This window comes from Enhydra lutris, unplaced genomic scaffold (genome assembly GCF_002288905.1).
Source record: "Enhydra lutris kenyoni isolate GAN:26980312 unplaced genomic scaffold, ASM228890v2 scaffoldscaffold62, whole genome shotgun sequence".
Classification (NCBI taxonomy): domain Eukaryota; kingdom Metazoa; phylum Chordata; class Mammalia; order Carnivora; family Mustelidae; genus Enhydra; species Enhydra lutris.
Window position 1 is genome coordinate 15621546 of NW_019154146.1, and position 143884 is coordinate 15765429.

Genomic DNA, 143884 nt, shown 5'->3' on the forward strand with positions numbered 1-143884 from the left:
ACTCAGTATATACGAACAAATTCTTTAAGTACTTTCTTTACTTTGAAAAATCAGAATATTAGAAAGGGTTCGTGGGTAGCAACTAGCAGCAACAGAAGTGCCTTATCTCTAAGAACTTAGAAACCAATTGGCCTCATTCGACTAAAACAAAACAGAGATATGAAAGATGCTTTATTTTTTTAATTAAAGATTTTATTTATTTATTTGACAAGCAGAGATCACAAGTAGGCAGAGAGGCAGGCAGAGAGAGGGGGAAGCAGGCTCCCTGCTGAGCAGAAAGCCCAATGCAGGGCTCCATCCCAGAACTCTGGGATCATGACCTGAGCCAAAGGCAGAGGCTTTAACCCATTGAGCCACCCAGGCACCCCTATGCAAGATGCTTTTTGAAGACACTATTTCCCCAGCCAAGACAGGACTGTAACTTCACTGACTACGTTAACACACATGAAGAGGGAATGTGTTAATCACCATAGAGGTTATGGTACACCGGGAACTCAGGGGAAAGTCCCCAATCTCAAATGTTAATGTCTTATCCACTTGATACTTTATTTCTCATCGAAATTAATAAATAAGATTTGGAGGCTTTAGAATATCCAGATTCCACCCTCAGAGCCTGCAAACCTGTGGCTACAGTGTCCCCATCCATTCACAGGACATGCTAGGAATGTTCCAGAACAGGACCCTAACATCACAGGGTAGTCCAAAACAGCAATGCGAAAAAATGAATGCAGTTCTTCAGGTTCTTTTTGCTCCCACAAGTTGGACCAATTGGTCTTAAAGGACTGATGTTAAAAATTCCACCCGAAAATATGATAATTTGCCAAGCATTCCATTAAATCAACTTTCAAAAGCAAATGTGGTTTCTAAATTAAGCAAAACCCCAGCTTCTTCTGGATCTTTAAAATGTCTTTATTATTTTGGAAAATCTTATGGGTTTGGGTGGGGGAGTGTGGGATTTTCCTGACCTCATTTTAGACACGCTTTAAATTTCTTTTAAAATAATGCCAACTTTCTTTCAAAGAGCAACAAATAATTCTTGTTAATGAAACGTTTATAAAAGTTGAGGGTGAAGAGTTTCTCATATGCACTACTCTGGCTTCTCAGGATGGGTCCTGGCTTCCTGCTGAAAGTTTCACAAAAGTAATCAAAAATATTTTGATGATTTTTCTGATTCAGAACAGGCTAGATTTTATTACCAACTGAGCCTGAACAAACCATATTACATATAATATATATTAAAACTGTAATATATAAATAAAGCAATCCTTATCTACTCTTCTGAACAATAGCACAAAAAATAAATTAGCCTAATTTTTGAACAGAGATTTTGCCTTCTAATTCAGAGATTTGGCATCAATTAAAATAACCTCTTTATAAGCTTAAATTACTAGTCATAAATGTCCTTGGTCTATAAAGCTTCCTCTAGTAAAAGAGGAAGAGAAGGAAGCAAAATACAGAAATCTGAGCACTCAGATAATCAACTGTTTTAAATGAATGCCTTAGCCTTCCCCGGGACAGATAGCTCTCGAGGTCATTGCTCAGTTTCATCATTGATACAAAACACTGATTTATGAAGGAAAACTGCTTTATTTCATTGGATAAATCAGCCACAAATACTTAATACCTGTTCCATGCAGAGCAGCGATCAGAATGTACAGTGAGTTTAAAAGGAAGGGGTATTTCCCTCTAAGCTCTAGGACTTTCAGAGTAAGGAGGAAACACAAGACATGGAAGAGAGGAAAACCATAGAACACAAACACCGAAAGAAAACCCAGTCCCTGAGCAATACTGCAAACATGGTAAGTCACAGCTGGAGTGGAAGTACCTGATGAGGTAGCCCTTGAGGAGCAGACTCTTAGGTAACTGCAAAGATAAGATGAAAAAAGGAAGAACTTCCCTAACTCAACACATCGCGCTTTGGAGGTCACCATTTTATAACACGTATGTGAAAAAAAAAATGCTCTGAATCCATTGCTATATGTTCACACATAGTCACAAAAACCCGGACATCAGTGCAGCCTGACTGGCTCCACAGCAAAACTAAATCTGGGGCCCAGGCTTGTGCTTCGGTTTTGACATCACAGTCATCTATGGGGCAGACACTGGTTAGCGATTCACTAAGCCTGGTTCCGTGCAACCTTGAAATCTGGCCTTTGGTATATGAGTGGAAGTGAAGGTCATGGCTTCCAGGTTTGGCCCCTAAAAACCTCTTGTGGGATTCTGTGTGCCCTCGCCTCTCCTGCCTTCTGGTGAGAACCTGATTCCAGAATGATCTCTGCATATGGGAGGTTGTAGAGTCTCCAACAGCCCGGACCCCGGAGTGTCTGCAGAGAGCAGATGAGGCCGTTCCCTCCCACACACCCATCCAGGCCACCTGGACTTCCCAGACTACATTCTTTTCTGCTAAACCACTGAGCTCTGGGTGCTGACCTGTCCTAACAAGGAGCACGCCTTAATGGTCCAATGTGTTATCTTCAAACCACAAAAAACTAAAGCAAAAAAGACATGTGATCCTGCTGAATTTTGTTGGAGAATGTTAGACATTTATGAAAGGAGATGTATTATGACTTCATTTTCATTTTTTAAAATAATTTTATTTATTTATTTGAGAGAAAGAGAGACAGAGGGAGAGGGAGAAGGAGAAGCTGGCTCCCCGCTGAGCAGGGAGCCTGAATCCCAACTTGGGCTCCATCCCACGTCCCTGAGATCATGATCTGAGCCAAAGGCAGAGGACAGAGTCACCCAGGTGCCCCTTGTTTTCATTTCCTTAAAGTGAAAATAAAGCATTTGAATAGTGAGCAAAACTAAACCTGTGAGTATAGATATCATTACAAGAAAATATGGAAAGAGAAAATTATTGAAGGGGAATATTTTTTTAAAACCGATCTGCAGTACAAGTAGCTGTGCCCTTCCCTCCCCATCCATCCCACCTGCGTGGGCCCCTGTGCTTGGGCCAGAAGAGCGTCTAAGGGGAAAGTCTCCCCATTCATCAAATAAGAAGGTTTTCAGTGTATGATTTCCCAGAGGGTCACCCTCCCTCCCTGTTTTCTTTGTGACACTTCACTCCAGTGAAATCTTACAGGGAAGCAAATATACAAAACAGATCTTGGCACCGCTCTGGGGTTGAAAATGTGGGGTTGAAGTGGGGTTGAAAATGTGGCTCCGGCCCCAAACTGTTCCAGGCATCCCTGGAAACAACTTAACAAAACCGGAAGGACATTTTGGAGTATAGTTTAAAAGCCACAATTTATATGAATTTAATCACAAGATAGGTAAAGTCAGCCTAAACGTCCTTAGTTTCTTTCACAACTTCTGATGATTGCCTTGTCACCTACCAGCTTATCTGCATTTTCTGGAAATCATTAAAATTTTCGACCCGTGTGACACCTTACATAATAGACTCCATTTTCCTTTAAAATATTTTTTTACATTCAACTTTTTTCCATTTTCTTGCTACTGTCAGCCTAGTTCAGGCCGGGATTACGTGACTCCTTTGTCTCAGTTTCTCCCCAATGCCCCAATCCATCCTGCACATATTCTCTCTCTCTTTTTTTAAGAGGTTTATTTATTGGAGAGAGAGAGAGAGAGAGCAGAGAGGAGGGGCAGAGGGAGAGGAAGAGAGAAGCAAGTGGACTTGGCACTGAGCGTGGGGCTCGACGTGGGGCTTGATCTCCCAACCCTGAGATCACAACCTGAGCAGATACCAGGAGCTAGAGCATTAGCTGACTGCACAACCCAAGGGCCCCCGGTCTTGAGATTCTATTCTCGATTCTGCAGCATGAGTGGACTTTATGGAACATAAATCTGAGCAGGTCTCTCCTGCTCAAAACCTTCCGTTGGTCTCCCAACACACTTTGAATAAAAATCCAAAGGCTTTTCAGTAGCCCCCAAGACTCTACATGACCGGGCCTCACCTCCACCTCCTCGGTTTTGCTTGGACATGGCAAGTGTAGTCCCAGCCGGGCCCCTTACGCTCCACATTCCCTGTGCCCACTCCTCTCATGTCCCAGATGGCCACGGGCTCACTGCTGTATTTCATCCAGGTCCGTGTTCAGATCTGACCTGCTCCGCTGGGCTTTCCCATTCTACCTCCATTCTGTTCTAGCTTACCTAATCTCTTCTTCTACCCCACTACCCAGAGCATATCACTTCCTGACGTTAAATCACATGTGTACTTGTTGGTTCCCCCTCACTGGATAGAACGTCCTTGAGGATGGAATTTTCATTTTGCTCGCTACTCTATCCCCAACTCCTAAAACAGTACATAGCATGTATTTGTTGCTCAGTAAATAATTCCGTAAACGAATAAATGAATACCCCCAGAGTGTGTAGCTCCTGATTATTACCCTTTTCTGCTCAAAAACATTCAGGCCCCAACATTATCAAGCCATGTTTCCCCTCTTGCAGCCTTTTTCCCGTCTCAGAATCCCCTAGATGTTGATACAGCAACATGGGTGACTTTTAAAGGCATTATGCTGAGTGAAACATACCAGTCTTGAAATGTCTGTATTGTATGATTCCATTTATACGACGTTCTCAAAAGGACAAAACTATAAGGACCAAGAACAAGATCAGTGGTGCCAGAAGTCATGGGTGGGGATAGATGCAACTTTATAAAAGAAGAGCAGTTGGGGGGTGCTGACCTGTCCTAAAGTCAGATGGTAGAATTGAGCTGTATCCTAATTATGGTGTTTGCCAAGAATCTACCTATGTGTTGAAAGTCATAGAATTGTACTCCAAAAGAAAATAGTCAAGTTTACCATGTGATAATTTTTTAAAAATAAAATATAAATAAATATGTAAGAAAAATACTTTTTAGACCTGTGGATCCTAAGATCCAGAAAATTTGAGTTTTAGCTGTCCCCCCACCTCTTGCTATGATTTTCCTGTCCCCTCCCCAACCTCTCCTGTTTCCATCCCCTCTTTGTTAAGTCTGTCTGTACTGGACTCTCCACGCTGAAGGTCTTTTACAACAGAACTGCCAGACTGATCTTTCTAGAACATGGTTTTACCCCTTCCCTCCTCAGAATCTCCCTATCACCTACAGCAGTGGTTTCTAAGACTTTCTTCTTTTAAAGCCAATGCATCTTTGTTCAACTGGAATTTTTCTCAGGAGCCCAGTATGCAGAATAGACCAAATTTGGAGATTTCCCTGGTTCACCTAGTTGACTCGGGGAGGGGTGGGTGTGCTAGAGTCCCACTAAAGGGCCTCCCCATGACCCCAATCTTACACACCACCCCCAAGCCACCCCCCAGAGTTCCTCCACAGAATCTCAGGTTGAGAACCAGGAGTCAACAGGACAAAGTTTAACTTTTTAGAGTTGTGTCTCTGATCTCTGAAATCTTACTGCTTGTCCTAAAGAATTTGTAAGACCATCAAAAGGGCAGAGGACTGGGAAGTTTTGGGTTCAAGCCCAAATCCAGCCACTGACCAGCTGTGTGGACCTTGTTGAGCTTCTATTGCCCGAAAGATCAAGTTAGTAATAACCTCTCTCCTAGCTCTGTTGCGATGACATGACAGTATGTTCATTCTTCTGAATTCTTCTATATAGAGTATTATTATCACGGGAGGCAATGTAAGTGGTGGCAAAAACCTATGGTTTGGGACCTTTTGACCTTGTTTCAATACAGGTTTTGTTGCTTACACTACTGGAGTTTACGCTCTCAGAGTTTGTCTTGCATGTGTAAAATGGAGAAAATATACGATCAAATTAGGACATGAAAACCTTCAGGGGGCATGTGGGTAGTTCAGTCAGTTAAGCATCTGACCTTGAATCAGGTCATGATCTCCTGGGATGGAGTCTCGCATCAGACTCCCTGCTCAGCGGGGAGTCTTCTCCTCCCTCTCCCTCTGCCCCTCCCCCTGCTCATGCTCTCCTGCTCTCTCTCTCTCAAATAAATAAATAAAATCTTAAGAAAAGAAAAGAAAAGAAAACCTCCAGAGAAAGAAGAGTGGCCTCTCTTTCCATAAGCCTCTCTTTTTTATCTTTTTCCTATACTGTGCCTTTTTATTCCCATGGCTTATTCATTCTGTAACTTAGAAACCTGTACCTCCAGCTCCCTTGCCCCCCTTTGCCCATCTCCCCGCCCCCACTCTTCCCTCTGGCAACCATCGGTTTGTTCTCTGCATTTATAGGTTTGATTCTGCTCTTTGTTTGTTATTTGTTTATTCATTTGTTTTGTCTTTTAGATTCCACATGTGAGTGATCTGTATGGTATTTGTCTTTCTCAGTCTGACATATTTCATTTAGCATAATAGCTTCTAGGTATCACCCTTGGAGTCTTGCTAAGACAGGCTCCTCAATATAGTAAAATATTCATTCCTCCATTCCATGAAGAATTTCTGTCTACATTGCCTACAGTCTACAATGTGGAATATTTTCAATCAATTATTTTAACTGAAAATAAATTGTATCCTTTGGCTCTTACTTCACCACATAATTATATCTCTAGCAACCTATCTGTAACATTAAGTAGCAGAATAATTGAACACCTAACTGAAAATCACATAGTTAATTAGTAACAGAGCTGGGACAGGAATTCAGTCCTTGCCCCACTTACCAACTCTTTGAAGAAGAACCTACCTCAGTAATGGAAGGTGGCTGACAGGTCTTCTCTAAAATCACCATTATTGGGGCTTCAGAAGTTCACATCACATTCTATTTGGGAATTGATGAGAAAGGAAAAAGAAATATAGAATTAAGTCATACTTTAACACATTAGTATAAAATTGTGCCTCATTTAATTTGAAACAGCTTATCAGTACTGCTATCAAAGACCAGCAAGAGTTGAGATAATTTCCATGAACGGATTTTGAATTTCACCAAGATAGCAAAAACAATTTTTATATCATCCCTCTGGTTGGAAGAATGAGCTAGTTCATTCTTGTCAAATCACTTCCATCTGTTCACAAAAATAATTTCCCTTCAAAATAACTAACCACTTGTTTTCAGCTGGTTGGTGGCCTGAAACATGAGAGGTTTCCATTTCATGACTGGATTTGCTGATGTTCAGCCCTACGAACACAAGTTCTTAGAGAAGATTCCCTTCCTCAGTGTGATGTTCAGCCTGTTGTAAAATTCCGTGAATTCGTGTGTGCCCAAAGATACAAAATGTAATGATGCAGAAAAACAACCCCTATTTCTGCCCCACCCATTCTACATCATTATTCTGGAATGTATCATTGATATTGAGAGCTGAGTTTTTTTCCACTTCTACTAAGACTTCAACATGTTAATGATTGATAATATGACTTATGATACAATCTCATAAATTTCAAATTTCATAAATCTCAAATTTCTAATGGTAGTCTATTTAATCATTTTTTTAAAACTTAATTACATGGTTATAAATTATGCCTATGGCATAATAACTTCAATAAAAGCCATAACTTGAGTTTTGGAATTTAGCACATTGGAGTTTAAATTTTGGCTCTGTCATTGACTGCTTGAGTGGCCTTGTGCCCTGTTACTTGAAATCACTGAGACTCAGTGCTCCTGCATGTATAATGGAATAAAGATATTGGCTCCCAGTGTTTCTATGAGGATATCATGCCACACTATGAGTAAAGCACTTGATACAGTGCCTGGAACACAGTACTCCATAAATGGTATCTATTCTGATTCTAGCACATCTATAGATGCTTGAAACTCATGGATTGTCAATTATCATAAAATTGAAATTATATGTGAAAGAAATTGTGTTGAATTTCGCTTCTTGCTTAATATTTTTTTTAAAGACCCTATTTATTTATTTGACAGAGAGAGAGAACACAAGTAGGCAGAGAGGCAGGCAGAGAGAGAGGAGGATGCAGGCTCCCCGCTGAGCAGAGAGCCCAATGCGGGCCTCGATCCCAGGACCCTGGGATCAAGACCTGAGCCGAAGGCAGAGGCTTTAACCCACTGAGCCACCCAGGCACCCTTGCTTAATATTTTAAATCGCTTTCTGTTTCTGATTTTTTAGGATCTTTAAAGTATTTTTTAAAATAAGAGTTATAAATAAGAAAAAACATTCCAAGTACTTTTCATCTCTTAAAAATATCTGCTAATGATAAAGTGAAGGATGACTCAACCCATGTGCACATGTCAGATTTTCCCACTTCCCTTTTATTTTTTTTAAGGACCCCTGGAAGGTACCAAGCTGGATAATAGATGATTAGCATTAAGTGAAGTTTGAGATGGGAAGAAAAAAATACAGTACAATGGGTTTCTTCTTTGCCAAAAACAAACAAACAAACAAAAAAAAAAACACACACAAAAACCCTACAAAAATAAATCCAGTCACATCTTCCACCAGCTTAATGAAAAAGAAAGGAGACAAATTGGTGGGAAAGAAGAAAAATAAGAGCTGGTGTTCTTAACTGTTTTTGTGCCATCAACTTCCCCAAATAAATGTCTTAATTTTTGACATAATGATGAAACAATAATTCGAGATGGCTGAAACAAGTGTTATATAATATGAAAAGATCTATGATTTCCACGGGTGACATAGGGACCGGTAATATTGCTAATATTGCTCAAGTTTGTGGCCCATATACAAAAGCAAAGGAAATACTTTAGGAAGCCATGTAAAAACCTAAAAATGAGCTCATTATAATTGCAACTGTATAAATATAGAATAACATGAAAAGGAATAAGCTGAAAAACTGAGACTGAATATGGACCTTTTAAAACTTTTTTGCCAATACTGCTGCAATTACAAATCATTAAAAATCATCAAACCATTAAAAAACTTACAACTGACATAAAAAATTGAAGGAAATACTAAATTTCAGTTCAGGATTAATGAAAATGAGGATGAAACTTTTTCCCAGACAAGCTTACAGACTGCCTGGATATGTCTGATGAACCTCTTGGATACCACCTGAAAAATTTCTGCATTGAAGCCGTAATATGCCCAATTTATATCTTTCTTTTTTTTTTTTTTAGAGAGAGCATGTACGGGGTGGAGCTGGGGGTGTGGGGTGAGGGGCAGTGGTAGAGGAAGAAAGAGAATTTCCAGCAGACACCCCACTGAGCACAGAGCCCAGCCCATCCCAAGGCTCAATCTCACACCCGCTGAGATCATGCCCTAAATTGAAATCAAGAGTTGGTCACTTAACTGACTGAGCCACCCAGGCGCTCCCTAACTTGTATATTCTTTTTTTTTTTTTAAGATTTTATTTATTTATTTGACAGACAGAGATAACATGTAGGCAGAGCAGCAGGCAGAGAGGTGGGGGGAAGCAGATCCCTGCTGAGCAGAGAGCCTGATGTGGGGCTCGATCCCAGGACCCTGAGATCACGACCCGAGCCGAAGGCAGAGGCTTTAACCCACTAAGCCACCCAGGTGCCCCTAACTCATATATTCTTACATGTAAGGTACAATTAGAATATTAGTTACTTTAAATTTTCTGAATCACTGTAAAAATTAATTTCCTGGGGCACCTGGGTGGCTTAGTAGTTAGGTATCTGTCTTCAGCTGGGGTCATGATCCCAGGGTCCTGGGATTGAGCCCCACATTGGGCTCCCTGCTCAGAGGGAAGCCTGCTTCTCCCTCGCACTCCCTCTGCTTGTGATCCCTCTCTCACTGTCTCTCTAATACATAAAATAAAAGCTTAATAAATAAATAAAATCTTTTTTAAAAATTAATTTGCTATATTAAAATTAACCAAATAAGGAAACAAACATAGTGTCCTTTTTCTCTTCAAGTAAAGGTTAAATGAATGGAAAGCAATTATTTTCATTTTCTTACAAAGTTTTTCTAGCATGACTTTTCTAGATTGTTAACAAAATTCTATTTTTTTTAACTTTTTCTGAGTTTTATTTCTATTTTCTCATCTATTTTGATATAATTCTATGATAAACCACTATAATATTTGTTGCAAGTATTATATGTATACATAAAATTTCAGCCAAGAAAGGAATGAGGACATAATTTTTTTGTCATCGACCTTACTGCATTTTACCATGGCAGACACCAGGAGCCGTGCTCCACTGTAATGATTTTAAAGTTGAAACCACAAGAATGTGTGCAGTCAACAATGAAAATTATACTCTGCCAATTTTTCTTGCTGAAATCTCTGTGCTAAATAGCACAGGAGGAAATTCAGCCACTTTACTATGCTAAAGGATCTCCCCCTTGTGCCTAAACTTTGTATTGAACTCAAAAGAATTGAAAGTCATGATATATGGCAGGAATTAAAAAAAAAAAAAAATTGGGGCACCTGGGTGGCTCAGTTGATGAAGCGACTGCCTTCGGCTTGGATCATGATCCTGGAGTCCAGGGATCAAGTCCCATATCAGGCTCGCTGCTCGGCAGGGAGTCTGCTTCTCCCTCTGACACTCCCCCTTCTTGTGCTCTCTCTCTCTCTCCTTCTGTCTCTCTCTCTCTCTCTCTAATAAATAAATAAATAATCTTCTTTTTTAAAACGTAACCAAAAAAAAAAGAGACCTCCCTTCTCATATCAAGCAGTTTCTCAATATTGAGGGTTTGGGGCTATAAATCTAATACAAACACCATTCTAGCAGGACCAAATAATTGGGTAGCTTCAAATGATTTGCAGTAACTAAAGACTTGCAAGTCTTAACGGGAGTTAGTCGTCCAAAGATGTTCATTCAGAATCTCTTTTAATAGCAAAAGTTTGAACAGTCTACATAGCAAAAGAGAATATAATCTAGCTCTATGATGAAATGTTTGTAGCCATTAAAAATCACATTTTTGAGGCAAAAGGAATGAAAGCAAAAATGAACTACTGGGACTTCATTAGGGTAAAAAGCTTTTGCACAGCCAAGGAAACAGTCAACAAAACTAAAAGGCAACCTATGGATTGGGAGAAGATATTTGCAAGTGACATATCAGATAAAGGGCTAGTATCCAAACTCTATAAAGAACTTAACAAACTCAACACCCAAAAAACAAATAATCCAGTCAAGAAATGGCCAGCGGGCACAAAGAGACATTTCTCCAAAGAAGACATACAAATGGCTAACAGGCACATAAAAAAAAAAAAAAAGTTCAACATCAGTCAGCGTTAGGGAAATACAAATCAAAACCACAATGAGATACCACCTCACAACTGTCAGAATGGCTAATATTAACAATTCAGGAAAAGACAGATGTTGGCGAGGATGCGGAGAAAGGGGAAGCCTCTTTACACTGTTGGGGGGAATGCAAACTGGTACAGCCACTCTGGAAAACAGCATGGAGCTTCCTCAGAAAGTTAAAAATAGAAATACTCTATGACCCAGCCATTGAACTACAAGGCATTTATCCAAAGGATACAAGCACAGTGATTCAAAGGGGCACATGCACCCCAATGTTTATAGCGGCAATAACCACAATAGACAGATATGGAAAGAGCCCAGAGGTCCATCAACAGATGAACAGATAAAGAGGAGATGATACATATATGCAATGAGCTATTACTCAGCCATCAGAAAGGATGAAATCACGCCATTCACAACAATGTAGATGGAACTAGAAGGTATGACACTAAGCGAGATACGCCAAAGAAAGACAAATACTATACAATTTCACTTACATATGGAATTTAAGAAACAAGACAGATGAACATAGGGGAAGGAAAGGAAAAATAAAATAAGTTGGAAATAGAGGGAGGCAAACCATAAGAGACACTGAACTCTGGGAAACACACTGAGGTTCCTGGAGGGGAGGAGGGAGGGGAATGGGGCAATTGGGTGATGGGTATTAAGGAGGGCACTTGATGTCATGAGCACTGGGTATTATATGCAAACAATAAATCACTAAATTCTACCCTTCAAACTAACAATACAATACACGTTTACTATGAATGTAAATAAAAATTTTAAAAATCACATTATTGAAGAATTTTTAACAATGAGAAATTGACCGCAATATAATATTGAAGGAATAAAGCAGTATTCAAAGACGCATATATTAATGGAAAATTCCCAACTATATAATATATACTTTTTTATTCATTCAACAAGTACTATTTGATCTAAATGACCAGGCTAACAGACCCATTTCATCCTTTAGACTTCAGTGTAAATAGCATTACTTCAGAGGTTTAAACAATTATTTGCAATGCTAAACTTCATCCCCTATCAATCAGTCATTCATTGCCCCAACCATGTGTGGGACAGATATGCAGAAGCCAGACTGGGTAGCTGCCCCAAGAAATGTACAATTAATGCGATTCAACACTTTAGAAAAGACTTCTGTATTAATGATTTTTCCTCTTATTTTCTTTTTTTTTTAAAGATTTTATTTATTTATTTGACAGAGAGAGATCACAAGTAGACAGAGAGGCAGGCAGAGAGAGAGAGAGAGAGAGGGAAGCAGGCTCCCTGCCGAGCAGAGAGCCCGATGCAGGACTCGAACCCAGGACCCTGAGATCATGACCTGAGCCGAGGCAGCGGCCCAACCCACTGAGCCACCCAGGCGCCCCTCCTCTTATTTTCTAAAAGGTCTGAAAATGGAGTGGATACTAAAGAAACTGGAAAGAGGGAACGTGACCCACCAAAGAAAATCAGAAAGGAAGAATAATGTGAATGGTGGTCTCTAAGGGATGATTAGCTTAACCTGATGCTCCACTCACACCAGCATCTACCTGTCTACCGATTACCAAGGGAAAATATCAGGTTTTACAGAACACCAGGTGGCCACTAGGGGGTGCTAGAACGCTAATATCCCTGCATGACTCCTTATCCTTGGGGACTCTGGATTTGAGATTAAATGTAACTTCAAGTTGACCAGAAATAACTTTTCTTTCTCCAGTAAAATAGTGAGAATGTGAGAGGTCACATGATTTACAGACGACCAGGGATTAAAAATGCAGTATTTATTCGTCCCATGCCATTACCGAGTCCCAGGCCACACTGCTTTCCAAGGGAAAAAACAAAACCTTCGACAAAACTTCTATCCTTCCAGCAGGAACTAATGAGCAAATTAGAAAAAAGTAAAATGACAACAATAACAACAAAACCAATTAACCAGATAAAAACTTCAGGAGTTGGAAAAATACTTCACAATTTAAAAAAAAATTTTTTTTCAGACAGTATGATCCTTTTTTATCTTAGATATGTAAAACATGTCTAAATATGGAGAAAAACTTAGAAGTACATACATATAAGTAATACATTATATGTTAATAAAAAAGAAATACGTACATAAAAATCAATAAGGGTATTTGAAGTTGCTAAGATTATGTTCTTGTTTTTCCCATTTTTCCCTCTGCTTTATTCATTTTCTATAATTTCAAGGTATTACTGATTACTTACCATGGCAGACATTACATTAATGCTTTTTATTTAAATATTTTATTTATTTATTTGACACAGAGAGAAAGACAGCGAGAGAGGGAATCGTGACCTGGGATCGTGACCTGAGCCAAAGGCAGATGCTTAACAACTGAGCCACCCAGGTGCCCCACATTAATGCTTTATTCGGGTAATAAGACATGCAGGTGTAGAAGTATTCAGTCTCCCCAAGCCCTATCCCCAGGTCAGGAAAGGGGGAAAAAAAAGTAGAGGGGAGAAGAAAATTTTATGGAGGAAGAGGCTCCCAAACAAGACTCAGTGGGCTTTTGGACAGAAAGAACTGTTAGAAAAATGGGTGGCAGAAGGAATTTTTATTTTTATTTTTTTTAAAGATTTGATTTATTTATTTGACAGAGAGAGATCACAAGCAGGCAGAGAGGCAGGCAGAGAGAGAGAGAGGAGGAAGCAGGCTCCCCGCTGAGCAGAGAGCCCGATGTGGGGCTCGATCCCAGGACCCTGAGATCATGACCCGAGCCGAAGGCAGCGGCTTAACCCACTGAGCCCCTCAGGCGCCCCAGGAATTTTAATTTTTAGTATAACTCTGAATTACATCTTTGATCCACTCTGAAGTTTTCTTAAAATGTAAGAGTTTGGACTATGTTAAGATTGTATTTTGTGGTGGGATTTCTTTTACAGAAACATGACCTTGAGATTGAAAACACGGGTTTGGGCTTGATAAAGAGTCAAAAACATTACTGCATTTTATCCAACACAAAATACTGCCTCAAATTGTAGGAATAAAAGCTGCATCACCCCCAACAAATCTTGTCCATTTGCTGTTTAGAAAGTAACATGAACACATAAAGTATAAACCACCACCCTCCCCTAATTTTACTTGTTCATCATCCATATTTCCATCATGATATATATAAGATACACGGGACGCCTGGGTGGTTCAGTTGTTAAGCGTCTGCCTTTGGCTCAGGTCACGATCTTAGGATACTGGGATCGAGCCCCACATGGGACTCCCTGCTCTGTGGAAAGCGTGCTTCTCCCTCTCCCACTCCCCCTGCTTGTGTTCCTTCTCTCATTGTGTCTCTGTCAAATAAATAAATAAAATCTTAAAATATAGGGGCACCTGGGTGACTCAGTGGGTTAAGCCTCTGCCTTCAGCTCAGGTCATGATCTCAGGGTCCTGGGATGGAGCCCCGCATCAGGCTCTCTGCTCAGCGGGGAGCCTGCTTCCCCTTCTCTCTCTGCCTGCCTTTCTGACTACTTGTAATTTCTGTCAAATAAATAAATAAAATCTTTTTAAAAATCTTAAAATATAATACATATATATAATATGTATAAGATACCGGGTCTACGTCATGATAAAAATGTATTGCATGAAATGTAATGGCTGCTTTATCCAGGAGTTACTTCATACTTAAGCAAGTATGGTTTCAACAGTTGAAATCATTGCAGGTACTAATTTGGGAAAAGTTGCCTGACATCACTCAACCCCACGCCCAGTGGACTCCAGAGCCTCAGCTTCCCCCATTCTCCTACGCCGGAGCTCTGCCAAACAAAGAAGGGCCAAACCTGCTAAGTTGAAACAAGGGGAGAGCAGAAGCTGTAGGCAGAGCCTTAACCATTGGGTGTTTCTCTCACTTCAGTGGCCCTGAAGGAGATGTTAAGAAGTAGTTTAAAAACCAAGGCTTTGGGCGCCTGGGTGGCTCAGTGGGTTAAGCCGCTGCCTTCAGCTCGGGTCATGATCTCAGGGTCCTGGGATCGAGTCCCACATCGGGCTCTCTGCTCAGTGGGGAGCCTGCTTCCCTCTCTCTCTCTCTGCCTGCCTCTCTGTCTACTTGTGATCTCTGTCTGTCAAATAAATAAATAAATAAAATCTTAAAAAAAAAAAAAACAAGGCTTTGCAAGAAAGAAAAAATAGGTAAAAGGATTTCATTAAAATAGAAAACTTTAGTGCCGTAAATAATGCCATCAAGAAAGTAAAAAGAGGGGCACCTGAGTGGCTCAGTGGGTTAAGCCTCTGCCTTCAGCTCAGGTCATGATCTCAGGGTCCTAGGTCCAAGCCCGGCATCCGGCTTGGCTCTCTACTCAGCAGGGAGACTGCTTCCCCCCTGCCTCTGCTTGCCTCTCTGCCTACTTGTGATCTATCTCTCTGTCAAATAAATAAATAAAATCATTTTTTAAAAAAGAAAGTAAAAAGAAAGAAAGGAAGAAAAGAAGAAATGAAGGAAGGAAGGAAGAACAGAAAAGAAAAAAGCCAAGCCACAGGATGGGACAAAGTATTTGCAGATTACGTATCTGATGAGATGTATGCAAAATATACAGACACTCTTACAACTTAATAATAGAAAGAAAAACTAGTTTTTAAATGGACAAAGGAATTAAAGACATTTCTCCCAAGAAGATTTACAAACGGCCAATCAGCACGCGCAAATATGCCCCAATATGCTCACCATGAGTCATTAGGGACATACAAATCCACACCACAGTGAGCTACCACTTCCCACCCAGTAGCGCACTGTACTAGAAAACACAGATAATAAAAAGTGCTGGCAAGGATATGGAGAAACTGGAACCCTCATGTATGGCTGGTGGGAACATAAAACATCGCAAACTCTTTGGAAACGTTTGGCAGTTCCTCCAAAGGTCAAGCACCGTTGCCATGCGCTCTTGCCCTGTACGCCCAGGTACACGCCTGAGGGGACTGAGAACGAACAGCCCCACAAACACCGGTCAATGAATGTTCACAGCGGCATGACTCATAATAGTCAGAAAGTGGAACCACCTCCAATGTCCATCAAGATGGATGGATAGAAAGGGCATTTCCACATGTTCTATCCATACAGTGAGGCTACGGAAGCTGACGGCCTCGGAAAGAAGCCAGCCACAAAACCCACATATTTGATTTGTCTTCTTCATAGAATATTGAGAACAGGCAAATCCATAGACGGAAATTCAACCACTGTTTGCCAAGTGTTGAGAAGAGGTAACTGAGGACTGCCTGCTGAGGGGCACAGGGTCGATTTTAGGGGTGACAAACAGGTTTTGAAATTAGATGGTGGTGATGGCTTCACAACTGTGATTATACCGAAGTACCATACGCTTTAAAGGGATGAGTCGGGGGTGCCTGGAGGGCTCAGTGGGTTAAGCATCTGCCCCCAGCTCAGGTCCTGATCTCAGGGTCCTGGGATCGAGCCCTGCAATGGGCTCTCTGCTCAGCGGGGAGCCTGCTTCTCTCTCTCTCTCCCTCTCTGCTCTCTCTCAAATAAATACATAAAATAAAAAAAAAAAAGTATGAATTACATGTGAATTTTATCTCAAGAAAGCTGGTTTTTAAACAATTCAAAAACAAGAAAAAGGAACTCTCGTGTGCTGTGGTGGGAATGTGAACTGGTACGGCCAGTTTAGTATGGACATTCCTCAAACAATTAAAAAAATAGAAATAGAATACACCCAGTAATCCCACTACTAGGTATTTATCCAAAGAATAAGGAAACAAACTCAAAAAGGTATATATATGCACCCCTGTTTACTGCAGCATTATTTACAATAACCAAGATATGGAAACAACCCGTGTCCACTGAATGGATGACTGGACCAGGGTGTAATAAACACACACACACACACACACACACACACACACACACACACACACACACACTCCCCGCTGAGCAGAGAGCCCGATGTGGGGCTCGATCCCAGGACCCTGAGATCATGACCCGAGCCGAAGGCAGCGGCTTAACCCACTGAGCCCCTCAGGCGCCCCAGGAATTTTAATTTTTAGTATAACTCTGAATTACATCTTTGATCCACTCTGAAGTTTTCTTAAAATGTAAGAGTTTGGACTATGTTAAGATTGTATTTTGTGGTGGGATTTCTTTTACAGAAACATGACCTTGAGATTGAAAACACGGGTTTGGGCTTGATAAAGAGTCAAAAACATTACTGCATTTTATCCAACACAAAATACTGCCTCAAATTGTAGGAATAAAAGCTGCATCACCCCCAACAAATCTTGTCCATTTGCTGTTTAGAAAGTAACATGAACACATAAAGTATAAACCACCACCCTCCCCTAATTTTACTTGTTCATCATCCATATTTCCATCATGATATATATAAGATACACGGGACGCCTGGGTGGTTCAGTTGTTAAGCGTCTGCCTTTGGCTCAGGTCACGATCTTAGGATACTGGGATCGAGCCCCACATGGGACTCCCTGCTCTGTGGAAAGCGTGCTTCTCCCTCTCCCACTCCCCCTGCTTGTGTTCCTTCTCTCATTGTGTCTCTGTCAAATAAATAAATAAAATCTTAAAATATAGGGGCACCTGGGTGACTCAGTGGGTTAAGCCTCTGCCTTCAGCTCAGGTCATGATCTCAGGGTCCTGGGATGGAGCCCCGCATCAGGCTCTCTGCTCAGCGGGGAGCCTGCTTCCCCTTCTCTCTCTGCCTGCCTTTCTGACTACTTGTAATTTCTGTCAAATAAATAAATAAAATCTTTTTAAAAATCTTAAAATATAATACATATATATAATATGTATAAGATACCGGGTCTACGTCATGATAAAAATGTATTGCATGAAATGTAATGGCTGCTTTATCCAGGAGTTACTTCATACTTAAGCAAGTATGGTTTCAACAGTTGAAATCATTGCAGGTACTAATTTGGGAAAAGTTGCCTGACATCACTCAACCCCACGCCCAGTGGACTCCAGAGCCTCAGCTTCCCCCATTCTCCTACGCCGGAGCTCTGCCAAACAAAGAAGGGCCAAACCTGCTAAGTTGAAACAAGGGGAGAGCAGAAGCTGTAGGCAGAGCCTTAACCATTGGGTGTTTCTCTCACTTCAGTGGCCCTGAAGGAGATGTTAAGAAGTAGTTTAAAAACCAAGGCTTTGGGCGCCTGGGTGGCTCAGTGGGTTAAGCCGCTGCCTTCAGCTCGGGTCATGATCTCAGGGTCCTGGGATCGAGTCCCACATCGGGCTCTCTGCTCAGTGGGGAGCCTGCTTCCCTCTCTCTCTCTCTGCCTGCCTCTCTGTCTACTTGTGATCTCTGTCTGTCAAATAAATAAATAAATAAAATCTTAAAAAAAAAAAAAACAAGGCTTTGCAAGAAAGAAAAAATAGGTAAAAGGATTTCATTAAAATAGAAAACTTTAGTGCCGTAAATAATGCCATCAAGAAAGTAAAAAGAGGGGCACCTGAGTGGCTCAGTGGGTTAAGCCTCTGCCTTCAGCTCAGGTCATGATCTCAGGGTCCTAGGTCCAAGCCCGGCATCCGGCTTGGCTCTCTACTCAGCAGGGAGACTGCTTCCCCCCTGCCTCTGCTTGCCTCTCTGCCTACTTGTGATCTATCTCTCTGTCAAATAAATAAATAAAATCATTTTTTAAAAAAGAAAGTAAAAAGAAAGAAAGGAAGAAAAGAAGAAATGAAGGAAGGAAGGAAGAACAGAAAAGAAAAAAGCCAAGCCACAGGATGGGACAAAGTATTTGCAGATTACGTATCTGATGAGATGTATGCAAAATATACAGACACTCTTACAACTTAATAATAGAAAGAAAAACTAGTTTTTAAATGGACAAAGGAATTAAAGACATTTCTCCCAAGAAGATTTACAAACGGCCAATCAGCACGCGCAAATATGCCCCAATATGCTCACCATGAGTCATTAGGGACATACAAATCCACACCACAGTGAGCTACCACTTCCCACCCAGTAGCGCACTGTACTAGAAAACACAGATAATAAAAAGTGCTGGCAAGGATATGGAGAAACTGGAACCCTCATGTATGGCTGGTGGGAACATAAAACATCGCAAACTCTTTGGAAACGTTTGGCAGTTCCTCCAAAGGTCAAGCACCGTTGCCATGCGCTCTTGCCCTGTACGCCCAGGTACACGCCTGAGGGGACTGAGAACGAACAGCCCCACAAACACCGGTCAATGAATGTTCACAGCGGCATGACTCATAATAGTCAGAAAGTGGAACCACCTCCAATGTCCATCAAGATGGATGGATAGAAAGGGCATTTCCACATGTTCTATCCATACAGTGAGGCTACGGAAGCTGACGGCCTCGGAAAGAAGCCAGCCACAAAACCCACATATTTGATTTGTCTTCTTCATAGAATATTGAGAACAGGCAAATCCATAGACGGAAATTCAACCACTGTTTGCCAAGTGTTGAGAAGAGGTAACTGAGGACTGCCTGCTGAGGGGCACAGGGTCGATTTTAGGGGTGACAAACAGGTTTTGAAATTAGATGGTGGTGATGGCTTCACAACTGTGATTATACCGAAGTACCATACGCTTTAAAGGGATGAGTCGGGGGTGCCTGGAGGGCTCAGTGGGTTAAGCATCTGCCCCCAGCTCAGGTCCTGATCTCAGGGTCCTGGGATCGAGCCCTGCAATGGGCTCTCTGCTCAGCGGGGAGCCTGCTTCTCTCTCTCTCTCCCTCTCTGCTCTCTCTCAAATAAATACATAAAATAAAAAAAAAAAAGTATGAATTACATGTGAATTTTATCTCAAGAAAGCTGGTTTTTAAACAATTCAAAAACAAGAAAAAGGAACTCTCGTGTGCTGTGGTGGGAATGTGAACTGGTACGGCCAGTTTAGTATGGACATTCCTCAAACAATTAAAAAAATAGAAATAGAATACACCCAGTAATCCCACTACTAGGTATTTATCCAAAGAATAAGGAAACAAACTCAAAAAGGTATATATATGCACCCCTGTTTACTGCAGCATTATTTACAATAACCAAGATATGGAAACAACCCGTGTCCACTGAATGGATGACTGGACCAGGGTGTAATAAACACACACACACACACACACACACACACACACACACACACACACACACAGGTATTAGCCATAAAAAAAGAAAAAAATAGGATCTTGCCATTTGCAACAACATGGATGGACCTGAGTGGTATTACGCTAAGTGAAATTCAGAGAAAGACAAATACCACAGGATTTCACTTATGTGTGGAATCTAAAAACCAACCAACAACAACAAAAATTGTTCTCAAATACAGAGAACGAACTGGTGGTTTGCCAGAGGGGAGGGGGGCAGGAGGATGGGTAAATTGGCTGAAGGAAGAGTGGGAGATACAGGCTTCCATTTAGGGAATGAACAAGTCACCGGGATGAAAGGTGTTGTAATAATAGCCTCATCTGGTGACCGACGGTAGCTATACCCGTGCTGAGCACAGCATAATGTACGGACTTGTCCAGTCACTATGCTGTACACTGGAACCGAATGTAATATTGCATGCCAACTAAACTTCAACTGAAAAAAAAAAGTCGGGGCACCTAGGGGGGCTCAGTGTGTTAAGCCTCTCCCTTCGGCTCAGGTCATGATCTCAGGGTCCTGGGATCGAGCCCCGCATCAGGCTCTCTGCTCAGCAGGGAGCCTGCTTCCCCCTCTCTCTGCCTGCCTCTCTGCCTACTTGTGATCTTCCTGTCAAAGAAGTAAATAAAATCTTTTTTAAAAAGTCAACTGGGTAAACTACAGGTGGGTCCTAACCCTGCTAAGCATTTTTTAAGAAGTCCATCTTGAACCGACTTCCTCTCCCACGGGGCCACTTTCCTTGCTTGCTCATTTGCTTCCTTGTTCTTATGGGAGGGGGTGAACTATTTCTTCACAAATCCCAATTTCATGTTCTTGATCAAACATGATGAAAACAGATAGAAATCCATTGCTCTGGAAACTGTAATACATTACACCATAGCTCACACTGTGGCTATTAAGTCAATAAACGTGTACAGTCATGTTCTAACTTACGTCAAGTGTCTACAAACAATTCTAATATGCTCAGTATTTGAATAACTTAATGTTTAAAACAGGAACATATGTAGATAAGAGTAAATTCAAAATGTTCAGCTTTATATAAACATTTTACAAAACGTTTTAAAAACACTTAGCAAGGACATTGATGATAACCTCATCAATAAGTGAATTTAAGAACTGCTTTGGCAACATGTATAACACACATTCCGTTTCTTTATTACATAGACCTCATATTTAACCTTCCCTTCTTGACTTTCTCCCACTGGAAAATGAAACCAAAAAGATTTTTAGTATAATTCATTTTATTATATCATCAAGGAAACATTTCCAGGTTTATTACCGATTTCAGTTTCAAAACAATCTGACTGAAACTTAAGAGTCTTTACTATTTAGTGGTCATCAAAAAAATGGGTAAGCATATAAACAATTAACTTAGTACTCCAAATTCAATGACAAGAATCTTTTCTATCTAAAGCATTTTTTAAAAAAACTGCAGAACAATCTAAAAACCTGTTCATTTAAAGCACTTATGTATTAAAATAATATATTTCGGTTGGTGATGGATATCACAAATAGAACATAAAAGGTGTCAGTTCTCCAATACCATTTGTTACATTCTGTTCAATTTTGGGTTTCCCGCTATCCATCCCACAGGTCACTTAAAATACAAATGCGTGCAAATTAAACAGGTTATTTAAAATGAAATAAAGTTCAAGGAGAACAAAATTTAGAATTAACTTATGAGGTAATCTTTACTTCCATTGTTCAAGTATCACAGTTCTAAGAAATGCCTCTCTTTTCAAAGCCTATTTCATTGAAGATGTTTGTCTTCACGGAGCCCTTAGTTCTAGAGCTCCAAAACAAATTAAATAAAATCCCATGCTTCCTAGAATATTAAGTACCATGCAGCATAGCATTAAAAGAATGTTAACTAACTTTAAAGGCAGAACTGTCTTATATTTTACTTTCTGACCAATTAAAAGTAAGTTCATTAAAATCACTTGAAATTATGCATTTAACTTGAAATAAGTTACTAAAATTCCAACATAAACATAAATACCTATAAGTAGCTCAATCCCTCTACTGCCCAATGAGTGGGGCTAAAAGCCCAAACAGAAGAGCATCCAGAGCATATGGAAATGAACACTGAGAAGCCACGCTCCCCAGAGCCGATGCACAGCAGCCTTGGGACTAAATGCACACGCTCCTTTGGGGGACGCTAAGTGTCTGTCATTTCTCCCTACACAACCTAAGAGTTCTTAAAGCAAGTCAGAGTGGACCATCGAACTGCAATACCCCATACTTGCCAGTGGTCAGCCAGTTGGGCTCAGAGGCCATGTACTGTTCGGCCTGCCCCGGCCGCAGCCCGACCTGGATCTCAGCTTTTAATGTCCGTATGCCGCAGAGAGGGGCAGGGTGGAAGCCGTTCAAAGCCTGATGAAATGGAACAGTAAATTCCCACTTCCTATCACCTGTCAACTTCCTATAGTTCAAATCACCCTTGAATAAAATTAAATGTGCCTTCTGTAGTTCAGCATACAGGTCAGGAGCAACCTGAGACATGACGCAGAATTCATGAGGCAGAGTCCAAAATATATGATCCTGGTAAACCCACCTGCCCATGTTAATATAGGTTTCCCAGGCAGCCCCACACTTGGACATGCACTTATCATCAGACTCTTTCATTTGTTCAATTAACCAGTTAAAATCATGGATAGTAGTATCAGACACAAACCACGGAATCGTTTTTCCATAAAAATGGATCTCAGTAGCCAGTTGCGAGGACAACAAAAAGTCAGCTAAAACTAAATCTGTAACAAGTTCAAACCCAGAATTATCCAAGACGATATCTACTCTGGTAATAGACGCTTTTTCTCTTGTTTTCTTGCAGTTGGTAAGCAGTGACCAAAGATGTTCCATGTCATTCACTAAAATCAAAGGTTTTAGTTCCTCCAAAGAATTAATTATATTGGTTTTCTGAGAACTGGTGTCCCCGCCTGATAGAGACAGATCACACTTATTCCCCCACAGTGAAATCTGAAAAAGAAAAAGTACAAAACTTTCACTTTTCTTTTGAATAAATGACAAAAACTCTATTGTATAAAATGTTGGGGGAAGGGGGGGGTTGCTAGAACTATTCATAAAATTTATTTCTACAACATGCTTAACATAAAATATCCATCAGATCTACAACTTCTCTAATAACACAAAGATTCTGTTCCCATCATGATGTACAAACAAGGTTAAGACAATGAAACATTTAATTGGTCACTATGTAATAATTTTTTAAAAAACTAGTTTGAATGATGTTAACCATCTGTACGGCTTTGTACAGCTTAAATCAGAATGATTTTCATCTTGCAGATATTAGAATATGATCACACTGTAAAAAGAGGTTACAAAGTTTATTTAAAAATCCAAAGTCAAGAGAAAAGTAAGTTCCCTGTTCCCTCACATTCTTCCCCAAACTGCTGTTTCTTTTACTGGTTGTATAATCTTGGGACCAGGCAAACTCTCCAGGATTTAAGTCTCTTACCTGAAAAAGAAATTGGGCAAGCTGATGTCTACTAAAGACCCATCCAACTCCAATCATCTACTACTCCATTTTAAATTGAAATAATACTCAAGCTTATTTTATAGAAAATGGTACAGAGCCCCTTTAAGCTGTCATTAAATGACGTGTTTAGGAGTACATGCTCTAGAATCAAACAGACATGGGTTCAAATCCCAGCATTTCCAGTTAACAGCCATTGGTAAAGTACCTATGCTCCTGAAGGCTCAGGTCCCACAGTGGAAAAATGACATAACAGCACTTGCCTGGTAGAGGTACTGTGAGAGGTGACATGATATTGTCAGGTGTTTTATTGTGTGTTTAACTAACACACCCAATACTCCATAAATACGAGCCAAAATAGACTCTACTCTTGTGTGATTCAAAGACGAAAATGCACATTCTACGAATATTATTTTTTAAAAAAAGACAGATGAATGGATGTTTTTAAGGCTTACATAGTAAGTGTCCATCTGATGCAGAAACCCAACCATGTGGGCGGCGACACCCCTCAGCCAACCTCAGGGTCTCTGTCCGCCACCCACGTTTCCTTCACACCACCTTCCAGTTTGTAATTCCACGTTGAGTCCTGCCATTACTTGACTGTCAGAAGTCCCTTGAGATTACAAGTTCTACCATAGCAAGGACTGTCTGTTTTTCTCCCCTTCACAGGCCCAGCATCCAGTTCAACAGAGCAGGCGTTGAAATGTTCATGTGGACAGTGGGCTTCTAAAAACAGATCAACCTTCCCTGCAAACTAAAATACCTTGGTTTCTTGCAGGAGGTGAACTTGCTGGTCGTCATGAGTACTAACGGAAGGCGACTCTGACCTCCTTTACTTGGCCACATTCAATGACAGAAAACAGAGTGCTATTCCTTCTTCTTCACAACTTAATATACTCGTGGGACAAAGACCTCCTCAAAGACTGTCCCCGACACGATGGGCCAGCTACGGGTAAGGGCGGACACATTACTGCTTTTCTTCTTTCTTTTCTTAATTCTAAACTAAGCATAAAGGACAATTCCAACTGGGGGAAATAATCAGGCTTACTAATAATACCCCGACAACTTTTCTTCCGAACTCTAAATAAGCCTTTCCCTCTTAACCATCACGCAGCTTACTCTGCTTGCCCTCAAAGTTTTATCAGGATTCTGCAGTCTCTACTTTCAAAGTATTTTCAGAATACTAGGGACATTTAACACCTCTTCTTGGTCCAGTCATCCCTCCCTGAGTCACGTCAATAACAGACTTCCCCTTGGGGTGCCTGGGTGGCTCAGTGGGTTAAGCCTCTGCCTTAAGCTTGGGTCATGATCCCGAGGTCCTGGGATTGAGCCCCACGTCGGGCTCTCTGCTCAGCGGGGAGCCTGCTTCCCCACCCCCCCGCCTGCCTCTCTGCCTACTTGTCATTTCTGCCAAATAAATAAATAAAATCTTTAAAAAAAAAATTTTTTTTTAATTTAAATAACAGACTTCCCCGCCCAGCCTTGTACCCCATCAGTGTGTCCTGAGAAGTAATCCTTGTAACAAATCAATCCTTGTTACTCCTCTGATGAAAACCCTCTAACAGCGTTTAAGTAAAGTGTGTAAGCAAAAACCGAAATCTTACCTTTGCTTACGAGGCCCTTCCAGGCCCGTCACCTCGATCGCGTCCTGCAAAATACCCTTGCAACTTCCCTCACACACCCGCCAGTTTCCCACCTCGGGTCCCCTGGCAGGAATGCTCCCCCAGACCTGCATGTGACCCACTCCCTTCACCTGCTTTGCAACTTTCCCGTCACCTTCTGGGGCCCTTCCCCGGCAGCTCCACTTAAAACTGCACCCCTGCATCTCCCCCAACATCCCCATTCTCCCGCCCTGCTTTATCGCTCTTCGTGGCATTTCCTAAGAGCACCTTTTTCTGGAAATGTTTCTAACTTTTTCTGGGAGATGAGGGCTGGGGATACTGTGGTGTAAAACCCCACATTTTCAAATAGTTCTGATTCTAATAACACATCTTACGGATGTGTTCGAATGAGAATGGGAAAAACTAAACTTAATGCAAGACTGATGAAGAAATGTAATAAAACCGTATTAAACAGGCCACTGACCACCTGATGGTGACAGCAGGTTGGCTGTCCTAGGCTCTGTGCTCCAGGCTGACGCGACTGCATCTTTTCCATTCTCACGAGGTATACAGTGCCATCCTTATCTAACAGATGAGAAAACTGTAGCTCAGAGACATGAGGTCACTTGCCTCAGGTCCAACACAAATAAGTAACAGAACCAGCATTCAAGTCCAAGTCCACCTAGGCTGACCAAATGACTGGGAAGTACTCTCTCAAGAATGACCGAGGCTAGGAAGCCAGAGGACTGGTGTGCCACTAAAATCACCTCCAGCTGAAGAGATTTCAAAACTCGTTTTCAGAGATTAAGTGGATTTTCAGCTCCTGAATAACACTATTGTTAAAATGATAAAAAATGATTATAAGTTCAATGACAATATATACACGTGCTCTGTTGTTAAATCAAGGCCACTTTATTTTTTAACTGTTTAAACACACAAATATACTCAGGAGATTAATTATCATGTTTACCTGAAGAAGTCTGAAAAATTCGTCTTTCAGCTGATTTTCATCCAGGTCTTCGATGGCTGTTACCACCTCTTGTAGGTGAGTACACAAAGCAATGATAGATTCCCGCGACTCAAAGAAATTTTGGTCTTTTGATTCTTTAAATACATCAAAGTCATCAATTGGTGGACTATAGGAGGAGAAAAACATATAGGAGAAACATTTATAGAACTCTGTATCTTTTTTTTTAACATTTGGGTAATTGCAGTTTTTTAAAGAAAAGAGAGTAGAAGCAGCTAATCTCAAAAATCACTGGTAACGGAAACTGTATCAAACATAAATCAAGGGGCGCCTGGGTGGCTCAGTGGGTTAAGCCTCTGCCTTCGGCTCAGGTCATGGTCCCAGGGTCCTGGGATCGAGCCCCGCATCGGGCTCTCTGCTCAGCAGGGAGCCTGTTTCCTCCTCTCTCTCTGCCTGCCTCTCTGCCTACTTGTGATCTCTGTCAAATAAACAAATAAAATCTTTAAAAAATAAATAAATAAATAAAGTTACCAAAAAATGAATAATTATCAAATTACATAAAATAAATCAATTTGATCAAATTACACAAAATAAATCCCCGAAGTCATTTTAGTTCACTGTCAGAAGTTCCCTAATCAAGTATTTTACTGGAATTTGAAATAATTATAGTGATGTATCAATAATTATTTATCCAGTTAGGGTTTCCAGAGCAAAAGTAGAAAGAAACAACATTTCAAGATAATTCAGTTGAACAAACATTTTCTTGGTGTTAAGTGTGGCAGGGTTCCACGAAACAAACATATAGATATCAATATTTGAACACAATATGGCAATTACCAATCGAGTCAAACAAAGTACTATGGGAACCCAACAACTACTTGAGCGAAATCAGAAAATATTAATGTCAATTTTATTATAACAAATTTTGACCATATATATATATATATATATATATATATATATACACATATATATATATATAGTTTTTTGGGTTTTGACCAATGGTGATGTATGTGTTGGGGCTTTATGCTATCCTATGAGGGATCAAATAATATTAATACTGGCCTAAGAACAACATAACTAGCAAGGTATAAATAAGAACATCGGACACTTTATAGAACCAAACACAAAAGACATTCAGATCACCTGATCTTCTTAAGTAGCAACTTTTTCCAAGGGTCATCTACCTTATGACAAAAACAATGTGACTGATGTGGGACTGATTTAAAAAACAAACACATACCATAATTTATACATCCTCTGGATTGCTATCTCCTTCCAGTCTCCCTGGGAAGCTACATCCTTATTCCAAGGATGCTGCTATTCCTCAAAGCACTTCTAGAATTTTCTTTAGAACTTGTGGCACATTATTGAATGTCCTATCAGTGACAGCACATCCTTATCCTCTGGAGTTTGGAGCCAAAGTCACTCAGAGCAATTTCAGCAGAATGATGTGTGTAAATCAAATGGAGTAATAGATTGTTTTTAATCAAAAATGAGTAACAACTAAAAAATAGTGAGGCTTATTTTTTTTAGGCTGTACACTGGCTCTGAAAGAGGTTCCAAAGAATTAAAAGATGTTTTTGGCAATGAAGGCATTACTGAAACAAATCAGTCTCTCAAGGTGACTTAAAAAGATAAAAATTATTTGGAAGCACTGGTTCAAGTGTGTAGGGTCAGCAAACTAGCTCGCAGACCCAGTGTGGCCCACCACCTGTTCTTGTATGACCTGTAAGCTAAGAACAATTTTTATATTGCTGAATGGTTGAAAAAAGAATATTTTATGAAATATGAAATTTAAATTTCACGTCCACAAAGAACATGTTATTGAAGCATAGCCACACTTCTTCATTTACGTACTGCCTGTGGCTGGTTTGCATGGCAAGGACAGAGCTGAGCAGCTGCAAAAAGACCATGTGGCCCCCAGAGTCTAAACTGTTTACTATCCTGCCCTTTACAGGAAAAGTTTGCCAATCCTTGTTCTAATGTTTTATTAATAAAATCATTAAAGCCGCACCTCGTATTAAGAATGAGCCTTGGGGCACCTGGGTGGCTCAGTCGTTAAGCATCTGCCCCTGGCTCAGGTCGTGATCCCAGGGTCCTGGGATCGAGCCCGCCCACCAGACTCCTGCTCAGAGGGAAGCCTGCTTCTCCCTCTCCTTATCCCCCTGCTTGTGTTCCCTCTCTCGCTACATTTTTCTGTCAAATAAATAAAATCTTTAAAAAAAAAAAAAAAGGATGAGCCTTATTCCTTGTATTTAAGAGTAAACATATATATGATTTCTGATTTTTAAAATGTTTGCTATTTTAGAATCTACTAAAGCTGTACATGTGCGTAATCTATGACCCGGTTATTCACTCCTAGATGCACACCCGACAGAAATACAGCAGTCTGCTCATGAAAAACATGTGTTCGAAGGTTTGTAGCAGCATTCTTCACAAACCCCGAACTGGGAACTACTCAAATATCCATCAACAATAGAATAAACAGATTGTGATATATTCATATAACACAATACAATACAGCAATGCAAAGGATTCGTGTCATATGGAACAATATGGATGAATCTTGCCAACATAACGCTGAATGGAAAAAGCCGGACATAAAATTATATCCAATATAACCTCATTTAAATGCAGTTTAAAAACAGGCAAAACTAACGCAGGTCAGGATAGTGTTATCCTTGAGGGGCAGGAATGGCAGGACCAAAAGGGGCCATATGCAAGGATTCTGCCTCTTGATTTGGGTGCTTGGGACATAAGCGCGTTCGGGTAAAGACTGCCGAACACTTAAGATATGTTCTGGATGCATATTATACTTTAAGTCGCAAAATGTCTGTTTTCTCCATACTTTCATTTTTCAATACCTGAAGTATATTTACTTAATATATTTAAATTTTGTATATGGCTGACATTTTCAGTCTTAGATTACTCAACCATTTAACACTGATATAAACTAAAACATACACCTTGACAAAGAAAATTTTAAGTATATTTCTCCATAAGGGACAAAATCAACATAAACTTGTCTTAAAGATAATAGTGCTTTGTGATTCTAGAAAAGTCAAGACCCTTCTTAGTCACTGGAGCTATCACTGGCCCAGCACAGGAATTCCACCTATGAAACGGACATTCAGGGGTGCCTGGGTGGCTCAGTGGGCTAAAGCCTCTGCTTTCGGCTCAGGTCATGGTCTCAGGGTCCCTGGGATCAAGTCCCACATCGGGCTCTCTGCTCAGCAGGAAGCCTGCTTCCCCTCTCTCTCTGCCTGCCTCTCTGCCTACTTATGATCTCTGTCAAATAAATAAATAATATATTTAAAAAAAAAAAAAAAGAAAAGAAAAGAAATGGACATGTAAAAACTTTCAGTACTAGTTCTACTATAGGATATTTCTTCTTTACACTGACCTAAAACCCGAGTTCTGATAAAAATTCCCTGACTTTGAGCATCTGCCACAGGGATCACCTGAGGAGAGTTCCACATTCATGACTAACATCCTTGTTCCTGCAACTTAAAGCTAAATTGTCCCTTGACCCCTTTTAACAAGCTGTTCCCGAACCTGTGCCCATCAATCCAGGCAGGATGTGCAGAATCTCTCCGAGGCATGGAAAGAAAACTGCTGCCCAGGCCCCACCGCAGACAAATTAAACCACCAGAATTTATTTTAATAAAATGATTTCAAACTCTTCATGTTAAAAAAAAAATGTCCTCCCCAACTGGGTTATAAATGTGTAGCCAGGTTTATAAACTTCCACCCTAGTATTTTTTTAATTCTGAAACCAATCTACCTCTAAAATCAAACTCAGAAACATATTCCTTTTACCTTTCTAACTTTCAAACCCCTCCAACCCCGTGCAGGGAGCCAGCCCATGTTTCAACACTTCAGCAGCTTTGGTTCATACCATGGATGTTTTCCAGAATTATGAAACCATCAGCCGGAATTTCACTCACCTTAGTCCTTGACAGACATCCAAATCCACTACTTGGAAAAAGATGGTTTAATGAGGGCTCTAAGCTGATTTGCATAGACCAGGTCAAGTACTGGCTATACCACTGACTAGCCATGTAACCCTGGGCAACCGATGAGCAGCATCAGACCTCGACTTCCTCAGCGGAAACCACAGAATGCTACACTTCACTGGGCTGCAGTCACTGGAACGCAGCTGGTGTTCAATACACGACAGCTCCGGTAGTGGCTATCATCTCGCTCAGATGCCTCCCATGTGCCAGATATTTGAGAGCATATTTTGCTTTCAGGGCAAAAGTTTTAAAATGTTTGTTTATTCAACAGTGGGTGCAGGGTGAGACATGATCAATTAATTTAATTAAATACACTTATTCAGCAAAAATAAGTTGTGACTTTAAAAAATAAATTCTAGGGGTGCCTGGGTGGCGCAGTTAGTTGAGCATCCAACTCTTAGTTTCGGCTCAGGTCACGATCCCAGGACCCTGGAATCAAGCCCTGCGTCGGGCTCCTGCTGAGCACGGAGTCGGCTTGAGATTCTCTCCCTCTAACTCTGCCCCTCACACTTGCGCTATTTCTCTCTAAAACTAAATAAAATCTTAAAAAAGAATTTTTATTTAAAAACTATTTCTAAAGATTAAAACAGAAAAAGCTAACGAATACACTCAAATTGTTTCCCCAAATAATTTATTTTACTATTAGTGCTTTTAATTATTCTTTCCTATTTTTAGGGACAGCTTCCAAAGAATTCCTCTTATCTAGCAAACCTGTAGTTTTGTAACCAGTGACCTAAAAGGATGATCCACATTACATTTTCTTCTACTCTCTAAATCAATTCCGTATCAGAATTTTCCTAGGAAAAATTAAATTAGTATAAACAAGCCTATAAAAAGTGATTTTGATATGTGTTTAATTTTTACAGTCTGTCTCCATTCTAGCCATCAAAAAAGGGCTAAAAATTAATGAAGATAGTGCAAAAAACACTGTCGTGATTCACTGTTCTGTTGACTCCTTACCCCAAAATAACTGACATATTATCTTTTTTATAAACAAAATATGCTTCCTTTGTCCTATCTTGTTTCACCGAAATAATTTTTTCAAATTAACACTTTTTGCTCAATACAATTTTACTCTAAAAGTAAGTCTTTGTAAGGATTTTTAATTCTTAAAATTAAAGTGTTTAATCTTAAGTTCCCACTTCAGATATTGTATCTTTTATAATATTTCATTTTTAATAATCTCAATACCAGATGTGGGGGTGGAACTTACAACCCTGAGATCAAGAGTGGCATGCTGTACTGACTGAGTCAACCAGGCACCCTCTAATACTTCACCTTACATCAATTCTGGCAATTAGGTTATATTCTGGCAACTGGAGTTTGCCAAGAATCTATTATATCAGTAACATTCGCAGAAACATCCGATACTGCCGTTAATATCTGCTGAACTGAATTCCGGCTTCCACTGGTTTTTATTTTTAAACATATCATTTTATAGTTTCAAAAAAGCATCAAGTCATCTAAACATTTATTATTTGTTATATACTTACCTCTGGATAATTGCTTCATGAATTCTACGATACATGTAGCATTCTACATACAACCAAGGTGAGTAAAACCACCTGGGTTTTCCATCATTTTCATTTAAAAGACTCTGTTGATATTCTAGGTACTGATTCCATATGTCAGTATCAACAAACTTCTCAACAAAAGGGATTATTGGTTTATCTGTTTGCAATTCATTTCGTAATTTAGAAAGAAGAGAAATTGCTTTCTTTTCAGCTTCTGTGCCTTTCTGCAGAAACATGAAAAAATTTTTAAATGCTTAAAAATATGTGAATAATCTAAATATATAATTTATATAGGTAAATAGTTAATTTATATAGGAATAAGTCCTCTAGGATAACACATTTTTAAGGTCCTAAACTAAAGAAAGAAAAAAAATACTAGATTTCAAAGCTACATTTTATGTCTTTTACAAAAAATTATAAACACTGAAATTCAGAATTCTTAAGTTGAAAATCAAAGAACACACACATTATCCTGTCCTACCTATTCTGCCTTTTTTGTTTGTTTAAGGTTCTTCTAAGGAACCAGAGCTCTTCTCTAGAGGAGAAATGATCCTTACCAAAGATGGAAAACTACTATTGTGTTTCTATTAGAGTTAACAAAAATTAAAATGAAAACACAGTATTACCTCTCCATGTTTTTCAAAAAATTCATTTTTATGTCGATGCAATGTATCAATAGCCTTGGTTAGGATCTGTGGTATTCTGTCTTTAATTGTAAGATACGCAAACGATCTAGAAAAGAGAGTCACATACATCGTATATTACTTAGTGTTAATACCAGCAGACTGGCCATCTTCCAGTTTCATTTGAATTAAAATTCCTTTTCTTACAAGCATTATAAAGTAAGCCACCATTGTCTGACTATTATATTAAGACAGGAAAATCCGAAAACTTCTCTGGTGTTACATGTCATGAAAGCTAAACATTCTTGGTGCTTCTAGTCCCAGATTCTCCCCTTCAGACTGTTCCATGATTCTTATCTTTCCCATTCTCTTCCTTTTGTTTTCTTGAATCAGAAACTGACTTAACAATGTAATAGGACAGAAAAAGGATTTATCCTTAAAAAAAAAAATAGGATAAAATAATTTATACCAAACTTCAAACAGGCTCTTGTTCCGGGTTTATTACTTACTAAGTGACTTCACATACTTAGATGAATGAGGCAACAGATGTAACAACGTGTGAAAGCCTCTAATGTGCTAGAACATGAGGAATAAAAGATATTCATAAACCAGCTTTTCTCTTAGTCTATATTCTTAGCCCATTTTAATTCTCTTCAAAGGTTTTCTCTCCTGCCTTCTCTACCTGCACAATGACTCCATCCATCTACTCTGCCCCCCAAAAAATTAAGGCATGTTACCATTGCACTCTCCCAACCAAAAAATCAGAAGAGTTTCCAGAATTGTCAAAGAATGAAAAAATCTGGAGGAAAAACTTGAGCATACTTGCATTAAAAATAAAAAACAGAAAACAAAAAAACTACAGTACTCTGGATGTTAGGCATACAAAAATCAAGATTTATAGATTATCATTTTACATATAATTAATTCTTAAGCAAATGCATATCATTCAGCTAGAAAAAAGACTTCAGGAAGTGATGAAATTCTGTATTTTTAGAGCACAAAACTTAGCTGACCAGTTCATTTATATCTTCAGATCACCAGACACAAAATATAGTAAGCAGGTTCTGGGGGAGTCAGAAGTTATATGCAGATTTTCCAAAAAAAGAGGAAAGGAGGGGTGTCGGGGCCCTAACCTCCACCCACCCCCACCTTGTTTAAGGGTCAACAGTACTAAATTTCCTCAAGGTTTCCTCAAAGAACTGCATCTGGGAGGGTAAAGTCCGAGGCCAGGACTAAGAGCCAGAGGAACCTAGAGCTCAAAATTTAAGGTTCCACACACTCCCTTATATTTTGCATGACTGAATGAGTGCCTGCTCAAATTTTGGGCCATTGGTGCCTCTCCAGCCTCAACCTACTCCTGTTAAGGTCAATTTCCTCTAGTTACCCCCATCCCCCCCCCTTTTTTGGGGGCAATATTTTGCAAGACGTATCTCAAAATACAAATTTCGCCATCCAATTTATACAAATACTTGTTTTTTATGGTCGCCCACAACTTTTATCTAGAAATCCGTGATATGACACGTAAAAAGCGAGAACCTCCAGGCACTGATAGTGAGATCACGAATTAATCTCAACGGCAATAGGAAGAAACATTTCTCAGTAAATCCAAGATTCCTAACTTCTGCAGAAAAAGGAGGCCTCCGAAAGTGCGTTTATTAAAGGAAATAAATAAAAGATGATTAAAGCCATGCCGCTGTAACACCCTGAAAGGGGGAGAGAGGAGGCACAAACTCTCACGACGGTCACGAGTAAAACAAAACAAAACAGCAGCATCCGATCACAAGTTAACTGTTCGCCATAAATTATAACATAAGCCTACTAAAAGGCCTGAACAAGGACAGGAGACAGAAGCGGGGTGACCCGAGGATTTCGGCGGGGTGCGTCGTCCGCTCCCAGCAGTCAGGGAGAAGGCTGGAAGCCGATCCGAGCCCGGAGTCTGGCGGGCAGCCGCAGCCAGAGAGCTCGGCCCCCTGCCCGGGCCGCCTTGCTCCCCGCCGGGAGGAGGGAGCCGAGCCAGGGCGCCAGGGAGCGGGGCCCAATGACCGGACCGGGCGTCCCCGGCCCGCCGCAACTCCCCTGATGGCTACCCAGACGTTCCCGACGAGGCCCGGCTTTCCGCAGAAGCGGGGAGAAGAAGAGCAGCAGAGGGACTGGGCGAGGAAAGAGACACGAACCCTTCGTCCCGTCCCGAGAGAGACGCCGGAGGTGCTGCCATCACCCCCGCCGCGCCGGTGCCGGCGCCGACGCTCACGTCGCACCGCTGCCGCGAGATACGCGGTTCCGGCGCCAAGGAGGGGCTGAGAAAGGGCGGGGCATGGGTTAAAAAAAAATGCGTTTGAATGAAGAAACTTTATTTGGTGCCCGCGCAAGAGACAAACAACGGCCGGCAGGGCTGGAGAGCGACATCTTCCGGGGACGAGGGCGGGGACAGCTGAGGGCGACGACAGCAGCGGAATAAGGAAGCGGGCGGAGGCGGAAGCAAGCGGGGACCGGGAGGTACCAGGCACTAGGGAGCGGAAAAGGTCGCGGCGACGCGGGTCACGTGGTCCGGGAGTCACGTGCACCCGGCGGCTCACGCTCTGCCGGGCCTGGGGTGCTGCGCGCCTGCGCAGTGCGGGCGCTGGGAGGGTCGCCGGAGCTGCAGTGCAGGCTGCGGGAAGCGGGAGTTTCGGGACGGCTTTGTATCTGACCTGCGGCCGGGTCGGGGAAGCTTGTGCGCCTGGCACGTCCCTCTTCTTTTCCGTCGGAGAGGTTAGTGCACGGCCTTTCCCTAGCTAGCTTGTACGGGCCCTTACAGCGGTCCTCACCTTTGATCCCGGCCACTCAGAACCGCTCGGGTCACAGGTTTCACCGGAACCGCTTCGGTGTTCTTTGGTCGACTTAGCTGGGAGTGGAAAAGCACGCAATCCATAAACCCTTACTGAACCTTTTTCTGAGCCAGTGCATAACGCTTACCGCAAAGATTTAAAAAAAAAAAATGAGTTTACGGAATTGGAAGGCATGCTCCCAAAGATTAGCGCCCCTTATCCGTTGAATCGTAACCTGGCTGATACTGTTTTCTTATTTAATATTACTGTTAAGAAGTAGGAAATGTGCCCAGTAACTGAGTAGCTGCCTTGTATTTCATTCAGAAAATAGGAGTTGAATACCTGCTGTGTACTGGGCACTTCTGTGATCACGGAAGACACAGCATGGAAGGAAAACAAGTCTTGTCCTCAAGAAATTTACATTCTACGGAAGGGAGAGCGAAATCTGTTCTTTCCTCTTCTGTTTTCTCCTTTAGCTTTGTCACTATTTTTTAAAAGTATTTATTTATTTATTTATTTATAATCTCTACACCCAACCTGGGGCTCAAACTCACAGCCTGGAGATCAAGAGCCCCAGGCTCCACTGACTGAGCCATCCAGGCGCCCCTAGCTTTGTCACTGCTTAACATATATTTTACTCACCCAGTTTATGCTCTGTCATCTCCAATGTGATGTAAGTTTCAAAAGTCAAGGGTTTTTGTCTGTTTTATTTTCATGTGTATTAGCAGTTGGGACAAAGTCTGGCACACGGTAGGAACTCAGTTCTCTTTGTTGTATGAGTTGACAAATTAGAAATACAAGGCATTCAAGTGATGGTCAATGCAGTAGAAAAATAAACAGGAGAGGAAGATAGTTGTGCATTTTAAATGAAGTGGTTTGGGAAGACTTCGCTGGGTGGGATCTGTTGGAGCAAAGATCTGAAGGCAGTGAGAGAATGAGCCTTAATAGATTCTCAGAAGAGCATAAGGAGCAGCCAGTACAAAAAAATACCAAGATCCAGAGTGACTGGAGCAAAATGAGCAAGGCATAGAGCTGTAGCAGATGTTAAGGTGTTAAGGTGGAGATAAAGGGTCCGAGAATGTAGGACCATGCATCCATTTTAAGGTCTTTGGCTTTTATTTCAAGTAAGAGGAGAGGGTAGCATGAAATTTGGTGCGAGAAGAAAGATGTGATCTGGCATAGGTCTTCGAAGGATTGCTTTTGTTGCTGTGTTGAGAAGAATCTGCAGGAGACAAAGAACAGAGGCAGGGAGACCCGTTAGGTGGCTATTACAATAATCATGGGAAAGACAGCAGCTTAGACCAGGGTGGTAGCAGTGTCGGTTGAGACCTGGTGCAAATAAAGCCAGTGGGATTTGCTGACATATTGGGTATGAGGAATGAAAAAGCAAGGTGGATTGTAGGTTTTTGCCTTTAGCAAAGATAAGAATATAATTGCTATCTTGTGAGTGGGGAAGACTCTGGGAAGAATAGAACTTGTGGGAAGATTTCAGAAGCTCAGTTTTAAGCATGTTGTGTTTTTCATGCTTATCAGAGTGGTTTAAGAATAAATATTTGCTATTCATCATATTGACTTAGGAATAAATATTTGCTATTCATCAATGTGTAGGTTGCATATAAGGAGCTGAGAATAGAGAAGAAAAGTGGTCCAAGTACTGAGCCCTGGTGCTTTTGATTGTTGAGGGGATAGGAAAACACAAAAGAGATGGAAGTTACAACCAATGAGGTAGTAGGAAAATGGCCAGTGTCCTATCCCAGAAGCCAAGTGGAGAAGGAGGGTGGAGTGCCGATAAGTCAGTTAAAACGAAGATGGAAGTGACCACTGGACTTAGAAATATGGAACTCATTGGTGGCCTTGCCAAGGGAGTTTTGGCAAAGTGGTAGGGATGATAGCCTGATTGAAGTGGATTCAAGAAAATCAGAGGAGTTAGAAATAGTTAATAAAACTTATAAAGGAAAGGAACTGAGAGCAAAGGTATAGTGTATGGAGGGAAAGATGGGATCAGGGGAGAGTTGTTTTTATAAGATAGAGAGAAATTAAAGCATAGTCATATGCTAATAAGAATATTCTGGAAAGGGGCACCTGAGTGGCTCAGTCAGTTAAGCATCTGACTCTAGGTTTCGGCTCAGGGTCCTGAGATCAAGCCCTGCGTTAGGCTCTGTGCTCAGCGTGGAGTCTGCTTGTCTCTCTCCCTCTGCTCTTCCTCCTGCTCTCTTTCTCTCTGGGATAGATAAAGCCTTAAAACATATGTATTTTAAGACTTTATGTATACATATGTATATATTTTATATTACATATGTATATATATAAAGACTTTATATATAAAGTCTTAATATATATATAATATATACACATATACATATATATACAAACATATATTAAGACTTCTTTCCAGCATATATATATATATATATATGCTGGAAAGAAGGAAAAACAAATAGCACGAAAGAGGAAAGGAGGGTTTAACCATTCCTGCTAGAGGCAGGAAGGGCTGAGACTTGGTGTGCACATGGAGGACCTCGTTCCTGGTAGGACCACGGGCAACTCGTCTGTGGCAGCGGAAGGGAAGACCAAATACATAGGCACAGAAGCAGACATTGGGCAGGTGGATCATGGTGAGAGCTTGTGGAAATTGTCTTCTGTTCTGTCCATGAAAGAGGAAGCAAGGTCTTTAAAGAATAAGAAGGGAAGAGGAAGCAGTGAAGGTATGAGGAGAGAGCACAGAGTAGACTCTGGTAGGGAAATGGGTTATGGGTGTTGAGCACTGTGAAAGGCGTTCCTGAAGGAGGCGGCCATGATTTTAAAGTGAGACCAGTTGGCTTGGTTGGTTAGTTGGTTGGTTATCTGTGGCCACGTTCAGAGGCAGGCACATATTAGGTAAATTATATTTAATTTCTGTGGGTGTGATGTCACATGGGCATGTGGGAGAGAAAGGGATGCAAGCGATTCGAGGTATGTGGGGGAAGGAGAGGCGGTAGACCACAGAATGTCTACTGAGCGTGGCAGAAGTGAGGAGTGGGGAACGAGGGGCACTAACAGGCTGTTCGGATCCTTGAGTTGTTTGGTCCTATTGGGGTTGAAGCATTGTGGGAAATGAGGAAGAGGAGTGCATTTTTAAAGACCAGACATGGAGTTCGGAGTGGAATGCTTGACACCGAGCATATAAGGTTGTAGTTGGTGATAACACACAAAGCTTATGGAGAGCTTTTAGAGTAATTAACAATCTAATATACTTTTAACCTTTAAATGTAGTTTATGCAATTAAAATTTCACTTTCCTGAGATGTGGCCCAATTTTTAACAAAACCTAAATTTTGTGTGTGTGTGTCAGACACCTTAAATGCTACATCTGTCTTCCTCTACAAAGACAGAGAGAAAACACACTACTTGTTTGTCCTCTTCCTTTTGCGTTGTTTGTCTTAGTGCTTTGCGTGGCCTGTATGAAGGCAGTCTTTAGTTTCCAAGGTAAGAATTTCGTAGAAGAGAATAGGGAAGAACCAGTGTATACAAATTTCTAAAATTTTTTATAATTAGTTTCTTCAAAACCCACTGGTTCAACTGGCAAGGAGTAGTACTAATTAAAGGTGAACTATAATAGCTACTTGGACTAGAACTAAACATGGAATTCCAGCTTTTGAGATATTTTAGAGGTAGTAGCTTCTAAACATGGCTGTGACTCGCCCTGGTTCTTTTCCTTCTAGAGGTAGGTAATATAGCACAGTGGTTATCATGTTGTCTTTGGACTTGGAAAAGCCTAGGTTGTAATTACGCTTGTATTTACTTTTTTAACCTCATTCTTTTACTAGACTTAGGTTAAGGTGTATTTGTTTTGCAAATGTTTTTACAGAAATATTTTTAGTACCTAGGAAAATATTGTATATATTTGAAAACATGCAGAAAAAAAAAACACTTTGAACTTCGAATTCTTTTTCTTTTAGCTTGGGATGTGGTAATGTCAGCCAGACTGTTCAGAGCCCTGGCCGGATCTCACTGTATTTTATCAAAAATATGTCAGTGCCAAAGACTTGTCCATCGAACACTAAAGCCACGGAAAGAATTTGAGACTACAACATGCAGCACCGTGATGAGAAGTCAGAACTTGGATTTGTTCTTTCCTGAGACAGCAGCTGGTGGTTTGAGTAAGTCCCCGGTCCTGGAAATGAGTCCGAAAATCTCAAATACAAGCATACTCTCTCCATTAAATGCTGCGCATCGCCAGGATGAAAAAATGCACCTTCCAACCAGGAAATCTTTTGGTACTCACAGGAAAGTGACTCACAGACCAAATCTCTTAGGTTCTAAGTGGTTTATAAAAATATTAGAGCGGCATTACTCATCTCCATCAACGGAAACACTAGTTCCTAAACAAGACTTTCCGCAAATCAAGAGACCACTAAAAGCATCGAGGACCAGGCAGCCATCCAGGACCAACCTTCCAGTTCTGTCTGTGAATGAGGTAAAAACGTGTGGTGGTGGCATTCTGTTTTGTAATCATCACTTGCACTGTCACTGCTGTCCATGGAACATAGCCTTACTGTGAACCTAAGAGAGCTGGCCGCAAGACCTTTGAAGCCTAATAGTAAAATCTGTGATATCCAAAAGCAACCACCATCTTTTCTTTTTTTTTTTTAAGATTTATTTGAGAGAGAGCACACACTCATGTGAGTAGGGGAAGGGACAGAGGGCGGGGGTGGGAAGAGAGAGAATCTCCAGCAGACTCCCTTCTGAGCACAGCGCCCAAAGTGGGGCTCGATCTCACTACCCTGAGATCACAACCTGAGCTGAAATCAAGATTCAGACACTTAACTGAACTACACTGGTGCCCTAGGGAATCAACATCTAAGTTTTAAAAATTAATAGTATGTATAAAGACAAAGTTTAAGCAATTAAATATAAAAATACAGTTTATGAAAAGATTAGTTATTGACTTAAGGAAACTTTTAGGAAGAAGACTAGTGTTAAGTCCAGTGTTGGAACGGTACTGTAAAAAAAAGCCCATTTTGGGGCGCCTGGGTGGCTCAGTGGGTTAAAGCCTCTGCCTTTGGCTCACGTCATGATCCCAGGGTCCTGGGATCGAGCCCCGCATCGGGCTCTCTGCTTAGCAGGGACCCTGCTTCCCTTCCTCTCTCTCTGCCTGCCTCTCTGCCTACTTGTGATCTCTGTCAAATAAATTTTAAAACAAGAAAAATTCGGACTGTAGAAATTTGTCATCAAATTAAAAAAAAACATTTTTTAGTAGCTGTGCAGACAGGTAAGCACTCATTAGCCTGTGGTAACTGTATGAGATCGAGTAGTAAAATGACACGGCAAGGTACAGTCAGAAAAAAATGAGAGGTTTTGCTTCTTTAGCCTTTGAGGGTCAAAGGGTTTTTTTTTATTCACTGTTAAGAGGTTTATGGGAGGGGCGCCTAGGTGGCTCAGTGGGTTAAAGCCTCTGCCTTTGGCTCAGGTCATGATCCCAGGGCCCTGGGATCGAGCCCCACATTGGGCTCTCTGCTCAGCGGGGAGCCTGCTTCCCTCTCTCTCTCTGCCTGCCTCTCTGCCTACTTGTGATCTCTGTCTGTCAAATAAATGAATAAAATCTTTTAAAAAAAAGAGGTTTATGGGAATTGCTCAGCTACAATTGCATTTCCGTTCTAAATGATCAATACTGTTTAAGGTCCAGATCAAGCCCTTTGCCCACTTTTGTATCTTGCTAATACCTAGAACCGTACCTAATACTTAATAAATGTTTATTAAGTTGGAAAAGAGAGAAGGGAGGCAAAGGGATCTTTGGTGTTCGTAGTCATCCACATTAAAAGTGGGAACGTAAATATTTAAAACTTGATCAGGCCTTCTGAATCTATCAAAAAACAGGTTAGAATGTCTGTCTTAAAATCTTGATTCTGAGAAGTAGACCTTGAGCATGTTTAACTAGTGTTGTTTTGTTTTTTTCCGACTGCATAGTTGACTTCCTTCAATGAAGGAAGGTGTGACTAGGTACTGTACCCCCAAAGCAGAAGACTGGCTTTTATCTGCCCCAGCTGGAAGGGTACCCCGTTGTCACGTGGGCATCGTGGGGCTGGTGAATGCTTTGTGGCGGTATAGCCTTTTCTCCTGCTCTGGACTGAGAAAGGAAGGACTCTCCTTGTTCCAGAGAGCATGTGTGCTTTGTCTGGAACCCCACACGGGCTCCTGAGCTCGCTCGCTCTCCTGGAATCAAATCTTTACCTGGTGTCACTTGTGGAGATGAACCTACTAAGATGTTTAGCCCATGTGCCATTGGCTCGTAGTTTACCAGGTCAACAACAGTGCCTCTTGGTCACGGGTCCTGTGTCTCGGGATGGTGGAGGATGACAGCCGCGGCCCCAAGCAGCATGGAGATGGGCACGATAGGGAAGGGGCCAGGGGCCTGCTGGTGGTTTTCAGAGGAGCACCATTGTGTGCTGCAAAGTTATCTTGGGGGTTGTTCATAGTTGTCTGTATGTTCTTGGGGGATTTTTTAGTGAAATAGAATAGAAAGCATCAGAATGTATTACTCATGGTAGAGCTAATACTATTTCGTGAATTTTTTGTGTCAGCTCCTGATCTATATGCCTATGTGTACTGTGTATTCAAAAGGCTTTCTTGCCACAGAGAGTAGTCAAAAAACTGGAGAGCCGAAGTGTTGTACTAGTAATGTAAAATGTATTTGTGTTTTATAACTTTGATCTGTAGTCTATACATAACAGGAAAAACATGCATTTTTCTTTCTGTGATACAGAAACAACATTGCAGTAATGCATTAATTTTCTTCAGTACTAGAATGTGAATAAAAATAAACTTTCTTTTTCAAGAAAAGTGTTCCATCAGAGTGTGTGATGCGCTAAAACAAGAATCATATATAGATTTCTCGCCCCATCTGCTGGAACATGTTTTCTGTGGCCAGAAAAATGAAATACATATTGTGGCTTTCTTGGCTTTGGGTTTTAGGGTTTTGTTTTTGTTTTTTTAACACTTTAAAATAGAAAGGCCCAAGCTTAGGTGTTTAAATCCAGTAACTATTTTAGGTTAATTTGGCACATTTATTTAAGAACAAGTTGTTGATCCCATCCTAAACCCTGAAGTTTGTTCTCTCTACATATAGATATGTGATTCATTATAAAAACCCAGAAAAAAAACTTGTATGAAAACAAAAGCTTTTCACAATGTAACAGTATCATCAACGGGGGGGGGGGGGGGGGGGGGGGAATGTGAATACAACATACTCCATGGGCCTCTCTTTCCCTTTACCAAATGGATTTGAGTACAATCTTGAAACTTGAGGGATATAAAACTAAAAAAAAAAGAAATCTAACAAATCAAACTGAAGAACTTTGTGAATCATTTATTAATGAAGAAGCCATAAGTTAAAGAGAGACTGCGATCGAGATGCTTAAGGAGGATACAGAGAGTAGCAGTGTGGCAACGCCAGGTGAGCTGTGTGATGCTGGCCAGAACCGTGAGCCAAACCAAACAGGAGAAAGTGAGAGAAGGAAAGGTGACAATCTCTAGAAAGTCTGTAAAAATCCTTGGCTAAGTAAAAACAGATTGTTTCGAGATTCATTTTTAATCTCTTTGGAACTCAATGTGTTTTCTCATGGAAGCGGTGACTGAATGCCTTGCCTTGTCCCATCCTTGAGAGTGCACAGTAGTGCATGGACGAGTCTGGTCAGTAACACATAATTGTGGGGTAGGCAGGAGACAGCCGGGAGTTGGGGGGCCTGGGTGTGCTGGGGAACAGGGACCCCTTCCTCAACCTCAGTTGATCATTGCCAGACCTGCTTGATCGAAAGTTGGTGGAAATCTGGGTTTTGTGTGAAATCTCAATTTGTTGTTACAGTGAATTCAGATCTTAAAAATAGTAGTTGGGGGGCGTCTGGGTGGCTCAGTGGGTTAAGCACCTGCCTTCAGCTCAGGTCATGATCCCAAGGTTCTGCGATCGAGTTCCACATCTCGCTCCTTGCTCAGTGGGGAGCCTGCTTCTCCCTCTGCCTGCTGCTCCCCTACTTATACACACACTCACTCTCTCTCTCTCTCACAAATAAATAAAGTCTTTTTAAAAAAAACAACAACAGGAGCACCTGGGTGGCTCAGTGGGTTAAAGCCTCTGCCTTCAGCTCAGGTCATGGTCTGGGGGTCCTAGGATCGAGTCCCACATCGGGCTCTCTGCTTGGTAGGGAGTCTGCTTCCCCCCACCCCGCCCTGCCTGCCTCTCTGCCTACTTGGGATCTCTGTCTGTCAAATAAATAAATAAAATTTAAAACAAAACAAAACAAAACAACAACACTAGATGGGTCACCTTTTGAGTTGGATAGTTCTCTGAGCTGCCAGGTTACAATTCTGATTCTAGACACAGTTGTCCTCTGCCACTTCCGGTGCAGTTACGGGAAGATCATTCACTGGAATAGTTCTAGGGCTGGGGCCCTCTTATCTCCTCATCTCTCTCTCTCTCTCTTTTTTTAAATTTTTTTTTAAAGGGTCCTTTTTTTTTTTAAGATTTTATTTATTTGACAGAGAGCTAGAACACAGCAGGGGGAGCAGCAGAGGGAGAGGGAGAAGCGGCTCCACACTGAGCAGGGAGCCTGATTCAGAGCTCTATCCCAGGACTGCAGAAACCAGATGTTTTCTTGGTTCATGACCTGAGATCTGGGATCATGACCTGAGCCCATGGCAGATGGTTAACCGACTGAGCCACCCAGGTGCCCCAATTTTTTTAGGTAGGCTCCATACTCAGCCTGGAGCCCAGTACGGGTCCTTGAACTCATGCCCCAGAGATCAAGACCTGAGCTGAGATTAAGAGTTGGACACTTAATTGACTGACCCACCCAGGCACCCCTCTGCTCATCTCTTATCTTTTTTGTGCTTCCTGCTCTTCTCCCTCCGGCCCAGACAAAGCGTGTCAAGTAGTAGTCACAGAAGTAATTCTCACGTCCAGCCGAACCTACTGTGCTTTTGCTTGGCAAGCCTCAGTAAATTCGTTGGGTCTCCTGCAGAGCGGAGCTCACCCACGGCGGCCTTTCCTGATGCCTGTCACCAGGATTCCTCTCTTTCATCCAGCTTAAATCACACGTCCGGTCAGCTCTTCCTAACTCCACGGAGCCTGAAAAGAACAGACAGTATTAGCAGTTCTAACCTTAAGCATGTACTTGATTCCTCTGTAACTATCTATATTATCTATACTCTGGCTGTATGAATCCATATGATTTATCCGCAGGTTGATTCCCAGTGAGTCTGGGAATCAGCTTATCAGATACCTTCCTGCAAAAGGAGGGCGGCCTACATTCATTTATCCTCACATCCGAGAGCAATTTCCGCTTGTCTGACTTTCCTTTTTTTTTTTTTTTTTTTTCTTATTAAGTTAAAATCATTTCGGTGATGACTGGATATTTGATTGATGTTAGGTTTTTCGGTTTGTGTGTATCCTCAGTTCCTCTCTTTATTCCTCTGCTACTTTTTAAACCACATATGAAAACGGCATAACGGGTTAAGGAAAAGGGTTAGGCAGGGTTAGGCCATTTCTTGCGATAGGGCCAGGAGTTAGGTAACAAACGTGGGAGAGGGGAAGGAATTAATATACTACTTTTCTGAAACTCTGTACTAGGAATGTAACAGAAAGGGGAAGGGCTTAATGCTGAGATGAGTAACTCCTAGGAGTAAATTTTGATTCAGTGACTCATAAACCTCTTCTAACCAGTGGTGGGCCAAAGCAGCATAGGTGTCACATGACCATAGAGTCACTCATGTTCTGGTCGGAAATATAAAATTATGAACATACGAAAATTCAGATGTAAATTACTTGGTAAACTTTTTTTCCTCCCATAAATCTCGATGGTTTAAACATACCCGTACCCGTAATAGTGATAACTATAATCTCACACATATTGACCATTTGTGCTAGCCATGATTCTGAGTAATGGACATTCATCAGCTTTTTAAAATTTCACAACAATCTTGGGGCGCCTGGGTGGCTCAGTGGGTTAAAGCCTCTGCCTTTGGCTCAGGTCATGGTCTCAGGGTCCTGGGATTAATCCCCACATGGGGCTTTCTGCTCAGCGGGGAGCCTGCTTCCTCCTCTCTCTGCCTGCTTCTCTGCCTACTTGTAATCTCCGTCTGTCAAATAAATAAATAAAATCTTTTTAAAAAATTAAATTAAATTGCACAACAATGCTATAAGTAGGTATTTTGTCATCCTGATTTTTTTCTTAAAATCTGTTCAGATTCTGTACCAAACTCATGAAACCTTTGCCAATAGCTTTTGAACTTAATGGACTTCATCCTCTAGTGAGAAATATATTTTATATTATACGTCCTTAGATATGCATATGTGACCCAAAAAAAAACTTCATAAAATAACATTAACCTATGCTCTGAATGATGCATGGTAATATTTTCTATTTTGTTGTATTTAATTCTTTTTATTTTTTTTAAAAGATTTTATTTATTTATTTGACAGAGAGAGAGAGACCACAAACAGGCAGAGAGGCAGGCAGAGGGAAAGGGGGAAACAGGCTCCCTGCTGTTTCCCTGAGCAGGGAGCCCGATGCAGGGCTCAATCCCAGAACCCTGAGATCATGACCTGAGCCGAAGGCAGAGGCTTAACCCTCTGAGCCACTCAGGCACCCCTTTAATTCTTTTTAAAAGCTGGTTTGGACCAGGTAGATCGGTAGCAGGTCCCACGGATGGGTTGTGACTTACAGTGAGACAGACCAATGTGCTATGCCACGCCCCTTACCGTCTGTGTGCTGCACACACACACAGCACAGATGTACATGTATGTACACAGACAAGACTCCATGCACTAATGAAACCCAGACACATCATCAGATAAACACAACTTTTTGTTTAATAGTAACCAGAGTAAGAGTTCTGTACTTCCTTCGTAGATGTAAAGCCCTCTCTGCTGTACGAAGACTAGTGACAAATTATCACATGGCCTCAAATAATGCTGCTATGATGGGCTCGCCTGGGTGTCATACGGGCCCCACCCAGGGCCGTATGATGCCTTAACCCTCTCCGTATCTTTTGTTCAATCTGCACTTACACCACCACCACTGGGGGAGCAGCTCTGTTTTCGGGATAGCCCGTTACATCTCTTTGGGGGCTGGCAGGAGAAAGTCCTCATAGACTGGGCTGAAATCCATCTCCCTGTCCCTTCTTTCTCTTCACCCTCTTTGTGTTCCCTGTATGAGCCTTTGAGAGCTTTGATGAAAACTCTCAAGAGCTTGGTTTGCCAGATGGAGTGCTGGGAAGTGATCGCCGTCAGTTTAACCTCTTGGTAACCTGTCTCATGCTGATGTCGCCCAAATAGGACCTGATGCACTGCACAGCGTTTGCGACCGCAGATGAATACCATCTCGGGACTCTCTCTCAAGATCTGGCCTCCCACGGATACGTTGAAGTAACCAGCTTGCCTAGAGGTACATCTTCTTGAACCTGGGGCCAAGTATGTTAAAATGTATTGGAAAATAATTTTCCTGTGATACGCCTTAAATATGCATTTGTTTACATTCCGTTTTCTATTTAGAAGATCCTATCAGGAGTGCCTGGGTAGCACGTTTGGTTAAGCATCCAACTCTTGGTTTCTGCTCAGGTCCTGATCAAGGTCATAAGATCAAGCCCCACATTGGGCTCCGCGATTGGTGGGGAGTCTGCTTGGGACTCTCTCCCTCTCCCTTTGCCCCCTCACCCCACTGCACGCTTCCATGCGCACATTCTCTCTCTCTAAAATAAATCTTTAAAAAAAATAAAGGATTGTATCACGAAAATGATGTTGAGTCTCTTTATACAAATGGCAAAGATAAGAAATTAAAATGTATTTACACAGAACTTAGCTCTCAGATTAAAATCAGTATGGTTTATTAAGCTTTATTTGTAGGATCACCATGACTTGGGATGATCAAAGGCTGTGACACTTCATTTCTATTGCATTAAAAAGTTGTTTTAGGGGGCACCTGGGTGGCTCAGTGGGTTAAGCCTCTGCCTTCAGCTCAGGTCATGGTCTCAGGGTCCTGTGATGGAGCCCCACATCAGGCTCTCTGCTCAGCGGGGAGCCTGCTTCCCCCCCTCTCTCTGCCTGCTGCTCTGCCTACTTGTGATCTCTCTCTCTCTGTCAAATAAATAAATAAAATCTTAAAAAAAAAAAAGTTGTTTTAGTGTTACAGAAGAACCATGCAATTAATAGAAACGTAGGGAGAGCCTTTATAGGAAAATTTACCAGCACAATCTGATACTTGAAAACTAATGAAATTAATGAAATGAGAAATACAAAGAATATTGAAAAAAAGAATTAAAATAAACTTAACAGAATTTTAGGACAGTATCAGGAAGGATTCTTGAAATAAGAGCCTGTTTTGTATTAAAAAATAAGTAACTTGGAACACTCTGATGGAAATTAATGAATTTACCACTAAGTAGCAAAAACAGCAGGTTGAAAACCTCCCTGCTACCTAGAAAATTCTTCAAAGGGTCATTGACCCCATAAGAAACACATGAAATGTCACTGTGCTCTTTCAGCCTTGGTGGCTGGTACAGACTCCTTGTGCCATTTGATGGTAGAAACAAGCACAATTAACTGAGAAAACCAGAGCTTACGTCCAGAACCATGATGATAAAAAATTTTCCAGGTGTATCCTTGGCTGATTACAAAGCCTGTCAGCAGTCTGACCCTGTGCACCACAGCCTGGCTAGCTTCTAGTACCAGTCCCATTGCCCTGGGTCTTTTCCATTTCATTTATGTTGCTCTTGGGTACACAGGTAACTTTGCCCTCTGTAGGATGTAGTGCTTAGGGAAGTTAAACCTCACCCAAAAAAGGTAGTGTAGGATTTGGTCGTTATCTGAATGCCCCATTCCCCAGCCTCTACTAGGAACTCTGAAATTTCGTTGGTTCTAATTTTAGGTTTAGGTAATTTTAGGTGTTACACATTAACATTAATATATTAATTGACATGTTCACGTATATTTATAATTTATGTTATAGAATATTTTGTACTTACAACAATTAATTATGCTAATAAAGCAACTACTTGATGAATGTGTATTTTAGTATGTATATTAATACATATTTAATAATATTTAAAAGGTTATAAATATTTAAATAGTTACAGGTGGCCACAGTGTTGGTTCTCATGATTAACTTTGAACTCAGATATGTTTTGAAGTGGTATCTTTGTTTCTGTGTATTTTCTGTTGTCTCACACTATATATAATTTAAAAATCATCAAAATGAATAGTTTGAAAATGTTAAAATTATTTTATTAACAAAATGGTAATGAAAGGAGAATTTTGTGGAAATTTGAATTCTTGAATCTTAGTTGCATTAAAACTAAGACTTTAATCATTCTTAACTGGACTAGTGATTACTGTGAATGAAGATGGGTGTCAGTGGTTTTAAGTAGTACTAATAATAGTGTCACAGGTGTTTCACTGTTTTGTGAAAGTAATTTCTTACAGTCTTTCATTTTCATATGTTGAATACTTTCAGAAACCTAAAAATGGACAGAATGTTACAGAGCGCTTATTGATCTACAATGGGTTGATCGTAAGGACTTTAATAAAAGTTCATAGGTTGACTCGTAAACCTTGAGTCACTATATGGTGGTAGTTTTTCACGCCTCAATTTCAAATCACAGATGCAGCAAACATTTTGGTGATGGGTGTGGAACACTCTGCTAAAGAAGGTGATCCTGGAACAATATTCTTCTTCAGGTAAGACAAGTGGGCAGCCCTTCTGGGAAATGGGCCTGTGGTCAGATAATGTGGTCTTATTTCCCCCCCAAGTGGTAAGAACCACAGATAGTTTATTTTTATCTTTCTGCATTTTATACCTTTTCTACATTGTAATTTTCTTTCTTTTTTGAATTTTTATTCAAATTCTAGTTAGTAACATATAGTGTAATAATTGTGTTTAGGAGTAGAATTTGGTGATTCCTCCCTTATATATAAAACACCCAGTGCTCATCGTAACACATGCCCTCCTTAATACCCATTACCCATCTAGCCCATCCCCCCACCCACTTCCCATCAACCCTCTGTTCTCTATTGTTAAGTGTCTCCCATGGTTTGTTGCCATCTCTCTCTCTTTTCCCCCCTTCCCATATGTTCATCTGTTTTGTTTCTTAAATTCCACATATGAGTGAGATCATATAGTATTTGTCTTTCTTTGACTTATTTCACTTAGCATAATGTACTCAGGCTCCATCCATGTCAATGAAAATGGCAAGATTTCATTCTTTTGGTGGCTGAGTAACACTCCATTATATACCACTTCTTTATCCACTCATCTGTCAATGGACCTCTGGGCTCTTCCCACAGTTTGGCTATTGTTGGTAATGCTGCTATAAACTTCAGAGTGCATGTGGCCCTTCAGATCAGTATTTTTGTGTCCTTTGGGTAAATCCCCAGTAGTGCAGTTGCTGGATCATGGGGTAGTTCTGTTTTCAACTTTTTGAGGAAACTTCATACTCTTTTCTAGAGTGGCTGTATACGAGCTTGCATTCCCCCCAACAAGATGGTTCCCCTTTCTCCACAACCTCACCAACATCTGTTGTTTTCTGTGTTGCTAATTTTATCCATTCTGACAGGTATGAGGTGGTATCTCATCATGATTTTGACTTGTATTTCTCTGATGCTGAGTGATGTCGAGCATCCTCTCATATGCCTGTTTTCCACCTGTGTGTATTTGGAGAAAAGTCTTTTCATGTCTTCCGCCCATTTCTTAACTGGATTATTTGTTTTTTGGGTGTTGAGGTTGGTAAGTTCTTTGTAGATTTTGGATACTAGCCCTTTTTCTGATAGGTCATCTGCAAATATCTGCTCCCATTCTGTAGGCTGCGTTAGTTTTGTTGACTGTTTCCTTCACTGTGCGGAAGCTTTTTATCTTGATGAAATCCCAATGGTTTATTTTTGCTTTTGTTCCCCTTGCCTCCGGTGACATATCTAGTAAGAAGTTACTACAGCCTAAGTCAAAGAGGTTGCTGCCTGTGTTCTCCTCTAGCTTTTTGATGGTTTCCTGTCTCACATGAGGTCTTTCATCCATTTTGAATCAATTTTTGTGTGTGGTGTAAGAAAGTGGTCCAGTTTCATTCTTCTACATGTTGCTGTCCTGATAACATGGTCCTTAAACTTGAAGGTGTACCTCCTCCCTTAATAGTAAATGTGTCCAAATTTACTTGTGATTTAAATTTCTCCTTTGATACTTATTTGATCGAGGAGACTTTGTCAGTTTTAGAAATTTTCTGGTAAATCCTGATAACACAAATAATTTTGAAAACAAATAATTTTTCCATGGCTTGTTCTTTATTTATAAATCCGGATTCTTGATTCTGAGAGTAAGTAAAGCATCCTACTTTCCATTCATCTTCAGGGCTCCCCACCAGACTCCTGCTCCCACCCTGCTGTCTTTTTTCCTTTTTTTTCTCCTTCTATAACTCTTTTGCTTTAGTTTTAGACTATCTTATCTCTCCAGAGACATCAGACTGAAACCCTGAGTCATATATACTTACTTCTTCTCGTTAAAGGTTATTTTAACACCAAATACTCCTGAGTAACTGAGTGAGAATGGTTATGATAATAGAAACCACTTAAAGTAATTTCATATTATCCTCCCAGCTCTTCAGGAGGCCTGTTATTCCCTTTTTGCAGCAGGGGAAACTCAGGGTGAGAGTGCTTAAGGGAAGTGTCCATAGTCATGGGATTGTTCTGTGACAGAACAGAAATACATGGAGTGTCTGTAGGAACCCCAACTTTGATAAAAACCTTTGCGATATCAGTGTCTATGGTTGATGATAACTGGAAGCTCCAGCTTGGTTCCTTTCAATGCCTTACCTTCCTTTTGACAGAACTTTGGAGATAATCGAGAGCTCAACACTTGGCCCAAGTAGAATAGCGTCCCCTTCGGTTTGGAGGAATTTGAATTTCTGTAGGCCTCTAGATGAAAACCAGGAGAGCATCCAATAGAGATATAATGCAAGGCTAGTATGTAAAGATACATTTTCTAGGGCGCCTGGGTGGCTCAGTGGGTTAAAGCCTCTGCCTTCCGCTCAGGTCATGATCTCAGGGTCCTGGGATCGAGCCCCGCATTGGGCTCTCTGCTCAGCAGGGAGCCTGCTTCCCCCTCTCTCTCTCTGCCTTCCTCTCTGCCTACTTGTGATCTCTGTCTCTGTCGAATAAATAAACAAAATCTTAAAAAAAAAAAAAAAAAGATACATTTTCTAGTAGCCACATTTTTAAAAGTGAAAAAAAAAGATTTAAATTTGAACCCCAATAATAATATGTGTCACCTGAAATGAATTTTAATAATGTGCTTTATTTAACCCAACATATCCACAAGGCTATCATTTCAACATATAATCAGTCAATAATTAATGAGATTTTTCCATTCTTCTTTTCACATCGGGTCTTCAAAACCTGCTGTGTGGCTTACGTCACCAGCGTCACTTGGCGTGGACCAGGCCCAGTCAAGGGCTCCGAGCCCCTATGGCCTCCGAGTGCCACAGTGCACGGCACAGCTTCCTGAACAGAGGGGGCATGATCCCAAGACCTCTCATCTGCCCACAAGTGACCCTCTGAACTAATTACTCCTCTTGCATGGCTGTGGATACCAACCCCGACCACCTAGACCCTACACCGGTGGGTTTCCGCAGCCGGTTGCCGGTCCCCCCGCCTATCTTCTCGCCCACTGCCAGTCTGTCTGGCCGACACAGACAGGAGCCGTGTTCAGCGGGCGCTTCTGATCTCTATACCCTCCTGCTTCAGGTTCCGTGGAACCTGACCGAACTCCATGTCACTGCCTCTCCGGCCTGATCGCCTGCAGCTTGCTCACATCCACAGCCTTGCAGACAACGAGCCGTTTATTCCGAGATGCGCCGTGCTCCCTCACCCCTCCTCCCTGAGCCCACAGCGTTCCCTCTGCTGTGCTACCACTGCGCTTTTTCTCCTTCGGCTTAGCCCTACTTGTCCTATGGGAACGCAGGTCCTCCCGTGGACATTCCAGAGTACATTCTGCATAATTCTCTAAGTTGTCACCACTCTGCACCTGCAGTTGGAGGTGTGTCTGTCATCAGTCTTTTCTAAACCAGGAGTTCCTCGAGAGAACTAGACCAAACTCATCTTTGTATCCAATGCAAAGTGCCGACCCACACGTATGCTGACGAGCACAGTGCTTAAGACACGTCTGAAGAACCATAGGGACTACTGAATTTTTACCTCTTCTTCATTTCCACCTTTCTTTCCTCCGGTGCAATAACCCAGAGCCATAATTTCTCCCTCTTTCTCGTGTTTGTTTGTTTTTTTTAATTTACCATCAAAAACTGCACAGCATGTCAAACTTCAGAAAATCAAAGCAAGTTCATCTGTGGTTTTTAGACCTCACATTTTTTCAAAGCCAGAACTAGATTCAGGGCCCTCCTGTGGCTTCATCGTACTGCTCCAAGCACTGTCGGGATGGGTGGCATTATTCCCTGGGTGCTTTTAGCCATCTTTGGCTTTAATTTATCTCAGTCTCTTTATTCCATAACTATTAAAAGCATGATCCTTTATTCTTTTCCTATAGCAGAGTCTGCTATAGATTCTTAATGAGAGCTAAGACGGGTCCCCAAATTTTCCTTATTCTGTACATCAGAATTGAACCAGGTATGAAACAGTCTAGATACATGAAGTTATATAGTATTACAATAATATTTATTCTGCAAGCCATGTGAGAAATCATGAACTTGGGGGAGCTCAGGTTTTATCAAGAGTTCAAAAATAGTTCTTGTTTTCACAACTCCGTCTAGGAACCATAATGTCAAATAAGTAATAAATCACATTTTTTAAAAAAATCGCCTTCTGGATCTCTCCTAGAAGTTACGTAAGCATGACTTTATGTATAGCCCTAAAGAATATATTCTGGCATTAACTTTGTTGGTTCTTTTATTCTTTTAAATCAGAGAAGGAGCTGCTGTGTTCTGGAATGTGAAAGATAAAACTGTAAGTATATATAAAGTATAAAAGTGTAAAAATCTAGTTTTCTGAGAAAAAAACTAGTAATTATCCCGCAATAATCTGAGTCATGGAAGATAAATTAACAGATAATCCACAACTTACTCGCTCTGTGTTACGTGGTATTTATCCTAGCACTTTTGCCTTCTATAATGATTGTGTTTGGGGGTCCTGCATGTCTCAGTCGGTTAAGCGTCTACCCTCTGTTCAGGTCATGATCCTGGAGTCCTGGGATCTGAGCTCAGTGGCGAGTCTGCTTCTCCTTCCCCGTCTGTCCCCCCTCCACTTGTATGCTCACATGTGTGCACGCTCTCTCTCAAATAAGTAAAATCTTTAAAAAAAAAAAAAAAAAAGAACTCATGAGAGCAGAGATTGTCACTTTCTATACCTTGATAGTGTTTACATTTTTACAGTTTTGTAACATATTTTTTAAAAGATTTAAAGGCTACAATCCATAATGTTAAACTAGTTGGTTTTCTTTGGGTTGTGGAATTAGGGTCATTTTAATTTTCTTCTTTATGCCACTCTCTGTTTCCTAAATATAAAAACTATATAATCTCCTGCTGAGTTTACTATCACAAAGAATTTGCCTTTTCCTTCAAAATTAAGCAGAAGAGCTTTGCACAGTGGCAGGATCACAGCCAGTGAGGTTTCTCCGAGGCACGAGTATTGCTAATTAAAAACTAAACAGAAGAAACATCAGCAAATGTAATGAAAAATGTTAAACGCGTTAACCCTGAACCATAGTTTTGTACTGAGAGAGTCAGTGCAATTCTGGGTTATCTTGCTTCTCTTCCAGATGAAACACGCGATGCAGGTCTTAGAAAAGCATGAAATCCAGCCCTATGAAATCGCTCTGGTGCACTGGGAAAATGAAGAGCTTAACTACATAAAAACAGAGTAAGCAGCATTTTATCAAGTTTACAAAAAGAGCTGCAAGCAGTGAAGGCAATGAACAGCTGAGGTACTTGGAAACTAATTTTAAGACAAAAGTTATTGGTGCACGGGCGCCTGGGTGGCTCAGTGGTTAAGCCTCTGCCTTCAGCTCAGGACATGATCTCAGGGTCCTGGGATCGAGCCCCGCATCGGGCTCTCTGCTCAGCGGGGAGCCTGCTTCCCCCTCTCTCTCTATGCCTGCCTCTCTGCGTTCTTGTAATCTCTCTCGCTCTGTCAAATAAATAACATCTTTTTTAAAAAAAAGTTATTGGTGCAGATATAAAGCCTAAACAATATAATACGTGTTAGTAGGTAAACATAATGGTTTGAACTTGTCAGGCTACCCATAAATTACAATAAATCGATGTATAACCCCAAAATGGTAAGTATCCTAACTAAGCAGTCTAAACCAGTAAATGCTGTGCCTTCATCAGAATGAACCTATCAAGTTATTCTAGTAAAGGTTTCTCATAAGCCCATTTTCCCCCTGTTGATTTTGAGTGTGGGTGAGGGTATGATGTAAGAGAACCACTGGTAGAAATGGGGGGCCCGCAGGAAGTGGGGGCCCGACATAGCATCCCCAGGGAAGATGTGTGGGTGGGCAGCCCCCCACTGATTTTCTTGTCTCAGCAAGCAGGGGAAGATGGAGACAGATGGCAGTGCGAACAAGATCGAGAGGCCCTTTTCCTCAGAGAGTTACCTGGCTAGTGGAATACGAAAAAAAGAATTCTTTGTATTAAAGGAAGGGTTGAAAGCAGAGCTTGAAGAAAATTTGGAAGAGACGCCAGCTGTAGAAAGACGAGATGGGATCAGAGCCTAAGGACTAATAGCCAACAAAGATAAACTACTTGCCTTGTGCCAGGCACTGTTCTAGGTACTTTCCAGGCATCCTTTTATCTAGTCCTGACAAAAAACCCTACAAATGGCGTGAACCAGCTTTTCGGACAAGGTTCAGAGATATTTTGTCCTGCCTTAGGGTACCTGACCAGTGGGTGAGGGCCTGGGCCCAGAGTGGATGCACTTGAAAGTGAAGACGTGAACCTGAGAGACACAACAGAAGAAAAGCTAGTGGAGTTTTATTAATTTTCTTATTAAGCACTCAGCCTTGTGGCTCTGCTTCCCATGAACCTCCCTTCTGTGCTCTATTTCCAGAGCAGACTGTTGCTAGACACCCACAGACACGTACACACGCACGCTCACCCAGTACCTTACAGTCTCTGGAGGAGTAAAGTCCCCAGCTGGGGTCTCTTTGGCTCCCAGATCCCATGTTTGTCTTCATCAGAAAGCCCATCCCAGGGGCGCCTGGGTGGCTCAGTGGGTTAAAGCCTCTGCCTTCGGCTCAGGTCATGATCCCAGGGTCCTGGGATCGAGCCCTGCATTGAGCTCTCTGCTTAGCAGGGAGCCTGCTTCCCTCTCTCTCTCTGCCTGCTTGTGATCTCTGTCTGTCAAATAAATAAATAAAATCTTTTTTTTTTTAAAGATTTTATTTATTTATTTGACAGAGGGAGAACACAAGTAGACAGAGAGGCAGGCAGAGAGAGAGATAGAGAGAGAGAGAGGGCAGCAGGTTCCCCGCTGAGCAGAGAGCCCGATGCGGGACTCGATCCCAGGACCCTGAGAACATGACCTGAGCCGAAGGCGGCGGCCCAACCCACTGAGCCACCCAGGCACCCTAAATAAATAAAATCTTAAAAAAAAAAAAAAAAAAAAAAGCCCATCCCAGCTGCAGCGCCGTGGCTGACATATCAGTCCTGCCGGGGATCCCGGCTCTTGCTGCCTCGGGCGGCTCTGTGGCCAACAGCTCCTTCATTAAAGCATCTGGCACCTCTGCTGTCTGGTCTTTTCTTTTTCCTTCCACACGAGGGTGTCAGCATTCTGCCTCGCAGCCTCCCACTGGGTCCACAGCTTTGCCCATCTCTTGCCTCACATCTTCTGTGACGGTTTACCCTATATGTTGCCTGTTTGCTTGTGAGGTTTCTGTTCCCAAGTTCCCTCCCATGCCCTATCTCCCAGTCCTCGCAAAGGCCTCACATGTGCCCCTCACTGTTCACCGCTTCCCATCTCCCTCCCTGTTCCCACTGTGTCAGTGTGACTGTAGATGACAGTGTGACTTTAGAGGACAGTGTGACTGTAGGTGACTGTGTAGATAGCTTTATATTCACCATTATTATATTATCCACCATCGACAATAGGAATATATTATATTTACCATTATATATTTTATATATATACATATATATATTTTTTTTTTCACCATTCACCATCCATCAGCAATTATTTGGGATCATTTTCCCTTTCTACAAAATATTAAAACATGCTTGTTAATTTTTGCTGTGTGGATTTCCTATAAATGAACGATTCTCCTACTGAACATCTAGTTTCTTGATGTTTTACTGTTAAACAATTCATCATAAAAAAGTTTTCCTACACAGATCTTTCTTTGCATCTTTGATTATATCCTTAGGATAAATTCCTAGAAGTGGCATTACTCGGATCAAAGGGTATAAGAACAGTTATGAGAGTCTTGATACAAATTGCCAAATGACCTCTAGAAAGAGTATAAGGTGACTACTTCAAAAGAAGAAAAAAATTTTTTTAAGAAAAAGTGCTTTTTAAGATTTAGAAGATAATTTTTTTTTCTCCTTTTCACAGGGGACAGTCGAAACTTCACAGAGGGGAAATCAGATTAAATTCAGACCTAGATATAGATGACGCCATTCTAGAGAAATTTGCTTTCTCGAATGCTCTTTGTCTTTCAGGTAAGTTAATGCTACTTGTCAGAGAAAGTGTGACATGGTTTTCATTTCATCAGGGAAGTTTAAGCATTCAGTAAAGAGTTAGGCATGTATTCACAGATTATTCAGCAAAGCCTTAACATTTCTTTGCAAAAGGAAAAAACAGAGAATAGAGTGTGTGAAGGTATTCATTCTCTATTAACTGTATCAGTAAAGCTTTCCCTCTCCAGAAATTTTTGTAGTATTATCCCCTTTGTTTTCCTGTCTTCTCCTGCATGGTGGTGGCTCTCAGGTTGTCTCTAATCCAGGCAGAGAAAGCCCAGTGTGACTGGACACAGATCTCTGGGTAAAAGTGTACCCCGGTTCCTCGCAGCGATGGGACAGAGACTCGTGTGCTAAATAGAACTCCAGACATTTGGGGCACCTGGGGGGCTCAGTCAATTAAGCGTCTGCCTTTGGCTCAAGTCATGATCTCAGGGTCCTGGGATCCAGTCCTGCATCGGGCTCCCTGCTCAGCCGGGAGTCTGCTTCTCCCTCTCCCTCTGCCCCTCTCCCCAACTTGTACTCTCTCTCAAATAAATAAATAAAACCTTAAAAAAAAAAAAATACCTCAGACGTTCTCTAAGAATTGTGTGGCGGTCCCCTACACTCCACTGTGGCGGATGTGGCCTGCTCGGGAGGCTTCGGGGGTGCTCGCTTCGGCAGCACATATAGTAAAATTGGAACGGGAGGCTTCGGGGGGCTCGTGAGCCATACACACAGCCCCTAGGAATGTAAGGAGTAGGAGGGAAGGCAGGGAAGGCCTAGTTCCTGCCGCATTGACAAGCCACGCTTCCCTTCGGGGTGTACCTTGTGCTCTCTGGCTTTCTGAGATGCAGCGGTAGAAAATTAGGAATTCGACCCAATGTCGTTGCGGTCTGCCAGCTGGACTTGGATGTGTACTTTTTCCTCCCTCTTCTTCACTTCAGTGCTGAACTTGATCATGAGAACGAGCTATTCTCAGGTTTCAGTTGCACATTGTTAGCACATTTGCTCCTTTAACTCTTACTGAAATGGTGGTGAAGGTACTGGGCAAGTAATTGTGTATTCTTTTTTTTTAAAGATTTTATTTATTTATTTGACAGAGAGAGATCACCAGTAGACAGAGAGGCAGGCAGATAGAGAGAGAGAGAGGGAAGCAGGCTCCCTGCCGAGCAGAGAGCCCGATGCGGGACTCGATCCCAGGACCCTGAGATCATGACCTGAGCCGAAGGCAGCGGCTTAACCCACTGAGCCACCCAGGTGCCCCGTAATTGTGTATTCTGTATAAACATGACTATGTGGATGAAAAAATGTTCCATTATTACTCCTTTTTTTTTTTTTTTTCCCCAGTGAAACTGGCTATTTGGGAGGCATCACTGGATAAATTTGTTGAGTCTATTCAGTCAATTCCAGAGGTAATTATACCAATTTTATGCTTGTTTTCAAGGGTTGGTTTCTATTTGGGAGAAATACAAATTTCCCACCCTAACAATATACTTAGGAGTACAATAAGGTAGTAATAAATGCTAGAAAAGCTGTACTGCATTTAAGCAAAAACAATATTCATTATACCTAAAATTAAAAAAATTTATATATATATTTTTTTACTTTTGAAAACTTAGAATTCTAATTCTTTCTTCTGATGGTGTAGTATTTTTAATATAACTATCCTTTTTTAAAAAGTGAGCTGTTTCCTCTCTAAGGAAGGGGATTATGACCAGTGTTCTTGACTGAGAACTATTTTGCCAAATTATGAGACAAATAGTGGCTTGAAAAGTAATAGTTCTATCAGAATACACCAAAACTTACTGTTGACTGTAATTTTGTTTTTACTGTGAAAGAATAACAGAATTATACTTGGTAAAAGAGGCCCTGTTTTCTCAATAAGAGATTAGGACTGTAGATCCTAGAAAATGCCATTGAGAAGGGAAATGCAACAAGGGAATATAGAATTTCTACCCAATAAGATGTTGAAATTTCAAAGAGAGATGACTGAGAGACATTATCCAAGGTGTCATTTACGTCTGCTCTAGAATGTGCTTTATGGTCCTGTTACTTGTCGGAGATACGTTTGTGTAGACGCATGTATGTATGTCTGTGTTTTTTCCCTCCCAAATAGGCTTTAAAAGCTGGGAAGAAAGTGAAACTATCTCATGAAGAAGTGATGCAGAAAATGGGTGAACTCTTTGCCTTGAGGTAGAATTTTCTCTGTAAATAAGATTAACGTATGTATGTAACAGTGTGAAGAAGACGTTGCTGTCCTTGTCTAGTAAAAAGCCAACGTGGGCCTTGATGGGAAGGGCGGCCTCTCTCGCCTCACAGACATGGAGCCAGGGGAGCTCGTTCCCCTTAGAAGAACTTGGGCTGTACTAGGACTGCACTGCAAGACATTCTGTGTGCGCCCAGAGATCATAACTAATCTACGTTAAACCTACATAAGGGAGCCCAGTAGATGTTCTTGGTAGGTAGAAAGATACATTCTAGAATTTGGGTAATGGGAATTCTTGGTAAAAAGATCTCCTCACATCTGGAGAACGTACTGCTCAGCGAAATAAGCCAGTCAGAGAAAGACAAATACCATGTGATTTCATTCCTGGTGGCATTTACAAAACAAAACAACAAAGGAAAAAGAGACAAACCAAAAAGACAGACTGTTAGCTGTAGAGAGCAGATGCAGATGGTTTGGGGGGTGTGGGGGGTTGTATTAGTAGGAGAAGGGGATTGAGAGTACACTTATCCTAACAAGCACTGAGCAATGTATCTAATTGATGAATCACCGTATCGTAACCTAGTAGAACTAATATAACACATAAACTACATCGGAATTAAAATACAAACTATATATATATATATATTGCATGATATTGCTTAGTAGAAGCAAGTGCTACGGAAATGTTACATACCGTGTGTCGTCCACTCTGAGACACACTGTAAGAAGCCACAGCAGAGACGGACGCTGCCAGTGGAGCTCTGAGACAGTGCTCTTTTATCACAGAATTAACCTCTTACACTGAAATAACTCCTTGAGCTTTGTCGGGTGTGCATTCCATACCATTCGCTCTTGGGCGCACAGAAAAGGAAAGCAAGAGGGAAGGCAGGGCAATGACCACTAAGTGACAGCCACCACCTGTATGACATCATGCCGTCCATTTTCAGAGATGGGAAGGAACGGTGTCTTAAGACTGACAAAGTACATCGCTGTATCTTTTAAAGAAGTTTCTGGAAAGGTGTTCAGTTTCTTTCATTTTTGTCATTTTCCCAGGATTTATGAGATGAAACATCCTGAATCTTGGCACAATTTCATAGGACAGGATTGTTCAGCGTCTTGTCCCTCCAAGTGTGTGGCATGAGCTGCTAGGGATCGCTGTAGATAGTTTGAGAGTTGTTGTCACACATTCCCCTTAGAGACTGGCCCGGAGAGAAGTGGTCCAGGATTTCTTTACCTGTGCATTCCTTGTAGCCCCGGGGCCCTGATTCAGGATGCCAACAAAGTAAAAACCCATCCCCCGGGAGTGCCCTGCAACTCATATGAAGCCTTGAGCTCTCTAAGAAGTGGGGGGAGAAACAGTCTCTAGCCTCTTCTCTTGGTAATGCCAACAGAATGGCAGATTATAATCATATCAAAACGTAGAAATTAGGACTAAGTATAGCTTATGAACAGTTTCTGTAGTGTCTTACTGTTCTTATCCTAAGTTTTCTTCTCTTTACCATAAAAGCACCTGTGTGTTATTAAAAGGAACATGGCAAACCAAATAGATAGCATGGCAAGTTACAACAGTGGGTTAAAAATTAAGTCCTAGTTATGTAGGTAGGATCCAATTTGTGTAAACAGACAAAAATGAAAATTAATCTTTATCCTGCCATATATGCATACCCCCCATATGTGTTGTGTGTGCACATGCATGAATATATGCGTAGAACAGGTCTGGAAGGACACACTAAAGTGTTCACGGGGCCCAAAGCTGTTTTGGGGTAAGAGGGCTGACTGCTATTTTCTGAGCTCTTCCCTAGGGCTTTCTTTGTTACAGTGAACAACTGTTTATGTGTTACTTCTGTGCCTTAAATTTTCATCTAAAAGTGAGCACAGGGCTCTTAGGTAAAAAGGTACATGTGTGTGTGTCTTTCCTTTTCCAGTGTTTGCACAGAGAGTAAGCGAACAGTGGTTACCTGTGGTGGGTGGGAGAAAGGGAAAGATGGGAATAAGGACAGGAGTGAGATTTGTCAGTTTACCGTTTCTTTATTTTTAAGCCTCATGATTACCTATCCATCAAAAAATGTCTATTTGTAAGAGTTAATGAAAACAGGAAAATGGTCAGAAATTGAAAGCAAAATGAGACGGGTTTTGTTTTTCCTAACACTTTGTAAGTAACATTAATGTTAAAGATTGAGTTAATTTGGTTGCAAATTTTGAAATTCTTATCTAAGTCTTTTTATTTGTATATTTCTCAGAAATATTACAAAGGTGAGCATTAACAAATGTTTTCGTAAAATACTTTGTAAATGGAAATAAAATAGGGACTGTGTTTTTTTAATTCAAGATTTAAAAAGTTAAAATTTTTGTTTTTTTTTTAAGACACCGTATAAACTTGAGTTCAGACTTCCTGATCACTCCCGATTTCTACTGGGACAGAGAAAACCTGGAACAACTTTATGATAAAACTTGTCAGTTCCTTAGCATTACTCGTAGAGTTAAGGTACGTACTTTGCCCTTTTACTGAGAAAGATACAACTCTGCTTATAATTTGTGTGATGATGTGAAGAGAAATTTTAAGTAAATTTGTTTGGAGAAATATCTTGTTTGACTTTGATTCTGATCTCTGGATTTCCCCTTCCCCATCTTCTGGGTACAGACAGTTTTCAATACTTTTCTTTATTGCATCAAAGAATATTCTGATAGTTGCTCTGCAGACTAGGTAAAAAGAGTTTTAGAGGCCTACTCTTCCTTCACCAAGCTCTTGTCAAGTCTCAAACAAGACTTGAACCCAAGTTCAAGTCCTGGAACTGTGTTGGTGGCAGCGAGAATAGAAATGAATTCAAGAAAGAATTCTCTAAGATCAAGCAATTGGCTTATGGGAGGTCAAGGACAGGGAAGAGTCAAGGATGACTGACGTTTGCCTGTGAGTGACAGGTAGGAAGGTGGCAAAACACAGACAGGTGGGGCCGGGGGAGTGGAGGAGCAAAATTTAAGATACGTTGAGAGTAAGTGGCAAGAAGCCATCCAGTGAGAACCATCACTCATTAGAAGCATGAAAGCAAAATTGTGAAGAGTGACGTAGGTATGAAGAGAATGATGAAAGTGGGTGGAAGTGGTCATGATGGAGGTAAACCACAGGGGGGAAGGGAAACAATGGATGTTGTAGGGTAGGAAGCAGAATGGACGTTGTATGATGTGCATGTAGTTCTATGATCTTTTATTACGTTGAGGTCCACGTAACCACGCAGTCAAGATGCAGAACTGTTCTGTCACCACAAAGATCTCCTTGAGCTGCCCCTTTGGAGTCACCTCGCCTCCCCTCCCCCATCATCCTTAACTCCTGGCATGACTAATCTATTCTCCATCTCCATAAAATGTTCTGTAAATACAGTCATACAGTGTGCAACTGCTAAAACTGACTTTTTTCATTGAGTATAATGCCCTTGCCATCCATCTAAGTTGTTGTCCGTGTCAAACCCTGCCCTCCTGTGCATTACTTAAACATTTTTTGGAGTTCAGTTTGATTTATCTATCTGTATATTTTTAGTAAACCTCTTTGAATAGATATTTGGGGCTTTCCCTAGATATTCTCTTTACATACATAGCTGATCACAGGCTACTCATTTTGACATTTTACCAGGTTAAATCAAGTACCGAAATCTGCTACCCTTTACATCCCTTTACCTGCCACCATTTACAGTGTTCTGCAGACATTGAGAACTCCATCACAGTTACAATTTTTGCATTAACCATCGAATATAATTTTAGAAAACTCAAGAGGAGAAGGAAATTCTATTGTATTTACCTATATATTTTCTTCTGTTGTTCTTTTTTCCTTCATGATGTTCCATGGTTTCTTTTATTGATTCCTTCCTGTTTCAAGAACATTCTTTAGTTATTCCTTGAGGATACATCCATAGAAACACAGTCTCCTAGTTGTCCTTTTGTCTGAGACTCTCTTGATTTCCTCTTCCTTCCTGGAAGCTCTGGGATTCTGGGCTGACCATTCTCTTCCAGCACCCAAAAAATGCTGTGGCATCTAGTTCTGGGCTGCTCGGTTTCTGATGGGATAACGTGAACATCACGTCCTTTCTTACACCCCCACACGTACGTGAGGCTCTGTTCACTTGTTCTGTAGTCTGTTTCCACTGTGGTGTTCATATGGGCTAACGTCCTTCATTCTGTCTTCAAGTTTACAGATTCTTTGGCTGCCGAGCCCATCACTGGGTTTTTCATTTTGCTTATTTCATCTGTCTAAAGATACAATTCTAAAATTTCCCTATGATTCTTCTTACGCTTTCTAGCTCTTTGCTAGGACTTTGGTTTGTTTTTGTTTGTTTGTTTGTTTGTTTTTCATTTGTTTCAAGCATGTTCATAATATGCTTACTGAAGCAGTTTGATGATGACTGCTTTAAAATTCCAGTCAGATCATTTCAGCATCTGATTTATCTTGATGTTAACACCTACTGATTGTCTTTTCTCAGTGGCTCCCACCCAAGTTAGTACCTCCAGTTGCCCTCATTGCCTCAAGGGTTATGTTCAAGTGTTTTTGCTTCAGATACAAGGACCTTCATGTTCTTTCCTCTTTTCCATCTTACTTCCTCCCGCTTCCCCACATTCATCCCATGCCCCGTCAAAAATAAATGACTTACAGGGCTCAGTTGGTTGAGCATCCAGCTCTTGATTTTAGCTCAGGTCATGATCTCAGGGTCGTGACATCAAGCCCTGCATTAGGCTCTCTCCTTTCCCCAGATTGTGAGTATGTGCACTCTCTCTCAAACAAATAAAATCTTTTTAAAAAAATGGCTTACAGGGACGCCTGGGTGGCTCAGTCGGTTAAGCGGCTGCCTTCGGCTCAGGTCATGATCCCAGCATCCTGGGATCGAGTCCCACATCGGGCTCCTTGCTCATCCGGGAACCTGCTTCTTCCTCTGCCTCTGCCTGCCACTCTGTCTGCCTGTGCTCGCTCTCGCTTCTCTCTCTATGACAAGTAAATAAATAAAATCTTTAAAAAAAAAAAAAAAGGCTTACAATTTCAGCAGCCCACCATGGCTCATTGAATGATCAGGCAGCTCTGGTATCTACATATTTTCCTCAAGGCCAGACATTTCCCCTTGAATAACAACATCGAAATCACCTTAGTTGTCTCTGACCTATGTGGTACCAGCTGCAGTTGTCACTGACCTTGTTACCGCCACTGCCTGTATGGGCGGTTTCCAGCGCCGGAGAGCGGACGTCATTGCCAGCAGTCAGGGAAGGAGGCCCATCCTAAACGGTGCTGCTTTTAACTGATGCAAGAGGATTGATCAGTGATACTCTAAGATTCAAATGTCAGTGGATTCCAAAATGGGTTTAGATATTAAATGACTAACTAGACAGGGTTTGATAATCCACACATCTGCTCAGACATGAAGAGCACTGGACTCACGTGGTTGTGGACTGGGCTGAAGTTCCAGAGGCTCTAGAAGGGATGCTAAACGCATTGCGGAGTTGAGGGACCCCCTGTGGTTGTGTTGTTAGCTCTCACTGTGAAACAGACTGTTCCAAACTGAGTGGCTTAAAACAGCACTTGCTGTCTTACTGTCTGTGGGTTAGGAGCCCGGGTCCAGCTCAACCAGGGCCTCCGGCGCTCGCTCTCTCTCTCTCTCTCTCTCTCTCTCTGTGGTCTCAGGGATCAGCTGGGAAGGTGAACTTCCTAGTTCACTCATGTGTTCTTGACAAGATTCAGTTCCTCCCGGGGTGTTGGGCTAAAGCCTCAGTTCCTCCCGAGCTGTTGGCCACAGAGGCCTCCCTCAGTTCCCTGCCCCGTAGTCTTCTCCGGGGAGCAGGCACCTCGCAGCATGGCAACTCGTTGCATCGGGCTGAGCAGGTGAGAGAAGGTGGGCAGAGCACTACCAAGACGGACCTGCAGTCTCTTGTAACCTAATCGCAATTACAGCCTGTCACTTCCGCTGTATTCTTTTTGTTAGAAACAAGTCACTGGGCCCAGCCCACAGTCCCAGGGAGGGGATTGCACAGGGTATGAATGCCCAGAGACGAGGACCTTTGGGTGGCGTCTTGGTTAGGTGTCTGCCTAACACAGACTTCAGGTTTTGAAAAAGGTGGAGAACATTTTTGGAAGCCTACTTGGTCAGCACCACGACCTGCGTCGTTCTCACAGTGCTGTTACGTTAGTGACGTCCTGCTTCACACCACCAAAGGCCCTGCCAGCAAGCATCACTGGTCTCATGTTCTGAATCATCAGTAAGCCAACTGCCACTGCCACTTGGCTTGGGCAGGAAGGTTGATGCCAAAGAAATGAGCTGATCTTTCACCTGGAAGGTGACCATCTTTATGTGTCTGTCTTCACTGTACAAGATGGAATTACTGGCATCAGGTCTACAACTGAGGACACCTTGCGTGAAGAATACCGTGACGACCAGATGATCAGCTAATTCATGGCCAAGATCAAGTGCAAACAGAAGACAAACAAAAGGGCTGTGTAGGCTCCTCCCCGCCATGTGTACTATGCTGAGTATCCTCTGTCTTCAGTATCAAGGCCAGTTTGAGATTGAATCCCTCCATGAAAGGATTGACATGTAACCACTATCACCCATCAGCAGCTAGGAGAATCAGATGCTAACTAACCCAGTCTTTGGCACCCTGGACCCAGGGAGAAAGCCCCATACAGTTCCAGCTAGACAAGGCACTAATCCCTCCAGTGGCTTTATCATAGCCCCAAGATTTAACATCTCCTATGAAAAGAAGTAAAACCAAATTTATTCACAGACAACAGTATCTTGTATAGAGAATGTCATAAAACATCTACCAAAAAGCTACTAGAACAAATTAGTGAATTTACCAAAGTTGCAAAATCCAAGGTCACTATATAAAAAATAATTCTTTTTCTTTATACTACCAATGAACGGTTGGAAAATAAAAATTTTAAAATATCATTTACAATAGCATCAAAACCTCAGATTACTTAGGAATACGTGTTTTTTTTTTTTTTTAAGATTTTATTTATTTATTGGACAGAGAGCACAAGCAGGGGGAGCAGCAGACAGAGAGAGAGGGAGACGCAACCTTCTGGCTGAGCCAGGAACCCAACACGGGGCTCAATCCCAGGACCCCAGGATCATGACCTGAGCCAAAGGCAGGCGCTTACCCAACAGAGCCAGGCAGGCACCCTTCTTTTGCCCATTAACAAAATTGGGCTGTTCTTTAAACATTGAATAGAAACAGTTCTTTGTATATGCTGGAGAAGTCCTTCATCAGGTATGTCTATGGAGAATGTGTCCTCCCAGCCTGTGGCTTGCCTTTTCATATTCTTTTTTTTTTTTTTAAAGATTTTATTTATTTGACACAGAGAGAGAGACAGCGAGAGAAGGAACACAAGCAGGGGGAGTGGGAGAGGGAGAAGCAGGCCTGCTGCTGAGCAGGAAGGCTGATGCGGGGCTTGATCCCAGGACCCTGGGATACTGACCTGAGCAGAAGGCAGACACTTAACGACTGAGCCACCCAGGCGCCCCACTTTTTCATATTCTTAACAGTGTCTTTCAAAGAGCATTAGCTTTTAGTTTTGGTGAAGTTCAGCTTGTGAAGTTTTTCCTCTAAGGTTCATGCCTTTTTTTTTTTTTTTTTTTTTGTCCTAAGAAATCTTTACCTGGCTCAAAGTCATGAGGCTTTTCTCCTATATTTTCTTCTTGAAGTTTTAAAATTTTAGCTTTAGTCAAACAGGAGGTACTAACTTGGTGGGAGCGACTGAGAAAAGACAATCAGTAGGTGTTAACATCAATATTTAGGTCTCTGATCCATTTTTTTTTAAGATTTTATTTATTTATTTGACAGAGATCACAAGTAGGCAGAGAGGCAGGCAGAGAGAGAGAGAGAGAGAGAGAGAGAGAGAGGAGGAAGCAGGCTCCCTGCTGAGCAGAGAGCCAGATGTGGGACTCAATCCTGGGACCCTGGGATCATGACCCTAGCTGAAGGCAGAGGCTTTAACTCACTGAGCCACCCAGGCACCCCTCTGATCCATTTTAAAGGATAGAGTGTGAAGTAAAGGATAGAGTTCAGCTATCCAACTGTTCCAACACCATTTGTTGAAAATATTATCCCTTCATTATTGAACTGATTTATATTGGTCAAAGATCAATCGCTTGGTGCACCTGGGTGGCTCACTCAGTTAAGATTAAGCAGGTCAGGGGCGCCTGGGTGGCTCAGTGGGTTAAAGTCTCTGCCTTCGGCTCAGGTCATGATCTCAGAGTCCTGGGATTGAGCCCCGCATTGGGCTCTCTGCTCCGCAGGGAGCCTGCTTCCTCCTCTCTCTCTGCCTGCCTCTCTGCCTGCTTGAGATCTCTCTCTCTGTGTCAAATAAATAAAATCTTTAAAAAAAAAAAAAAAAAGATTAAGCAGATCATGATCCCAGGGTCCTGGGATTGAGCCCCACATTGGGCTCCTTGCTCAGCGGGGAGCCTGCTTCTCCCTCTGTCCCTCCCCGTTTGCGCTCTCTCTCAAATAAATAAAATAAAATCTTTAAAGTAAAAATACATAAACGGCCAAAAGATTTGAACAGACACCTCACAAAAGAAAATAATGCAAATGGCCAAAGGAACATGAAAAGATGTTCAACATCCTTGTTCACCAAGGAAGTGCGATTAGAACTACAATGTGATTTCACTACACAACCCTTAGAGTGGCTGAAATTAACAGACTAATGCCAAGGGTTAGTAAGGATGTGGAGCCACTAGAACTTCATTACCTGTGGGACTAGAACTTGGTTCCACAGCTTGGCAGTTTCTCATAAAATTAACCATTGTCTTACTATAAGACGCAACAGTTCTTCTTCTTAAGTGTTTTACCCAGGAGAAATGAAAACACATGTATGTCCTCAGTGTTTCATACACAAATGTTCGCAGCAGCTTTATTCATAATCGCCCAGAGTGAGAAGCAGTGTGGCACCCAGCAGCAGGTGGTGGATAAACGAACTGTGCCATATCCACAGAGCAGACTAGCAGTCAGCAACAGTAAGGCCCCAACTGGTCCCTGCCACAACACGGGGAATATCAGAGTCACGCCAGGTGAAAAAAATCCAGACACAAACACATGTGCGGTTGGGTTTATGGGATCTAGAAAGGCAATTACATCTATAGGTACAGAAAGTAGATCTCTGGGGCGCCTGGGTGGCTCAGTGGGTTAAAGCCTCTGCCTTCGGCTCAGGCCATGATCTCAGGGTCCTGGGATCGAGCCCCGCATCGGGCTCTCTGCTCAGCTGGGAGCCTGCTTCCCCCCTATTTCTCTGCCTGCCTCTCTGCCTACTTGTGATCTCTGTCAAATAAATAAATAAAATCTCTTAAAAAAAAAAGAAAGAAAGATCCGTGATTCCCTAGAGCTGGGGAGGGGGTGAGTGGATGGGGCTGTAGTTTCCGAAGGAGCAGCAGGGAACTTTGGGGGTGATGGGGAATGTTCTGCGGGCAGTTACAAGGGTATCTGTCAAAAGTCTTCCAATTGTCTGCTTAGAATGGCTGCATTCTATCAAGCGTAAACTACGCCTCAGTAACGTTAATTTGAAAATAAAGCATCTGGTGAGAATTCTGTAATAGACTAAATGAAAACATCAGCGTCCATGAGACACATTCACTGGGGGCGGATTGGAGAGCTCTCCGAGTTACTGCTCTTGGATGTCTCTTTTTCTCATGGAATGGAGACTCATGATGGAATCATGATCGATGTGACAAGATACAAAGTCATTGCCGCCACGCAGCAGCAGACCTTCCCTACCTCTTCCGCTAATCAGCATGCTGTGCCTAATTGAGTCCGTGAAAGTAGCTGGGCAGGAACCCAAATAACCAGCTGCTTCCCCAGCCCATCCTGTCTTCCCTCAAGTTATGGTTCCGTGATGCTGATGCCCTTCGCTTGTCCCTTGTGGACGAGACTACACGAAAGGAGATAAAAGATGACGATGACCAATTCTGAAGGCGGACTGAGGGTATGGTTCAGAGGAGAAGTATAAAGACAAGGACGTCTTTCAAGAACTTACTCGACGGGAGCGCTACATCCAGCAGGAAAGCCAGAGTTGAAGATGAGACATGTCAGAGCAGGACCAATAGTGAAGATGAAGTCAATGAAATCATCAGCTAGCGGGACAGGAACCAACTGCTGAGGAGGAAGGGAAACCTGCAGAAAGTGCCGCGGCTCATCACTCTGCTAACCCAGGAGGGGCACCTCCAGCCGAGACGCCATTGGAAGGTGACTGTGCAGCCCAAAGAGCTGGCGCGGTGGGGTCCAGTCAGTCCCCAGATCGGGAAAGCCCCGGAACAAGTCAGTTCTGTGGCAGTTTTGTGTTTTTTGGTTTTTGTTTTTTTAAATCTCATATGACCTAGATTGAATGACAGTCCTCCTGGCTCCTCAGTCCTCAACTGAGTACAGTGCGAGGATGCGTCCATTGCAGTTAATCAGGATAAAAACAAGGGTCTTTTAAAATTTCACACCATCACAGATAATCTGTAGCTTATGCTCTTTCAAGCTGATGTGATTCGATTCACTTGGTACCTTTGGGCCAGGCCCTGGTTGCATTTTGCCAAATGAGCCCAAATGTCCCGTCCTTGGAAAGGTTGCCCCATCGGGTCTGTGCCTCCGCCTCTGGAGCTTTCTGTGCACATCCCTCGCGCGCGGCGCTTACAGGCTGCATCTTCGTGTTTTAATGACGTGTGCAGACCGGGTTCCTGGCGAGGGCCTTCTTCGGTTCATAGACCACCACCTTCTCACTGTGCCCTCGCGTGACAGGAGAGAGAATGCTGTCTCGTGTCCCCTCCTCTCCCTGTAAGGACGCTAACCCTGCCCTCATGACCCCACCTACACCTGATCGCCTCCCAAATGCCCCATCTCCAGATACTATCACCTTCGGGATTAGGGTTTCACTGTAAGAATTTAAGGGGGACACAAACTTTAATTCCATAATACCAACAGTCCCTGAAACTCCACTTCACTTTTTTCTTTCGGAGCTAAAATTCAAGATTGATTTTAATTATCTTTATAAATTATATATTTCTACCACATCTTTATTGGATTCTATGTTAGGAACTGGGGCGAGATAGCTAAAAGTAGAAGTAGCAATGTATTAGGGGGAAAGGGACTTACAGGAAATTGGACCTACACTCGTGGGATTTCCCCCTCTCCTTCCTAAAAACACAGCAGCAAAAGGGATAGAAGCTACTTTGCCCCTAAATATCTAAACATATGATGGGCACACCAGAGTGGAGGGATTATTTGGCTCATGGACCCAGAGGGCAAGAGATGTGGATTGGGACCTGTAGTGCGTAAACGGCTGCTGGGCATGATGGCCACATGGGTTTAGACTACATTTCACTTTATCTAATGGATTTGGACATTCTGTTTCTGAAAACTCATTACAAAGCAACTCAAACTTACGCTCATCAGAATTCCTTGGGTATCTGACAATTTTTATGGAAGTCCTCTCACATCCCACTGAATTTGCCTCCCCTGTAGCAGGGTGCCCAATTATCATTACTCTCGTCACCTTCGTGGCTTGATTGGGTCATTACAGCTAATTGTTTTTCATTTCCCAGGCCCACTCTGAGCCATTTTTTTGGTGTTAAATCTTCCACAAGTTACCAAGCATACTTAGAAGTTCCCAGACTATGTTTCTCAGAGTATGTTCTTTTTTTTTTTTTTTTTTAAAGATTTTGTTTATTTGAGAGCGAGAGAGAGCATAAACGGAGGGGGGGAAAGCAGACTCCCCACTGAGCAGGGAGCCCGAGGAAGGGCTCAATCCCAGGACCCTGGGATCGTGACCCATGCCAAAGGCAGATGCTCATAGGACTGAGCCACCCAAGCACCTCTCTCAGAGTATTTTCTAATCACGCTGAAGGCCGTTAAGACTAGTTGGGTTATGTGAAGATTATTTAGAAGAAGTTAAAAGAATTTAGCCTGCCTTAGGGTGCTCAACACAACACTGGGGTTGTAAGGGATACAAAAGAAAAGAGCTGGTGCCGCCCTTCGGCAAGCTTTACCATCTAACAAGAAGACGCCCCGAACAAGGAGGGTTAGTGGAAATGCCAGGAGAAAGCTGTTCCTTGTTCCATTTGTTTGGTTGGTTTTCTTTTTCCCCAGAGAAAGGAATCTGGAGAAAAATAAGAGTATTAGGCATGAGATACGCTTAAAGGAGTCCCAAGACGTTGAGGGTGGAGGTCAAGTCATTTCATTTGGTAATTAAGAGATGGACTAGAAAAGATGAGAGGGGAGGCACAGCAGGGCAGTTGGGGCAGAAGAGCCAGGCAGGGGGGCGTCCCTCGCCACACCTTCTCTGTGAGTGTCTCCAAAGTTCTGTCCCGGGTGCTTCTCCTACTGCCTGCCCCATCAGCTCTCCTCTTCGGGTCCATGACTTCGACCCCATGTTTTCCGGATGATTTTCAACTGAGTATCTCTAGCCTCAGGTCTCTGCCTGCCTTCCAGGTGTTTTCCGTTCCCTACCAGATCTCATGCCTTCCGCAGTGACCTATCTCCTAGCGTCCCTTTGAGAGTCAGTGCTCTGTCACTCCACACTAGAAGGTCGGCTCCCTGAGATCAGAGACCAGGATTATTTTCTTCCCTGTTATCTTCCCAGTTCTTGGCAAGGCCTCACACAGAGCACATGGCTCAGTAAATATTTGTACAATTAATCGGTGATTAAGATTTCAAAATGAAGCCCATGGTAGTCTCCCAGAAAACACTGAACCTCTAGTCTCCATTTCAGCTTGTGGCAGGACCATTAGTCCCCGCCATCTGTCAGTCAACCAGAAAACCGAAAGGCCTGGTGGTTTCCTCTTTCTCCGTCACCCTCCATGTCCAGTCACACCATCCTTTCATTTTCTCCTCAGCGTCCTTCGTTCATTGACAGATATTTATGGAAAGTCTCTACGATCAGCCGTGGGCTGGTGAAACTGGGGGGATTACCATACTGACCCCTGCCTTCAGACCTCCGCCTATGACACTTCTGCTGTCACTCACCCTCTTCTCTCCCCCAGACTATTCTCCGACCTTGATTGCCCACCCCCCATCCTCTCCACTGCATCCGAGCTGGAAGGCAGGGATGTGTCTGTCTGGTTCACCATTCCATCTCCTAACCCAGCACTAGTCACAACACAACCGATATTTGAAGACTGAGCAAAGGTCTCCACATTACCTACAGAATAAAATTCCAGTGTTACAGCATGGTACAGTAAGTGTCTCTTGCTGCTGTAACAAATTATCCCACCTGGCTTAGCCTGAATGCATTGTATGACAGCTCTGTAGGTCAGCAGTCTGACCTGACAGTCACTGAGCCAAAATCAAGGTGTTGGCAGGGCTGCGTTCCTTTCTGGAGGCTGTGCGTAGGGAAAGGCTCTTTCCTTGCCTTTCGCAGTTCCTACAGGCTGCCCACATTCCTGGCCTGCAGCCCCTTCCCTGTAACAGAGGCGAGTTCAGGACTTCTCGTGTAGCATCACTTTAAGCTCTTGTACCTGCCAGTTCCACTTTGAAGGACCCCTGTGATTCCACTGGACACCCCCCCGCCAAGTCATCTAGGTTTCGCTCCCCGTCTTAAGGTCAGCTGATTTCCGACATTAATTCCATATGGAATCCTGTTCCTATTGCCATGTCCTAGTCACACCGTTCCACTCCTAATTTGGCACTAACTTACCTTTTTAACCTCATTTTCAGGTACTTCCTTCCAAGTATCTAGCATGCTTTGCCTCTGTGCTGTTTCCTGTCTTAGGCGCTCTCCCCTTCCCTTGGCTCCCTACCCTTTCTTCCTGGCACCTGCCTATCTCTTTTAAGATCTTATTTATTTTTGTGTGTGGGAGAGAGTGAGCGAGCATGAGTGGGGAAGGGGGAGTGGGGAGGGACAGAGGGAGAAGCAGGCTCCCCGCTGAGCAGGGAGCCAGTGCAGGACCCCAGGACCCCATCGCAGGACTCTGGGATCATGAGCTGAGCCAAAGGCAGGCGCTTCACTGACGGAGCCACCCAGGCGCCCACTCCCCACCTGTTGAGCACCTACTCCACATTTCCCACCTCTGTGGTACCATCCCTGTTTCCTTGTGCTCCTCACGTGTGCGCAGGTAACACGCATGACTCTCATGATGAAGCAGGAGGCCAGGACTGTCTTGTTTGCACACCACAGAAAAGTTTGAGCGAGCTAACTTACTTAGCACCATGAAAGGCTGAGAAGAACAAGGCTAGAGTGCGGGAGTGGGGAATGTCTATCGCACAGATCCAGATAAGTCAGTCTCTCCTCGCCACTTTCTGAGCCAAGCTGGCCTCCTCGCGGCCTTCTCTGTGGAAATGGGAGGAATGGGTATGGGAAGAGGGAATTTCCAAGTTTACATTTCACCCGGCCTGGCAGCTTCAAAGGACTGGCACATGTGTCCTCTTTGACCAACCATATGAGGAGGAAGTGGGCGCTATGGTTGGCTAAGCCTCTGGGTCTTCTAGCCACCCCTTCCACCCTGGGGCTTCGGGGGGAGCGCTGGGGAGGGTGTCAGCTGGGTGCTGAGATCATGATTGGCCGCATCAGGTGGAAGAGTCATTCCCCAAAGTGTGGGGGGCAGGGGGGAGGGAAAGGGGAAGGGAGCTGGGCAGCCAGCAGATGGCTGTGAGGCAGAATGAAGGAAGCGCTAAAATAAGGAAGCGGTGCTTTCGGAGCACCGAGGAAAGAGCAGGCTGGGAAGGCACAGGGCGCCATCCTCTGAAGCGTGACTGGACCAGATGATCTGGGATCGTTTCATGTTATCGAGAAGGCAGTGGATGCTAAAATGTTTAAAGCTGTTGAATGGGGGAGTGACGTGATCCAGCTGCTTAGAATGAGAACCTTGATGCCAGTGGGGGTGCGGGGGGACTGGATCTGTTCTTAACAAGTAATATTTCATGAAGACCTCCTGTGTAGTATTAAGGAATGCTAAGAAGGGGGTAGATTCAAGACTGTCCACCGTGGGGCATAACTGTAGGGAATGGGAATTAGAGATCAAAGATCTCCACCCCAGGGGGTGCCTGGGTGGCTCGGTCCATTAAGCGTCTCCCCTCACCTCAGGTCACGGACCGAGTCCCACATCGCGCTCCATGCTTGGCAAGGAGTCTGCTTCTCTCTCTCCCTCTGCCTGCCACTCCTCCAGCTTGTGCGTGCTCTCCTCTCTCTGCCAAATAAATAATCTTTTTTTTTTAAGATTTTATTTATTTGACAGAGAGATCACAAGGAAGCAGAGAGGCAGGCAGAGAGAGAGGGGGAAGCAGGCTCCCCTCTGAGCGGAGAGCCCGATGCGGGGCTCGATCCCAGGACCCTGAGACCATGACCTGAGCTGAAGGCAGAGGCTTTAACCCACTGAGCCACCCAGGCGCCCCTAAATAAATAATCTTAGAAGAAATAATCTCCACCCCAGGTGACTGGGAACAGCATGGCCTGATCGGAGAAGGGAACCCAAGATAAGGGATAGACTTGGACAGGATGTCAGTTTTAGTTTGAGAAACATTAAAGTTGAGGTGTGGTCAGGAAACCCGTAAGATGTTTTGTAGGCAGGTAGAAATTCAGTCAAAGAAGAAACCAGAATTACACAGTTATATTTGGGAGTAGAAGAGATCGTTCAAGTCTTTCCCAAAGTGTGGGGTACATACACGTGTTCAAGAGCGGAATTTAGGTGACACCTGGACCCTGAACGAGTTTGGTTTTGGTGGTTTTAGTGGCTCCTGATGGGCCCTCTAATGTATGCTCCTCCCACTTTCCCGGGTGTCAGGCTCAGCTTCCTGAAAGGCAACACTGTTTTACGTCACGCTGTTGTCCATTTAATGCAATGACAGTTTACTTTTTTTTTAAGCATTTTTCTAAAAGACTTTATTTATTTATTTGACAGAGAGAGATCACAAGAGAGGCAGGCAGAGAGAGAGGGGGGAAGCAGGCTCCAAGCTGAGCAGAGAGCCCGATGCGGGGCTTGATCCCAGGACCCTGGGATCATGACCTGAGCCGAAGGCAGAGGCTTTAACCCACTGAGCCACCCAGGTGCCCCGACAGTTTACTTTTAAATAAACATACTAAGCACAGTCTTTTGGAAATGACATAACAGTCCAGGCAGCACATACACTTCACAGAAGCAGTGATGGTGGGATGCAAGGTGACCGAAGTTTCGGGAGTGTCTACACAAACCAAAGTGGGTGAGACGGTACAGAGCGTAGAGCTAGAAGACAAGAAGGCAAGATCAGGACTTTGGGAAATGTCATCTAAAGACAGGAGAGGGCAGAGAAAACCCAGGAAAAGATGGCAGTCCGGGGTAGAACCTAGATCTGAGGGGAGAAAAAGCCAAAGGAAGTGTGCCTTTCAAGGTGCTGTCAAATGCCTGAGTTCGCTGAGGTTTAGAACCAAGAAAAATTGTTAAGATTTACCAATTCGGAGACATTTGCAAGTTCCCGAAGAGTTGTAATATGCAGTTGCTAAGGGCTAAAGAGTAAAGCGGGTGATGAAGAAGTGGGGAAGAACGGGTCTGTTTAGTCACCTGGAAGAGAGAATGAAGCCTGCGGATGAGCATGTTTCTAGAGCAAGATCGAGCACCGGGAAGGAGGGCGAGAAAGGAGGAGAGGAGGCACTATTGTAAGCATTTGCACAGAGCAAACTACAGGATGGCCATAAAGGCTGGAAACATGGTGAATATATGCGTATAACTGTGGTCCCTTGTGTTCTCCTTATTGAAGCAGTTTATTATTACTTTTTTTTTAATATTTGAGAGGGAGAAGAGAAAGAGCACAAGGGGGGCGGGGCGGGGGGAGGAAGAAGCAGACTTCCCGCTGAGCAGGGAGCAGGACGCAGGGCTGGATCCCAGGACCCTGAGATCATGACCCGAGTGGAAGACAGATGCTTAACTGAGGAGCCACCCGGGCGCTCCTGAGGCAGTTTAAGGCTCTGTGCACAGCCGCAGTCCATAGGGTACGCCGGCACCTTTCTGTCAATCCCCAAACATGAGTCTGTGATGATGGTCTCAAATGTCCAGACCAAAGCCATAAGGAATCAGGGAAAATCAGACTATTTTAAAAAAGGTTTCCAGACTTTTTCCAATTTTCAAAAGAAAATGAGATACAGAGATTAAGGAGGTCCAACCACTGGTGGTCACATCCAAGTCTTAAATTCAAAGACTGTTTTCTGGGGCGCCTGGCTGCTCATTCTGTATAGCATGCGACTCTTGACCTCGGGGTCATGAGTTCAAGCCCCACATTGGGTATAGAAGTTACTTAAAAATAAAATTTTTTAGGGGCGCCTGCGTGGCTCAGTGGGTTAAAGCCTCTGCCTTCAGCTCAGGTCATGATCCCAGGGTCCTGGGATCGAGCCCCGCGTCAGGCTCTCTGCTCAGCGAGGAGCCTGCTTCCTCCCTCTCTCTCTGCCTGCCTCTCTGCCTACTTGTGATCTCTGTCAAATAAATGAATAAAATCTTTAAAAAAAATAAATAAAATAAAATATTTTAGAAAAACAACCCCCCCCCCGCCAGAGATTCTGTTTTCTGTGACCCTGCCCCAACCAGCACGTGGTGGGGCATTGGAACCCCAAAGTTCTGCAGTTCACTAAAAGCAGTGCCAACTAGTGGCAAGTGTGCCCCCAGCCAAATGGTACGGTCTGGGGGTTTGCACAGAGCCTGAATAATTTTAGAAAGTAATCATTTTTATCTCTTCAGGCGTTTTGGCCACAACATGTTTCAAATTTGCCTTTCTTAACTGCTAAACTCCCAAGGGCAGCTAACCAGAAACTGGGACTCAAAACCTTTTTTTACATCTTCCATCAAATCTTAAGAATGCAGGAGCTTCAATAGATGAAGTACTTCCTGCAGTTCAGTCTTTGCGAATCATTGTCTCTAGACGGACTCCCGGGAGGCAGGTTCCCAGGGGCAGGTTGCCTTGGGGTAGAGAGAGCCCAGCGACACTTGGGAGGATAAATTGTTTACCTATTTCAGACCTGGACAGTTTTGAAATGTGACGTTACTTAGTTCTTAAACCTGTTTGAATATAAATACAGGTGCTTCCTAAGGTTTTCCTAACGCAGGTTATGAACGAGAAGCTTCAGCACTGCATGGAGCTGACAGATCTAATGCGGAATCACCTGACTGAGAAGAGGGCGCTCCGCCTGGAGTGGATGATTGTCATCCTCATCACCATCGAGGTAAACAGCTGCGTAGAAGGAAACAGTGGCGTCTGACTGGCTCAGCCAGTGGGGGAGGACACTGTTGGTCTCGGGACTGTGGGTTCAAGCCCCACATGGGGTGTAACTAGAAAAAAAAATTAAAAATCTAAAAAAAATAAAATGAAAATAAAGATAATTTGACATAGAAAATGACAGTGGAAAAGAGCATGGCTTTGTTCTAATTACTAAGTCTATTTGGAAGGGAGGCCAGTTTCAAGTGACTGTGGTAATACTGCAAATGCACAAAGTGTGACTTTTGGAGGCGTTGCATTTATGAAGATAGCATTTAGAGAATATTCTAGCTGCACATTTGTAATGTACAACCCAGCAGCAAGAACCTTTGCCTCACATCTGGACAGCTTACCATGTGGGAAAGGCTTCAGGAGCATTTTTCAATAATCACAATTTTGGAAAAATCATTTAGGTTTTTACCAGTGATTTGCTATGAAACTAACAAATCTCACTTCTTATCATCCTAAGGTCATGTTTGAACTGGGACGAGTATTTTTTCTGATCAAGTGATAACCAGAGAAAAGTATCCGTGCAAAAGATATTCAAGTTCTACAATCAAAAATAAATGCTGTTGGGGGAATCTCTTATTTAATTGGTATTTAATATTTTTTAATCAATGTGATGATCTTTTTCAGCTCCTGTATGTATTGCTGCTTGAATAAAAATTATGAAGAATCTGGTGCTTGGGTCTTTAACACTGAGAATTTGAAAGGAAGACATTTTAGAAGAACTGTAGAAAGCTTAACGCCTAGGAAATCTAGGCAAAGATACTTATTAAAGCCAAAAGTCTTAAAATTTTGGACACTATCCCTTCACCTGTCCCCAGGAAGTCCCAGTCCCAGTCCTAAAAGAACCATACACGAAACTCTGCAGTATTGAAATAAATACATAAGAGGTTCATGCTGACAGGAACGAATTTACACACCTACTTCGGATGGCTTAATTTCAGTATGGCCGCTCACTGGCACTTCATTCATCAGTACTACCCATGCTTTTACTACCAATCTAGTCAAAATAGTCTTCCTGGGGCGCCTGGGTGGCTCAGTGGGTTAAAGCCTCTGCCTTCGGCTTGGGTCATGATCCCAGGGTCCTGAGATCAAGCCCCGAATCGGGCTCTCTGCTCAAGAGGGAGCCTGCTTCCCCCTCTCTCTCTCTGCCTGCCTCTCTGCCTACTTGTGATCTCTCCCTTTGTCAAATAAATAAAATCTTGAAAAAAAAACCAAAATATTCTTCCCACATATTTTAGTTTCACACATACTTTGGGAAAATGAAAAAATGGCAAGAACAAAGAACCTGACCTTTATGTGCTTACCATCTTGAATTGATAAACATTTTTAAAAAGCAAAGTCCTTTTGGGGTACCTGGGTAGAGCAGTCGGTTAAGTGTCCAACAGTTGGGTGTTGGTTCAGGTCGTGAGCTTGAGCATGCTTGAGTCTCTCCCTCTCCCCGCCACCCCATGTTCTAAAATAAATCTTTAAAAAGTAAACTCCTTTTTATCTCATTTTTAGGCATAACCCCACTTGTCCCATACACTTCCCACCACCATGAATTTAAATATTGCTTTTTTCATATATTATAGTTAAATGGGGGGTTAGATACATCCACCCCCCCCCCACAGTTGAAGATCTGTGTATCTTTGACTCATCCAAAACTTAATAGCCTGTTGACTAGAAGCCTTACCAATAAGTCAATTAACACATTTGTTATATTTTTTTACTGTATTCTTACAATAAGGCAAGGTAGAGAAAAGATTTGAGAAGACCCATTTACATACTATATGTACTGTATTTATGGCTAGAACCCACCCGCACATAAATGGAACTGTGAAGTTCAATGAAACCTGTTATTCAAGGTTCCTCTCTATGAATACAGTATTAACTGTTCTAAATGGAGATACTTAAATTTTGCAACTTTAAGTGCCACACAGGATTTCCCCTAGAGAATGCACATCTATCTATATACCCTTACTATTTTTAAATACGTCTTTGCTCTAATAGTGCAAAGGTGAACATCCTGGTACAATTTCCAGCACACTGCAAGGAGTTCTCCTCGAGAACTGCTGTCTGCTAAGGTACCTATATCCCAAGATTTCCCAAGGAACATGTGGGCATGGAGTTCAAGGAACGCTTTCTAGATGCTCAAGTTCACAGAAGCGCTTCTGTAAAGCTGCTGTGCCTGTAGACGCACCTGCAGCCAATGCACAAGGGCTATTCTCTTTACCTATCTTCCCTCCTCACCCATCTTCAATTTTAGTTTGGTCCCCTGTATTTAAAAATCTATACATATACTTAACCTACATTTAGAAATCTCTGGGAAGCCAACCAGAACACAATTTAAAATACTGGTCAACGAAGCTTTCTAATTTAATAGGAACCATATAATCCCCCACCTCTTAAGAGGGGCATTTCAATAAAGCTTTATTCCTAGGACAATATACACAATTTGCTGTTTGGGTCAACTGTGTGTTAATTACAATTTTAACAACAAAATATGAACATCTGGTATCTTCTGGTCATGGCACAATCCAGCATTTCAACTTATATACAAATATGCTGCAAAGAACATAAGGATGATCAGTAAGAACTCTAAGCATAAAAATTTATTAGGTAAACATTTTGTGGGGGAAATGTAACAGTTTTTCAAGAAGGAAAAAGGAACAGTGTTGGGGTGCCTGGGTGGCTCGGGGTTAAGCCTCTGCCTTCCGCTTGGGTCATGATCTCAGGGTCCGGGGATCCAGCCCCACATGGGGCTGAGCAGAGAGCCTGCCTACCCCTCTCCCTCTGCCTGCTTCTCTGCCTACTTGTGATCTCTCTTTCCCCATCGAATAAATAAATAAAATCTCCAGGAAAAAAAAAAGGAACCGTGTTAAATTTGAATTGTTTATTTTTATTAAAGCAATCATGGTAGACACCAACTCATTATAGCACTACATTCCACTAGATACACTAAAAAGACAGATGGGATTCATCAGAAATTGCATCTTTTTCAACCAAATTTTATGATAAAAGCTTCAACTTAAGTTATTGCAAAGAGGTTTTTTTAAATTTTAAGTTATGTAACAGAAGAAAGATGTTCAAGATCACTTCTGTAACATCAAAATGACCAAGAAATCCTACCAGAAGACCGAGGGGAGCCTAAGTTTAAGTACATTCACCAGTAGCCCTGGAAACACTCCTCAAAGTGCTATCAAATTTCTGTCACTCATGCGAGTACAGGGACTAAGACCAATCTGGACGTGAATTCCTCACCACCAGCGACTAGCTGTACCACCTCGAGCCAATCACTGAACCTCTCTCTCGGTCTGTTTCTTCATCTGTAAAATGGGTTTAAACAGTACACAAGTTCACAGATTTGCTGTGAGGATTAATGGAATTAAAATGGAAACTACGAGTTTATTGTTGCTACAATCCATCTGAGTAAAAATCCATAGGATTCTGAGATTAAATGGAGGCTGAATCAAACCAGGAACCCCCGCCCAACTTTGAATCCAATTGGGAAACATCAAGGGAGACTTAAAAAGACAGACATTAGCAAATCCTGCACCTAAACGGATGGAGCGGTTCACTTAAAGTACTATTTCCACTCTATGAGTTGGCTATTCGGTGTAAGCCCGAAACGGCTTTTAAAATCAACACGTTTGGGGGCGCCTGGGTGGCTCAGTGGGTTAAGCCGCTGCCTTCGGCTCAGGTCATGATCTCAGGGTCCTGGGATCGAGTCCCGCGTCGGGCTCTCTGCTCCGCAGGGAGCCTGCTTCCCTCTCTCTCTCTCTGCCTGCCTCTCCGTCTACTTGTGATCTCTCTCTGTCAAATAAATAAATAAAAATCTTTAAAAAAAAAAATAAATAAAATAAAATAAAATCAACACGTTTTTCATGTACCAGGCAGCCGCCACTGGCATTCTGGGGTGCCTTCTCACATATCCACAGCAGTAAGGAGGAATGTTTTTTACATATAAAATCAATATATTATTTCTAGAATCAGAAACATTTTTTTGCCAAAACTTAATCATATTCACCTAGTTTTAACTATTCTCCGGTCTATCACTTAGAGCAGTCTGTCCTAAGTGTGGTGCTCAAACCCGCCCCATCAGCAAACACCTGGGTGTCCGTGATTTATACAGATTCCTGTGTTTTGCAATCAGGATTTATGAGGCAGCAACTAAAGAATGTTTCTTACAACTCTCCAAGAGATTCCCATGCTCACCAAACTGAGTACTGTTAACTACTTACTGGCTTCTCCTCACTTTACAGAGACAGACTTTCAGTAATTCATGAGCACCCTCTTGCTCCATTTAATGTACTTAAGGACTAAACCACCTCAGGTGACTGAATTCTTTCTTTCCCCAACCCAACCTCCTCATGCTCTCCGCTCCCTGCCTTTACAAAGTGCGTGTGTGGGGCCGTGCTGGGAGAGATAAAGATGAGTAAAGGAAGTTTTCCCAAAAACCTCAAATCTACTAACTTTCAATTCTCTCCGCTGCTTATGAATCGCCACTTTTTAAAGATTTATGGTCACTATTCCAAATTCCCTTTCCTCATGGGAGCTTTCAAGGGCTTAACAAAATGGGATTTCTTTTAAAGGCCACATTTTTAAACTCCTTCTGCACAATCTGAAAACACAGGATTTAAATGTTCTTTAGAAACAAAATGTTTCAGGGTACGTGAATAGCTCAGTCAGTTAAGTGTCCAACTCTTGTTTTCTGCTCAGGTCCTAACCTCATGTTGTGGGACAGAGGTCTGTGTCAGACTCCATGCTCAGCGGGAGTCTGCTTGGATACTCTCCCTCTGCCCTTTCCCTGGCTTGTGCTTGCGCATTTTCTCAGATAAATAAATCTTTTAAAAATTTAAAAATAGGGGTGCCTGGGTGGCTCAGTTGATTAAAGCCTCTGCCTTCGGCTCAGGTCGTAGTCTCAGGGTCCTGGGATTGAGCCCCACATTGGGCTCTCTGCTCGGCGGGAAGCCTGCTTTCCCCCCCCACCACGCCCCCGCCTCTCTGCCTACTTATGATCTCCGCCTGCCAAATAAATAAATAAATATTTTAAAAATAAAAATTTAAAGATAGGGACGCCTGGGTGGCTCAGTTGGTTAAGTGTCTGCCTTCAGCTCAGGTCATGATCCCAGGCTTCTGGGATCGAGTCCCACCTTGGGCTTCCTGCTCAGCTGAAAACCCGCTTCTCCCTCTCCCTCCGCCTGTGCTCACGTGCTTGCTCTCTGACAATAAATCTTAAAAAATAAAAAATAAAAATTTGAAGATTTAAAAATAAAAGTAAAACGTTTCAACATGTCCTAGACTGTTATGATAAAATAGGCTGGAAAGCATATAGAACTGTAAAGCCTACTCACAGAGATACTCATTCTTTCATGCAATACAAATACTTAAGTAGTTAGGATGTGTTACTCTGGACTGCAAGCTACAGTGGCAGAATGACAGAAAGGGCTCCTCCTTTCATGAAGCTTACATTCAAATGAAGACAGGAGGAAAACAACTAATCTGCTCAGAGAGAGAAATGCTCTACAAAGAAATCTATAGACCTGGTAGAGGGGTGGTATGAAAAAATCAGAAGAGTGAACACAACAGTTAAATAAACTAAAGAACCTAAAATTTATGCAAGATTTAGATAGCACTATTTGAATTGAAAAGCCCCAAACAGGCGAGATCCTGGTTAAGTATGAACTGGACTTTTAATATCCAACTGGACTTTTAATATCCATGAGTCCTAGAAACTTGCTTACCACAACCTTTTTTTTTTTAGATTTATTTATTTATTTGACAGACAGAGATCACAAGTAGGCAGAGAGGCAGGCAGAGAAAGAGGAAGGGAAGCAGGCTCCCCGCTGAGCAGAGAGCCCGATGTGGGGCTCAATCCCAGGACCCTGGGATCATGACCTGAGCCGAAGGCAGAGGCTTTAACCCACTGAGCCACCCAGGTGCCCCACACAACCGTATTTTTTGAATACTAATATAAAAGCATGTAGGAGACTGCTTCTTGAACTCATCACATGAAGACTTACAGATGGCAACAAACAAAAAACGATGTAATTCCAGTCAAATCTCAGCCACCAGACCCAGGTCTTTAAATGCAGAGTATTGATCTTAATCTAAAAAGCCTCATGTGGTTTGGGCTCTGGTTACCTTAGAGATTTCTGGCTCTAAGCACTCTGATGGCAAGCAAGATTAGTTTGAATACTTGTCCTATGGGGCACTACCGGAATCTGATGAACTAGAATCCTTGAATTTTATGTGGCCCTTTCAGATCCTGGGTTTCCTGGCACTGAGGGGTTTCCGGCAGCAGCCAGATTCCCAGCGCCAGGCTGGAAAGGCCTGCGCAGATCAGCCAGCTGGCTATCCTGTCTTCAGACCGCATTTTAGAAATCGAGGTTTAGACAGACAACTTTTTCAAATGGAGACACTGCTGCCGCTCCACAGGTCTTTAATATGGGTAAACTACCAAAAATGGGACTCTCCCCTACAATGACCAATCACTTTCCAAAAGAAAAACAAGTCAGTATCATACACAAACACACAGATACAAGGAAAAGTAGTTTTTTCTTATAAATCATCACTGATTTCACTTTCAAAGGTAAAAATTCCAAGTCAAATACAATTCTATAAGCAGAATTCCAGATGCAGATTTCTTTTTTAAGAACAATTTCTAAATTAAAATAAATGTCTTGAAAAATCAGTTGTGACTACTGAAACACGTGACTACTTGGAGGAGTCCTTCACCCAACGTGGCTGAGAAAAGCAGCCAGTGTCAAAAGGGTATGTACTGCACGGCTCCATCTATATAACGCGCTGGGAGAAACACGACTGGTGATGAAGAACAGACCAGCAGCTCCCGCAGCGGGGAGGGTGGGAGGAGGGTAAGTATATAAAATGACAGCATGACAGTTTTTTGAAAGTGGGAGAGCTGATCTGTATTCTAATTGGGACGCTGCTTACACAAATATTTATCTAAGTTCAAAGAACTAAACACCAAAAGGAAAAAAAATTGGGACACCTGGGTGGCTTGGTCAGTTAAGCAGCTGCCTTTGGCTCAGGTCATGATCCCGGGGTCCTGGGAGGGCTTCTCCCTCTGCCTACTACTCCCCCTGCTTTTACTCTCTCTGGAAAGTGAAGAATCAAATCTTTTAAAAAATTCACTGTATAATTTTTAAAATTTATTTAAATAATCAGTGACTTTTTTCTTTTTTTTTTTTTTTAAAGATTTTATTTATTCATTTGACAGAGAGAGATCACAAGTAGACAGAGAGGCAGGCAGAGAGAGAGAGAGAGAGGGAAGCAGGCTCCCCGCCGATCAGAGAGCCCGATGCGGGACTCGATCCCAGGACCCCGAGATCATGACCCGAGCCGAAGGCAGCGGCTCAACCCACTGAGCCACCCAGGCGCCCATCAGTGACTTTTTTCAAAAATATATATGTAATAATCTTATCATGTACTGAGGTATGGTTAAGCCCCCTTACATTTATTTTATATGCACACAAATCTGTAAGTTTATTTACATATTTAATATATATAAAATAATATATGATTGTGTCCTCCCCTACTGGACTGTAAGCATCTTAAGAATATTAAGTATAATGAAAAACTGAGGCTTCACAAATGAAGTACATGCCCAAAGCCAAACAATTTAAGGTAGCGAGAACATGATTCCAACTTAGATTGGACTCCAATGCCTATATTCTTCACTAATGTAAATATCCTATACTCTCTCCCCTCTGTTCATAAATACCAACCACTCTGCCTCTTCCAATGATGTCAGAAAGCTATTAAGTTTACTCATTCTCTTCCTAACTCAATGCATTACCCTAACATGAAAATGTCTAATGAGCAAAATGTTGATTCTAGAGCAGCAAGGTCCAACAGAACCTTCTGCAGTAATATAAATGTTCTATACCTGTGCTACCCAACACGGTAGCCTATACCCACATGTGGCTAGCGTGACATTAATTTGCATAGCCACATGTGGCTAGTAGCGACTGAATTGGGACAGCACACTTCTAGAGAAATAATATGAAAAGTACATGCCACAGAAAAAAAGTAACTTATCAAAATAGGAAGGCAACTCAACAATGAAACAACTCAAGGTAGATGTGTATAATTAAAGAGTAAGGCTAAGAAATGCAGAACCACTTGGGGTGCCTGGGTGGCTCAGTTGTTTAAGAGTCCGACTCCTGATTTCAGCTCAGGTCATTACCCGAGGATCAAGAGACCGAGCCCCACATCGGGCTCTGAGCTCCGTATAGAGTCTGTTTGTCCTCTCCCTCTGCTCGCTCTTACTCTCTCTCAAATAAATAAATAAAATCTTAAAAAAAAAAAGAAATGCACAACCACCAAACATGTCACAAAACTGTCTATTTTTCACACATCTATTCACCCTTCAAGATTCAGCGTAAACACCGAGTTCATTTATACTACCACTACATTTTGGGTATGTGCAGTGTAGAACTGCATATTAAATAGGAGACTGTCTTCTTCCCACTGGACTTTGAGCATCTTAAGAACAGATACTAACATATACAGCACCAGCACCTCCTACCTATATCCAGAAGCTTTCCACAATAATAAGCATTTGTTCATTCAGTTCTAGTGGGAAAAATTATCTTCTTAGGTCCTTCAACTACAAATTCAATTCTGCAAGCACTTGAGTACCAGCAACACACAGAAAAGGGAAGTCCCTGTAAAGAACTGAGAAAGGGGATGGGAGGGACAAGATATGGGTAGACAACAGGAGCGAACACATAAGTGTGTGCTGTAGGGCAGACCAGCACCTGTCAGGAGTCCTGATGGTAAGAGAAGCTGGAAAGCAGTTTAAGAACAAAGCAGCCATTATCAATTCTGCAATAGCAAAGGTGTAAGATAATTCACTGTATCCCCAATCTATTACTCAGGAAGTCTACCGGATTTAAAAGAAAAAAATCAAGGAAAGCCTTCAAGATTTATCCTGGCTCCACTCACACTACCCATTTCAGGGTCCCATCCTACTTCTTATACCACAAAGCCAAAACTGTTCTGAGAACAAATCTTACTAGATCCAAAGTTTCCATGACAATCTCAGAGCAGAAAGTGGAATTGTTTTCTTTCATACACAAACCCTGATTATTTTTAACATCCTTTAGGTCCCCAAAATGTGCTATTTGGAAGAGTTACACAGTAAGTCTCGAAATCTATATATGCAGCATCTGGAGCTAACAGTAAGTAACATAGTTTGAATTAACTTCTTAAGTTAATTCCTACTTTTGTTTCCGCAAAGAATCAATAGGGAGGAGGTGCCCTACGAGGAGTCTGCAAATTCATAGACATCAAGGCATTATCTGTAGGTCAAGTCAAGTTGAAAGTATTACTATCACGTAGAAGTTTGCAAAACAGTAGACTAGGAAACAACAGTTCTATACTAGAACTTCTTCAGATTTTTAAAAATCACCAGCAAACTTTCACATCTCCATCAGTACAGAGATTGTTCACAACAAAAATCAGAGAAAAATCCGTTTAGCTTTCCTAGACTGAATGACCATGGGCTGGTTAATTACTTCTTTGAGCCTCCCATCTCAAATTTAAGATTGTGGGCTTGAGACTAGATGCCCTCAGAGGAAAAACTGACTTAATTAACAAAGATAATTACTTACAGATTGACTTCAACAAGACTTCTGGTTCAATCCTAATTCACCCATAAACAAGAAAAATACAAAACTATGGTAGTTACTAAAATATGTCATAAATTCTCTGATACTCCACCCTTCAAGACATGGAGCTTAATTCCTATGCCCTTGGCTACAGGCTGGACTTAAGTGACTTTCTTTTAACTAACAGCATGTGGCAGTGGTGTGTGGCTTCCTCCTTGCTCTAGCTTGGATCATTTGCCCTCAGGGAAACAAACTACCACCATGTTGTGAGGACACTCAAGCAGTCTGTTGGGAGAGCTGAGACCAGCCGATTGCCAGCATTAACCTGCCAGAGTGTGAGCCACCTGGAAAGCAAATCCTCTAAGCCCAGTCAACATCTTGACTGTAACCTCCTTAAAGACCCTGACCCAAAATCACCAAGCTAAACGAGTCCAGATTCCTGACCCAAGATAAGCAAATGTGTATTATTTTAAGCCATGAAGTGTTGGGGTAATTTGTAATAGCAAGAAAAGTAATCTGCCAGTGTTTTTCAAAAAGTGGAGCTTGATTCATTTGTGACTGATGAAATCAATTTAACCGACACAATCAGGCTTAAGTTAGAAAAAAAAACTATACAACTCAAAATAACAAGTACTATTTCCTAAAAACTGTTAAATCTTACATACTGTTTAAACCAGGTAGCATTTAATACACGTTTATCTTAGAATTATAACCAAAAAGGTATGAAACCCAAAAGCCAACACCAATAGGATTAAAACAAAAAGTTCCCTAAAGTATAAGGAATCCTTCAGGGAATATGGACTGAGCAATAACGAACTATAAAATAAACATTTCCAATACACTTTATAACCAAACCAACGAAACATAAGGCATTCTCAAAAATACATCTTTTCTGACTTATATTTTAAACTTCATGTAAAACACAGAAGACATGGTAGACTTAAACATGTAAAAACTTGTCATTTTCCTAATTTAAGAGGTCAGCCAGGAGAACATCCTTATAAAATTATGTACTGAAAAAGCTGCTCTGGGATCTACCCACATCTATTATTTCCTCTACTACTTTTACTATCAGTGTTAAAAGAAATTCCATCTTCCACTTCAGCCCACATGCACGACAAATTTTTGCCCAAAAAAAAGGGTAAGTACAGTACTACTAAATAGCTTTCTGCCCAATGTCCAAGTCTCACGGAAATTATCCTCTTCAGAACACAAGCAAGTGCATACTTTTATTTCAGCACAATATGCATCAAAACTTTCATCAGCACATGATTGTAGAATATTTATGCATAATTCAACTTTTGATGAATCCACTTAGATTATTTGCTTACACTGTGATTTTCTTTTAAGTAAATGTGTGAAACTATTTTTGAACTCCTAATTTACCAAATTCATCTTCAAAATACCAAAATAAATCAGTGCATAAGCACTAAACAGATGATTTAACTTCTTGTTTTTCTCATTACTGAACTCACGGCATTTGTGGCTCTCCCACAACCAGACTGACAGCTTTCCTTGTCCCAATCCTGAGATACACTACTAGTTCTTCTCTGCAATGACTATTTTCTTCCCAGCCTTTGCTTCTGTATCCACCTAAGTATTTCCACTTCAGCAAATTGTAGAAAGCACATAGAACTGGTATAGAATTCCTTATAATGCTATTACTTTGTGATGGTGACTAAAAATCAAAATAATTTGCATACTTGGCAAAATTCAAGTACGCATGCCTAAGTCTTGAGAAAACTGGCAGCAAAGCAGCCCTGTTCTCAAGAGCAGCAGCTCCTGAAGACAAGACCAGGATGCTCCTGGCAACACCTTCTCTAGGAATGAGATCCAGAGTTTCAGGAATAACCCTGGTTCATTCCTGTACAACTACCTAAGAGTACTGGGAAACTATTCACTGGTCTTAAGAATAAGCAGTTACTTTGAGACTCGAGGCCAATACTCTAGACACAATGGCTAAAACTAACCCAAAACTTTAACATCAGTTTTGCCCACTTTTTCCTTTAGTTTCCCTCAAGTCAGTTCCCTCTCCATGTAAGCAGTCCATCAGACCATAAACTTGAAAGTTCACAGTCAAGGTCTAAAAGAATTAAGAACCCAAAGATCGCTAACTACGTCTACCAATCAGAGTCAATTTAGTTTCCCAGTAAGATGAAACAGACTTCAACTGCAGAGCCAATCCAAGGAACCTGACATGCCTGTCTGAAGGCCAACTTTGATGTGTTAGTGATAGCGCACTAGAAATACTTTTATGAGGGTCAGAATTTAGTTTTGCAGGTAGACATTTAACCACTTAAGTCATTTATCTAGCTGATCAAAGAATAAGAAAGTTCAAGGCAGGTATGTATGAAATCTATTATTCAGATTTGGACAACTAAAGTTACACAGCTGCTTATTTTGTCTTCGAAGAAGAAATGAGTAATCAGTAGCCCTGGGTAAAACTAGATAACTAAATCAAACTCACATCTTTAGGAGGGGACACTTATGTATGTCAAATTAACTGTCTTAAGTTATTAATCTTGCCTTAAATATTTTGGGAAATATGTGCCAGAGCTCTGTGCTAAAGTCTGGCCCTGTAAACCAAAATGAGTTCAACATCAAACTAAGGAACTTACACCTAAATTGCATGCTTTAAAACCAAAGAGAATCCTGGAACCTGCTACTTCCATTTCCTTAATAATCAAGCCATATTCTTTTTAAGTCTCCAAAATCCTAGATTATGTAAAATACAGAAATCATTAAACCCAGTTCTCAAAAAATTAAGTTGTACTTGCAAAGATAAAATTCTAGCAAAATGGAAACAACACAAAAATAAACTTTCAAATGTTAATAATGACCACCAGAGAATCCAAGTCCCCTGCTTGCCATGGAACCTGTTTCTGGACTTCCAAATTTAACAGAATGGCCAACTCTAAATCCAATCTAACAGTGCCTCAGAGACCAAAACTTAACAGGAAAGTAAATTGTGCTTAAGTAACAAACATGCTTTGCAAACTGATTTTTTCTTGGACCAACGCCTCATAAACTAAACCACAATTACTGAAATAAGCATCAAGTTCAATACTAACAAACGTCCGTCATCACACTCAACTAGCCTGTAAGGAAGAACTTGTACCTCTATACACAGCACAAACTGACATATCTACTTCGGAATGACTTTTCCAATTCCACTGATGACAGAAAGGTATTAGTGATTTACAAGTTTCTCCTTGGCTCTCAAGTCCACTCATTTCAAGTCTTAAGATGAAAACTTAAGACACACGGGAAATAAAGGGACAAAGATAATGGCCAAGAGATGTCAAGCAGAAGCTTGCAGACGGATCCGAGCGGTTCTGCATCCCTTCCCGGAGCATCTCCAGGATTGTCCTACCTAAACACTTTATGTAAACATGGGGCTTGTGACTCAAGCCTCCAGCCCCAATAGGTGGAGAGAAGTTTCCTCGCCTCGGCTGCACATGGTTTGCAGAAGTTTGGCTGGAGCAGAGCGGAGCCTGGGTGGGAGCGGCAGTGTAGTTAGTGCTGCAGGCGGCGGCGGCGGCGGCAGAGCAGCAGGAGGCGGAGGCGGGCGGGGGGAGGGGAGGCGGCTGGGGGGGCGGAGGGGGCTCTTGCCGCCACTGCTCTCTCGCCGCCTCTCCCCCCCGGCGGGAGCCGCTCTCAGCCTCTTTGCACTAGTCGCTCCGCTCTCTCGGTCATGTGACCTTAACGTAACCGGACAGGAAAAGCCCCGCCGCCGCCGCCGCCGCCGCGCCGGAGACACCGACCGCGGCGGCAGCAGCAGCAGCAGCAGCGAGAGGCAGAGGCGGCGGCGGCGGGGAGAGCACGGCCAAGGCTGCCCAGCGGTGCTTCCTCCACACCCCCCGCCGCAGCAGCACCGGCGACAGGTAAGCGCGCAACGCCTCCACCTCCCGGGGCCGGTGCCCACGTGCCGCCCCCGACCCGGGCTCCGGGAAGGCGGAGGGGGGGCGGGGGCCACCGGAGCTCGCAAACGGTTCCGGCACCAACGGTGGCAACAAAGAAGACGAATGACCCCCGTCCCGGGGCTCCGGGTGAAGGCAGGCGGAGGGCCCGGACCACACGGGGACCCAGTTCTGGGAAGCGAGGGCAGGGGCGCCCCGCGGGGGCGGTGGCGGCTGCGCCTGGCGCCGGAGCTCTGGCCGCCTGACAAAACCATCCCCCGGAGCCAGGCGGCGGCGAGTCGGCGGCGGCTCCATCCGGGGCTTTGCGGGAGGGGGAGGGGACGGAAGCCGAGAGGGCGGGCGGGGGATCGGAGGGAGGGAGGGAGGAAGGGGAGGGGGGCGATTCGCGTTCCGTTCCCCGTTGCCGGTCCCTCCCTTCTCGCCGCCACCGCGAAGTGCGTCCCGAGCGGCGGCGGCCGGTGAGCGTCCCGCGCTGGAGCCCTGAGAGGCGGGCCCGTCAGGTGCGTAATCCTTCCGACGCCTCGCCGCCGCCTCCTGCTGCTGCCGCTGTTGCTTCTTCGGCGGCAAGGCCGCGAGCTGCGGAAGTGGGTTTGGGGGAGGGGAGCGGAGAGGGAGGGGGAGGGGAGGGATCCGGTCCGACCGGAGCAGGCCCGGCCTCTCTGGCGCTTCTCCCAGCTGCAGCGGCTCCTACAGCTGCTGCCGCTACTGCTGCGGCTCCGCCTCCCCGCTCGCGGGCGGGGGCGCGCACGCGCGCTTCCGGCCTCCTCGGGTCTCGCGCTGTCTTCGGCTCTCGCGCGCGCTCTTCCCCTCGCCCTGTCTGACCACCCCCCCGCCCCCGGCGCCGGAGCTGTTGCGCCAGCCGGGGCGTTGCGCACGGCGTAGGCGTCGGCATTGTGTTAAACTCCGCGGGACTTGGGGCGAGCGCGCGCGCGCACGCGGGACTGAGGGAAGCGGAGAGCGTGCGGCGCGGCCGGAGTGCGTCGCCCCTCCCTTCCCCTCCCCTCCCCTCCTCCCAGCCCCTCGAGGATGGGGGCGGGGCCGAGGTGCGCGGCGCCGGGACCCGTCGGGCCCCCGCCGGTCTGGCCGGCCCCGCCCTCGGCCGGGCCCCCGCCCCCCGGGACGGGACGGGGCGGGGCGAAGCAGGACTGGGCGGCCGTTGGGCCGCTCGCCTGCGGTCGCGGCAGATGTAGGCCTCTCTGGGCGCCGCCAGGTTGTACCGCTGCGGCCCGGGCCGCGGGTGTGGGCACGCTGGGCCGGCAGCCTCTGGCTTCCGCTCCGTTGCCGATGTGCGCCTCGGCTGAGGCCGAGGTTAGCTCGGTGCTGCGCTGTGGTTTCTGGGTGCTTTGCCTTGGGGCGTGGGCCAGCGTCGATGCTGCGCCCTGAGCCCGCGCTGCCCTCCCACCCCGGAGGGCTCCGAGAAGGGGAGGCTGGGGGCTCGGAGGCTGTTTCCAGGGCCCGAGACGTTTTTCCGGTGTAACAGAAGCCCCAAACCGATGATTTTTAAACAGGCTGCAAAGATACTGCAAAGATAGAGAGGTGCTTAGGAAGCAAGGACCTTTTCTGGTAGTGAAAGGGGGGCGATAAAGCAAGGGTAGCTGAGCAGGCAAAAAAGTGGGCAGGGTGAAAATGCAGATTGTTAATGCTAGGCCATTTACTGCAAGAACTCGCAGCTGCTCAACTAATGATGCCTTAGGGGAACAAACCCCCCCCCCCCCCATTGGCTGCAGTGTTATTTGCTCTCCATCAAATACAATGGGCCCACTTAGTGTATAAGTCTCTTCTATTCATTTTAATAGGTTATTGTTTCAGTAAAATAAAGCATAAAAAAGGTCTGAATTACGGGCTCATACAGAATTTAGGGGTGCTCAGGGTTCCCTTAAATGGGCTGCTCTGTCCTTTTTAGGACAGACCTCCACGTAGACCCGGAGGGAACCCTGCACTAGCATTTTAGTTGGAGAGGCCTGAAACTTTAAAAGAAAATCAGAACTAAGACATCATAAATGCTCATTTCTATGATTTATTACAAACCGACATTAACTGTTAAAAAAGTAGATTTCATTTGCATTCTAAATAACCTTGGGATATATCCAGGGTGTTTTCAAACTGTTAAAATGTAATTATTAAGAAAAAGTTCCATATTCCTTTAAGCTGGGCATTTCTCACTTAATAAATTGGTGGTTTATAGAAGTTTATTTTCTAGCCAAAGAATTGACCTCTTATTGAGACCATGGTAAGATCCCAAAGCACAATTTATACCAGGGGTAGTAAGTGCCACAAATAGTAGTGAAGGAATCCTTTGAAGGGTGGCAAATAAATCACCCTTGAAGCTTTGTTGTAGTGTATAGTCCAACCACTTGCCAGTTTTAAAGCTTCTCTCGAAGAGGATGTAAGTAAATGGTGCTCTGCAGACTTCCACTGAAATACTCCAGCAGCACAGTAAACAGGGGCACCTTTTAGAATAAAAACAGAATAAAAGCTGCCACGACGACATTTTCTTCTCTATCATAATGATTAATAGGAACTTTGCATTGTCCCCAAAGATCTCCTCTTTTGTAATACAAAAATTATATAAAATATAAAATTGTATTCACCTTAATCTTCTAAGATAAATGCTCCTTGTGAACACTGCATGTCCTGTGTACGCGGATACGCATTCCCAGCTTGAGAAGCCCTGACACGGAGGTAGAAAGTGAAGGAAGCCTTCACGGCTCATAAGTGGCATTGACCTGGGAATGGCTTTGGAGCTGGGAGACTTTTCTGCCTTGTCTTCTTAACTGTCCTGGTGCTTGATCCCTAGTCCCACTGACTTTTTTCCCTGAAGTTAAAATTGAAACGTTGAGCAAGTGGTGTGGTTCCAGCCTGTCACGGTGAAAGAAGAGCTTGCTGGTCTGCTGGAGACTGCCATAAATTTCAGAATGCACACAGCAGAAATGGGAATTTATCACTTTTCCTACCTCCTTGCAGTTGCAAAGCAGGACTCTAAAAACCCAAAAGGGAATTGAGAATTTTTATTTTCCTGAAGAAAAAAAAAATGTAAACATTCTAAGCATCAGAGAGAACATTTTCTAGGCTTTATTTATGCCCAAGTGTATGAGTTACAATTTTGTTACCAAATTAAATAATTAAAATACTACTGTGAGTCAATAGTAAATAAGAGTGTTATACAACGCTAATATGCCAGTAAGAGATGGAATCAGTAGCCACAGAATACTTAAAGTTGGCAGTCCAAGACAGTTTAGGACCATTTTTTCCCTACGTTATAAGGCCAAGTTAGAGGCTGTATTTATGCTCAAACCCATAATTCCCAGCTCACATGAAGAGGTACGCATCCTAAGACTTTCTCACTTCAAGAAAGCTTTCAGAGTCATCTGAGAAAGGTTTCAATGTGTGGTTGTGTTCCACATCACACCGGTCTTCTTAGATTCTCTGAGCCTCATAGTGCTTCTGAGCAGGGGTTGGGGTTGTCTGAGTGTGGTCTGCACACTCTTCTGAATCTCCAGGAACCCCTCAGGGTTCCATAAAGTCAAAGCAATTTAAAAAAAAAAAAAAAGTCAAAACAATTTTATAATAATGGTAAGATGTTGTTGGACTTTTTAGCTGTTGACAAAATGTGTCAACGTTGGAAAGATCCACTGCATAAGTCACCGAGCTGACATTTTCCAGTGACCCATGGGGGATGTTCACAAAAACCATGCATGGGTAAAAGATCCGTTCAAAGTGCAAGCTAGAGCAATGAATTTTACTGTAAGAGAGTTGGAAAATTTTCATTCGTTATGTATTTTTAGATCAAACTGCTAACCTTCAAGAAACTACGACTTACCAGGTTTTGGTGTAGTATCAAAGAAAAATATCCACAATTTCCTGGAAAAGCTATTAATACATTTCTTTTGCCAACTACATCTGTGGGTGAGGTTGGATTTTCTTGAGTACTCAACCAAAACAGTTATCACAACAAACTAAATGGAGAAGTAGAGTAAATGCAGAATCCCATTGTCTTCTGTTAAAGAAATTTGTAAAAATAGCAAATTAGATTAGGTTTTTAAATTTTGCTATGTGATCATATGTAGGTTTCCTTAAAGTTGATTATAGCATAATGCCTTTAGAATTCTCACTTTAATATCAACTCCATTAGCCATAAACCTCTGACTTGGTTCTCCTTGACACAAACTGTCCCGGAACTGCCTCCTTCTGACCTTCACTTAGAAATTAAAAACTAATTCCAAAGTTAACGTCAGCAACCTGTAATTGAAAAGACAATCTCTTACAAATCCCGTGGTTTTCAAAGTCAAAATACGTGCTATTGATTAGTTTATGTCCCACCTTTTTCTAATTACAATGGAAGAGGATTGACTAATGTTATGAACAATGCATCAAATTGTCACCACAACTGATTAAGACACATTTCCTAGCTTTGAGATACAGTTAAAAACATTAAAATTCAAATGGCCAGCCTCATTCAGGTTTACTTTATAGGCCCTAAATATTAATTATTAATAATACTAATTGAAAAAGCAGTTTTTTCATCCTGGTAAGTGGTCTGAGCTACTTGAAAGAATCAATCTTACTTTTGGGTAGTGCTTTTTCTGTTACTGATGTGTCCTGTGTATTACAGTGTTCATTTATGCTTCACTTAAATAAAATTAAGGACTTTAGAGGACCCTTTTAGTGCCCTCCAAATGGGTAGTCTAAGTGGTATTTAGTATCTTAGGAGAGCTATTATCTTTAAAAAGTGAGTCATCAATTCCCAAAAGGTGTTTTGGTCTCCTCTTCTTATACTGACAATGTAGGAGGAAATTGGGTTGTCAAAATATACTATGATGATATTGTCCCATTCAGCTGCACCTCCAAAGGATAAGTAACTTGCACGGAAGTATCAGCGCCACCTGGGCTGCCAGCTGGAGGCAAAAGCCCTTAACCTCTAGGCAGTACCGCTTTATCAGTGTGGAAAACAGTGGTGAAGCATTAAATTACACAAGTGGTCATTTATATTTAGCTCTGAAAAGTGCTTTTGACGTGTTTCAACGTGTATCTCGCAGTCTCTGAATTTGCTTAAGTTAAAAAGAAAAAAAAAACAACTTTGTACACATATACATGTATAAAGAAGGCATTCAATGAAAACCCACTTTTAAGAATTGCTTCCCCTCGGGGCACCTGGCTGGCTCATTCCATAGAACATGTGACTCTTGATCTCTGGGTTGTGAGTTCCAGCCCCATGTTGGGTGTAGAGATTACTTAAAAATAAAATCTTAAAAAAAGGAGAAGAATTGCCTCCCCTCCCCCATCTCTACTTTTCCCTCCGTGCCTTTCTGCTCACTATTCTGATTTAAGAAAGACAAATGAATTTTTTGAATTTAGTTTTTTGTTTTTTTTTAAGTTCTTTGTACAGTTTTAAATGATCAGGGGCTTTATGTAGGTTTCTTGTCACGTTTATGTGACATTTATGTCAGTTTCTTGTCACTATTTCATGGCAGCCCTCTGTGACTGGGAGTACTAGGAACTCCGGAGACTGACCTCTGGAGCCAAGTAGTGCAGAGGAAAGCGTGTGAAATTTACACCCATTAGACCAGAATTCACTTGACTCCTGTTAGCAGTTGTGACCTCTGTGAACTGTCATGTAGTGATTCAAGGCTGGTGTCAGATACACCCAGCTTCTCCAAAGACTCTCAGGCATAAACCCCGGCGGGGACTCAGGACTCCAGACCAGTACAGTCACCGTGCGTACTGCACACCTCTACTTGGTTGTCTCAGAAGTATCCACCATCCCACCACCTCCCAACATAACCTCACGGTCTTCCCCACAAAGCTGGCTCTTTGCCCGTGTTCTCTCTCCTGGCGGAAGTCCCCATGATCTTTCTAGTTACACAAGCAAGAAATCTAGTAGGAGTTCTCTTGAACACATCGATTTCCCCCGCCCTCCTCCATCCAGTTCACCACCAGCCCCGTTGAGTTTTTATCTTCCAACTACCTTTCAAATCCCATCCAGATCGCCACCATCTACTTTTGTCACCTCTTCTAGACCACAGAAATGTCTCCCCTCTCACCACTTCCAGCAGGTCTGCCCTCACCTGCCTCTTCACTCCTCAGTCAAATTTGGTTTAGCTCTGCAGGGCAGCCATCCGATCGCTCACCCTGCGAAATCCCCTCGGTGGCTCCCATTGCTTTTCAGATACAGACCAGTACCCTTAAGAAGACCTGAGTCTCCAGCTTCGCCTCACCTCCTCCGTTTCCGGCTGTTTGACCTTCAGTCATAGGGACCTTGTCCCAGTTCCTCAGCAGCATCTTACTCCCTCCTGTCTTAGGACCTTTGCAGATGCTTCCCCTCAGCCTGGAACACTCCCATCTTTGCCCAGTTGACTCTTCTTACTCTCCAGATATCTACTTAACTGGCATTTCCTCACAAAACCCTTCCCTGATCTTCAGCCCCCAAAATTAGACCCCAGTTTCATGATAAATTTTAATTTTGTAAATTTGTGTACTTCTTTGATTCTGCCCTCAAACTCTGTACTCTCCATGCCATTGCGAACACTATACCTGGCAGCTCCAAAAGCGCTCGACGGATGTGTGACTACTCCCCAGATCTGCAGCTTCAGAGTGGGACTACATGTGGGCAAGTCACTTAACTTCCTAAGTCCAGTAGATTTCTGCTGGAAAGAGGGTGGTTGGTCCTTGGCACATAATAAGTGGTCATTTATTATTAAAGCTGTGGTTATTCATATCATAATTCATACTGAAGAGTGACAAAATGATACATCGTGGTGTTATTGGGGATTAAATGATGAGTGTAAAGAGTTACTGTAAAATAGAAAGCACTGTTCAGAACTTAATTGTTAGCATGAAGAAACACAAAATGACATTTAAAAATCAAAAATAGCTCTCTTTAAATCGATGTGAACTTTTTAGGTTAGTCTAAAATAAATAGAAATTCAGCTCTTATCCCACATCACCCAGCTAGTCAGGGGCCAAGAACTCAAGATTCTTCTCTCTGAACCTAGAGTTTCTTAATTTTTTTTTAACAAATACTGAACACCAGACAATATGCTAGTATGTGAAATAAAGTAATAAGTGATAAATCAGACCCAGTGATGCGTTTTGGGGAAGCATCAGGCAGACACAGTGTAAACTAGAATGTTCACCGATGTTCCAGAGGCAAGGAGGGCCTCCTAATCTTGAGGGTCAGGGAAATTCTGCAGGGGACAAGTAGGGTTGGGGACCGAGGGGAAAGGGGAGGCAGTAAGTGGTGGGTCCCTCTGGAAGTGGCATGTTTGAAGGTCCAGCGTAGAGTTTCTAAGACCCGTTCAAACAGGCCCCCAGTCCTGACAGTGGGAGTAGAGATCCGGTGCTGGGCTCAGCCTGGAGAGAACGGACTCTGAGCAGTGAGAGTTGCAGATGGCTGGGAGCCCAAGAATGGCCTGGGCTTCAGGACCTTCTGGTTATAAAGAAAGATGCCCTTCTTCAGCTTAGCTCAGCTCATCCAGCATTTCCAAAGTGAGTGAAATAACATAATTTTGTCCCCATTACCATCCATAGACTCAGATGAAATTGGGCTTTTAGTGATGCTTGCATTTCAGAACAAGTTTTACTTGATCATTTTGTGAAGATCATCAAATGATAATCTTGTCAAGGAAACAGTTAGGCACAACTTAATGTCATAAAGTAAAATTTTATGTTGTACTTTTTTTTGCATTAGAACATTTTTCTTCCATATACTGAATATAGTGCCAACAGCCCTTCCTCTAGAAAGGTGTTCGGACCTTATGTTCTTCCTGCCCATGTACACTTAGAAGTCCCCCATCCCTACTGGGTGTGTGAATGTTTTATGTCTTTTCTTGAAAAATAGAGAACGATACCCTTTTGGACCCCTAGTTTCAAGGTTGGTTGGCTGGTTTTTAGTAGGCCCGTAAAATCCAAAAGTCTGGAAACCATTAGTTTCCATCAGCACGAGACCATGTTGTGCAGAGTTAGGCAGGGGTTGGGCCACGGAGGACTGGTAAGCTGTGCTGAAAACTTTGGGTTTCACACTAAAGGAAGTAGGGAATCACAGGAGAATTTTAAGCAGGATAGTAACATCAGATTTGCCCTTTGGAAAGAGCCCTCTGGCTATTCTGTGTGGTTGGATTCAAGAGCTAGAGCTGGAAGCTGGAGAGATGTGTAGGGAGGCAGAGCTCAGGGGTGGGATAAGAAGCTGAAGTTGGTGGGCCGTGAGTGACCAACTGTAGAATGAGGGAAGTGGGGCCAAGAAGGGGGGAATTGAGATTCCTGGCTTGGTCGAGAGATGGATGGTGGTGCCATGCACTCGGCAGGGGGTACGGAAAGAAGGGGTTTGTGGCCGTGGCTTTTAGTGTCCTTTGGAGGAAATGGGGGTGAGGGGAAAGGGGATTTGAATTGTTTTTCCTGTTCTGAATAGAGGGGTCATTTGGGATGGCCCAGTGGGAGTGGACTGGATCCCCACAGAGAGTCCATAGAAGGAGAATTAGGCTGTGGTCAAGGCAAAGGAGCATCAGCAAAAGAGGAATCCTTGGTGGAGATTAAAATAGAACAGCCAGAGGTGAGAGAAAACCAGAGCACAGCGGCCTCGGAGCCGGAGCCGGAGACAGTATTTATGGAGCAGGAGGAAGGGTATAAATGCCGCAGAGAGGTCGAGTAGCTCAGTCTGGGGGCTGGGGAGCAGAGGTCCTCGATGACCTTGGCTGAGCCGTCTCAGTGCACAGGGCAGGAGCGGTGCACGTGTGAGCCGTGGACGGGAGGTGGGAAGCAAGGAGCGGACTTCCGTTTCCACAAGAGGGGTGGCCTCAAGCAGAGCCCCCCATGAAGATGCTGCGGCCTCAGCCTGCGCAGCACAGGCTGAGTGGAAACAGCTCTGAAGGGGCCGTGATGACAAAAGGAGGTTTAGGACAAGGGGGTGCTGTCGACTGGGCAGGGGCAGGGGGCACTGCCCGAGCTGCCCTTCTCATGGAATCCAGGCTGGGGACCCCTCCACCCCATTTTCTCAGACTCATTCACATGTGCCAGACTCGAGGGGGGGTCTGGGTTGGTTCTGATTTTTCTCCCTCAGAAAGCTTTTCTGGGTGTCCAAAGTGAGATTTTAAAAATTTATCTATGCAAAACTTTGTCTTCCCTATATACTTTTTGAACAGAAGACTCATTCTTTCCATGATTCCTCCTCTCGTTTGGCTTTTTTCACATCCTTGAGACTCCTCTACATGTGTTCTTCCCTCTCTGTGTGAAAGACCTGTTCAGTATGTTTCCTATTCTAAATCTCTAAATCGAGATTCTAATTTTTTTTAATTTTTTTTAAAGATTTTATTTATTTGACAGAGAGAGAGAGATCGCAAGTAGGCAGAGAGTCAGACAGAGAGAGAGGGGGAACAGGCTCCCTGCTGAGCAGAGAGCCCATGCAGGGCTCGATTCCAAGACCCTGAGAAGATGATCTGATCCGAAGACAGAGGTTTAACCCACTGAGCCACCCAGGCGCCCCTCGAGATTCTAAAATAACTGATAGACCCCCTTTAAAAAAGAAACATTTCACGGTTTTTTGGTTTTTTTTTTTTTCATTCTTTTTCCATTCTTACGGGCTGAAAAAAAATACTCACCTTGGGCTGTTTGTGGAATGAGAAGGAGCTCTACCTCTTGCTATATCGAGATTTTCACTCTAAGAACAAAAACTTCAAAATCCTATAAAATATTGATAAGTTTGATGACATTACAACGTAAAACTGTATGTCACAAATCTCTGTAAAACAAAATCAAAAGAAAGTACGAGAAATGTTAGCGACTTGCATGTTTAAAGGGCTCATTTTTATTATATACCAAGGGTTTTACAGATCGATAAGAAAAAGACAACCTGATAGAAAACCGAGCAGAGCTCATGAAGAGATACAAGAGGAAATATAAATGATCAATAAACATAAAAATATACTTCCTCTCATCACTAAATCCACAGAAGGTAAGAAAATGAGAATGGATTTGGCAATGATTCTTTAAGAAGGGGTACCACCACCCTCCACCCCCCCACCCCCGTGCTGGCAGAGTGTGGAGAAACTGGGGGGGTGGGGAGGATGGCTGGACAGCTCCCAACTGTGCGTCTGTGATAGTCGAAATGTCTTATCACAAGTACGTATGCTCAAAAGCAGCAATAAAAATAATGTTTCCGATTGATTTTTAAACACACTCATGCATAGCGCGTACCAACAAACCAGACAACCCTGCTTAAATCTCACTTCTAACGCCTACCGAGTCTATCCTCGGGGGCAGACCAGCTGACCTCTCAGCCTGTTTCCCCCTTTATAAAATCTGCATAGCAATACCACAGATAAGTTCATGCGCAATTAAATAAAGACCGAATGGAAACGAATGGTCAGTGGTAAACACTCCATCAGGAAGAGCCACTCTTGTCATTATCATTGGGGAATAAACAGTCATGTGTTCTCATACTCAAAGCTGCTGTCAGTGAAGGGATAGCCAGAGCCGCCTAGGCATAAGGGGAACGGGCTCAGAGACAAAGCGCAGGAACAGCAGCTCAGGGCAGGGTGTTCTCAGGGGGTGTTACGCTTCTTTGTAGAAAAAGGCTGGTTGGTAAGATGGAAAAAGGAAGTATGCTGGCACTTTCCAGCCAACAGGCTTCTAATGGTATACCATGGGGGCGGTCGGGTTAGAGTGATGTTTCTGTGTAATCCCCATTACCCTGCACACAGGCACCAACTCGTGTTTTCATCCTGAACCTCGCACCTTGTTTCTGTCTCCTCTTCCTCCTCTGAGTGCTCTCACTTCTCCTATCTACACCGAAAATCCTGGGGGAACGAGGGTCCTAATCCATCCCAGGGATGTGGACATATAAATGAGCCTGCGGTCCGGGTCTCTGTACCCAGACTGCTGCTAGCTTGGGTGGCCCGCCTGCCTGTCCTACTTGGAGACAGCTCTTGATAGAAAACGTGACACTGGACATCCTTGATCCTTGCTCTGTGACCTGATTGGTCTCTCAAAGTATTATTCCCTTTCCTTCTTTTCTTTTAGGTCACACTTGTTAATTCTGAATCTGCCAGATCATGCCTAGCACAGGAAGGAGAGTGGGGAGTTCAGTACCAGCTGAGTAAGAATTGCCGTGGGTCTGGTTTGTTTTGTTCTGTTTTGTTTCTAAAGCTTACTGATAATGCATCCTTCACAGTAGCTTTCCCAGTTCTGCACTTAAGTGTCATCGTTATTACCCCTTTCTTTTTAAATCTGGCTAATTAGTTAATGTGTGGTGGGATTGTCTTTTTTTCCTATTCCTTTTTATTTTGAGATAACTACAGACACACATGTAATTGCAAGAAGTAAGAGAGATCGCATAAGCCTTTGCCGAGTTTCCTCTGTTGGAAACTTCTCGCTGAACTGTAGTCCACATCACAACCAGGGTGCTGACGCTGATACAGTTGAGCTGCAGAACATTCCTGTCCCAAGGATCCCTCGTGTTGCCCTTCTGTAGCGAACCCATTTCCCTCCTGCTCCCCTCGCCTCCCGTCACTAATCTGTTCTCTGCTCCTCTGATTTTCGAGAATGTTATAGCCGCAGAATCATAGAGCGTGTGACCTTTGGGGATTGTCTTTTTTCACTCTACAGAAGCACCCGCCTTGCTCTGTACACGTAGCAGTAGTTCATGTGTCCTTAACTGGCTGTGTGGTTTCCTGGGGCGTGGGCATACCACGTGCTTCACTGTTCACCCACCGAAGGACATCTGGGCTGTTTCTAGTTTTTGGCTGTTAGGAGTACAGCTGCTGTGGACGTCCACGCATAGGTTTCAGTGCGAACATAGGTTTCCATTCTCTCAGATGTGTCCACGAGCCCTGTTGCTGGGTGGGATGGTACTTGCATACTGAGTTTTTAAGAAACTGCTTTTCCAGAGTGGCTGCACTCTTCACCTTCTCCCCGGCCGAGTTCGAGTGGTCCAGCTTGGTCGTGGCCAGCGTCTGGTGTTGCCGTTATTTTCTACTTTGGCCATTTTGGTAGATATATAATGAAACCTCACCGTGGTCTTAATTTGCTTTTCCCCAGTCACCAACGAGGCTGAAGCTCTTTTCAAGTCTTTATTCACCATCTGCATAGCCTCTGTGGTGAAATGTATCTTCTAGTCCATTGCCTGTTGTCTAGTTATATTTTTTTTCCCTGTTGAAGTTTGAGAATTCTTTATGTATTCTATATACCTGTCTTCTGTCAAAGATTTGCAGAGGTTTTCCGGTATTTTCTCCTGGTCTTTACCTTGTCTTTTCATCCCCTTTCTTCTCTTTCCTTCATCTTCTTTCACGAACAAAAATTCTTAATTTTGATGAAATCCGGCATAATCAGTTTCTCCTTTTACAGATTATACTTTTCATGTTCAGTATAGAAGTTCTGCATCTAACCCTAGATCCCTAAGCTTTTCTCCCATTTTTTCACAAAAGTTATAGTTTGGTGTTTACTTCTGGGTCTGTGATTCATTTTGAGTTAATTTTTATGTAAGATATGAAACTTTGATGACGTGTTTTTCTTTCTTTCTTTTTTTTTCCCCTAATGGGAGTCCAGCTGATCTAGCACCATTTGTTGAAAAGATTGTTCTTCCTCCACTGAACTGGAGGAATTGAAATGCTTTTGGGCCTTCGTCCACATCAGTTGTGCATATTTACGTGGCTCCACTGCTGGGTTCTCAGTCTGTTTCCTAGTCTGTATGTTTATCCCTTCGACAGGACCTTGCTGTCTTGAATGCTTACCTGTTCGATGCATCTTGAAATCAGACTGATTCGTCCCACTTTAATATTCTTTTTAGAAATTATTTTAGTGGGGCACCTGGGTGGCTCAGTGGGTGAAGCCTCTGCCTTCAGCTCAGGTCATGATCCCAGGGTCTTGGGATCGAGCCCTTCATCGGGCTCTCTGCTCAGCGGGGAGCCTGCTTCCCCCTCTCTCTGCCTGCCTCTCTGCCTCCTTGTGATCTCTGTCTGTCAAATAAATAAAATCTTTAAAAAAAATTATTTTAGCTCTTCTGGTTCCTTTGGCTTTCCATGATACATTTCAGAATATTCTTATCTATGTCTACAAAAAAAAAAAAAAAAAACCTTGCGAGAATTTTGATAAGAATTTTGCCAAACCTGTATGCTGACTTGGGAAAAATTTGTTTGTGCTATGTTGGATTTTCCTAACCATAAATACAGTGTATCTTTCCATTTCTTTAAATATTCTTTGATTTCTTTCTTCAGAGTTTCAGACTCTTCAACATACAAGTCCTATACATGTTTGGTTAGATCGGCAACCTATGTATTTTAACATTTTAAGTGATTGTAATGGTGTTATATTTCTAATTTCAGTGTCCACAGGTTCAAACTTAGTATACAGAATTACAGTTAACTTTCACATGTTTATCTTGTAGCCTCCTCTGGTGGTGCCAGACTCGCTTGTTAGTTCCAGGAGTGTTTTTTTTTGTTTGTTTGTTTTTAGTTTTTGTAGATTCCTTGGGATTTTCTAGGTAACAACCATGTCATCTGGAGAGAGGGACAGCTTTGGTTCTCTCTTTCCTCTCTGTATGCCTTTTATTTCCTTTCTTGCTTTATTGCACGAACTCAAACTTCCAGTACTATGTTCGGTAATGAGAGTGGGCATCCTTGCCTTGTTGGCTATCTTAGAAGGCATTCGCTCTTGGTAACACTGAGTCTACTGTTAAGTATAACGCTGATCTGTGTGTAGTGGGCTGTTAGAAATGCTCTTGGCGGGAAAGGAGCAGCCTACTGATGTGCCGAGCTACCTCCTTTAGAGGCAGTTCTGCTCCTCTACAGCTGATTCAGACCCAGTGCTTTGCTAGGGTGAAGTGGGACAATGAAGACCTTAGAATCTGGAGTCAGAACAATGGGATTTAAATTTTGGCTCCCCTGCCTTCTAGCTTGATGGCCTGGGCAAACTTATTTACACCTCTCAAAGCCCAATACCTCATCCACAAAAAAGGGAAGAGGATGCCATCCCACTTCCTCCCTCCATGAGCACAGGTGTCCAGGGCAATAACGGGCGTATTATTTTATCCCTGCCAGGGGCAGTCCTGTCCCCAGGGCAGGAGCTAGAAAATGGCCCCAGTTTGGTGAGATCTTCACCCTACTCTGCTGTGTGTGTCCCCCCCACCCCCGCCCCGCGCCCTGCGGAGCACCTTAATTTACTGATCTCTATGGAAGATTTGACAAGTTCTAGTAGACAGGTCATTTAGAATTTGCATTTGGAGTCGTAAACTAAAAGACTAACTGATCTGGGGACATTTGCTGTCTAGAGCGCAGACAGCCGAGTTCATTTCCCAGCCCGGCTCCCCCACTCACATCTGTGTAAACTTGGGCAGACCACGTAATCTCCCACCTCGCTGTAAATGCCATCATCTGTGAAACGGGAGTGAAGACAGAGCAGCTGACTCCCAGAGCGGCCATGGAGGTGGAATGAGCGAACTGGTGTCACGTTGTTAGCGTGACTTTTTAGCTATGGTCATTACTATTGGTGACTATAACGGACACATACTTACTTGTGAATCACCTTTCTTAAAAAAAAAAATTGTTTGCTTTGCAGATTTTTAAAAAAATGGATTTGGCCAACCATGGACTTATTCTCCTGCAACAGTTAAACGCTCAGCGAGAGTTTGGTTTCCTGTGTGACTGCACGGTTGCCATCGGCGATGTGTACTTCAAGGCACACAAATCAGTTCTTGCTTCATTCTCCAATTACTTTAAGATGTTGTTTGTCCATCAGACCAGGTAACTAACGTGGTTGATAATAATCTAATGACTGTAGACGCTGAACTTCATGGCCCTCTTCCCCTCTGCACCTGCTCTTCGCCCATCCAGACCATGGGGCTCACCTCCTCTCCCTGGAATCCTAGGCCCCTGGGCGCCCAGTTTTCCCTCATGACCTCACTTGCCCCCTTGCCCATCTTGGTTACTCACACTTCCATGGACCTTTGAGCCCCCGGCAGCCCCTCCACGCCCAGTACCCTGGCTAGCTGACCCCGACCCTCAGGATGGGCAGTGGCAGCCTGATTCCCTCGCTCCCACTCCTCCAGCCCCGGGCCCCCAGGCAGCCCCCACTCCTTTCCCTATTTTTATCCTTATCTGCCAGTCTAATGAGAAGCTTGAGGCCATGAATTCCCCAGTTCCCTTCTTTTCTCTCTTAACACATCCCAATCTCAGCATCTTTGATCTTTCCTTCTCATCTCTCCCATCTTGGAGCAAAGGACCCTCTAAGGAAAAGTGGTCTTCCTCCAACTCTCAGGCTACAGATCCGACCTCTTACTCTCCGTTCTGTCCTTTTCACTGTGCACTGCCCCCACATCCGAGCCGCTGCAGGATCAACATCCCAGGTACCTTGACTGTGCTGTGGGGCACCTTCTCCTTTATCTCATGGTGAAGGTGTTCAGAGGGCGAGCCACAGCCTTGCTGGTGCTCCCCCCTACCCCCTTGACCCCTCCTCTCTGGGGACACTGTGGTCTGTGCTCCATCTCTACTGAAATCATTTCTCTAAGGTCACCTCTTCATCAAAACCGCGGCTCTTCTCAGCCTCTGGCGTCCTTGTCCTTGGCCGCACTGCATCAGCTGCACTTTGATAATGCAGAATGTTCCCTGTTTTCCTGCCCTCTGGGCAGGAGCCTTCTGAGAGTCGTGCTGAGTTTTAGTCTGGAGCTCTCCGTGCTTCTTTCCCTGTGCGCTCTCCTGGGGAGCTCGTTTCTTCTGGATTGGGCCTCTGCTGGAAGCCGCAAGTTTACAACTCTGGCCTTAACCTTTCTCTGCGTCCGGAACTCTGCTTCCCAAGGCTGCGAGGCTGGCTGCTCGAGGGGTAGAATGGAGTATCAGTATGTCTGAAGCTGAGTTAGGCCTTCCCAGGTCCTTCCCTATTTATCTCCAAGTAACCCGCACTTAAAATCGCTCTAAAACCCCATTTTCTTGGTCCCGCCCCCAATCACGTTTCCCTCACAGTCCCTTTTGCATTAGCCCTTTCCTTCCCCTTCTTACCTCCTCCCGTTTCCTAATCATTCCTGTCAGATGAATATTCCTGAACAGTGAGCAAGCGATGTGATTGTAGGACGCCTTTGATCAGAAACCTACTCCAGAGTGTATTGCTTGGATCAGAAACCTCGAGGCCGTCTGTTGCAGATCAAAACAGCACACGGATTCCTGCTTCTCTTTCAAGGCCCAAAGGCTGCAGCCTGCTTGGCCACCCTGCTTGGCCATCATGCCCAGTCCCCGAGCCCGGCTCCCCCTCACCTCTTCTGCGACCCCTCCCCACAGTGATCCAAAGCCGGCTCTTCCTCTCTCACATTTCACAGCACTTTCTGCCCCTTTACAAGATCAGCACATTTTCCTTGTATTGTTCTCCGTGGACTTCTCTCTCCCCACCCCCTTCATTTGTAAGTTTCCTGAGGGCAGAGACCAGGTTTGACCAAGCTTTGTGGATGCCCAGTGTAAAGTTTGGGTATTTGTACATAATGGCCACTAGTTAAGTGTCTGGAGGAGCAGAATGGGTGAAGAAGAGGGATAGTGGCGAGCAGAGGTTGCTTTGTCCTGCAACACTAAGGACGTTCCCTTTTACCTCTTTGTCAGAGACTTGCTTAGAAGTTTCAACACAATGAGTTAATTTGTCTTGAGGGGGAAAGATTTTCATTTTGAGGAGTAAAAAAATACAGTTTAATGAGTTTTAAGATTTTCTATTTATTTATTTGACAGAGATCACAAGTAGGCAGAGAGGCAGGCAGAGAGAGGAGGGAAGCAGGCTCCCTGCTGAGCAGAGAGCCCAATATAGGGCTCGATCCCAGGATCCTGAGATCATGTCCTGAGCCAAAGGCAGAGGCTTAACCCACTGAGCCACCCAGGCGCCCCAGTTTAATGAGTTTTAAATAGATTCAAGAAACTTAAGTGGAGAGCAGTTTAAATGCCTTTGTAAAAAAGGAATTGTGGTATCTGTGTAGATCGGAGTCCCCAGTGTTCTTTTCTCTTTGAGATGAAGCAAACAGGGGGCAAAGGCCAGAGGCAGCCTTTCAAACCAGGGCCTTTGTCAGGTGCTGTGAGTTGCCACCTGATTACCCAGAAGGTGGACTGAGAATACAGGTTTTTCACACTTGGTTTAAGAGTGTTCTGTTGTCTGTAGTACCACTAGGTGTCTCTGTCTCGTGTGCAGCCCTGGAAGTGACTGGGTTGTGAATCTCACAGGACTGCAACCACAAGAGTTCCCCAGACTGCAGAGAGGCAGGTCTGGCTAAGCACAACCTCCTGAGCGAGGTAGAACATTATGTTAAATTAATTATTTCTAAGGTTTTTTTTTTTTTTTTTTTTTTTTTTTATTTCTAAGGTTCTTTAAGCCCCTTTTTCCCTTTGAGATTCCAGTGAAGGAAAGATTAAAAATGCAAATTCCTGTGAAAGTTTGCACAAAGGGCTTGTGGCTGTGCCAAAACCTTATTTTTCCTGTAAAAGTGTCTCAAGCAGACACCTACAGACCAAACCATGTAGGTGTAATTATCTTGTGGGGAGCTGTGTCCTTCCAGAAGGACTTGGAAATGACCAAAGTCTGGCCCATAGCAAGCAGAGAGGTCTAGCTGGGAGGGGAAGCAGTCAAGAATGGAAATTGCTGGAATGTGACCTAAGGAACTTTTTTAAATAACTTTTTTTTTTTTAAGTGTTTCTATGTGTATATGTGTGCATGTGTTCTTCTGCTTTAAGAAAAAAAAATAAAATCGAGAAATCAAGATAATTGGTTTCTGGGAACCTCCTGGGGCCCTAGGCACTGGCGTTGAATCCCAGAGGCCTCCCTCTCCCTGGTGGTTTCTCTCCAGACCTGTGGGTCCCTTCGGATTCCTTCTCCCTCCAGTCTGGCAGGGTCTCCCAGCCCAGTTTATTCTTTGCCTTCAGAGATTGCACACAGTTCTTTAAAACCTGAGCTCTGCTCAGTAACCACCCATCACTGACAGTAGACAGAGGACAACCTATATAGTAACAAATAAGGGAAAATCATAAAACTGACAACAAAACTTTGATGGAAAGGGGCCCCACTTGGTACTTACCGATCACAGATGCTAAAAAACATAGTCCTCCTTGGGACTTCGACCCTTCTCTTCTCTTTCTGCGAGGCAGAGGGGAGCTTGCTTTCTCTTTTGCCTGTGGGAACATACCCTTCCAGCAGAACAAAGGTGCCTGTGAACTCCTGGGAGTACTTCGCATCTCCGAAGGCCTGTGGTTTCCCAGTTCTCTGTTTTGGAGGTGACTGTTTACCTGATTAAAGTATTCTTCCCCACACATGATCCCTGAAGCTTTGTTTTGAATATTGAATTTCCCTAGAGCCCCTGAAATGTATTCTAGTGTACACACAGTATTGTCGGCACTCACCCTGTGCTCGAAAGGAAGACCACCTATAAAAAGACTCCAAAGGAAAATGAGTGATCTATCTTTTTTAAAAAAGAGTCACAGAAACTCTCTTCTTTCTGCCATCAAAGTGCTGCTAGTTTCTATGCATAATCTTTATTCTTTGACTTCCATACTTTGTAGGCAGACACTTTTCACATGATTACTTGTATGCAGTCATCTTGAAATATACACGCATTGATAGCAAGACAGGAATTCCTCAAATCTGGTCTGTCACAAATTGCTATTAAAGTCACTCTTTTAAAAAATAGAATAAAATGTTAAATTTGGAAGAGCAGGTATACTGTGACTTTTTTTTAGCATGTTGAAAAACATATATCGATAAGATAAACGGCTAAAGGAGACAAAAAGAGTTACAAGAGTAAGAAGTGGTGTAATCAAAAATGATTATACATTGTAAGAACCTGATTGATTAAATAACTCATCCATTTTTAAAAATGATTATACATTCTAAAGGCATTCAAGGAAGCTGTCCTTGAAATTGAAAATGCATTGTCTGTAGAATATATTCACTCAGTGGACATACAGCACACACCTCATGCTTTATAGATACAATCATTGCTTTTAATGCATTAGAATTGCTGTCATTAGTGATGGTTTAGGAAGAGCTCTTTGGGACTGCTTGATTAAAGCTGCTTGATCAGAATGATGTTTCTGGAATGAGGCAAACACTAGCTGCTTTAGGGGCCTCAGATAAATCACTTAACTTTTTGGGCTCTCAGTTTCCAGATCTGTCAGATAGGAACAGTCACATCTGCCTGAACCATTACACAGGATTGTTTTCATGCTCTAAACAATTTTGGTGTCATGGGTTTGGATTGAGACCGAGATTTAAATCCCTCTTCGAACTCTGATACTGAGCAAGGCATGAATCTCTTTGAGCCTCTGTCCCTTAGCTGGAAAATGAGAATGAATGGAGTTTAATGAGATAATGCCTGTAAAGGCGGGCGGTATTTACCTTTGGTAAGTAAGGGAGTTGTCCTGAAACCGCTTTTTACTGCAGTCTAGCAATACTGGGAAGGTGATCTGACCCCATTAGAGCTAGAATGTTCCCCCATACCTTCCTGGGGGGGGGGGGCAGATCAGAGAGTTCAGAGCACCAACAGAATTAGGTTTTATTTTTCTCTCACTTTTGTCGTGTGGCTCCTAGCGCTTGTTCATGCTAGCCCCGCTCCCCCGTGTCGTTTTACAAATGAAGAAACTTTCTCACCAGGTAGATTGTTTGATCTGCCTTAAAAGATCTCCTGCTGAGCTCTGGATGGCATTGGATCAATAGAAAATCATAGACTCTTAGCCAAAGCTCTGCCAGGTCAGCGGCTCTTAACCATGTCCGGGTCACAGGCCACTTTCAGACGGAGAAGCAATAGATCCTCCGCACAAAACACAAAAGTTTTTGTATATAGAACTCTCAGAGTTCTGTCTAAAAATACAATGTGATAGAAGTTCATGTAGACTCTGAGGAGAAAAAAAAACTGCTTCAAGAATCTAGGAGTTAAGATACCATATTTGCTTAACATGAACTTTTTCCTTCTCATCCTTGCAAATACATTTATTGTCTCTGTCTGTTCTTAACACCATGAAATTACTTGGGTTCCAGTTCTCTCCCCTGAATATTCCTTTTCATGAAACACTAACTGTAAGAAAGGGGAAATGCTCTGGTTTCATTTGCCTTTAAAAGTTGCCCCCTTTTTTCTCCAGAGATCATGTTCTCCCTGGAGACCTGGGCTGACATTTACTTACAGACTGTCCCCCTGTCTCTTGCAGTGAGTGTGTCCGTTTGAAACCAACCGACATCCAGCCGGATATCTTCAGCTATCTCTTACATCTGATGTACACCGGCAAGATGGCACCCCAGCTCATCGATCCCGTTCGATTGGAACAGGGGATCAAGTTTCTGCACGCCTACCCGCTGATCCAGGAAGCCAGCCTGGCCAGCCAGGGCGCCTTTTCTCACCCCGACCAAGTTTTCCCGCTGGCTTCTTCCCTGTACGGCATTCAGATCGCAGACCACCAGTTGCGACAAGCCACCAAGATTGCCTCTGCCCCCGAGAAGCTGGGGCGGGAAGCGCGGCCGCAGCCGTCCCGGGTGAGCCAGGAGCAGGCGCCGGAGGCCTCCCAGCTGTCCCAGCTGCCTTCCAACCTGGCCCCGGTGACTCGGACGCACCTGACTCCCTCGGACCCGCTGCAGACCTCGCTGTCCCCGGAACTCGTTTCCACGCCCGTGCCTCCCCCACCTCCCGGGGAGGAGACCAACCTGGAGGCCTCGTCCTCGGACGAACAGCCGGCGGCCCTCACCATCGCCCACGTGAAGCCGAGCATCATGAAGAGGAACGGGAGCTTCCCCAAGTACTACGCCTGCCACCTGTGCGGCCGGCGCTTCACGCTGCGCAGCAGCCTGCGGGAGCACCTCCAGATCCACACGGGCGTCCCGTTCACGTCCGGCCAGCCCGGCGACAGCCGGGGGCCCCTGTCTCTCTGCAGCAACGCCCCCGACCTGGGGAAGGACGCCATGGAGGTGCCCGAGGCCGGGATGATCAGCGACAGCGAGCTGCAGCACATCTCCGACTCACCCATCATCGACGGGCAGCCGCACTCGGAGACGCCGCCGCCCTCGGACATCGCGGACATCGACAACCTGGAGCAGGCGGACCAGGAGCGCGAGGTGAAGCGGCGCAAGTACGAGTGCACCATCTGCGGCCGCAAGTTCATCCAGAAGAGCCACTGGAGGGAGCACATGTACATACACACCGGCAAGCCCTTCAAGTGCAGCACCTGCGACAAGAGCTTCTGCAGGGCCAACCAGGCGGCGCGGCACGTGTGCCTCAACCAGAGCATGGACACCTACACCATGGTGGACAAGCAGACTCTGGAGCTCTGCACGTTCGAGGAGGGCAGTCAGATGGACAACATGCTGGTGCAGACCAACAAACCCTACAAGTGCAACTTGTGCGACAAAACCTTCTCGACTCCCAATGAGGTGGTGAAACACTCGTGCCAGAACCAAAACTCGGACGTTTTCGCCCTGGACGAGGGGCGGTCCATTCTCCTGGGCAGCGCGGACTCGGAAGTCACGGAACCCGACCACCCAGTGTTAGCCTCCATCAAAAAGGAGCAGGAAACAGTGTTGTTAGACTGAATGTGACTTACCTTTTTTAAAAAACTGTCATTTTTACAGAGACGGTCTCCTCTCCCACCCCCCGCCCCGCCCCACCCCACTTCCCAATTCAGAACTGTAGTTCTCCGTGGCATGATACCAACAGGTCCCTGGTCCTTCCGCCCTCCCCCCACCACCGCCCCCCGCCTCCCTGTCCCCAGCCCTTCCTCCACAGAGGCTTTGTGCATTATAAACCTGAAACCTATTTACTTCGAGTCAGGGGATATAGGAGAGATAATGGGCAGTAGTACTTATAAACTCAAAATAGATTTTGAGACGTTTTAGATTATTTAAAAGCAGACTTGCAACTAATGAAGGGTATACAACAAAACAAAACAACTAGAATACAATTTGGTAAGCTAAAATTATGACTTTCCCTGGGTAATAAGTCTTCCTTCTCGGAAAACGGCAGAAAATACAGCATGCTTCTTAGAGATTCTGCTGGGCTCTGTACTATGCAAAAATCTGGAAGGTGTGGGGAAACTTTAAACCCAAGTAAATGTTCGTAGTATGTATCCTCCAGGTGTCTTACTTCAGAATGCGTCCTTTGAGATTATGTCCAGTCAAGAAAAATCATTCGTTAAGAAATCTACTTGAACAAAACACAAAAGAGAAAAAGTAATAATGTGATGGCAATCTTAATTTTTGGATAAAACATGACAAAGCTGTGAGTTTGTGTGTTTGTAAGAGAAAATGTGTGGATAGCTGTGATAAACAGGTGTATTAACGCACATGCCTTATCCAATTGCTGGCTTCTTTCAAAGTTGAACGAGAACAAAATCCTCTGTTTTCGTTTCTGATAAATCTGTTGGTTGTTTTAAAAATCAGACTTGCGAGTACTATTATTCTGTAGATTGTCTTTCTGAATAGAAATCGACATGCCATTCCAGCAGCTGCTGGTGGTAAATTTGTTTTGGCACCGACCAGCTGCTTTAAATCCGTGTCCGTATGCAGGAAAGTGCATCTCAGAGGCAAGGCTGTGGGCAAAGCATGTAGTAACTTTAATGACTTTAAACGTTAATGCTAATACTTTACTGGCAACATTCATCGAAGCATCAAAAATGGCAAAGAAAAAATCAGGACAAAAAAACCTAATTGCTGTTTGGGGGAAAAAAAACTTGATTTTGTTGTTTCATCTCCACATTTTTTTTTTCCTGTTCTTTGAATACCTGAAATTTCCTCCATGGGCCTGAAAGCAGTAAAATGTGTCCATTAATCTTTCCTTGGGCCAATAACAGAATGGGTCTGACAGGACAGAACAGGAGCCAGAAATAAGGACCGGAGGGAAAAGGGAAGAACAAACAGTTCATAGCTGTGCTGTACGTATATGTTTAAAACTGAATATCCCGTCATCCTGTTTCATGTATAGTTGCGTTCTCAGATTTGTAAGTTTTTATACATACTTTCATTGAATAAACATTTAATTAAATGGGTATTTTATTGTATCTGTGTATTACTTTGTCTACCTAAAGAGATGCAGGGAGGGGGGCATGGACCGAGGAGGCATCTCCTTGTGGCACCTCCTTTCTGTCTGCAGAACTTGGGGCAGGTCCCCTCACTTGAGTGGCATTTTCCACATCTATAAAACGAAGACAGTGGGGGCGCCTGGGTGGCTCAATGGGTTAAAGCATCTGCCTTCGGCTCAGGTCATGATCCCAGGGTCCTGGGATCAAGCCCTGCATCGGGTTCTCTGCTTAGCAGGAAGCCTGCTTCCCTTCCTCTCTCTCTGCCTGCCTCTCTGCCTACTTGTGATCTCTGTCAAATAAATAAATAAAATCTTAAAAAAAAAAAAAAACGAAGACAGTGATAGCTGCTGGATCGTCAGATTGTGGGAAACAAATGAGTAAACCGTATGAAGGTGCCATGGACAGTCCAAGCTTGGCCAGGAAAGGGTCTAGAGGTCATCCTACCCAACTTTGTCTTAAGGGGAGAAGAAAAGACTCCAAGAGGTGTTTACCTAAAAAAATGACACAAAGTCACGCTATATAAACCTAGATTCTTACTGAGAGTCTTCCGTTGATTTCATCTTTTTTTAAAATCATATTCAACATCTCCCAATTTAAATGAGAGTCTTGTGCCAAATGAAATTCTCTGAGTATCTGTGGAAGGGGAGATCCAGGCAGGTCCCCGCTGCTCTCTGCAGCACTCCAGGCAGCCTCGAAGGCACATGGGTCACACCAGAGGCTCTTAAAGAGCAGAAAGTCATGAGAATCCCGAGGGATCTGGTGGGTGAGGAGAGAGGGTGAGGCGAAGATGCCAGCCGTCCCCAGCTCACTTCCCACAATTTGGTGGAGGAGGAAAGGCAGGAACTGTGGTCAGCTGCTCATTATGGGCAGTGGTACAGGAGATCTTAATGCTGGCTTGTGGCGACCTCCTCCTCTTGTGACAGACCTGCCAGTCCCTCCCTACCCTAGAATGCTCACTGGCTATTTCATCACAAGAGGTTATAATTTCATTCTTAATTTTTGATGGTACCAATAAAAACACGCTTTGGACATTTCAGTTGATATGTCAGTCTGAACACCTAAGCTCCAGCATTAATTTAGGCTGTCACTCTCCACATTTTAGCCCTATTGACACGACTGATACTACCATTCATTTCATAGGGAAAACAAAAGTGACCCATTCATTAAACAGATACAGCTAAAAAAAATTCTGTAAAATAGTGTAGGATTTACCGTGGGAAATACGGCTGTAATGGGAAGAAATAATTGCCATTATAAAACTGGAAAATATATACATACATATATAAAATTGCTTTGGATAATGACAGAAGAATGGAGAGTAGAGTGGACCTCAAACATTCTCCTTTCTAAAGTCATTACGGGGGCGGCCGGCTGGCTCAGTGAGTGGACCATATGGCTCTTGATCTCGGGGTTGTAAGTTCGATCCCCATGTTGGGTGTAGAGATTACTTAAAAATAAAACGCTTAAAATAAAAAGTCATAGAAACCTGTGGGGCGTCTGGGTGGCTCAGTGGTTTAAAGCCTGAGCCACCTCTGCCTTCAGCTCAGGTCATGATCCCAGGGTCCTGGGATGGAGCCCTGCATAGGGCTCTCTGCTCAGCAGGGAGCCTGCCTCTCCCCCTGCCCCCCCCATCTTCCTCTCTGCCTGTGATCTCTGTCAAATAAATAAATAAAAATCTAAAAAAAAAAGGCAGAGAAACCAGCCACTATTCTTATTTGTAATTTCCCTCCCAAGAAAGGGAAAGAGCTGAGGCATGCCGAGTGAGACTTTCAGTTCAAAATGTCACACCTTGGTCACTGAATTGCTATGTTTAGAAATATCTAGGCACTTAGGAGGATGGTTGGGGAGGATGGTGTGTGGGGCGGGGGAGTAATTCCTAAGGCTTGGTTGGGAATTATGGTGGGGGGAGGGGGAGTCCTCTTCACTCATTCACTAGTAAGGAATGTTGAGACAAACTTACTTGTATGGAGAGTAGTTTATTGGAATGGAATGAAACTTGTTCTTGAGGTTGACTGCATTTTTAGGACAATTTTCAGAATCCTCAAAATACTTAGATTGCATTTTGCTTGGCTTTAGTTTTCCATTTTAGTCTGGAACAAACCATTGTTATACATCATTGGCAGGTAAGCAAGATTCAGGCTTAGAAATCTTTGAGTAAATAAAAAACAAATTATCTTAAGACAGATCAACTAACCTGCCTCTTCTAGAACTAGCCCCTTAAACACAACTGGAAGGGTATCAGCTAACCCATTAACAACTCTCTAAATAAAAAGTAGACTCGGGGGGCGCCTGGGGGGCTCAGTGGGTTGAGCCTCTGCCTTCGGCTCAGGTCATGATCTCAGGGTCCTGGGATCAAGTCCCGCATTGGGTTCTCTGCTCCACAGGGAGCCTGCTTCCCCCTCTCTCTGCCTGCCTCTCTGCCTACCTGTGATCTCTCTCTCTCTCTCTCTGTCAAATAAATAAATAAAATCTTAAAAAAAAAAAAAAGTAGACTCGGAATCTTCAATGTGAAAAATAAATGGGCCAGGATGAAATGATATTCTGGGGTTTCATTCTCTTTAGATCAAAGTAATTCTGAACATAAAACATGGTTATTTTTGACTGAAGTTGGCGCTATTCCCTGAAAAATACGTAATCACCTGCCCTGCCTAATTTCCTGGTCGTTATGAACATCGCTGCTTGTGAAGAAGGCATTGTCAACAGAAGGGCTGAGTGGGGTACGTGAGATCCTCAACTGGGTGTCTGTGTGCTACAGGCTTTCATTTACGCCCAATCATCCTGGCAAGCATGTGTCCCATTTTTATAAATGAGGAGACTGAGCCCCAAAGAAATTAAATAACCTCTTTGAGATTATCCAGCCAAATAGAGACAGTCATCTTTTAAAACCCCATGTGGCTCCCTCAAAAAGCAATGCTCTTTCTCCTCCCCCAGGGATGCCTACACCTAACAGGCACCTTTGACCAGCCCTTAGCAATGGGCAAGTCCTGTATTATTGTAATTGACAAGTCTTTGATTCAGCAAAAGCAAGAAGTACAAGGCATGGCTTTCCTTGCTCACCTGACCTACTTTTGTGTCTGGTTTCAGACCTAGGTTTGTCCAAATTATATTAGGAGGCGGGAAAAGACATATATTCCCAAATGTGCAAACATTTCTGTGGACTAGAAGCAATTGCTGGGGGAGAGGTGCCAGGGGCAGGGAAAGGAAAGCTTTTTCACCTATTTGTTCTGCGACTGAGGCAATTAACTTGAATCCATTCTATAGCCTTATGTTACGGCAGTGGTCCTAAAACAGGCACGTCAGAATCTCCCAGAGGGTTTGATGAAACAGACTTTCAGCCTGGCAGAGAGTCTGATTCAGTCCGTCTGAGGTCAGGCCCAAGAATGTGCACGTCTAATAGGTTTCCAGATGAGATGATGATGATACTGGAAGCCACTTCTTTTTAAAGTCTTTATTTATTTATTTATTTGAGAGAGAGATAGAGAATGAGAGAGAGCAAGCATGAGTGGGGGAAGGTCAGAGAGAGAAGCAGACCCCCCCCTGCTGAGCAGGAAGCCCATTGCAGGTCTCCATCCTGGGACTCCAGGATCATGACCTGAGCTGGAGGCAGTTACTCAACCAACTCAGCCACCCAGCGCCCCCACCCCCAATCCCTGGAGCCACATTTTTTAAAAAGATTTTTATTTATTTGAGAGAGAAAAAGAGAGAGCACAAGCAGGGGGAGAGGAAGAAGCAGACTCCCTGCTGATTCCATCCCACGACCCTGGGATCACGACCTGGGCCAAAGGCAGACATTTCACCGACCGAGCCACCCAGGTGCTCCCAGGAGCCACATTTTGAGAACCACAGCATTACTCTATCATTTCTGCTATATTCCTATCCTTCCCCGGTTCTACTTGCTCCTTAGAATTGCAATAACCAGGGGAACTACTATGGGGCCACACAGGGACCTGCGACATTTCTAGCATTCTGCTTTCTTTGAGGCAAAGTGCTCCTTAACGAGATATATGATCTGTACACATTGGTACAGGAGCCCTTAGAAGAAGTGGGCTTTATTCTAAACCTCCCTCTTCTCCTCCCAGAGGCACCTGTAACCTGTGAGCACAGAAAAGAATAAAGCTAAAGTAATCGAATATTCTAAGTAGTTTTCCGGGAGGCCACCTAGCTTCCTCCGTAGGAAAGTGGCCAGCACCAGGGTGAGGACACAAAATGGCATTAAGGTGGTCAGCTGAGGCCACACAGCCCCCATGTCCTTTTTTGTCAGCGAAAGAAAAGAAACTAAAAAATCTTATCTTTGCAGTTAGGTAGGGACGCCCATGAGTAGACAAATGCGGGAGAGGACCCAGAGCCTGCGCGGTACAGCATGGGGTGGAAGCTGGGACGGACCCACAACGCTGTGGGGACTGTCCCTCCCACAGGCCCTCCGCCCCATGAAACGGGTCTCCCCTGTCAAGTCTCCCTCGAGAGCCGTCCAGCAGGCCACCCAAGCCGAAAGGGAAAAGGGGAGGAAAGAAAAGAAATGCGGATGACACACAAGTGGAGGTTTCATTTCTAGAAAGAGCCCATGTGAGTAAGATGGGTCTTCCTAACAGTTTGGGAAGATCCGTGTCATTCTGAAGATTACCAAGATCTTCAAGGACACAGCAGTCAACAGCGGTCACGACGTTGCCTCTGGCGGGCAGCTTTATTTACATATTTCTCTTTCCCTTCTAATTACTAATATGAATGCATTGTGGTGCGTTTTGCTTTCTTAGTTCCTGAAGCACATTCCCAAGAGGAGACTCTTGTGAAGATTCTGAAATGACACGTTCTGAAATGACACTGTAGTGACAAGTGATAAAGCCGCCTCTTGGGCGCCTGGGGGGCTCCGTCGTTAAACGTCTGCCTCCAGCTCCGGTCATGATCTCAGGGTGCTGGGATCGAGACCCGCCATCGGGCTCCTGCTCAACAGGAAGGCTGCTTCTCCCTCTGCCACTCCCCCAGCTTGTGTTCCTGCTCTCGTGGTCACTCTCTGGCAAATAAGTAAAATCTTAAAAAAAAAAAAAAAAAAGAAAAGAAAAGAAAAGAAAGAAAGAAAAAAGGAAGGAAGAAAAGGAGGAAAGAAAGCAAGCTTCCTCTTCTCAATCACCTGACCAAAGCTTGTGTGTGAGATTTTAAGCTGTTATTTCCTGGCTCTGGGTCTCCCAGGACACGGAACAGAAGAGCCATGGCTCTAATTCTCTAATCTCCCGAGACCCACCTACCCCGAGGCTGATCTGTTCTTGCCCTTACATAGCTCCTGGGCCTCCCGAATTGAACATTTCTCAAATTGATTATCATCTCCTGGCCCCACCCAAGTCATGGCTCGGCTCCACACATAGGCTGGTCACCCAGAATGTCCACCTTCACTCCACCAAGTTCCCATGACAGATAATGAGGTGTCAGGCCCTGTTGATTCTACCCTCCTAAATCTCTCTATCTCACCCATAGGCTCGCCAGCCAAAAGGCCATTGCTTTCATGTTGCCTATTATCAACTCCTGCCTGGATTATGGTATTTTCGTTTGTAGTCCTCTTCCCAACTTCCAGTCTTGGAAGCAATTCTCCAGATGCATTTCATTTTATTTTTTTGAAGATTTGAGAGAGAGCTTGTGTGCAGTGGGGGGAGGAGGGGGAGGGGCATAGGGAGAAGGAGAAGTAGACTCCCCCTCTGAGCAGGGAGCCTGATGTGGGGCGGGGGTCCATCCCAGGACCTCAAGATCATGGTCAGAGTCAAAGGCAGAAGCTTAACTGAGCCACCCAGGTGCCCCTGAGACACGTGACATTTTAAGTTTTTTTTTTTTTTTTTAAGATTTTATTTATTTATTTGACAGAGATCACAAGTAGGCAGAGAGGCGGGGGAGGGGCGGGGGACGCAGGCTCCCTGCCTAGCAGAGAGCCCAATGCGGGGCTCGATCTCAGGACCCTGGGACCATGACCTGAGCCGAAGGCAGAGGCTTTAACCCACTGAGCCACCCAGGCGCCCCAGACACGTGACATTTTAGATAGAAATTCCTTTCCTATGAAGGGCTGTCCTGGGCCAGCACATTAAATTCCATTAACACCCTTCCTCGCCACTGAAACTAAGAACGCTACAAGGGAATAGGGTAAAAGCGCACCACACTAGGCCCGAACACTCCTTGGGAATCGCTAACATACAAGGACCGTTTCACTTCCTAGCTAAGCTATTTATTGATTTACACTAAGTCTCATACCCCAAAATGGCCCACGGGCCAACTCCGCAGTATTATTTCTGTAAAGTCTTTCAAAAGAACACCAATTTTGTTCAGGTTTCAAGTTCTAGAGGAAACCCTGCCTGCTTTTTCAGGTATCAGGTGAGTTCTGAAGCGAACAGGGATGAGGAGAATCAAGCACAACGTGGTTTTTAAATTAACCTAATTTATAGTATTGCCTCTGCGCTTGTGAATTATACCAAGTTATTTGGAGTTAGAATAAAAGGTAAAGCACAGGGTTGAGTTAGAGGTAGGCCTTAGTACTCAATATCCTGCCGCGGGAAAACGGCACGTTCAGTCCTATTTTCTTCATTTATGAGATACTAATACTGGTCTCCAAATAGGAGTGTTACAGTGACACTGCTCTTTTTTTTTTTTTTTTTTTTTTTAATTTGAGAGAGAGCATGAGCGAGGAGAAGGTCAGAGGGAGTAGCAGACTCCCCGTGGAGCTGGGAGCCCGATGCGGGACTCAATCCCGGGACTCCGGGATCATGACCTGAGCCGAAAGCAGTCGCCCAACCAACTGAGCCACCCAGGCGTCCCGACACTGCTCTTTTTTAAGATTTTATTTATTCATTTGAGAGAGAGTGACCAAGAGCAAGGGGGTGGGGAAGGGCAGAGGGAGAGGGGAAAAGCAGACTCTCGGCTGAACATGGAGCCCAAGGCGGGGCTCGATTCAGGACCCCAGGACCAAGACCGAGGTGAAGGCAGACACCCAACCAGATGAGCCACCCACGTGCCCCATTAAAAGCCGGTGGTTTCAATCTCCGCTTTCTCATATGTGAAATTAGGACCCTAATCCCCAGATCATTTCCAGTGACTACAGGTGGGAGATGGTAAGGAATTGGGTGGGGAGGAGAAGTCTGCATTTACACAAGAATTATGCCAGGATATCCTGATCCATTTCCATTAGACTGTTCATTAGAAATGAACGGTCACTTAGGCTTGAAGTTACAGGACACTGTGTTCAGCCTCCATCCTCTCACCATCTCGGAAACCTGGGGCTGCTGGGTCCATTGCCTTCCTTATAGAGCTGGGTGGGTGAGGAGTTCCTAACTCTAGTTCTAGTTACTGGTTGGGATTTCAGAGGTCTGTGTGACTGACTATCCAAAAACTACTTTGGGGAGTTCGAGGTCGGCCAGAGGTTTAATGAGATTCTAGTTAAAGGGCCCTTGGCCCCCAAAAGGTTAAGAATCACTGGCCATTTTTGGTGCATTTACACATGTCCCAGGTACATTCCAAACTCCCACGATGTTCTGTGGAGAATGTTGCAAAGGTGTAAGTAATTAAAAGAAGTTAAACGTGTGAGGATTATCACAGCAGTGGAGAAAAGCAATCAAAACTGAATTAAGGTGAGATTACAGAAAAGAAAATCCAGGGCATTTAATTAGGTCGCATTTTATTTAAATGAAAATCTGCCCCCCAAACAGAACTAGGAATCAAATATTGTCTCAGGTTAAAAGGAAACTTGCTATGCTTGAAGCTTACACTGAAAGCTAAAATTTCCAGCCCTTGACTATTTGTAGCTCCAAACACCAAAGGAAAATACGGGAAACACAGTATGTGTTAACAGGGAGGCAACTCAGGTGTACCATTAGCAAAATAACCTGAGGGGGAACATTTTACATTCCCCAATTACAAGAAGTGGTGAGAGTTTACAAGTCTTGCATTGCGTTCTACTGTACATGGCTCTACAGTAATGCCAAAAGTAGCAAAATATAGGCACTTGCTCCAACTTCTGCAGTTTACATTTCGCTGTTAACATACTTCATAAATCAACAGCAGCTTTAGAATTATAATACAGGATTCTATGTCATGCTACTGTTAATAGCATTCCTCCAGCTAATGGAAGTGTTGCTTAACAGACATAGGTCTAGAGCTCGTACAGAGATAATCTGAGGCACATCCAGATAAAGGAGTATGAAAAGCAGTCATGAAGCAACCGCTGCTGGAAAACCAGAATGACTTGGCCACGGGTGCTCCGGGAAGAGCAAACCCAAACAGAATGGAGTGGGAGGGGGTTTAAAAAAAAAAAAAAAAAAATCAAAGTTTACCACTTGACTACATAAAGCCTTAATCAGTTCAAAACGAAGCGTCTCGTGCCATAGAGATGAAGTCAGTGTTTGACCCATCAGGAGCCCCTTACGGATTGCTTGCTCTCATCTCCAGTGCCTCTTGATTGATCTTCAAAAAAACAACATCAGCACTTGGATTTTTTTAAGTCTCTAAGTTGGCAAAAAAAATTATTTAGATTAGAGGGTTTTTTTTTTTTAATTTGGGGGTTTTAAGTTTCATAACGATGTTCAGATGACTATTATATAGGAGAATAACTCCTTAAAGGGTATCAGATATTTCCCAACTACAATGTCATACACTGTTATCATGAGGTGTCTCATGATATGATATGGCCCCCCCTTTTTTTGGTCGTCAGGATTGTTGATCTAAGATCAACTACTTTCTAATTTTAACAACCTTTGTTCTTTCTGCCAAACTTGTCTTTCTAGAACATCTAGAATAAAATCATTAACTAGCAGTCATAATTTCAGTTTGCAAACCAGAGTTCTGAGTTTGAGTGCAATTTAAGATGCTCGTGTGGCGAGGCCATTTCTACGTGTGAAGAAGCGGAACACGACACAGCTAACTGTGGCCAAAGTCTGACAAAGTCTTTGACATTTTGGCATAAATTAGGAATCATTTTGGTATTATTAAAAAATACTCAAATCACCTACTGGGCAAGGCATTTTTACTATTAAGCCTTCTTAAAAATTTCTTTCTTGACGTTTCTCATTAAAACCTAGAATGATGAAAGAAAACTGACTTTTTCAGGAAGGCACCACCAGATGGTAGCACTATATCAGTCCTGTCCATCTCAAAAGCTCCTGGTTGACCTGCACTAATGCCTCTCTGCTGGGAGTTCCTCTGAACATTACCTCAGAGCAGTATCCAGTGGTGACACCATGTAGTGACCACACTGGAAACGTCTACCTCAGCTGCTTTTAGATCTCAACAAACATGCCCCAGGCTTCCTAGTATCTAATAAAACCAGCAAATCTAAGTGAAGCAAATATTTTATTTAAATCGGTTGTCAAATCACAGTTTATCCAAATGAACATAATGCAACATTGTCCTTTATAGAGTGGGCACAGATATGGCACAGACACAATCCAGGACCTACCAAAATATCAGTCATCAAGAACCTGACTTTCCTTCACGCTGTGTGTGAATGTCGTCCAGCACAGAAGAGTAGAATCAAAACCTTAAACAGCCAACTGTTTTCTTGATAAGATGAAAAACATTTCTCGCTACCTTGCCTCAGGATTTCGGCACACTCCTCTCTCCAAACAGCCACAACAATTCAGAGAAAAGGCTTAGAGTGAATCCGCTACTGAAAAGAAAAAAAAAAAAAAAAAAAAAAAAAAAAAAAAAAAACTACCTTCTAACCCCCACTGGGCTAGAAAGAAATTTCACAGTAACAATGGAACATTCTGTATGTTTCCCCTCCCCCACCCCAAAAAGGCGTTTTATTTTTAGCACACTGTGCCTAAGAGGAAAGTGACCCATTTTAGAGCGGTATGAAACACGGACCCTACTCCTTAGTAGATTTTAAAGTATGAACTATAGCTTCTGATCAGGAATGTTGTCTCTAGGGAGCTGTTCTCACAACTTCCCCAGGCTTGATCGCGGCTGCATGGCCCTCCTTATCCTGGGCGACACAAAAGGAATGTACCATCCTGCACATTTCCTTAATCGTTAAGAAAAAAAAATATACAATAGATACAGAAGGAGGGTTACTTAAAACATACATATAAATACATAAAGGAAGATACTCCAGTTTGAGAAGCAGAACCAGGTTTGGCCAACTCCAGTTCCAGGTTAAGAATTCAGGACCTTCAATCAGAAACACTGGAACAGGGTATCAGGGCAAAGTGAGGGGGGTGGCCCTGCGAGGAGGAAGTGTTAGATGGCTCTAGCTCCCGATGCAGCCTCAGGATTGTCAGGGGCTCCAGAAAGTTGAGTCGAGGGACCTGTTCTTCGGTTTTGAGTCTGGAACACTGGTCTCGAGTCTCGTCAGCAGCATCCATCCCCTCCTTCCTACTGCTCATCTTCATATTCAGGTCTTGCAAACACGTGGGCTGGACCTGGAGGAGGAAGGAAGAATGCAAAGTCAGTCAAGGTCTTCTCCTCCCTCGTTCGTTCCAGGAGCAGCAGAAGCCCTTAGAGCACAGCGCCGCCCCCCAAAAAGCAAGTGGGTCAGGACCGTGGCGGTTCAGGCTGGGCCACCCCAAAACTTGGGGCCTGTGGCTCCCCAGCACCAACATTTGGGCCCATCACACACACTGGGAAATTTTTTAAATGCCTGTTCCTACTGATGGGGGAACAATTTTTTTTTTCCTTGAGAGCTATCAACTAAAATTTCAGGCTATAGGATAGCAACTCACCATGAACTTCTGCTTATAAAGAAAAATTCAATGGGAGCACAACCGGTTTCTTAAGCCTTTGAGCCACACACACATGCACGCTTGTGCACACACACATGCCCCTTCACTTTCTTTGAAAGCAGGCACGTGGGTGTAGAATGAGCTCATTGTTTTCATGACATCAGTTAACCCTGAATGGCAGCAGGTCAGTGAGGGGAAAAAAGGAAGGGAACCAGGATCTCCTTGACTGTTCTTTGCCCAACTAAAGGTTCTGCCTACAGTCACAATGATTCAAACTCCTGTTTCCCTTATAACAAATTTGCCATCACATGGCAAGAAAAGAGGAAAAGACTGTTTTAGAAGAGGAAGCTTGCTTACATGACGTTTTAGGATCCTGTGGGTTCGGATTTTGTCGGTTCTCCCTCCTGTTTCTGAGTGTCGTCCTGCATTTCGGTTTTGATCTCTTCTTCTAACTCGCTGTGGACTTTTCCTTCTGGAAATTCTACTTCCTGGCCATCTTCCTTCTCCTTCAGTGTTGGTCCATCTGTGTCTGAGGACTCTTTGCTCAAGCCTCCTGGGGCCGCCACACCTTCCAGGGCTGAGTGCTGGTTTTCCCGCTCAACAACATGACCTTTTTCATCTTCTTGGGGTTCAGAGAAGGACCCCTCTAGCCTTTCTTCTAAGCCGGCACGATCACCATCTTCTGCAACAGACTCGGTCCCGGTTGCTTCTTTCTTTTCCTCGGACAGGAGAACTGCCTCTTCGAGCTGCTGGTCATTTATGCTGGAAGGTTCTACCTCAGCACTTGCCACCTCGGCGGAAGCTTCACTCACAGCTTCGCACGCGTCGGAACGGGTCTGTTCCCCGGCGGTGAGCGTGGCTTCTCCTTTGGCCACCACAGCTCGAGTTCCATCCCGTGCAGTGGCCTGCGGCTCCCCTTCTTCGGTCTCAGGGTGCGCCCTCCCCTCCGGGGCGTCGGCGATCATCGGCAGGGCCTGTGTCTGCAAATCAGCGGCTGTTCCCTCCGTGCTCACTAACTGATCAACAACGGTCTGGATTACATTTTGTACAAGTTTACTGCTCTCGGTCTCAAGTTTAGAAATCTCGGTTTCAGCCTTTCCATCTTCCTTTCTTGTTTCACTCCCTTGGACTTCCGGACCAGCAGTGGGCGCGTCCTCTTCCTCCGGGGACGGTCTCCGGGGTGCGGTTTTCTCTCCTTCCAGGTCAGCACTGATGCCTCCTTCAGGGGCAGCCGCTGTGGTCACGGATGTGGAGTCTGGCTGAGCCTCAGTCCCTGTGGGCGCCTCGATGTCCTCTGGCCGGGCGGTCAAGTCTTCATCTTTTTCGGAGGATTCTTCCTCTGGTACTAACTGTGCGTCTGCAGATTCCTGAGTTTCCGTGGTTTCTAAAATCTTGACAGTTTCTTCTAAGACCTTCTCCTCCACTGCTGCAGCCGCTGGAGTTAATGACGCCTCTGGGGTCTGGACTTGAACTTCTGTGCGTACCGCTTCCTCCTGCACTGGCCGGGGAGAACCTTCCCAAGCGGTAACCTCCTCTTCCCCCTGGAGGATGGCCACGCCGTCTGTCGGCCCCAGGTGCTTACGAAGCTCCTCAGATGTGGTCACAGCTGCTTTTTGCTCCAGTTCCTCTTGGGTGGCTTGAGCTGGCTCTGCTTCCGTCTCCTCCATTTCTCCTTGAACTTCCATCTCTCCCCCCGCTGGGGTGGGAGATGGTGTAGGGCTGTGGATTTCGGTGTCGTCATCCTTCTGAAATTCAGATTCTTTAGGAGCTTCATCTTCAAAGACAACTTCACTTGTTTCCTGACTCCCGGTAGGCTCGAGGTCTGCACCTGTGACAGGGCCTTCGAGAAGCGGTTTCTCTCTGCTCTCCCCACCAGTAAATTGACCTTCCTCTTCAATCACATCCATCTTTGAAAGAATGGGTACGGTTTCCACCGGTACCTCTTTGTCCATATGTTCTAGAACCTCTTCTGTTTCTGAAAGTCCTTTAATTTCTTCCTGGGATGGAAAACTAGCAGGTGTTGGAGGCAGCTGTTTGGGGACAGAAACTGCTTCTGCTTCTGGGACCTGGGAATCTTCGTGCATCTCCAGGATCTGCTCTTGCTGTGTCACAGGGAGAGCTTCGAGATCTGCTACTGGGGTGCTTCCGTTGGTCTCGCTGTCTGTAAGGGTTTCAGCGGATTCAGGAGCAACAGCCTGCTCCAGAATCAATTCTGGTTTTACCCCAACCAAGGTTTCAGCTTGACAAGTGGTTCTAGGCTCACTGGAGTCCACACTGTCTGTGACTACAGGAACTTTCTCAAAGCCTTCTGGGGTGGCCTGGATGACTACTTCGGCTTGTGTCAAAGTCTCAGCTTTAGCTTCCTGTGCCTTCACTTCCAACACTGCATCTGCCTCTTTCTTCAAGTCTAGCCCTGGAGCATCCTCTTCGGCTCCATCCAGCTTCTCCAGTATTTTGGCTCCTACATCCTGTGTTGTCTGAATCATGTCTTCTGGCCCCCTGGTATCAGGCAGCGGTGATCCTTCTCGAACTTTCTCCGCAACTGCCCACAGGACCTCTTGAGTCCGCCTCTCTTGGTCTTCCAGGTCTGGCCCACTGCCCTCCACCTCCTGAACGGGTGTTGCTTCCTCTGTGGTTTCTGGAGAGTCGGTGAGCTGAGAAACAGCTGAGACCATGTCAGCGGTCTCTTCAGCTCCAGATGCTTCTGCGGCTTCTTCAGCACAAAATGCCTCCGCACCTTCTGCAGCCGTCACGGCCTCCGAAGTTAATTCCGCCTCGCTCACGACCATGTCATCAGTGGCATCTTGGCCCTCTGGCAGAGTTTTGGTAACAACGGAGGTTTCTTTTGCAAGGACCTCTCCTTCAAGTACCTCCCCAGTTAGGGGTCTGGCTTCCTCTTCTGTTTCTTCAAGAGGTTCTGTCACCGAAGCGGATATCCAAGACGGCGACCTCTCTTCGACACTGCTAACAGCCCTTGCCCCGTCGAGGGCAGTCACCTTCACGCCATGAACCAGATTCGTACTGAGCTCCTCCGACACAGCAACAGCTACCTGCTGCTCGGGCTTCTCCTCGCTTTTTTGGGCTTGCTGAGCTTCGATTTTCTCCCTTTCCACCGCATCATACTCAGACAGAGGCACCACGGCCGGGACATCAGAGTCGTCTTCGTTGACCTCTGGCGGCCCCGCATCCTCAGCAGTGGCGTGTTCCGCTTTCCCGTCTGACCTTTTCTTCCTTCGTCCGGGAATAAATTTCTTAATGGAAACCCAAGACTCCTCTTTCCCGGGTTCAGCATCTGACGCAGAATGTTCTACAACAGACCCAGGTACAGCATCTTCGCTTTTCTCTTCCAGTTTTGACTTCGATTTTTTCCTTGGAGTGACTAATCTTTTAAAGGACTCCCAGGTGGAAACCCCCTCTCCTTCGGTGGGGCTACCCGCTTGCTCAGGTGAGGGGCTGCCTGGCCCTTGATCCTGTTCCTGAGAACCGGCAAGCGCAGCGTCCGGTCCAGTTTCTTTGTCTTTTCCTGCATCATCCGGTTTCTGGCCGTCTCCTCCCATCGTTTTCGGTTCCCCTTCATCATCAGAAGACGATGTTTTTCTCGCTCTTTTCTTGGATGATCCCACACAAATCAAAGCTTCCCAAGATACTGAGGTATCAACCCTGCGCTTGGGTTCTTCTGGCTTCTGCTCTTCTCCACTTCCCTTGGCTTCCTCCTGCATCTCGGAGGCCGCGCTCTCCGTGGAGGACAAGGTGGCGCTCTTGACTTTCTCCAACTCATCTTCTTTGTCACTTTCAGAAAGCCTCCTGACACGTTTCTTGGGCGTCACCATCTTTTTGAAAGATGCCCAGGGAGTAACACCTTCTCTCTTCTTCTCCCCGTCGGAGGTAGTCCCTTCCTCAGCCTCCCCCTCCTGCTGTGCGTCCCCGAGGCCTTTCTCTAGACACACGATCTCCTCCGGTTCCTCCGGGGACGAGGCAGAGCTCTCGCCCTTCTGTTCATCTGCACTGTCCGGAGACTCTGCTGCGACCTGGTGGTGCTCCCCCAACTCTTCATCCCCTCCTCCTCCTCTCTTCCCTTTCTGTTTCTTTCCAGAAAGCTTTTTTAAGCCAGTGCTGGTAAAAAGTTTCTTTAAAGGGCTTCCTTGAACTTTCATTCTCTCTTGGGAGGACAGCATGTCTGCCTCACTCACGACGCCCTCCGGGTGTGCAGAGAGCACCTTCTCCTCGGGGCTCAGGTCGGCCGGCTGGGGGTGGTCCCCTCCGGGGGTGCACACTTCTTTCATCTTCCTCGGCTCCTCAGGAGGCTCGGCTTTCTCGAGCTCAGCCTGGGATTCTACCCCTTTCTCAGAGGGCAGGGGCTCCACTGCTTCTTCTCCCTCAGCCTTCTCCTCTTCTGTCTTCTCCGGCATCCTAACGTGGACTTCGGCAACAATCTCTACCTTATCATCAAATACTTCTGTGGCTAAAGGGGCGGGTCTCTCTTCGGGGGCTCCCTGCACTTGATCTTCAGAGGGCAGCTCGACTTTTTCAAATTCCGCGGACAGTCTGGCAGCGTCAACGCTCTCGGCGATCTCCTGGGGGCGCTCTTGCTCGGAAGCTGCCACTTTCTCGGAGGTATCTTCTCTCTTTTCCTGTTCCTGCGTTTCTCCTTTTTCGGGCTCTTGGTCCTTTTTCTTCTCTGAAGCTTCCAGCTCCTCCTCCTTCGGCTTCCTGAAACTGGTCTTTTTTCTCCAGCCAGCCCAGCCTTGTGTGAAGAACTTTCTGAAGGGTGACGCTGTTTCGCTGGCCGCCGGACTAGCTGGTGACTCAGGAGATTTGGTGGGTTCTTTTTGTTTATCTTCCCCGTCCTCTCTGCCTTCCTCTGCTGCTTGACCAGACTCAGCCTGGAGAGAAATCTCTGTGTTGCTTGGCTCATGCTTAAGGGTTTCGTCGGGTTTCTCCGTGGATTGTTTTAGTTCACGGTCTTTGGCGGTTGCCTCTCCGGTCTCCTGGCTGGGTTCCTGGTGGTCACCAGCCCCGTCTGCGGCTCCTGATCCTTCCCCTTCATCTTTTTTGACAGTGAGTAGCTGAACAGTGTCGGGCTTCTCGGTCTTATCCTTTTTGACAGTAAATTTAAAGCCAACAAACTTAAACACCTTCTTAAATCCAACATCATTAGCCTGGGCATCAGTAGGTTGTATCAGTTCTTCTAAATTGCTTTCTGAAGAAGGAATCTGGTCGATGATTTCAGGCATTTCCTCCTGCCCATCCTTTGCTAGGTCTTGAGTGACCACGGAGCCAGCAGCCATCGCCTTATCTGAGGCTCTTTCATTCACATCTTCAGACTCTCTCTGTCCAACTATAGAAGAAAGAGAGTAGTGGAGAAGAATAAAATTATTACAGTTCAGAAAAATTATACATGTTTAAAAAACATAACCAAGTAATACTTTCTTTAATCTCAGGCAATTTCATGATAGGCTAACAGTCTTCTCAGTATTTGTAAATCTCAGTCCATGAGGCAGTATCTGCTTCTTTCAAATGACCTTTAAAAATTCAGGTTTAAAGATACTACCCTGCTCCTTCTGTTCCCTGTGAAAGTGATGTTTACACACCCAAGTACCAGAATACTAGTTATATATAAGTAGCTGCAACATCATTAAAGCGGGACAAGCAGATTCTGTTGCAATGGAAAATGGATCAATCATCACACCCATGACCTAGAATCCAACCCATTTTAGAAAAATAAGCTAAATGGCAACAAAAGAATCTAGACAAATCTAAAGGAGAGGTATTCTATGTGACAACTAGCTGGCGGTCCCTTTTAACAAGTCCCCAAAAATGGACTAAGAGCTGCATGGGGAAATTCCAGACTGGGGAAGGGCAAGTGCAAGGAACGATTTAACTTGACAGATGGGAGGTGCTCAATAATGTAACACAGAATGTGAAAAATCGTTGTGTTGTACACCCGAAGCTAAAGTAATGTGGGTCAACCAAACTCAAATAAAAAACAAAATAAAATAAAATAAAAAGAAGGAAAGGTGGTGCTCACAAGCTGAGAGGTGTAACAGAAGGACACAGCAGTCAGCTTGAAGGGGTCTCCTGCTGGACAAACACTGAAGCATAAGGAAGATGATGACAAGGATGGGGTACAAAACACTGAACGAGAAAAGAATCCATGAATCACGAGTGATACTAAAAAAGTAAAATAGGGAACAGGGAATACTTCTTCATGAAAAGTGCCAATCAATAATAAATTTAGACATAATTTCCACTTTGATCTACAGTCACTCATTAGAATTTCAAAATTCTACCACATCAAGATTCACATTGTTAAGGATGAGTTAACAAAAATGTTTTGTTTTTATAGCCGATTACACAGGCTCCTTCCAGACCATGGTAAACAGCTGTCTGGCCGTGAAAATGTTGAGCATTATAGTCTTTGAAGATGTACTTGCGTCCTTCATCCAGTATGATCCACTTACATGAAATTAACATAAGTGGATTTTCTTTTAGTTCTTTGGGGAGGAAAAGTCATGTTTTAGTTCAGTTCATCAGCTGGGTCAACCGAACTGAACTTTTCCACTGCTCAGAATAAAGTAAATAATCATTTCTCATTATGTTCAATATAAAATAATACACAACACCATTTTCATGGCCAAGTGTGGTTACAAGAAGTTTTACTGTTTTGAATGCAGCTGTGACTGAATAAATTTGGAACTAGTCATATCACCATTAAAACCAGCCATTCAGAGGCGCCTGGGTGGCTCAGTGGGTTAAGCCCCTGCCTTCAGCTCAGGTCATGATCTCAGGGTCCTGGGATTGAGCCCCGCATCCAGCTCTCTGCTCAGCAGGGAGCCTGCTTCTCTCTCTTTCTCTCCCTGCCTACTTGTTATCTGTCAAATAAATTAAATCTTAAAAAAAAAAAAAAAAGAGTAACACATACTCAGTGTAGAAAATTAGGGAAGGGGCATGTGGGTGGCTCAGTGGGTTAAAGCCTCTCTGCCTTCCGCTCAGGTCATGATCTCAGGGTCCTGGGATCGAGTCCCGCATCTCTGCTCAGCAGGGAGCCTGCTTCCCTCTTTCTCTCTGCCTGCCTCTCTGCCTGCTTGTGATCGCTCTCTCTGTCAAATAAAGTATTTTTCTTAAAAAAAAAAAAAACAGCCATTCAGAAGCAAAACAAAAAGACAGGAGTTAGGGGAGAAGTTTTTATAGAAAGGACTTGAACGCAGAGTAAGGAAATTATCTGATTTGCAGCAGCTTAAACGGTCGTGTTATTTGAAAAAGCTTAGTTGTCTGTCATCAGATTAAGAAAACTGCTCTTTGCCAGTATCTTTGTAGTAACTCCTGCAGTCAAAAATCCAGAAATGCTAAAACCATTGGGTGAAAGGGTGTCAGGAAACCTACAGTTTTAGAGTATCGACACACAGATCAAAAGGAAAGCCTGCCTTTAGAGTGGAGGTATCTGCAAGTACCACCTTAAACATCCCCACTAACGGAACAAAACTATCATTGTGCTTTCTGATGTGAGGCACTGAGAAGGCCAATAAATCACTTATAGTACTCCTGCCAAAAATGCTTAATGGAATCTTAACTGTGAGGAAACGAGCAGACGAATCAATGAAGGATATTCAGTACGACAACTAGCTTGGCAGCTATGTCAATGTCACAATGTACGACAGTCAAACAAAAACCCAAGTAGACTGTCTGCAAGCATCTTTCAAACCGTTTAAGGAGAGAGACTGAGGGTGAGGGCGGGCAGGAGAGAGACTGTGCTAGACTCTACGTAACTGCTGAATTAGGTCGCGTGTATATGACTTTATTCTGTTTGTCTATAGTTTTGAAATTTAAAAAATCATTGAGGGTTTAAACAAGCAAAATCAATGTGATTTAATAAAGGAAGGGAGATACCGTGCTAAATTAATAAACTTAAGAAGCATAACAGTAAGACCTACTGGGCACGGTCCTAGATTGGTTATCGGTGATGGCAAACTAGCCAAAGGAGATTTTTGGCTTTTTTAGGAAAACGTAACTATGATTTAGGATGAGATGAGATGAACTTTTCCTGAAAGAAGAGCTGAAGTTTGACTTTCAAAAAAAAAAAAAAAGCAGATTACCAAACAGTATATATAGTGTGATTCCGTTTTGGTTTACCCACCCCCTTACCGAAGCCCCCACCCCAGCAAACACACACCCCTCACATGATCTCTAGGGAATAGAAATGTGATTTTAAAAAAAATTTTTTTTAAATACTTTTGAAAGATTTCTTTCTTAAGAGAGAGAGAGCAAGTGAACAGAGCAGGTGGGGAGGAGAAGAGGAGGGAATGATCTCAGACTCCCCACAGAGCACATGACCCAAGGTGAGGCTTAATCCTACTAACCCAAGACCACATCCTGAGCCCAAATCAAGAGCTGGATGCCCAACCGAGCCACCCAGGCATCCTCTGATATATTTTAGTTTCACTTCTATAAATCAAAGTCAATTAAAATGGACACAGAGAAGGTCTTTTTTTTTTTTTTAAAGACTTTATTTATTTATTTATTTGACAGACAAGAGATCACAGGCAGAGAGAGGCAGGCAGAGAAAGAGGGGGGGAAGCAGGCTCCCTGCCAAGCAGCGAGCCTGATGTGGGGCTCAATCCCAGGACCCTGAGATCATGACCTGAGCCAAAGGCACAGGCTTTAACCCACTGAGCCACCCAGGTGCCGCCAGAAAAGGTCTTAATACCCACAGCGTAAAATGAAGCTTAATAATTATAAGCAGTATCCATACCAATACTTAGAATATATCTATACATATATGAAATACAGATACATTTATAAATACATATACAACATGGTCCTCATGGGCTCAGTTTGCTTGAGATCCTCACTCCCTCTCCCTCTGCCCTCCCTCTGGCTCATACTCTCTCTCCCTCCAATAAATAATTTTAAAAATTTGTTAATTTCCCCAATTATAAAAGTACATTCATGGAAAAAAAAAAAAAAACCTTTCCCTGAATTCTCTTAATGTAACACAAGAGATACAACTTTTTTTTTAAGACTGTTTATTTATTTGACAGATAAGAGTGGAAGAGAAAGCTCAGAAGCAGGGGGGGTGGTGGATGGAGGGAAAGGGAGAAACAGGCTCCTCGCTGAGCAGAGAACCCAACTGGGTGGGGGAGGGGGGCTCCATCCCAGAAACCCTGGGATCAGGACCTGAACCAAAGGCCGACACTCAACCAACTGAGCCACCCAGGCGCTCTGAGATGTGGCTTTTTAATTTAAAGGTACACAATACCACGGAAACTACACTACGGAAAAAAGTCAAACCCCAATGATACACTCCACACTAGTACAATTTTACTGAAAACGTACACAGATATCAATTAAATTTCCTGCCAGCAGTCATGAGAGAAAAACACTCATTAACTAACCTTTCTAAGCTTCCCTGGAAAATAAATGCTGAGACAATTGCTAACACAGGGGGAGAAAACAGGTGTTAATACACACCATTTCCCTCCCTCTTTTCCCTCCATGCTCCCAGATCGGTTTCAATCGGAAACACTTTTTGTTCAATTCTGGGGTGACTGGAATGTTTACAGTCACAACGAGAGAGACAGAAACCAGCAGCTGCCAACTGGCGGCACAGAGCAGCCGGCGACGCTCCCACCAGCCACCGATGCTGACACGGGCTCTTCACACACAGCGGTTTACGCGAGGAACTCAGCTCTTTTTTTTTTTTTTAATTATTATTTTTTTGAACTCATCTCTTTAAAGAGGGATATAGGATCGCGAGAAAATTTAAATCCTAACTGGTTAACCAACTGGTCTACAGCTTCTAATGACCGAAGCGGTCCCCAGGAGCCAGTACCGTCCAACAACCTTCCGGGTGCTGTGGGTGGCCCTCAAGGCCGACCCGCCCACCGCGTCCCTGGGCAAACCGCCGCTGGGGGGCGCGCTACTCACGGCAAAGGTTACTCCACCAGGGCATCGCGCGCCGCCACCCGGCAGAGAAGCGCTACAGGGGCCGGGGAGGCCCAAGCTTCTCCCAGCTGCCCCATCGCGCAGTGGACACGGATACCGCTGACGAGGGCGCCCCCTGGAGGCCAGCCACCACGTGCGTCACAGAGGGCACAGCCTCCTCGTGGTCCAGCCGCCCAGGGCTCTGGCCTCACAAGCCCGCAAGGAAAACGTCCCGAGGGTCCTGTGCATCATCCCAATGGGTCTCTTCAAACGTAAGTGCACTCAAACTCTGAAAATCCTCATGGCTAAATGACTGGCAGACTGCTAGACCTCAATACTGTTGGATTTCTGAGCTGCCTCTCTGATCTGAACTGTTAGGCAGTCAACTCCAAAATCACAATGCATAGTGATGGCCAAAGGGATAGCGGGATCCTGCCCACAGCATGGTTCGTCGTTTGGTTGTAAGAACTTAAATTTCTTGAGTTTAAGAACAAGAGCTGTGTGCCTCGTGCACGTTCCCATTACAGAACTCATTCAGAGTCACACCGCCTTGGGCTTGAAGGAAGAATTCACCTTGTCCTCCCAACTGGGGAATAAATGGACTTCAAATATTATACGGTTCTTGCAAAATGGTACAACCACTTTTGAAGAGACTTTGGCAGTTTTCCACAGAACTAAACATTTTCTTACCATGATACTTCAACCTGCTCCTTGGTACCTCTCCCGAGGGAGCTGAAAACACGTCTACACAAAAACCCGCATATGGATGTTTATGGCTTTATTCATAACTGCACACACTTGGAAACAACCTCAAGATGTTCATTATATGAATGGATGAATAAACTATGGTACATCCAGAAAATGTTTTAACATCATTCAGCACTAGAAAGAAATGAACTAGCAAAAAGCCACCCAAAGATACAGAAGAACCTTAAATGCATTATCACTGGGTGAAGGAAGCCTATCTGAAAAGGTTACATACTGTATGATTCCAACCATATGACATTCTGGAAAATGCAAAACTAGAGACCAGGAAAAAAAAAAAAATCAGTACTGCCAAAGGATCGGGGAGGGAAGGATGAACACACAGAGCATGTTAAGATTTTGTGGCAGTAAAACCAGTGAACCCTCCAACATGGGTTTGAACCATGTGGGGCCCCTTATCCATGGATTTTTTTCAATAAATACAGCACAATACTGTGTAAGTGTATTTTCTCTTATGATTTCCTTAATAATAATATTCTTTTTCTAGCTTACTTTATTATAAGAATAGAATGGATCATATATATAACACGCAAGTATGTTAATCAACTATTTATATTATCAGTAAGCCTTCTAGTCAACTGCAGGCTAATAATAGGGTTAAGTTTTGCAGGAGTCAAACCTTGCATTTGGATTTTTAACCAGTAGGTCCCTAACCCCATGATGTTCAAGAGACAACTATACCCTATGATACTCTCAGGGTAGATACATATGATTATTATATCATTTGTTCAAAACCCACAGAATGTACACCACCAAGAGTGAACCCTAGTATCAACTATGGACTTTAGGTGGTAATGATGCCAATGTAGCTTCATCAAAAATAATAAATTCACCACTCTGGTGTGAAATTTGATAGGAGACACTATGCATGGCAGGGCGGCAAGGAGGCATAGAGAACTCTGTACTTCCCAGTCATTTTTGCTATGAACCTAAAACTGTTCTAAAAAATACAGACTATTTTCTTTTTCTTTTTTTTTTTTTTTTAATTTGTCAGAGAGAGAGGGAGAGAGAGCAAGCACAGGCAGACAGAATGGCAGGCAGAGGCAGAGGGAGAAGCAGGCTCCCCGCCAAGCAAGGAGCCCGATGTGGGACTCGATCCCAGGATGCTGGGATCATGACCTGAGCCGAAGGCAGCTGCTTAACCAACTGAGCCACCCAGGCGTCCCCAGACTATTTTCTTTAAATGGTCTCATGACTTGGCCAGTGTCGTAGTAGGGGTGTGGCATTTCTGGTGGGCCAAAGGCTGAAGGGGGAGCATTAAATAGGAACAAAACAAAGTCAGTCTTTTTAAAAGAAAAATTCCGGGGTGCCTGGGTGGCTCAGTGGGTTAAAGCCTCTGCCTTCGGCTCAGGTCATGATCCCAGAGTCCTGGGATCGAGCCCCGCATCAGGCTCTCTGCTCAGCAGGGAGCCTGCTTCCTCCTGCCTCTCTGCCTATTTGTGTCTGTCAAATAAATAAAAAATCTTAAAAAAAAAAAAAAAAGAATTCCCTTTTTTAAAAAAAAAAAAAAAAGAAAAAAAAAGAAAAATTCCATACACTTTCGAAGTGCTATGCTTATCTTCCAAAAATTTTAACATTTTATAATTTGTAACTGCCACTTATGACAAGAAAAAGTATTGAGACATGTCTACTCCCATGCTTAGATGGAAAAACTGCTATTACGTCTGCTGTAAACAGCACTTAAAATTCTATTTCGGGGTGCCTGGGTGGCTCAGTGGGTTAAGCCTCTGCCTTTGGCTCAGGTCGTGATCCCAGGGTCCTGGGATCGAGCCCCGCGTCGGGCTCTCTGCTCGATGGGGAGCCTGCTTCCCCCTCTCTCTCTGCCTACTTGTGGTCTCTCTCTGTGTCAAATAAATAAATAAAATCTTTTTTAAAAAAATTGTATTTCAGTGTAAAAATGCTGTTTTTGATGGTTATAGTCATGCCATTAAAAAAAAAAGAACGAACATATATATCCTACCCACCCACTCACAGAGAGTCAAAAGATCACTCAATCACCATTTCCAACCATTATAGTAAAAACTGGGTGAGGCTATGATCTATGGGCACTAAATGGGGGATGGGAGAGAGAGCGGGCAGGGTATTTACGTGCTCACTAGCTGTAAGGGTGGGGAGACGGGGCAAAAACTTAACACCAACTTCCATTAGGGCCAGGTGCACATCGCATATAAAACCTTCACAAGGGACACAGCAGCATCTGTGGCTAAGAATACATAACCTAACATGATAAAGGAAATAAACACAAAGGAATGCAGTGGAAATGGGGAGAGGAGAGCTATATGCTTCCAACATGTCAATGTCTTAAAAGACAAGGAGTACAGAAATTAAAGAAGCTAATGGATTTAACACATAATACTGATCCACGGAGGGATCTCACAATGCAAGGTAAGAAATGCTAAAATGGACACTTTTAGATTAGTTGACGAAATTCGAACAAGGATGATAGACTCTACGTAATGACTGTAATGATGTCAATAAGGACACGGATGTGGAACTACAGTTATAAAAGAGAATATATCTCTTCTTAGGAAACAGACACTTAATACTTGGGAATAAATGACGTGGATAACTGAACCCTCAACAGCTTCAGACAAATTCCTATCTCCTGCCCATACAAGGGCTGACAGGTACCTGTATGCTGGTTTTTGGTTTTATTTTGTTTTCCACCACAAAGGAAAAGTAAATAAGGAAGCGAATGAAATACAATACTAACAATACAGGAATCTGGATAAACGGTATATAGATGTCTCCTGTACTTGTGTTTTATTTTTGCAACTTTCTCTAAGTTCAAAGACACTGTTTAAAAAAAAAAAAAAAAAGACACTGTTTAAAAAAAAAAAACAAACACCCAGAGATATGTGAAACAGATAAAAGTGACTAAGAGGTACAAAATTCCAGTTATAAAATAATCATGGAAATTCAAAGTACATCACAGGAAATGTATGGTGATAGACGGGGACGACACCACGTGGTGAGCAGTAAGTAACGTACAGAGCTGTTAGCTCGCTATGTTATACACCTGAAACTAATATAATGTAGTTATACTTCAATTAAGAAACACTCAGCAGAATCAACAGGTGCAGATAACTAATAATACAGAAAACAACAAAAGGAGAGAGGGTGGCAGTCGTAGAAGACATTGGATCCTAACCTCACAGCATAGACCATAATGTTTTATCAAGGTATTAACAGAGAAATTACTCTCTCCCAAATTCAGGGAGGGGGGAAATTAAAAGAGCCAAAGTTCTGGAGACAGATTTGGTTTCAGCTGCACCACATCTAGCACTGGGCCCTTGGGCCAATTTCCTGAAGTTTCTGTTCTTAGCGTCTTCGCCTAAAACATAGGTCACCTTTGCAAAGGCTTGTTAGGAGTAAGTATCCGTTTGTTGTTAAGATAAAACAAAAACTCTAATTTTTTTCTTCATTGTCTTCTTTAGAATAGAACTATTTCATTTTAATTATTTTTTTGCCAACTCCAAAATGATCTTTATAAACTGCAGGAGATTCTTCAAATTCGGAAAACTGGGAATGACATGCATACTGTGTCCAGAGATGATCACTATTACTAACTGAGAATGTTTTCTTCTGGCTATAGTTTTCAAAATTGTGATAATGGCCACAAAATTTATTTTTACACCCTCCTATTAAGAAATAATTTATTGGTCCAATTTTTCATCATTATGCTCTACAATGAACATTCATGTGTATAAATCACTGTCGAAACCCCTGAGCAAGTGTTTGAACAGAAGAGGGCAGTGTTGAACAGTTTTCAACTCCACCAGGCTGGAAGCCTTGCGAATTTCCTAGATCAGGACCAGAAAAAAAAACCTCAAAAATCTACCAATCCATAAAGCTTAGGTGCCTTTTCAAATTCTCTATAGTTGAACGTATACCTCTTTGACTCTCAACACAGATGCTAAGGGAAAAAAACGGGACACAGATAGCCTGAGTTGGCTCCCTCCCTCTCGTTTGTTATTCAAACCATGTGAGGATCTAGACCCTTTACCCCATTTTGGACCAACTGAGGGTCGGAACAGTGACGAAGCCCTTCTTTTTGTGTTGAACTTCATCCCCCCCCCCCCCCCCCCGCTTTTCCAGGCCCATCCAGACCCAGTACATTTCCCACATGCTGCCAGAAGAGGGAGATCTCCAGACAAAACCATACTCATTCCTGTCCCTGTTCTAGTTTGTGGTGAGCAGAAACCTTTTTCCAGGCATTTTTAAAAATTTTTGTTAACATATATTATTAGCCCCAGGGGTACAGGTCTGTGAATCATCAGGCTTACACACTTCACAGCACTCACCATAGCACAAATCCTCCCCAATGTCCATAACCCAACCACCTCCCAACCACCTCCCTTCACCCCTCCCCCGCCCAGACAACCTTCAGTTTGTTTTGTGGGAGGGATTAAGAGTCTGGGTGGCTCAGTGGGTTAAGTCTCCACCTTCGGATGGGGTCATGATCCCAGGGTCCTGGGATGGAGCCCCGCATCGGGCTCTCTGCTCAGCGGGGGGCCTGCTTCCCCCTCTCTCTCTGCCTGCCTCTCTGCCTCTCTGTGATCTCTGTTTGTCAAATAAATAAATAAAATATTTTAAAAAAAGAGTCTCTTATGGTTTGTCTCCTTCTGGATCCCATCTTGTTTCATTTTTATGTGCTGTCTGCATATTGGTTCTGAATGAGTTAAAGATCATCGCCTGGGGAGCAAACCTGCTGGCCCAGTTTGGCAGGGTCTGGGCAGGGTCGCTGCTGGAAGTGAAGGCAGCAGATATGAGAGACAGAAGGCAAGTGATAATAGTATCTTCTAGAAAAGACAGGCCACTGTTCACCTACCTAGATTCACACAGTGGAACCCATTCACAACCAGACCCAGAAACATTTCATTAATAAGTTTACCTCCTCGAGTTTTCAACACATCAGCTCCCTTTAGTATTATCTGCCTTAGATTTGTCCGACTGGATTGAAAGAGGACAATCAAAAGGCTTGATCATCTAAGCATCACTGATTTGAGGATATACTTTCTTGGTACCCAAAAAGTCCCTCCCCAGAAACAACTGATTTTACAGTAGGCCTTTCTGACGCAGTTATCACTCCTGCGGGACTCAGAGTGATCGAAATTTTCCACTTTGAAGACACTGCTCTCAATCCAGCAAGATTCCCAAACGCCCATAAAGCCGAAACACAGTGCTCATTTACCCACTGCTTTGGTGACTGAGCTAGAAAATTCCACATTCTTGCTTGGTATCAAAGACAGCAAGAAGGCTTGGAAAGGGAGACGGTCTGCTTATCAACAGGAAAAAACTCTAGTAGATAGAGCTGGCAGATACTGGTCCTCTCCACACCCCAAAGCCATTTAAAAGGGCTCTGACTACAAAGGAAAAAAAGACTACAGTCCTAACCTCAGGCCACACACTCACCAGACCCACGCTTCCCACCTTTTGCTTGGGACATGGTCTGTGTGGACATATTTTCCCACATCGCCGTCAGTGGAAAAACATCGTAGAAGTCCTGCTTCTCAAATAAACATTATTACAGAAACCATGCATTTCTATTCCCTTTTTCTGGGAGAAGACTCTAATCATATGCCTGTGTGAGAGTGTCCATATGTTGAAAACCGTTACTTGGAAACACAAAGGATGATTTTATTTTTGGGGAAGTGTATTATTTTTAGTCATCTCTACACCCAGTGTGGGACTCGAACTTACGAACCTGAGATCAAGAGTTGTTCACTCCTCTGACAGAGCAAGCCAGGCACCCCAAAAAACACTATTTTTAAAATGATGTACAAGGTGCTTTCATGCACTTACATTTTCAGAATATGTCCTCGAAGGAAAATCCTTATGGTGAACCTAAGGTATTGAAGACATAGTACATTACAGATAGACACAAACGAAGGTACCAGCTTCCAAAAGCTGTCCTACCACCGGAGGCTTTGGGTAAGCTTGTCAGTCTGTCTTGTGTTTTTCTAAGACAAATGAAAAAGTATCCCTAAAAAGTGTAGAAAGTAGAAGAGAACAGTGACGTCTAATAGTATATATTTTCTGGAGTGAACACCTGGAACTGTATTTTCGTTTTTAAAAATATAAGCCACTCCCCTCAATAAACTATAGGAAAACTGTTAAGAGCTTTGATAGTAATCTATGTATTTCCTTTTTTTTTTTTTTTTAAGATTTTATTTATTTGACAGAGAGAGAGATACAGCTAGAGAGAGAACACAAGCGGGGGGAGTGGGAGAGGGAGAAGCAGGCTTCCTGCTGAGCAGGGAGCCCGATGTGGGGCTTGATCCCAGGACACTGGGATCATGACCTGAGCAGAAGGCAGTCACTTAATGGCTGAGCCACCCGGGCGCCCCTAATCTACGTATTTCTTAGTATTATGAATTTGTCATCACAAGCCCTTTCAAGGTCAAAAAACAAGAACAAGACCCCTACAGGCTGTGAAATATTACCAAGTCAAGTTAATGTGAGAATATGGGAAGTATTTTTAATGATGTCTCAAGAGCAAAACTTGAAATCATTTATGGTATAGATATCCCACTTTGGTAGAACATATTAAAGCTTTTAGGTGTTACTTTCTAGTAAACTCTGCTTCATCTCCAGATGAATGTCCAGTTAGTCAATCCCCATTTATGAAATCAAACACAGGAGACGTCCGAGGTGCACGGCCAAATTTACCCTGTCCTTGTGGAACTATCGTCATCCCCCTACTTCCCAAGTTTCAAAAGGCACATGATCCCCCCAAAAGTCTCATAGAAGCTGTGCTCCACACAGACACCCCACCTCCAAACTCCACAAATGCAATCGCCAGTTGCAAATCAATCAACAGGTCCAAAACCTACAGGGTCTGTTCTCACTCTTCCAAATACTTACGAGATTAAGACATAAAAAGTATAACTCATTTCTTCTATTGTAGATGTTTAAAAGAAGACAAGAAAGAGGTCATATGATATATTGCAAAATTTTAATGCTTTTATCCAAACGTAGCTTTCCAAGTCCCGTGGTACAACAATAGTCATTTTTGTCAGAGAAAAAGTGCAATATTGCAAAAGCTGCAACGTTAACTTTTTCAGTTTAGGGTAACCAGAGCGCTGTTCTGTAGCCCCGTCAGGTCCTCTTGCTGCCGACATCTGGATCTGGTTAACTTTCTCCTACAATCTGCGGCACTGTCCTGGAGTTTTTCCAGAAATTCTCTACATTCTAAATCCATCCCGTATATCCCACACACCCAACGCCCCATGCTGTCATGCTCATTAACCACAAAACCTCCAAAGGAGATGTTTAACTGGGATTAAAACTCAGAGAAGCAAAACCCCACGTAGGAGGGGTTCAGGTGACGGTCCCCGTTTGTCCCCGCCTCAACAGTGATGCTGAATGGTCCTCGTACCTCGGGGCAGGCATACAAAAACAGGGGCACCACTAAAGCCATATTAATATCCTTTACAAGGTACACTACGGCTGTGCTTCTTAGTAGCTGTGAAACACCAAGAAAAACTGAGTTATCATCTTTAAAAGGGTGTTAAACACCCATTGTGTGCAGGATTATTGTAGAGAATAATGCGAATGGGCCCTCAGTAGGAGGTAGTTATTACTCTAGTAGATGTGACGGTCCTCATTTCAACATCCCACAAGTCTCTAAACAACTAATCTGCCTCCTTGGCAGACAGAAGCAGCCATGTAGAGGATTTTTTAAAATCCTGTCCAAAGATCTGCATAGAGAAAGGCAATATAAATCATCTAGAACTTGCATGAATGTTGGAGGACTCTTCCTTCCCCGGTTTCTAGCAGAGACAGAGTAATGCTGCCCTAATTCCCCATGACACTCCACAGTTATCTCAATAATGTGAAGAAACAGGTTAGATATTTTCAAATTACCTTTCAAAATTCAAGAAGCATTTTTCTCCTGGCACACCATTAGTAGGCTGGTGGGGGAGATGACACCTCCACCATCCTACGTGATCACTTACTTTCTTGTTTTGTTTTTTAATGTATTTATTTAAGTTATCTCCACACCCAGCGTGGGGCTCGAACTCAAGACCTGGAGATCAAGAGTCACACCCTGTACTGACTGAGCCAGCCGGTCCTCACGTTGTTTTGTTTTGTTTTGTTTTGTTTTGTTTTGAGAGAGAGAGTAAGCATAGCAGGGCATGCAGCAGAGGGAGAGGGAGAAGTAGGCTCCCTGCCCACCAGGAGCCCAATACGAGGCTCAAACCCAGGACCCTGAGATCACAACCTAAGCCAACGGCAGATGCTCAATTGACTGAGTCACCCAGACGCCTCCTACTGTCCAGTTTGTAAGCTAAGTATTGCTCCTGTGATGTGAGGTTAAGATGTCAAGGAAGACCCAGAGTGTGTGAGAATATGCCATCATTTCACAGTAAGTTTTGCTGCCCTCATTTCACTGGTCTGGGTGGGGGGGTTGTGCGGGAGGGAGGAGTAATAGTCCTTTAAGTGACAGCATTTCCTTACTTTCAGAAAAGGAAACTCGCTCCTAAGTACAAAAATATCAGTCTGATCACTTCCTGTTCACTATGAAATTTAAATGCTCCACACATAACATAACACTGAAGAGGACTAGAATACTATATTTCACATTATTTATATGAGTAATCTGCTATTTAATTAGTAATTAATGCCATTTTAACTTTTAAAGAAATTTTTTTAAAGATTTTATTTGTTTGACAGAGATCACAAGTAGGTGGGGGATGGGGGAGAGCAAGCGGGCTCCCCGCTGAGCAGAGCGCCAGATGCAGGGCTCCATCCCAGAACCCTGAGATCATGACCTGAGCTTAAGGCAGAGGCTTAACCCACTAACCCACCCAAGCACCCCTA

The 143884-nt window shown here is 43.5% G+C and overlaps 4 protein-coding genes across 5 annotated transcripts in view; 2 read left to right on the forward strand and 2 right to left on the reverse strand.

Annotated features, from left to right (window-relative positions):
* Positions 1–21320: 21320 nt before the first annotated feature.
* Positions 21321–34592, reverse strand: LOC111158718 (acidic residue methyltransferase 1). Of its 2 annotated transcripts, none has more exons than XM_022520945.1 (5): positions 34392–34592; positions 32308–32413; positions 31661–31905; positions 26152–26317; positions 21321–23063 (listed from the first exon to the last, which is right to left on the reverse strand). In XM_022520945.1, the coding sequence occupies exons 1-5, from the start codon at positions 34517–34519 to the stop codon at positions 22296–22298; spliced, it is 1413 nt and encodes a 470-aa protein (XP_022376653.1). In that variant the 5' UTR covers positions 34520–34592; the 3' UTR covers positions 21321–22295. The 2 variants fall into 2 exon arrangements, with proteins under 2 accessions (XP_022376653.1, XP_022376651.1); XM_022520943.1 differs by having other exon boundaries at positions 34479–34556.
* A 325-nt stretch (positions 34593–34917) lies between these two features.
* LOC111158699 (required for meiotic nuclear division 1 homolog) lies at positions 34918–78033 on the forward strand. The gene is made up of 12 exons (XM_022520909.1): positions 34918–35055; positions 39049–39566; positions 46419–46527; positions 48740–48815; positions 53036–53075; positions 53887–53987; positions 56676–56782; positions 58130–58194; positions 58899–58975; positions 61353–61473; positions 76999–77115; positions 77617–78033. The coding sequence occupies exons 2-12, from the start codon at positions 39063–39065 to the stop codon at positions 77656–77658; spliced, it is 1359 nt and encodes a 452-aa protein (XP_022376617.1). The 5' UTR covers positions 34918–35055; positions 39049–39062; the 3' UTR covers positions 77659–78033.
* Positions 78034–90544: 12511 nt separating this feature from the next.
* On the forward strand, positions 90545–112335 carry LOC111158744 (zinc finger and BTB domain containing 2). Its single transcript, XM_022520980.1, has 3 exons — positions 90545–90654; positions 105232–105416; positions 110832–112335. Exons 2-3 carry the CDS (start codon positions 105244–105246, stop codon positions 112201–112203), a joined length of 1545 nt encoding a protein of 514 aa, XP_022376688.1. The 5' UTR covers positions 90545–90654; positions 105232–105243; the 3' UTR covers positions 112204–112335.
* An 11296-nt stretch (positions 112336–123631) lies between these two features.
* Positions 123632–143884, reverse strand: part of LOC111158695 (A-kinase anchoring protein 12) — a 101361-nt gene continuing 81108 nt past the window's right edge. The window contains exons 3-4 of the mRNA XM_022520903.1: positions 124730–129710; positions 123632–124072 (exon numbers count right to left, since the gene is read on the reverse strand). Of these exons, the coding sequence (XP_022376611.1) occupies positions 124738–129710 (4973 nt within the window). The 3' untranslated portion in view covers positions 123632–124072; positions 124730–124737. The remainder of the gene's footprint in view (positions 124073–124729; positions 129711–143884) is intronic.

Excerpts from the sequence above, each read along its gene's own strand:
- LOC111158718 (XM_022520945.1), bottom strand. The coding sequence starts at position 34,519 with ATGGCAGCACCTCCGGCGTCTCTCTCGGGACGGGACGAAGGGTTCGTG. Across the intron at positions 31,906-32,307 it reads TTTTTGAAAAACATGGAGAG|AAAGGCACAGAAGCTGAAAA; the intron begins GTAATACTGTGT and ends ATGTTTCTGCAG. Across the intron at positions 26,318-31,660 it reads CATGAAGCAATTATCCAGAG|TCCACCAATTGATGACTTTG; the intron begins GTAAGTATATAA and ends CTCCTCCTATAG.
- LOC111158699 (XM_022520909.1), top strand. The coding sequence starts at position 39,063 with ATGTCAGCCAGACTGTTCAGAGCCCTGGCCGGATCTCACTGTATTTTA. Across the intron at positions 46,528-48,739 it reads AGTAACCAGCTTGCCTAGAG|ATGCAGCAAACATTTTGGTG; the intron begins GTACATCTTCTT and ends TTCAAATCACAG. Across the intron at positions 58,195-58,898 it reads CTATTCAGTCAATTCCAGAG|GCTTTAAAAGCTGGGAAGAA; the intron begins GTAATTATACCA and ends CCTCCCAAATAG.
- LOC111158744 (XM_022520980.1), top strand. The coding sequence starts at position 105,244 with ATGGATTTGGCCAACCATGGACTTATTCTCCTGCAACAGTTAAACGCT. Across the intron at positions 105,417-110,831 it reads TTGTTTGTCCATCAGACCAG|TGAGTGTGTCCGTTTGAAAC; the intron begins GTAACTAACGTG and ends TGTCTCTTGCAG.